Raw genomic sequence first — 107,000 nt, forward strand, 5'->3', positions numbered from 1 at the left:
TAAGTGGGGTGTCCATGGTTCGAACTCCGTCCCCTGCATAAATTATGCATTATCCCTTACCAGGTGAGCTAAGACCATCCACAATGGTACGTGCTTCACCTATGTAGCACCACATTAAATAGACACACTCATTGTGGAGTATAACATATGGGTGCCTGTCAAGGAGGGTGGTTATAGAAGCAACCCCTCTCTCTCTCTTCATTTTTCATTTATTTTTCATGGGTCTCATTTAATAAATCTTAGTAAAATGAATAAATTTTGTTAAAAATATAATGGTATAGAGTTATTGGTCGGGCCTAGTTAATAATAATTGGTGGGGCCTAGTTAATATAACAATTTTTTAACGGCCTTTATTTACTTTTCAACCAAATTTCAGATTACTGTACCTCCTCTCATAAATCCACAAAGTATTTTGAAATCCTAAAAGTCTATCTTATAAATTAAATCCTATGATATCCAGACTTACAAATTCTAGTTGTGGAAACTCTTTTAAAAACAAACTTACAAAGTCTTTTAAATTCTTCTAGATTTTTTTCTATTAAAATAGTCTCTTAAAATCCTATTGCAATACACCTCAAGTATATTCTGTAGAGAGAGAACATATGAAAAAATATATATATATTGTATAATCCACACATCCACACTGACTAGAGACGAGAAAAATACAAATATAACTTGTATTTGCATCAAATTCAATCATTCCAAAATGACCAATACCCTTCCTATCATAATGCTTTTAATTATTTCCAATTTATTGTTCTTCTTCTCTCAATTATCAACCGCAATTGATACAATAACCCAATTCCAATCTCTTGATGATGGTAACACTTTGGTTTCTAATGATGGAACCTTTGAGTTAGGCTTTTTCACACCAGGTAGTTCAACAAATCGCTACGTGGGAATATGGTACAAAAATATCCCAAAAAGAAGAATAGTTTGGGTTGCAAACCGTGATAATCCAATCAAAGACAACACCTCCAACTCAACCATGTTGATCATGAGCAATGATGGAAACCTTGAAATACTTACCAACAACAATCAAACACTTGTTTGGTCAACAAACATCACAACACAATCTTTGTCAACTACAAGTTCTCATGTTGCTCAACTATTAGACAATGGAAACTTTGTAATCAAAGCCAACAACAATACTGATCAACAAAGTAATAATTTCTTATGGCAAGGTTTTGATTTTCCTTGTGATACTTTGTTGCCAGACATGAAGCTTGGATGGGACCTAAAAACCGGTCTTAATCGTCAATTAACTTCATGGAAAAATTGGGATGATCCGTCTTCGGGAGATTTTACTTGGGCTATTGTCCTTCGTAGTAATCCAGAAATTGTATTGAAAAAAGGATCAGTTGAGATTCATAGGAGTGGTCCTTGGAATGGAGTTGGATTTAGTGGAGCACCCGCGGTGACTGTTACTCAAATTGTCGAAACAAAATTTGTGAACAATACAAATGAAGTTTACTACACATATAGTCTTGTAAACAAGAGTAATGTTTCAATAACTTATTTGAACCAAACACTTGAGAAGCGTCAACGCATTACATGGATTCCAGAAGATAATGATTGGAGGGTTTATGAGGAAGTACCAAGAGATGATTGTGATGCCTATAATCCTTGTGGACCTTATGGAAAATGTATTCCTAATGAGTCTCCAATTTGTCAATGTTTAGAAGGGTTTGAACCTAAATCGCCACAAAATTGGGACACATTTAATTGGACACAAGGATGTGTGCGAAAAGGCGAAGAAACATGGAATTGTGGTGTGAATGATGGTTTTGGAACATTTTCTAGTTTGAAATTGCCAGAAACAACACATGCTTGGGTTGATGGTAATATGACACTTGAGAATTGTAAGAACAAATGCTTGGAAAATTGTTCTTGCATGGCTTATTCAAACTTAGATGTTAGGGGAGATGGTAGTGGTTGTTCTATATGGTTTGGTGATCTTATCGGTTTGAAACAAGTTTCATCAGTTCAACAAGATCTTTATGTTCGAATGGATGCTTCCACAGTAGGTAAATGTGTTATGGTTCTTTAATGTTTATTTATTTAGGTTATATTTGTGTCTGTTTTTCCTAATCCCTACATAAATATTTAGGCTGCCAACAAATTTTCATAGAATTAATTCATATGACATCTTTGAAATAATGTTTTTCATCCGAATAAATAATCTAAATTACTTTCATTATTTTGAACATCAAGACTCTTTTATACAATTGACATTTCTTCATTTCTCACCAAACTAGTCAACTCTAAGAATATGTGATTGGGTTTAATATAACCATGTAAAATCGATTTGTAAGATGAGGATTGTGTACGTCCTCATGCTCAACACTATTGAGTTTAATGCGTAGATATAAATGTTAGATGACTTGATAGCAGAAACCTAATAATAAGTGGTCCAACAAATCTTAGAGTAGACTGATCTGATATCATTTTAGAATTTGCAAATTGGTCTAACACAACCCCTAAAAATCGACTAGGAAAGTTAAGATTTGTCATTATAAATATTTGTTCGAATGATCTACGAGACTCATAACATCAGCAAGGTGATTCATGTGTACACACCTAAAAGGTGTCTTCCTCAAACATCCACTTGCAACACTTGATGTTTCCATAACACTAACAATATTTATTAATCAAAACAAGGCACTACTAGAAAGAAGAAAAAATTAGCTGTATGGTTTTTAATTAGAAGGAGAAATGTTAAATTTGTATTTTTTTTTAACCATGTGGTAAACAAATATTAGTAGTAATATTTGCCATTAAAAGAATTAGTTGTTATGTTTAAAAAAATATTTGTTATCTCAATCTATTCAATTTCATAATATTCTACTTCACTATATATATATATATATATATATATATATCATCAAACAAATCCTAATTGGCCATATAAATATATTACCAACGACATTACAAATTTATTTTCTTTTCCCCTAAAAAAAAAATTTTTTCTAAAAATAGCATAGGTATTAGTATGTTATGAAAGATTTACAAGAATTTCAAACCCACACAAAGGGAAACGTGGGGCACTAGTTAACATGACAAATAAAAAAGTCAACCACAATTCATAGAGTATCATATGATTATCACGTGTAAAATGACCCCTCAAATAAAAATAAAAACTATCATGTGTTAAATCTTGGGACAAAGTTTTTTAAGTTCCTCGGTTAATAGAATATTGCATGAATTTTTAACCATCAGATTAAAAGAAAGTTTTTCAAGTCCCATGATTAGTAGACATGAATTTCTAACCACCTTAACAAAAAAATTATTGACTAATATTAAAAAAAGGAAAATTAAAGAAATATAAAAATACTTTATTTGATTAATTATTGATGAGTGGTCCTCACTACTTTCTTTTTCAAGATCCGAATGGAGATGTTTCTGGTGGAAATAAGAACAATCATACTTTGGTAATTGCAATCACTGTTCCGTTGGTCATTGTTTTGTTACTGGTGGTCATAGTCTTCTACGTTTACAAGAGAAAAAGAAAGCAAAGAGGTAAATTTCTTCACCCAAATAAAATCTTTCAATTCAGTGACATAGAGTTCTTGAAATTTATGGGTTTAAACACACTTTTGACCCCTACCTTTACATTAGTTATGATTTTGGTCCCATATTAAAAAACCCACATTCCAATCCCCTAAGTTTCCCATCTTTTGCAACTTTCAATTTTGTTCATTCAAAATCAATCATTCAAGACAGTAAAAGCAAGTGAGGTGTTTTGTTGAGCAAGTTTCAGATTTATAGGGCAAAGAATACGGCTTGAGATTGGTTTCTTGATCTTCTATTCTTGTGAATGGTTGATTTTGATTGATCAAAATTGAAAGTTGCAAAAAGGGGAAACTTGGGGGCTGAAATGTGGTTTTTTTTAATAAGGGTCAAAATCTCTACTAATGCAAAGTTAGAGGACCAAACGTGCGTTTGACTATATATATATATATATATATATATATATTTCTCTTAACCTCCCCTATTTATTCATGATAAATAACACAATGCAGAACATTATGATTATTACTTTTACACAAAATTCTTTGAGACATATGATCTTCTTTACCTTAGTTTGAGACATCATTCTCTCACCCTAAAATTTATGCATAAAAAATATTAGAGTGTTGATTCTTATATATCTATATCAATATGGTCTTAACATCGTTCAGGTGTGGAAGATAAATCAGAGAATATTAATTTACCCGAAAAGAAAGATGAAGACGAACAAGATTTTGAGCTTCCATTCTTCAATCTGTCTACAATAATTGATGCCACCAATGACTTCTCCAATGATAACAAGCTTGGAGAAGGTGGTTTTGGACCGGTATATAAGGTAAACATGCAATAACTTGGTTATAATAGATGAGAAAACCCTTGAGTCTCTTTTTCTAACAATTTTTTCTAACTATAAAATTTAGGGTACACTTGTTCTAGACAGACGAGAGATTGCCGTCAAAAGGCTTTCAGGAAGTTCAAAACAAGGAACAAGAGAATTTAAAAATGAAGTTATTTTATGTTCGAAACTTCAACACCGAAATCTTGTCAAGGTTCTTGGTTGTTGTATTCAAGGAGAAGAGAAAATGCTTATCTATGAATATATGCCGAACAGAAGCTTAGATTCATTTCTTTTTGGTTAGTAACTCTATTAGGTTTGATCATTATTATACAGTTAAATTACAATTTAATATATTTTTTCATTTTGGAAAGAAAAAAAACTCTAATCAATAAAATGAATATTTTTGACAGATCAAGCTCAGAAGAAACTTTTAGATTGGTCCAAGCGCTTTAACATCATATGTGGAATCGCTCGTGGACTTATTTATCTTCATCAAGATTCTAGATTGAGGATCATACATAGAGATCTAAAACCAAGTAACATTTTGCTAGATAATGATATGAACCCGAAAATATCAGATTTTGGCTTGGCAAAAATTTGTGGTGATGATCAAGTTGAGGGGAATACAAACAGAGTAGTTGGGACACAGTAAGTACTTTCATTGATATCTTTAAGTCATTTAGATTTTTTTTTTTAATTCAAATTAACTCATTTGTAATTTTTTTCCAGTGGTTATATGGCTCCCGAGTATGCCATTGATGGGTTATTCTCCATAAAATCCGATGTATTTAGCTTTGGCATATTACTGCTAGAGATTGTAAGTGGAAGGAAAAATAAAGGGCTTTCGTATCCAAGCGACAAACACAATCTTGTTGGGCATGTGAGTAACACAAATAATTTAATTTTATTCATTCGATAAATGTTAGATATATAACAGTTGTTTGTATTTTTGTAGGCTTGGAGGTTGTGGAAAGAAGGAAACTCAAAAGAATTGATTGAGGATTGTTTCGGGGACTCATACATTCTATCTGAAGCTTTACGTTGCATACAAGTTGGTCTTTTATGTCTACAACATCATCCAAATGACAGGCCTAATATGGTTTCAGTGCTTGCGATGTTGACGAATGAAACTGTTTTAGCTCAACCAAAGGAACCTGGTTTCGTAATACAAATGGTCTCTACTGAAAGAGAATCTACAACGGAAAACTTAATTTCTTCGTCCATCAATGAAGTCACTATTTCATTATTGGATGTCAGATGAAAATTTTCTTTATATATTTATGTGTCATATGAACCTGCTTGGTCAGATTATAATCGACACTTAGATATGTCCTTTGCTCATGTAAAACATATAATACTCTAGTATATGATCTAAGACTGAGACTTCAATTATGAATTGAGACATATATGATTATGTGAAGAAGGGTTTGAAGGAAAATGCTGGAACTGTTATTTGATTCCAAGAAATAGTAGCTCTAACTCTTATTTGGTTTCTAATTTGGTTTGTATGATCTAGACTGAGACAAAATTATGGCGAAAAGTATATGCTTAAGGGATGAAGAAAATTATGATATAGCATTAAAATTGTTTTCTTGTGTTGATCAATTTGCGTTACGTATCAAGGAGGACATGATTAATTAGATTAAGTTCTTAATTAGTTGATTCAGATTTAAAGGAATTTAGAGTATTAGTTTTGTAATTCAAACAATAAGTGGTTAGTTAGTTTGTTTCTTAAGCTACAAGTTAGCTAATAAGTTGAGAAAAGTTAGTGATAGATTAACTTGATTACAGGGTTACTTGATAGAAAAGTTAGTTTGATCTTCTCTATTCAATGAGATTCACATAGTTTTTTATATTCTCTTATTCTTCTAAATATTTCATCTCACACTTAAGATTGTCAAAGTGGAAGGAAACAGAAATTTCACGTGAATCTCCCAGTTCGTGAAGGCAAAATCTGTGAACGATGGTTCAGACATATGAATGTGATCTTTGCAGTTCACAATGTGTCTGAACAGATTGAGATCAATAATGGCATGGAACCCCTTCCTGCAGATGCTACAGATGTCAGAGAAATATGTATAACGATGTGAAGAAGAAAGCATATATTGGTAAGAAAGCATAAGTTTGAAAGAAACCATGGTATATAAGAAGAAGAAGAAGAAGAAGAAGAAGAAGAAAAAGGACAAACAATTCTTTCTCAATTCAAGATATGCAAAACAATGTAGATATTGACACGAAAACAATGACAGACAAAAAATTGTTAAAAAAAGAAAACTAAAATAACTTTGCATAGAGTGTTTTTTATTAGGTTGTCGCAAAAGGGTCGTCAAAATATCATTTCTCACTAGTTTAGGGTTGTGTTATTCTATCTAATGATTTAAGCATGCAAATCAAGTTTGCATAAAACATGTAGCGAGAATGAACAAATGTCGAGAAAAATTATCTCATTTGAAAACAATAAGGTATCAAACAATAGTTTTGTGTGCATATCACATTATTTTATCATTAGAAAACTTTTTTTAACGAGTTTTTAGAAAACAATAATATAAATAAATTCTGTAATTTCCAATAAGAACTTTATATTTCGTTATTTTTTATTGACAAATGTTAATAGATTAAAATTTACTTATTTGTTTGGGTTTTAACCCAAGATCTCTAATTTCTTATCTATTAACTCAAACCAATTTAGCTACCAAATCCCCACTTTCTAGTACACTGAGACTTGATATTTCAATTTTGTGATGAGACGAATCATAATCTGTTTCCAATACCCGAGTACTACTAATTATTATGACCATTATATTAATAGAAGAATGAAGTGTTAATCTTGAAGCTCCCACATTGAATAATAAATAAAATAAATGGCCTAACAAATGCTTTTAATTTACATTATGCATGATTTGAATTACATTTCAAGAAAGGACTTGATTTGATGATTTTTGTAGAACAAGTTTTAGTTTTTGCTAGAAGAGGTAAACTTATAGGTTGCATAAGCTCCAAGTGCAACAATTACTAGAATTGCAGCACCCATATTTGCAACTAAAGGCTTTTCTTGTTCATTCAATTTTCCTTCTCCTATTCTCTTGACAACTTGAGAAGCTGAAGTTGCCACTTCTTTGAAGATTCCCTTCTCTTTTGTATACTTTTCATCCTTCTTATACCTCTTTGTTTTCTCAATTGTAGTATCCTTTTCCTTCTTTGCATCTTTTGGAGCAAAATATTCTTCTCCCTTTGATGACTCTTTTCTTGCCTTGATTTCTTTTCCTTCTAAAAACATATTGTGATCAATGTATTGCTGATCAAGCTTGCTTGACTCATAAGTCTTCTTATCTTCTTCAATTTTCTTATTTGCGACACTTTTCTTTTCGTCCTCGTGCAATTGTTTTCTAATTGTTTCTAATATCGACTTTTTCCTATTTTCCTCTTGAATTTTTTCATCATCTATTTGCTTTATAGGATCCATTTTAAATCCAAATCTTGGCTCAATTTCCTCTTGGCTCTTTTGAGCCTTTGCACCTATTGCTTGGGATTTTCCTTTTGGCACATTATTTTCCTCATAAACATTTTGAGGTCTAGATTCTACAAAGGGTTCTAAAGCCTTCAATTTTCCCTTAGGACTTTGACTTGGAAAAGTATCTTGGGTACCTTTTTGTTCCTTCAATTTGTTCAAGTCATTTAACCCTGTCACAATATTACTTGGAGATGAAGGAACCTTCTTGTCTCTAACTATAGGTTCTTCTAGTACTCTAGTTGGAGGCTTTGAAGGAATATTGGTTCCCTTAGGTGTTCTAGGACTTGGCACAATTTTTTCTTTGGTTGTTTCAACTTGTGATTTCAGTGATGGGTACTTTTTTGGCATTGCAACAATGAGAGTTCCATTTTCAAACTTGCCTTGAAGTTTTTCCACCTCACAATTTTCTGGAACAGGATATGATTGGTCAAATAGGCTCCATTTGTTGCTACCAAGTAGTTGCCTTTCTCCAGTAATCCTTAGTGTTCGGGAGAGTCCCACAAATTTGATATTTATCCTCTCCTTTATAAAACCTTGCAGAACATGGGAGAGAAATATATCACTCATTCTTTCAAAAAAATATATATGATTCATCAAATTTTACTCCCTCCGATCTTTTTTATAAGAGAGAAATGGGTCAACCAAAGTTGATATATTTGATTTACATTACGAACTAAATACATAAATTTTAGTTGGCCTATTTATCTCTTACAAAAAAGACCAGAGGGAGTATTAACTTCGTCTTGAAAATAAAGTGAAATCATGTGATGTAAATTGTGTAAATAAAGTGAAAAGCTTTAAACTACGTTTTTTATACTACCTCCGTCCCTAATTATAGGAGCCTTTTGCAAAAATTACGGAGATTAAGAAAGTTGGTTGTAGCATTAAATTTGTATGTAATTACTATTGTTTTTACAATTTTATCCTTAAGAGAGAGAATTAATTTATGTTTTCAACATAATATTTATTGTTGATTGAAGAAAAAGATGCAAAATAAATAAGGGTATCTTGGTAAAGAAATAATTAATGTACTTGGAAATACCAAAAGGGTCTTATAAAAAGAGACAAAAAAATTTCTCAAAAGGGTCTTATAATTAGGGACGGAGATAGTATTTATTTTTTCATTATTACTTCTTAAGACAGAAATTAAAATGATTTTCTCATTATCCTTTTATAATAATTATCAATTTCTTTTATAATTTTAATTCAACAAACTGAAATGCAACAAAAAAAAATTGGGATCCTTTCTTTTTTTTGTTTGTGGTCGGGGTTTGAACCCCAGACCTTGCATATATTATGTATTGTCCCTATCAACTGAGTTAAAAACATTGTCCCTTTCTAATACGGAGGAGTGCATTTCCAAAAGAAGAAGAAAAAAAACACATCATAAAATAAAATAATATTCAATATTATTTTACTTATGAGTCTTTGGACCCCTCCAATATTAGGTAGAATTTAAAGTTTCAACTAAAAAAACAAAAAATACGCACCAGGAAGGTGAATGTGAAGAAAGTATGCTTCTTCATTTTCCTTCAATTCTGACTTGGGTTGGAAAGTTTCATACACAGGATTTGGGGAAGGTTTTGTTCTAGAGGTAGGTGTTCTTGATCTCATAGCCATAGCCCTTATTGCTTCTTGATTTATTCTATAAGTTTTGTGATCACCAATGAACAAATGTTGGATATATGATCCAATATATGTTTTTATTTTTGGTTTTAATGTAAAATTATTTATACATAACCATGCATAGTTTTCTTGTTGAAGGGACTATTCCTTTTTGTGTACATTGGTTTGTTGATGTAATTGGGATGGATTTTTGTATTTCCTATCTTGGTGGGTTGAGGTATAACTTCTTTTGCAAAAATAATAAAGAAAAACAATTGTTCTTTGTTTTTCCATTACACTTGCAAAGCTAGCCTTGTACGTGGGAAAACTAATCATGGGGTTGCTTATTGTTAAAGGCTTTGTTGCTGACCAAATTTGGTAATTAAGTTTGTTGTGGCTTTAGTCAAAAAGAGTCAACTTTGTGGTTTCCGCTAAAAAAAACATTCAAGAACTTACCTAAAAACATATTGATTTAGCAATTTCTAAACATTTAAAGATTAAAGCGACAACACTTCATACATTCAGAAATTAAAATGATTGTTTACTCAATTTTCATTCAACTCTTGTACGATAAATTTTTAGATTCGTCATTGATAAAAAAGATGATATGTTAGGGTTGGTTTGTTTGAAAAGAAAGTCGCACTATTGAAGACATCATTTCTCATTTGTTATTCAGAAAGATGTAATTGTCCTATTGATTGTCCTTTTCAGGATAATGTTTGATGTGACCACTTTTGGTTCACGACACTCTTACGATTGCAGTTGTATAAATATATGTAACCACGTTACACACAATATCTTCCGTTTTTTCCGCGAAAGGCACTACTTAATTGGTAAATATAGTTAAAATATATTTTGTACTCAAATTCAACTTTCTTGGAACATAACTCATGTGTGTTCCAACAAATTTAAGTTTGATATTGTTGATTAATAATGCTAGCAATATACATTTTAACACACAGGTTTTAACACGTACTTTCTTGTTGGATGAAATACACGTGGCTTTCACCGCTTTATGTGGGACTCAGTCCCACAGTGGTGTGGTCCACATGTATGTCACCAATAAAAATAAATAAATATTAGTAAAAATGTGTTAAAATTAGTGGAGAGGATGAATTTTTTCTTTAAAATACCAAGGATAAATTGAGTTTTCTAAAATTTAAGGGATAAGAGTAAAATTTGAGTGTTGAAATTTTTCATTTTCAAGTAATAGCGATGAAAATAGATTGACAATTTATTTTCTACATCTACCTCTACACTGTTAAGATATTGTTAATTGTCTTATCTTGATTGAACGATTAAAAAAACATACTTAATTTTTATTGTTAAATTCCTAAAATACGGAGCTCAAATCAGAACCGTCTAATCGTGATCAAATGGTCATTAATCCGAAAAGTAGAGCCCTAATGTTGGGCCTTAATGGGTTTAGCCAGCCCATGTGATCTCTCTCCTTCTCACAACATAGCCATAGGCCATAGCAGAGTGTGAGAATTAGGAACCAGACATCAATGGCGATAACGAATTTCATTCTGACGGTTGCCGGTGTAAGCGCCGTCGTGCTTCTTCTACGAAGCGATGTGAAGAAATCAGCTTCAATATTCAAACAAAACGTTAAACACATTCGTCACTGGCTTGAAGAAGAAACCGCTACTTCTTCTTCCAAGTGAGTCTATCTATCTTCTTATTCTTTGTAAAGTTTCCATTTTTATTAATGGGTTTTCTTCATTTTTCATTTTTCTTATTGTTTTCACAATTGGGTATATGTTGTTTATTTTTTTTTCTTTTTGTTTGAAATTTGTATACAAGTGGATATTTAGATGAGTACAATTTTAACTCTGTAATTGTATATAAATCATTTGTTGGAACGTGAAGAATTAATCAAATTTTGAGTGACAAAAGTATAGAAGAGGAGGAGTGAAAATTTTCAATTTTGAATTAAGAGAGTTGTTCATTGTGTATGATCATAAGTTATAGTAGTAATTAGGATTTGGTACATTTAGGATCTGTTTGGGAGGGGGGTTTTGGAGGGAAGGGGAGGGGAAGGCTTGTTTTTCTTTTCTAAATGAAGCAAGCTATAAAATGTTTCTGAAAATTAATGAACAGTGATTGAATTGTTATGTGATCATATATAATGGTATTCATTCGATTTTTGTAAAATCTCAAATATATTAAAATGTAGACCTAGCCTCAAAAATCCCCCTTCCAAACAGACCCTTAAAAATTTATGATAGCATATGGAAAACCTAGGTTTGAATTCCGGTTAATGAGGCCCTTAGATTGTAGGCATTAGAAATTTTGTACTGGTAAAAAGGTTTGTCTTTTCACTTCTGCTCTCCCTTTGACTTGAAAGGTTGATGAGAATATGAGGTATTTTTTGTGTGATGAATAATTTAGACTTGTTAACTATGCTGTATGTTTGGTTTCGCTCTTGGAGAAGCTAAAATCCATTGCAAATGTATAAAATTGATTTAAACTTGTTTGGATGTTTTCTAGCAGAATTGATTTTGCCTTCGAAATTGATTCTAACTTGAAGTTATTGTAGCTTTTGCTTTTAGGAAAAAAAATTTGAGTTCTATTTCTCTAGAACAAATCAAGAAAATAACCTCCTTTATTTATTTTCTATTTATTTATTTAGATAGATATACAATAGAATAAAATTCGGATACTGATCGAATCTTTCCAGTTCTTTTTTGTAGTATAGAGTGGATATTTGGCCTTAAATTTATGGTTCTACTCACTTTAACATGAATATATATAAACACAAATCACTTTATATTCAACTTATTTTTAGCGAAAATCAAGTTTATAGAATCAACTCATTCAAAATCAATTTTTGACAACGTAGAAACTAAACACACCTGTGATTGATAGTCTGCTAAAGTTGTTTTGGTTGATATACATAAGTTATGATGTTCAAGTTCATATTTTCCTTTTTCTGGTATGAATTTGACCATTTGGGCCGGATTATGAATTCTTTTGAGTTCTTCACAATCATCAACATAATGTGAAAACTCTTTTGGCTATCACAGTTTTAGTCACAGTTGTTGACGGTTTACTGATTTTTAAATGATATAGATCTACTACCCTCTTGAAGAAGAATTATGTATATCATGTAAACTTCCCTCTTGATTGAAAAGAAATAAAACTACTGTAGTTGGTTGAACTTGGACCCATTTTGTTTCCAACTAAAATGTCCATCCAAAGATTTTGTTACAATTTTCAAATGATGTTTTGGTTCATTTCGTCAACCCTATAAAAAATGTAAGTTATGAATCTTTTCGGATAATGATTTGATGAGTTTCAGTTGGATTTGATTATTCTTTTGTGAGAATATTTATAATGAAATGAATTTATAACCTACCATATATTTAGAGAAGTTCTCAAGCTTTATGATTACTTCTGTTCGATTGTGCCAACTATTTTTAAACGAAAGGTATAATTGTTTTGTTGGGCTTAGGTTGCATTGAGTTTTATGTAGTTTAACGCCTATCTGTTGAAATCATGGTTTATTTCGAGAGTTGGGTTAGTTACTTGAGTGCATTATTTTATTATGATTTTGAATGTCAATTTAGTCTCCAAAATATCAACCTCTCGAATTTAGTCCCTAAATTATATAAAATAATAAGTGGTCCTTAAAGTATATGAAATCTATCATTTTAGTCCCTAAAGTATATGAAAACTTGTCAAGATTTCACGGACTTTAAGACCGCTTATTATTTTTATGTATTTTAGGGACTAAATTAGATACTGATGTTTGAGGTACTAAATTAGTGGTTTATTCATATAGGTAATACTTATTAGATAATAAGATAATTCATAGTTTGTAATATGATATGATTTTTGTCATCTTTCAGGGTTCCAAAAGAACTACAATCAAAGGTTCCTCCTCCAAAAGACATACCTAAGGAGGATAAGCACTAGTGTGTATGCTGGTAATAGGATGTTTAGCATTATAATTTTGTTTTATGAGTTTCTCTTGAACACAAGAGTGTTTTTTTATCTAAAATAAATTTTCCGTCTCTGTATTATGTTCATATAAAGTAGTTTTTCTTTAGGTTTCTCTTGGTTTTCGAAGACCCTTGTATTCGGATTCTTATCTATGAACAAAAACGAAATTATGGTTATTCCACATTCTTAGTTCATAGCTTATTTGCATGATTTGTCTGCTGAGTCAGAAAGCATTGACACGAACACAACACTGACACTAACATGTAGACATTGGTAATAATTTGAGAAAATTGAAGTGATTAAATAAAATCACATGTGTCAATGTCAGACACCGAACACACCTTCAATCTGACCTTCAATCTGAAATGTCGAAGCTAAACACTGTAAAGTATTTTGTTGTTAACGTTCCTAGAATAAAAATGTGGGCTTCAGAGTGCAATATTTGTGTCACTACTGCAAGATGATATACTGATATAGTATTGAATCTGAAAGGCCTAAATCCTTTCATGAATATCTTATTTCTCAGACGCGGCTAAATTTATATTTTACTTGTATTTCACTCTTCTCCTTTTGCTCTGCGGTATGTAGAGTGTCGGTGTGACAAAGATTTAAATGAGGCTCTTTAGTGATTTGGGTCAACCAATGTAAACTTGCTCAAACCTTGTTAGGTTTTGGAAGTTTGTCTGGGTCTGAGATCGTTGGAACCATTGCATTTAGTTGGTTTAGTTATTTTCAATATGGTTTGATGAATTAGTCTTTGTGGTTGCGTGACAAGGATACTCTCGAAAACCAAACAAGAAAAGCTAGATCCTTGTTAGGTAGTAGTTGTAGAGTGGATTGAATCTGGATCATTTCAATGCTGACTGGGTCTGGACTGGAGTCACCACTCTTTACAACAATATGTAGAACTTTGCTGTCCCTGTTTCATTCTTATATTGCTTGTTTATAGCTTCTTTCAGTATGATTGCTGCATTTTCATTCAATAGCTGAAGTTTGGTTATCTTATCCAAGTTCTTGTGATCTTGCACTATTAGATTGCAAAGCTAATACTAAACCTGTTTTTCAAAATTATACAAAATCAGAACTTTTTTGACAAAATCAGTACTAAAATTGGTTGAATAAGTTTTTTGTCCGGTTTTTTATTTCCAAATTATTGGGAGAGAGATTTATTTAGTAGTAGGAATCAAGCTCTAGACCTCACAGAATAATCCTTCAATATTTCAACTCATCATTAGACTACTCTTTCCGGAACTGTCTGACTGGTTGTTGAAACAGTTGTTAACTAAATTTTCGATTGATTACATAAAAGAACATTCCTAAACCACTTCACAGGTTTCTCAAACAAAACAAAAAAACCTTCACAGGTTAATTCAAGTCATTCCGATTGTTAAACATGGCAATTAGTATTAAAAAAAAAAAAATCACAGCCTTCGTTAGGGGGGGCTACCATATTCACTTGTTAGCGAACAAACTTAACCTCAAAGTTGTAAGTTAAACCAACATGTCTAAAATATTAGAAACAAAAACAAGGATTTGCAAGTCGGACTGAAACGTGATATTGTGGAGTCCAATCTGTTGCACCTGACGGACTGCTTCCAACAAGCGAAAAGCCTCTCCTTCGTGAACAAGCATTTCTAGCTGATAACCCAAATATACTGAAACAGGCGCTCCTTGCCCGTCTCTGATATGACATCCGAAGCTATTAATCTCCATTGTGCGATGAAAACTTGCATCGACGTTACATAAATAAGCTCCATGAATTAGAGAACTCTGTTGTTTTTGTTTCCGCTACTACTATCTTTATATCATTGGCCTTGTGAACTTTGCATCACTCCAGTTATCTCACAGCCTCTGAACCGTGGTACAAATCTGGGTTGCACTGGCATTTTTTTGAACTCAAAATCATGTTGTTTCGGTTTTGTCATATTCCGATATCATCATCATTGTTCGACTCACAGTAGCTTCATTTTCCTTTGAACACAAATTGAGTCACGGATTAATAACCTATAGTTGATGGTTTGTGTTTTTCCGATTAAGTCTACCACTTAATAATCACAGAGGACGAAGCTCGATGATCGATCCTTTCTAAATGTTAGAATGTACATAGCTTTAAGGAAAATTAGTTCGATAATCTACTCTAATTTTTGTATTTTGTTTTTTTTTTAAGAAATCAAAATGAAATATAATATAAACGACAGCCAATCTTCACGGCACAAGGTGTACCATTGAAGACCGCCCAAAAGTTACAAACAAGTTCAAACAGAGCAATCAAAAATCAACCAATGCCCGCACAAAGGAACGGGGTCTGACACCAATCATGAAAACAATAAGGAAATACAGTAAATTTAGCCTTAAACCACCAAAAAGAGGAAAGTTTAATAGCCTCCAACATTTGATAATGAGAACGTTCTTGACCACGAAAAATCCTGTCATTCATTTCTTTCCATAACTCCCATACCGTTGCAATTATATTTATTTGAGCTTCTTTTAAGTTCAATTTGACTTGTTTTGCATTGTTTTTTTGGAAGTTGACGTTTTGGTCAATTTGTCTGATACAGTTACGCAAAATGATTTTATTTTTGTCCCTTACACTTCCATTCTAACTATTTATGTTGCCATTTTGACTTCATATACTCACTTCGTCTCAAACAATAAGTCGTTTTAGACATTTCACATAAATTAAGAAATGTAATTAATTTTGTATGGAAAAGAAAAATTGAGTTATTTTACTTAATTGAAAGAAGAGGGTAATAAATAGATAAGGGTATAATAAAAAATAAAATAACATTTAAAGCGCAGGCATAATCTTCATCGGCTTCATCTTCTACTAGAAGCGTGTGATCAAGAATATTTATCAAGAAGCTGCTCGATGTGCACATCACCTAGCAAATATCAGTCAAAATGGCGAGTTTGGTTTGATAGAGTTTCGAACTCCTCATCTTTCTTTAGGTTTGTTGTTGTCTGATGATTATCGAGCGATCTCTATCCCTCGTCTTATTCTTTAGCTTTCGTTTTTTTATTTTTCTTTTTATCAACAAAATAAAAAAATAAAAAAACCTTCATGAAAAATTTGTAAAGGACTAATAGTTTGATAATATCTTAATCTTCAAAGTACAAATGGTTAAAAATAAACGAACTGTGTAAGTAATCAACGACTTGGTTTCAGCTCAATAATATCATCATTGTCCAACTTAAAAACAATTGGTTAGAAATACCAAAGGATAATCAAACCTATTTCAAACGTCAAAATTAGGCTTAGCTATTTCGTCATCCATACTTCGTTGTCCCCAATTTTTAAGAAAACTGTATTGTACCAATACCGAGTTTACGTCTACATTTTGAACTGGGAAGATTCAAGAATTCTACCACTAAAATTGAAGTAATAGCAAGAGTAAACAAACATGAAAACCTGGTTTCATCATTTTACTTGAATACTTGAAATACTCAAATGTCATTCATATCCATCCTTTCAGTCATTCTACACATTAATCCCTACCAAATATGAGTGAAATTTGTGATTGGAATGAAGTAGACTCTTGCTACAAATTTTCATCGACAAATTTCCTGTATTACTCTTTGGTTTTATCTTTTTAGTTTCTTATCAAAAATAAAAAAATGAAGTAAAAAAGAAGAGTTATGTGCTCCATGTCCATGTGATTCAAGTTCTGGCAAGTGCTAACCAGATAAAATGCAAACAAGAGTAGATCGCTGAATTCGACGACATTGGCACACTATCAATATTTAGAGAAAACGTAAAACAGCTAACATAACATGTAAAGAATAATATCCGTACCGATGATTAAATTTAAACTACGGATTCAAGAAACATCAAACTACAATCAACAAAATTTAGAACTCAGTCCTTAAGAATGGCCTGATCCGACTAAATGAGCTCGGGCCTGTTTAGGATCACACCTTCATATTTACCCTGGAACCACTTCATGGCATCATCCTTTGTGACACGATGCTGGATTCCAAGACGTGCCTTGCCACGGGGACGACGTCCCACACGATTACCAGGGCGCTCCAAGACAACAAAGAAATTCATTCCATAAATACCAATAGAAGGATCATATCTGTAGCATAGTTTAAAACATCAATATGGTAAAAAAAATCATCCCTTGAATTCGAACCCATATTGAACAAAGACAACAAAATTATAAGAGAACTACAACAACAACAAAGATACATAGGAAAAGGAATCGATAAACAAAGACAACCATAGATTGAATTCATTTTTTTTTTCAAATTAAAGGTGTAGTAAAAAACCAATCAAACTGAGTTAGAGATGGTTTGCATAAAGTATTTCAAAATAATTATAAAAAAAAAAAAAAAAAAAAAAAAAAAAAAAAGGCTTAAAGAAACTAAACCGCAACAAAAACCTAAACCAATTAGTATTTTTTGTATGACAAACCAATTAGTATCGGTACTTCCGATTGTGGAACAAAACATTGTTCAAATTTCCACATAACACCGTGTGATGTCGCAGAAGCATCTCAGCTGCGGCCGCCACCACAAACTGATATCACCAGATTAGATCATAAACAACCACAATCACATTATTTCACATTGATTAGAGGCAAAAAGAAAGAGTTGTGCAAGTTTTCATCATAATATCAAGAATATACAAACTCCATGTATCAACAAATCAAAGATGTATATCAAATAAGAAGTCTGTTTCAGCATAAGATAGAAGTGTTTTTTCAGCTTACTTGAATCCCAATTCAATATGATCCTGAATACTGAAGCAAAAACAACCGGTATCACTGAAATTTCTGCTCAACAGTTTATATTCCTTGACCTTCAAACTGCTCTCCAAAAGCTGCATTGCCTTGTCGCCTCTAACAGTGACGTAGCAAGAAATCTTTTCATTCCTTCTATTACCAAAGGAACGGACGGTGTGCTTAGCTGTCAATAAGCACCAGCAAGAAAGAACAATCAGAACACAAACCCAAACCCTAATTTTCCAATACACATTTAAACTATGCTATGGACTTGTGACTGTCATAAGCTTACTAGTCCTAAATGATGAAAATTTTGGTCAAAGCCTTGGAAGAAGTATTTTGTGGATCAAACTAGTTACTACATCATGTATCTTGAGGCTAAGGCCCATGTACTCGAGAACCATACGCAGGGTCTGAGAAAGGCTCCCGCCATTTTGGTGTATTGTACGCAGTCTCACCTTATTTCTTACACAAGAAGTTGTTTCCAGGACTTAAACACGTGACCTTTCAGCCACCGGACAACAAATTTAGTGTTGCGCCAAGGCTCCCCCTTTATTATATATCCTCCTTGCACACAACTGTAGAGACTAATTTCTCGAGTCGGGTAAGACCTAAAATTGGTGGTAAAGCTCTCCCTATAGAGCTTTATAGTTAATTCAAAATCTGCTTTCTAACCTAAAAAATAAAACCTATGATAAATTAAGCAACCATTTGAGCAAAATTACCTTTAGAGAGAACAGGGGTTTGACCGCTAAGGTGGTGAAGAACCATGGCGGCTCTGGTGAGACGATGTCTACTTTCACCACCAACGGAGATGTTGAGTACAAGCTTTTGCACTTTGATATCCCTCAATGGATTATTCAACAGTTTCTTCTCGTAAGCCTGTCATTTTCATCTTTGATTATTGAAAGAAATAATACATTTGTACATATGAATGTTTAGATAAAAAAATATATATATAATGATTATGCATCAACCATGAAACACGGACACTCCTCATATTAAGGGTTTCTGGTGTCGGACACTAATACATATAATTACACGAGATTATATGATTTTTCTCAAAATTGAATATTATATATTTAGTCGAATACATAGTCACATAATTTGAAAAAAATGAGAACCTGGTGTGGAGGAGCGATATCAGCTAGAAACTCCATTTCGTTTCGGATAATTCGCAAAATGTTGGATTCAAAGGGTGATTTGGTAACTGATTCAGCAATGTAACTGCTGGTGTTACTAAAACCTAATGTTTGAGAGAGAACATTATGAGCTCTTTGAATTGTTCGAACAAGAACAGACATGTTTCAATTTTTGTTATAACGACGGAGGGAGTTCTAACAATGATGCGCGAGGATCAACTGAGGGTTTGGTAACACGAATGTTTGAGATGGATGGATGAGTTATTAATTTAATACTCCCTCCGATCCTATTTACAATAAACAATTTACTTTTACTTTTTAGATACATTAAATAATTTATGTATTTATTTTAGGTTCTTGACTAGATACATACATTCTTCAATGTATCTAAAAAGTCAATTTTCTCTTGTAAATAGGACCGAAGTGAGTATTATTAATTAGAGAAATGTATTTTTTTTTATAAATTCAATCATATTTAATTTAAGATAGTATTTTTTATTAATAATTTATAAATACATTAACTCCCCGTGCTGAGTAAGGGGGTATCATTTTTGTTGGACATATGCATTCGGATGGAAATTCCTGGATGTACTCGATCAAACTACGTTCTTTTGAAACTATGTTTCATCTTTCTCAATGAAACAAAGAGTTCTCTCCTTCATTTAGTTTGTTTTATTGCTCTTTTACTTGATTGGTTATATGGTAATTAGTAACTATGGATATTCACAATGTGTTTTGATTCACCTGAACTGCAAGATAAAAAAAGACACATTTTGATTTGGTTCGGTTGATTTTTTTTAAAAATTAAATCAAATCAAAGTCACTAACAAGTTACATAAAGATATGACATGATAGATTATGGTGGTGTTTGATCCATGTAGATTATTCCATTTTATTATGATTTTCACTCATTTCAGGTTACAAAAGAACTACAATCAAAGGTTCCTCCAAAAGACATACCTAAGTAGGATAAGCACTAGTGTTTATGCTCCTTTCCTCCCAGAACACATGAAATCCTTTCAGTCATTCGACACATTAATTCATGAATGACATTTGAGATTGGAATAAAGTGGAACATTACCACAATTTTCATCAAAAATTTCAAGGTTTACACGAATTTTTCCATTTTTTTAGTTTCATATAAAAATGAAGTAAAAAAGAGTTGTTATCCTCATAATTCAATTTCTAGCAAGTGATACACAGTCACATGGATAAATGAAAACAAAAATAGATTAGATAGATACTCTGTAACATAAGCTTGCAATCAGTTTTGATGTCAAAATTTGATGATATTGGGAGAAGAAAAAAAATTAAACAAACATCTTACATATCTGGTCAAAAGTAGTATTCATACCAATGCAGAAATTTAAGCTACTGATTCAAGAAACATCAAACTACACTCAACAAAATTCAGAACTCGTACTCAAGAATGTCCTGATCTCACTAAACAATTGCCTGGGACTTGTTTAGGATCACACCTTCATATTTAACTTGGAACCACTTCATGGCATCATCCTTTGTGACACGATGCTGGATTCCAACTCTTGCCTTGCACCTACGACGACGTCCAACACGATAACCAGGGCGCTCCAAGACAACAAAAAAATCCATTCCATAAATACCAGTGGAAGGATCATACCTGAAGCATAATTTTAAACGTCAATATGGTAAAAAACAATCATTTGAAACATAAGAAAACAACAACAAACAAAAAAAAATATACAAAGGAAAAGGAATTGATACACAGACAGCAGATTGAATTCCTAATTTTTTTTTCAAATTAAAAGGTTTCATAAGTTAACCCACAATTTTTCATAAGTTAACCCACAATTGAACTTAGCATAAAAAATCAAAAATTAATCAAAAAAAAAATGAAAGAAATGGCCTTGCAATAATCATGAATATTCTAACAAATAACTTCAGCATAAATAGAACTGTTTTTTCAGCTTACTTGATTCCCAAATCAATATGTTCCTGAATACCGAAGCCAAAACACCCGGTATCACTGAAGTTTCTCCTCAACAGCTCATATTCCTTGACCTTCAAGCCACTCTCCAAAAGCTGCATTGCCTTGTCGCCTCTAACAGTGACGTAGCATGCAATCTTTTCATTCCTTCTAATACCAAAGGAACGGACGGTGTACCTAGCTGTAATAAGCACAAGAGCGAAAGAAGAACCAATCAGGACACAACCACAACGCAAAATATCCAATACACATGTAAACTATGTCATGGACACAACTGACATATTTAAGCTAGTCTGCGAGTCCTAAATAATGAAAATTTAACTCAAAGCCTTGAATTATATATTTCAAAGTGTAACGATGCAGAAGGCAGACCATGGCAGAAGGCCAAAAACTCTATTTCAAGCCTTGAATTTCAAAGTAACGGAATGCAGAAGACGGACCATAGCAGAAGGTCAAAAACTCCATTTCAAGCCAACATGACATTGTCATTCTACACAAATTGGCCATATCCACTATTTGACAACACTGGTATTTTGTCGATCAAAATTGTTACAACACAGTTTATCTTTGACACTAAGTCCTGGTATGAAGTAATTTTTTCTTTATGGGAATTTGTCAATTAAAATAAGGTAATGTTCTTTGCTTACGAAAATATATGTATAAGTTTTCCATTAGAACCTAAAAAACTAACAAATAATAACTTAAGCAAATATTGATACAGAATAATTATGTTTTTTAGACTCCGCAATAAGAATATAAAAAATAATTCTAATAAAAAAAATGTACAGAACATGTCTACTAGGTTTTTCAAATTGATATCAAATTACATGTTAAACAAAATAGGAATATAAAATCAAATAATAGAAAGAAAAAAAAAAACATAAAATAGAGAAGAAATTATAAAAAATACCTTTGGAGAAAACAGGAGTTTGGCCACTTAGCTGTTCAAGAACCTATGAGAAAGAGAAATCATATTAGTAATGAAATTGAAAGGAAGGAATTAAGAGAGTCTGTGTGAAAATGATACTGAGAAAATACCTTTGCAGCTCTGGTGAGACGATCTCCACTTTCACCAACGGAGATGTTGAGGACAAGTTTTTGCACTTTGATTTCCCTCATAGGATTCGACAGTTTCTTCTCTGACAACGCCTGTCATTAGCATTATTTGTCAATTTCATTCTGTCCCAGTAATATTAAACTAAGTAGACATTGGCCGATGCAAATTCGATGGGATTTTCATCGTTAATCATTATATATTATAAACAAACACATTGAATGATATTCTTTTGTTCATTTGAAATGTTATGATAAAAAAAATAATAATAATAAACCATCAATTTAGTCTCTAAACTATAAAAATACAAAACAATCCCCAAACTATATGAAATCCATCGATTTAGTCCCTGGTATTGAGATATTGGTGATTGAATTGACGGATTTCCGTAAACTTTTGGGATTAGATCGATGTAATCATTGTTTTCAAATTGAATATATCAATATAGCCAAATTCATAGACTAAATTGATGAAAGTGATAGTTTAGGTACTGAATTGATGGTTTATTCGATAAAAAAATATGAAGACTAAGCATTGAAATTTGTTTTGCAATCATTGTTTTCAAATTGAATATCATCAATAAAATCAAATTCATAGACTTGCATGTTCAAACATAACAAAATATCTTAAACAAAAAATTTGGTAAATGTTCCATACATGATAAGAGTCTGCTTAGATTGGCTTATTTGAGTTTAACTACTGGCATAAGCACTTACGAAACTGTTCAAGAAAACTAACGAAAAACAGCTTATGGCATGTTTACAAGTTGCTTTCAGCTTACTTCCATAAGCTCTCCAAGATAACTTAAGAAAACAAGTTATAGCTTATATGAAAAACAGTTTGAATTGATTTTATCTTTAGTTATACATAAGCACTTAATTAAACTGCTTATCAAAACATGACCTAGATACCAAACCAGATTATCTAGATCAAAATGTGGAGTACCAAAAATTGATTAACAAATTAAAATTAGCATGTAATAATGAGATCCAAAATCATGTTGCTGCTAATAATAGAACTCAGAATGTAAATCTAGAATAAAATTAGTGTCACATACGAAATGAATCAGAATATAAAAAAAGGTTTGAAACCCTAAAAAATGATGCAATTACATAAATTGGATTAGATTAAATTGAATAGAAATAAAAGTAATCTAGCTATTACTACATAAAATAGAATAGAAAAAGAATAGGAAGAACTGAAAAATGAAGAGAAACGAAAGAGAATTGGTTTTACCATTTGGAATGAATTGGTTGTTCTTTCTGACAGAAACGAAAGAGAACGGCGCGAATGGAGACGGTAACACTCGGGATATGGTGTATACTGCTCACTAACTAGGGTTTCTAGCTTTTAAGAGAACCAAATGACGACTATACCCTTCTTTTTCATTTTATCTTTGAAATTGTACTCCATTTCAAAATATAATAAAATTCATTTTTTAGGTTTATTCATTTAATATGAACCACATACATCATTAAATGAATGAATTTAAAAAGTGAATCTTGCTTATATTTTAAAACGGAGGGAGTATTCTCCTTAAATTTGTGAAAGGAACAAACAAAAATTATGATTTTGAATTATGTTGAGCATTTTTATCTTTTTATTTTATTAATTTATATCTAATTTATTATTGATTAATCCTTAAATTATATTACATATAAAACATTAGTCTCTCCCTTGAAGAAAAAAAAAATTGTAGTTCTTATATATAAGTTCTAAGAAAATCAAGAGTTTTCTTATATCATTTAAAAAAAAGCTCATTTATCAACACATTATTTTGGTTGCAATTTTAACTTCCACCAATGAAAAAGTCTATATAGAGCAATTTAGGCAATTTTAACTTCCCACTCACAGCTGGAAAAGTGGAAAAGTAATTTGTGAATTTTATATACTTGAAAATAAAAACAACGCATTATTTTGGTTGCAATTTTAACTTCCACCAGTGAAAAAGTCGATATAGGGCAATTTGGACAATTTTAACTTCCACTGGTGGAAAAGTAATTTGTGGATTTTATATACTTGAAATTAAAAACAACACATTATTTTGGTTGGAATTTTAACTTCCACCACTGGAAAAAATGGAAAAGTCAATATAGGGGGAAAGTCAATATAGGGCAATTTGGGCAACACATGTCACACTATGTTACTATTTGACTCAAGTATTTTTATAGTCACTTTGAAACAATAAGTGGTTGCAAGACAAGGTACTTGAAAACCCAATATATCAACGGCTAATTTGCTGGCACAGCCTTGGAAAACTCATATAAAGCAAATGATAAACATAAGAATGAGATTTTAGGGGAAATTGAGCCAATTGAGTTGAAGCCAAACTTGACAACAATCTTAATGGGTGGCATTTAGGGTGGGTGAGGGAAAAAGTTTCCCACCATGAGAAAGTTTTTTCTAACCATAAGATTAAATAGGTGCACAGATTTTACCATGACCTGCCCACACCATATATTTTCCCCACATCTTCTTCAACCTCATGCAAATCTGCAAATCAGCCACGAACAGAAGGAATTTTTGAAATTCTAATATACACATCTTACTATTTGACTTTTCAATCAGCTAAATAGTCTCCATTGTATTTGAAATCATTTGTTCAGTTAATAATCGTTCTATTTTCTTAGTGACCGCATGTCAAACCATCCTTTTGGAGTTTTGGAATCAAAGTAAGAATTTGTTGCCGTTATGGTCGACGTCGCCGTCGCACCTCTCGTCGCCGGTGTTTAGATATGCACCTCTCTCCGACGATGTTTAGATCCGCACATTTCCTTTCCTTGGGGTTATCATTTTGTTTCTATTAGATTACACAGTACACACACCATATGCTGCAAACAGAACAACGTTACACACACGAAGTACGAAGTGAAAACAACATGCTTACACGACACACATAAGAAATGAAAATGGCCATGCTTGTTTTTTTTTATTTTATTTTAAGGAATGGTCATGCTTGCTTATGAAATAGAAAAGGAAGTTAAAAGGGTATTGAAAGGGCGATTTTTCGAAATTATTGGTATCTCTAAAATTCATTCAATGTGTTAGACCAAAATCATCTTAACAAAAAAGATTGATTTTAAATGGATATGGGTTGGTGAGTGAATTGCAAATTTGTATTTTCAAGGGTTGAAGATGATGGAGGAAAATATATGGTGTGGAGAGACCATTTTAAAATCTGTGCACCTCTTTAATCTTATGGTAAGAAAAAACTTTCCCATAGTGAGAAACTCTTTCTCTCACCCACCCTAAATGCCACCATCTTAATGACATGTACCGATGAAGAAAACAAAAACAATTCTCAGGACAGTGAAACACCACGTCAGTTCAATTAATATCAAAAAAAACTATATACCTTCATTCTCATTACAACAGCACCCTAAAAGCAAAACCACAATCAAGTCTATTCATCAAGTTCTACTCCCCCTTCAAACAAACAATCAAAACCAAAAATACAACACCATCAAAGCAAACAGAACATCACAACCAAACACAACAACAATAACAATCATTATCTATAAATGATACTAGACAAACAATTACTATTTCAAATGTCATTGTCACACTTAATATGAGATGAGGAACTATTTTTCAAAATTATCCCTTGCTTTGGAGAAGTTGGAATAGTTAGAGGCAAAATGAAATACACCGTAAAATACAAACTGTCAAAGTCACTTCATGCAAATCAATTTAAGCATAATTAAACACAAGTAATTAAGATAGAAAACCACAAAAAATTCATATTTACCTATCAGGCTACCAACCACTTCTTCATCACTTTCAGCAGTAGAAGATGAATTAACACACTAGCATTTTAGAATCTTACATATTGAAGCTTCTTGCTCCTCAAGTTTGATACACAATGAAAAATAAAATAATCTCTAGTGAGTACTGAGAAATACTTCTAGGTCTATTCTTACAAGAAAAATAGCTATAAAAGAAAGCCTCGGCGCTGACTGGACTGGTGTCACCACTCTTACAACTGGGTTAAATTGAACCAGTTTTTTCAAAATTAGGCAAAAGCAGTTCTTAAACTAGAAGAATAACAAGGAGCAGCCGATATATCTAACAGATTGCAAGATCTATCAATCTAGAAGAATAACAAAACAAGATAGGGAACTTCTACGGTACACTCACAAAGTGAGGTGTACCGGTACTCCTGCTTCATAATTTTATAAATTAACGATCATTTTTTATGTAATAAATAGCTATTTGTCAATATTTATATTTTATAAAACATCATTTCATAAGAAAAAACATCATTTCATTGTTTATAAGAATTATAGTAATTTTTTTTACATATTATCATAAAAAATAATGAATGTTCTCGATGATGAGTGATAAAAATTCAAAAAATAATAATTTCATTTTGTTGACATTTTTGAAGAATAAGATTTAGTTATTATAATTATAAATGATAAAAAAAATATTTTTCTTCAAAAAACAACTTATTTAACTATTAATTTAAAGAGTGGGTGTACCGGTACACTCAAATGTATTGAGTGTACCATAGAATTTTCCAACAAGATATTGTTTACAAACATTCTTATATCACCTTTATGAGAAACATAGGCCAATCTTATCCAATTGTCAAAAAAGAAATAGCCAGGAATATCCATAAAATAAAAATCGTTCCTCTGGATAATAGGATCAATACAGACATTACAAAGCATATAAATCAGTCAAGAGTTTGCGTTCCTATTGTCATCTAATCTAAGATGTTAGTAATACACATACATCAAAGGAGCAATGTTTCCAACTAATAAACCTAGTCTACACTCTATACACAAGCAGAAGTTACATCATAGCAGTTCTTTGATGGATCAACTTTGTTCTTTATAAGGTGTCCAAATCAATTTGCTAACATCAACGTCAAGACCCCCTCTGCCAGCCGCTTTAAGATGGCGATCCAAAACTTTTGGATCCGCACAAATGACATGCTGTCCTTTCCTGTATTGAATCAGTTCTAGGCTCTGTAGAGTTGTCAATATATCTTCAGCTTTAATGGCAGTCATATCACTCAGCTCCTGCAAAACAAAACCTTCTTTAATTACCATAGCATTGACAAGTAGAAAGAGCTAATGCCTAATACATAAACTTTCATATTGTAAGCGCTTACTTAAGTTGTTTATCCAAACATCTCATATATCCCAGCAAGTAAAATATTAAAAATAATTAAAATCAAACCTAATCAACATAAACGTAAGTTCAACAGAGACCGAAATCTCAAATGAACTTTACTTGTAAATATATAAACATGAATTTGCCATTGACTTTTGAAGAAGAAAATGGAAGAGGCTTACCTTGATAGAAATGTTTCCCTTATGCTTTTTCAGAATGTCTAAAAGAACCCTGGTCCAATATCCTCTGTAGCTTAGCAGTCCAAGGTCTGAAAGGGGCCTTTCAGGTGTACCAACTTTTCCCTCCTTCTTCGAAAGTTCATATGCTGTCCAATGTTTCACACCATAATGAACTTTACTTAAACGGTTACATATAAAACAAACAAATATGAAGAGGCCTATTATTCAGGAGAACTTACAGAAAGCAATTAGAAATTTTCCATAGCCTTTCCTTTGGTAAGGTGGGAGGGTGAGGATACATGCCAAATTGTAGGATTCCTCGGAATGTTTTTCCTTTACGATAAAAAAGCAATCAATATCAATAAGGTTGTCCATAATGTCAAACAAATAATGAATAAATTCTTACTGTAACCAATAGAATTATGGAAATTGAAGATAAATTATATTCAAATGAAGTTCATTTTTCAAATTACAACCATCATTAATGTCTGTCAAAACAACAACTTTTTTTAGGAAGTCTGTCAAAACAAATTAGCTCCTAAAGTAAAGACACTCCTAAATAAATAAAATTATAGTAATACAGCATGATAACTGGCCCTGCTACTTCAGAGACTGTACACTAGTACAAATAGAACAGTTAAATGGGCTTTTAGGTGTAAAAATAAATAAATAAATTACAAATATCTAACAGCGAACAAAAATAATAAAAATGTTGTATTACCTTCGAAAAATATCCAACCATGTGGCATCCTCTTTCATCACATTCACACAAAACATAGAACAGAAACAGGTCAACATCATAGTAGAGGGTCTTGTGATCAAGAAACAACTTGGCCAAATAACAAAGATTCTGCCCATAAACCTTGTTCTTCTTGCCATCAACCTGATTTCAGACATATAGTAATAAATAATTAAAAACAATAGCAAAATTCAAACTACACACTGACTCTCTTGCACTCAGCAATTTCCTGCCAGACAACCGAGTGTTCTCAAAACTCGGTTATCATTACCTCCCGAAACTCATTTCACTAAAAAAATCTTTCAATACTTCGGATACTAGAAGACTCAACCATTTAAATTTGGCAGACAAGTATCAATTTTCTCAATAAATATTTTAGTAATTTTGAAATCCTATTGCACCTAAAAAACCACATACATCACAGTAGAAAGAATAGCACCTAATAAACCACATACATCCCCCCAGTAGAAAGAATATTTATATGCATGTGTGTGTGGGCACACGCGCGCGCGCGCACACACATGTATATAATATATATTAAATACCAAAGTAAATATGAAGATAGAGACGAAGAGCATTTGGAGAAGGAAAAATGTCTCATATAGTTTACACTTTTACAGATTCATAAATCTCCATTACTTCATCAATAAACAAGATAGCAAGAAAGATAGTTTAATTTACATACACGGGGCATTCATGATACACGATAATTTTTGGAAAAGCCAGACAAGAAATTGACAATTATTTCAATCTCCAAAATTAAACATAATGGAAGACGGTGACATCTGACAACAAAGAACAAGAAAAGAATAAAGCAAGAACTTGTATCAATGAAAAAAGCATTAGAGTTAAAAATGTACCTCAAACATTGACAATGTACCACTTCTGTATATCTCATCACCAGGGGGATGCTTAAGATCACATTTTTTCTGCATGAACAGGAAGGCGCAGAAAATGGTGTATCAGTATTCAGTACATAAAACTAGGACATTTTTCTAAAGATATTTTTTAGTCTTTTGGAGGATGGAACTTGGAAGAAACACCAATAACGTCATTCAATAGGTCATTTCATATGACTCACTAGTCCAGTACCCTTATATTAACTCCAAGTGTTCCAGAAAATAATGAATTTGATTAACCCAAAAAATTCATTTTCAAATAAATAACAGCATTAATAAATTTTAAAGATTAAATTATTAGTCATAAATATAAGTATAGAAAACAGCAGCAGGGAGTTAGCTTATTTGCAATCACATAATGCTACAACAGATAGAACTGCAACAAAATATGAGCATGACAGGAGCATATTATAAGATAAATAATAACTCAATCATATAGGGACCACAAGGAGGATAACTGCAGTAAAATTGATAATGGTAAAACATAAAGAAAAAAACAACTTTTTTCCATATACAAGTTTACTGCCTTAGTGTTTACATAATAATAATACATGAACATTAACCAAGCTTTATCTGACTAGGTCGATTAGCTACATGGATAAAAATATGCTAAAATGTTGTATCATAAAATAATAAGATTAAGAAAAACCCACAATCATTATATGCAATACCAAGGGTTGCTGACAAAATATGTATATGCGTGTAAGTCATTGAAAAAACTAAAGCATGGGCATGTGTTTGGATATCGAATGATGGGCGGAATGGAATGGAACAAAATGAAACTAGATTAACAAAACTACCACTTAGGCTTTGTTTGGGAGTTTGGAGGGGAAGGGAAGGCTTTAGAGGGTTGGAAATATAGTGGAAAATTATAAAATCTTTCACATTTTTTGAAAGAGTAATTTTTTAGAGAATGATAAATTAATGTTCATGGTTAATATATTTTTAATTTTAAGAATATTACAACTACATAGATTAAATTTAAAGAATTCATGTAAACCCTCCAAAACCCTCCTCCAATACAATTTTTGAGTTCCCCAAAATGAGGAGAGTTTTGTATTATGAAGTAAAATGAACCCCCAAAACCTTCCCCTCTCAATGTCATCTATTTCGTCCACTTGCTCATTCCTTTTTTTTCCAAACCCCTCCCCTCCCTTCCCCTACAAACTCGCAAACAAAGCCTTAATGTTTTGGATATTTTAAGATGAAACAAGATCTTTCCCATTTCTTTGAAACAAAATACCAGGTTATGTGGGAGAAATTCAAAAAATTATAATTTATGGCATTCCACTCCATCCTTCGAAGCAAACATAACCTAAAGTAAAATAATAGAACCAACCAATCTAGTTATAAGTAGAAATATAATTATTATAATTAACAGTTATCATATAAACAATTTTCAATTAACAATTATCATAAAACAAAGCACCAATTAGAAAAACTGCAAAATGACTGACGAAAAACAAAAGATATGGGTGTTGCACAGCAGAAAATAGCCACTTTTCAAAATAAAGGGAAGTGAAGGGGGAAAGGGGATTATTTCATGCACCACTCACCATATGCCTCTGAAGCTGCTCTTTGCGCTTCATGAAATTGAGGCAAAACTCACAAAAGAACAGCTTCAAACAGTCATTGTATTCTGATGGAAATGGGGAGAAGTACCATGTCTCGATCTCATATCTTCCAAGTTCAATAGTAGCTATATTTTTCACTTTTGTAAACTCCTCATGTTCTCGTAAACTAGCAGCATCAAGCTCTTCATGGCCCTATAAAAGTAACAGTGAAAATGTAAACTAGAAAATATAAGGAATACAGTACAGTTTGAGAAAGGAATATCAGCCCGTAGAGTACACTGGTTTCACATTCAAGAAAGCATTCACAAGCATCAATCCCCAACTAAATAGTATCACAATTACTTATTTCTTGTGACTTCAATTTCATAATAAAAACTTCAAGTATGAAAACAAGTGTACTGGCAACTGACAAGTTATTCAATTAGAGCACTGTGAACAAATACTTGATTACCAAAAGTTAAAAACATTTATTTATTTTCAAGCAAAACTACAAATTACCTCAGGTTCAAATAGCAACTACACACACTTGAGCACATGTAGAAAACAAGACTTAAAGGTCTGAAATTTAGTATGTTCTATTCTGTGTTTATTTCTGACTACCAGCCTAGGTTCAGTTATAATTGAAAAGTAACCATTCAATACCTCTACATGTGTCTCATCGATCTTCCTCTTTTGGTGACGTGTCATCTTCAAACCTGATGCCCCCTGGAAAATTACAAGTACAGCTTTTTAAATGAGTTTATTCACAAAGAGAATGCATGTTTTGAAATAAGCGGTAAACATAAACGAAAAAGCAAGCACTGCTCGTCGTATTAAAATGAAGAACGGACAGTGCAAGTGACTAATGACTGCACATCAATATTTAATTTTAGCACCATAAAACAAATATTCTGAAACTTAGCAACAGTTTTAATGTCATATGACACACAGAGCTAACATCGTCCAGCAGGAAAAAAAGATTTAATTATCGTGGCTGTACTGCTGTGGAAAAAGAACAAATAATGTCAAGGCAGACAAAGTCTAACAGAGGAAAGCCTAAACCTCTACTTCCCTCTGGTATATCTAAAGTGCACTTTTGGCTGATTTCTTGTTTTAGTTGAAAATGTCACTAGCACAACTCTTCATGACAGCTCCTTCTAGACCTGCTGCTTTTGGAAATGGGAATGCATCAGAGAACAATCCCTTAATTTTAATCCTCGGTTGCACAAACCAATTAACCAAGACACCTACTCTTTTTATGTTTTATGAATATCGTGAATTCATGAGATAATAAAGAGTAACTGGACTAGCCAAAGGGATAAGGTTAAGGTACATCATGTTGATTTCGGCATTCTATTATTCTTTCTCACTAAAGATATACTTACTTAGTGTCATGGAGTGAACAAGGTTTTCTTTCTAAAGAAACATTTATATGCATCTCTCAAATAAAAAAAATAGACAGTCCAAAATAAATGAAAGCAAACAATTTGAAGTATAATCATTACCTTCTCCTCCACTTTCTCATCAACAACTGCCTCCACAGATTCAAGATCAAGCTGGTCAAGTTTCACCCACTCATCAAGCCTCCTATTGACTGCCAAAAACAAAAACAAAAAAATAAAAAAAATGACCATAACAATTAGCATCTTAGCATCCCTGCATACAGCAAATAAACATAGCAAGTAGCCAAATATATTGGAAGGAGTTTGGAATATTCAAAAACAAAAACAAAGTCTCAAACATAACCCATATAATGTTATTGCTATGTTCACAAGTTCTAATAACAGAACCAAATATTATGTTGTATCAGAGTGGAATTGGACTTGGACCCTTTAAGTAGGTCTCTGGTTTGAGCCTTGTGGATGGAAAAAACATGGCTGAGAGGGGAGACCCAACTGAATTTGTTCAATCAGGTTCCCCAAACGATATTAGTCATTGATAAAGTTGATGGATACTTCGCACCAATAGCATGGTTACCACGTAAAAAAAAAAATGTACACAATCCAGCAAATTCTCAAACCCAAAAAACTCAAAACCCTAAAAATTCAAATTCCATTCATTGACATTCAAATAAACACTACAACTAAATTAATAAACAATTCAACAAATTCTCAAACCACAAAACCCAAAATCAAACACGGTTCACAATTGAAAACCCTAAATTTCATTAAATAGAAGTAGAAAAATGAACAAAAAATGAAAATTAGGTTCATACACTCAGTATAATGGACGTAATACTCATAATCATTAGGTCCACAGCCATGGACTCTCCTTCGTTCGATGACTTTGACAGGATGATACTTTCCATCTCTCCAACGGCACATCACGCGCGTCCCAACCTCCAACGGAAGCACAGAAGATCTCCGCCGCTTCACCAATTCGTACTCCGGTACCGAATCTGACGGCGGAGGGCGCATGCCACCATCGGTTAACGGCGATTTGCCGTGACCGGCGGCCGGAGCGGTGCCGTTTTCCGCGCTGATTGGTGCGTCGAGCGAACCCATGAAATGGTTTGCGTTTTTTTTTTGTTATTCGGTTTTTGGGATAAAAAGGAGAATGTAATCGTGTGTGGTTTGAGTCGGTGTGTACTGACTGTGTCCTATAAGTTGGGAGTTTTTTATTCCCATTATAATTTTACTAGCGTCCACGTGCCCGTCTGTCCGTTTTTTCTACTGCGCTAACGTATGCATATACTTAATTATGTTTCTTTGTATAAGTTGGTTTCATTTTTGACGAGTAAATAGTCAATTACCCCCCTGAAATTGTAACTTTCGTCAAAAACCCCCCTGAATTTTGCAAAATGTCAAAAACCCCCCTGAAATTGTCACGCGTCTGTCAATTACCCTCCTCCGTTAATTTCCTCCATCCAACATGCTGATGTGGCCGTTAACTGCCACATGGCACTGACACATGGTCAAAAAAGTCATGCCACGTCATAGGGGGGTAATTGACTATATTTTTTTTTTTTTTGGAAAAAATCTGATTTTTTTTTTTCTTTTCATAATTAACATTTGTGCCACCCACTGTACATGCAAATACCCCCTGAAATTAAACATTTATGTGCAAATACCACCCTCAAATTTAAAATTTATGTAGCAAATATCCCCTCAAATTTATAACTTATATGCAAACATCCTCTTCAAATGTAAAACTTATATGCAAATTACACCTTGAATCATAAAACTTTAATGGTTAAGTAAAACTTATTCTTAATCTATAATTTACTATATCTCTAATAACAATAAAAAAGAAAAAAAAATCACATCTTTAAAATAAAACAAAGGGGGAGAGGTTATTGGTGCATGAATGGATGGTTGTGTGTAGGCTCACGTAGAATTGTTTTTTGGCCAAGAGCTTGGGAATATTTCTAGCTATGCTCCTTCAGGGGTTCCCACGGAACAGACCACTAGTTCTCTATCTGTTAAGGCCTAATGGTGTTGCTCGAAATGATGACAAATTATTGCCATTACACTTTTGTTGTTGGAGAAAATTTAACTTCCCGCTGTAATTACACTTTGCCATAACTACCAAATTTACCTTCATATATTATATATATGTCTTGGTCAAATCCTTGTTAATTTTTTTTTCTGTAGGATCTACAATTATTTGCTCTCAAAACACAACATTTTGATGCATATGCATCTCTGTTTCCATGTTATTTTAAAGATGTGATTTTTTTTTTCTTTTTTATTGTTATTAGAGATATAGTAAATTATAGATTAAGAATAAGTTTTACTTAACCATTAAAGTTTTATGATTCAAGGTGTAATTTGCATATAAGTTTTACATTTGGAAAGGATGTTTGCATATAAGTTATAAATTTGAGGGGATATTTGCTACATAAATTTTAAATTTGAGGGTGGTATTTGCTCATAAATGTTTAATTTCAGGGGGGGTATTTGCATGTTCAGTGGGTGGCACAAATGTTAATTATAAAAAGAAAAAAAAAATCACATTTAAAAAAAAAAAATCAGATTTTTTTCAAAAAAAAATAAATATAGTCAATTACCCCCCTATGACGTGGCATGACTTTTTTGACCATGTGTCAGTGCCACGTGGCAGTTAACGGCCACATTAGCATGTTGGATGGAGGAAATTAACGGAGGGGGGTAATTGACAGACGCTTGACAATTTCAGGGGGGGTTTTGACATTTTGCAAAATTCAGGGGGGTTTTTGACGAAAGTTACAATTTCAAGGGGGTAATTGACTATTTACTCATTTTTGACTTTGAATAGATTACATAATTTATAGGCATAAAAGATTGATAAACCAAAAGAAGTAAAATGTATGTTTGAGTCTCATCCTCAAAACTTTTGAGAAATTGGGAGCCATTAAAAGATAGTTATCGAATAACATCACAACACTTTGTATTCTTAAAATTGGGAGCCATTCAAAAGATAGTTACAGAAAAACATCACAACACTTTGTATTGTCCCTTGTTTCTCCATCACTTCCCTATCGATCGGTCTAAAGATTGAAAAAAATAATACATAAATAAAAATTTTGACAACAAATAACACAATAAATCTCCTAAAAAATAACACAATAAATAAAAGAAAGGAACAATTCAACAATAGTGGTTTAGGAAGTCCTGATCCGCCAGCCCGTTGCGTTTTCAGTTGGTGGTCGAGGATATTTGTTTCCTTTTTCTAATCTATCCCTTAAGTTGTGTTATTCGTCCATGCCTCTCCATGTATTTCCTCTCCCTCTAAGTTTTCTCTCTCACCCACTCATATTCAGGAAGTGGCCTCCAAGACATGCCAACAATTGGCCTTCCACTTATCCTGTGCACAACGCAACACCTACAACATCATAAAAAGAGAATACATCAATGCAAAAACTGTAGAGAAGAAAAAGAATATCTTTTGTCGGTTTTTAATTCCAAAATAGAGGTTTGCTTAAATTATACTATGTTACAATGCTTTAGCTATAGCCACTATTTGACAACTCTTTGTACTAAATAGCATACCACTCTTGCAGTGGATTATTTACCTTCATACAGCTACGACAGAGTGGTCGATATTGAACCACCGTCATGATGTCCCCATCTTTCATTCACAGATTAGCTTCAAAAAATGCCATTTTCATTTCTCCACATTATTTGTGACAGACAATAGAAAATAGAATAGAATATTAAAAAGTAGAAAATAAAATATTACAAACAACCAATCAGAAGAAAATAAATGCAAGCAAACTGAAGTTTTAGTGTCGAAGAAGTAAACTTGGTTCTGGAAGTTCTGAAGTGTTTCCATCAAGAGATCCACAATTTCAATCACCCCATCATGTTCTAATTTTTTTTTTGTTTATTCTGTGCACCCCTACCCATGTAGTAACACTGTTCTTGTCAAAAACAAAAAAAAATGTAGTAACACTGTTGCAATAGATTATCCCGCCAATATTGAATATGCAACTAAAGCATACCTAAGAAGGAAGGTAAAATTTGAAGTCATATGTTAGCAACCATATTTTGTGCGTAGCCTTTTATTCCATTTCAATCGTATGCCACTTTTTGAACTGAGTAATGCGTGATATTATATCATAGACTTAGCACTATTTTTGAAATCAATGACTGAATTGGAATCACTTATACCAACCAAGTATGACACCATATAGATATTAAAAAATCAAGCGTAAACTCAATTGAAGTGCAATGATCAATATTTTTTAGTATACCATGAGGTTTGCTTGTAACACCTGCTCCAAGTCTTTATGATCAACAACACAAACCATGGTTATTTAAATTGGATTCAAAAAAATTGAAAAAGAAATGACATAAATTTAAGGTTATCCCAATACTAAAACGAAATTGAGGGTGGAAATTCCAAATTGAAATTGACATAAATGAATATCCTAGAGGGTGTCCTCCACACTCGTTATTTATAATGAAAGTAGTAATATAAATAGATAGTAAGTAACATAACTTCAACAAATTTTTCGAAAGAAAGAAAAATTAAATACAGATTCTAGTTCGAAAACCAAATACCAAATACTAAAACAAATAAAAAAGGTTAAAACACGTGACTCATATTTATACTCTTCTAAACTAAACCAAAGGTGTTAAAATTGTCGATAAATTTATATATTATTGCATCAATGCAAGGTTAGGTTTAATTATTTGTGATATGAATAAAATAATCTTAAAATTCAAAAGAAAATCTCAAATGACAATGAAGATTCATATCAATTTTGAAATTGTTAATCGTATATAATTGAAGAAAATATAACAGAAAGAGAAAAAAAAACAGATCATTAAACTACAAAAAGATAAATAGAACCACAATAATTTGTGAAAAGAAACTAATTTAGAATGAAAAAATAACCTACAAAATTGGCATAAGAGTGAAGTTTTGAAAGAGGAAAAAAGGAAGAGAAGAGTGTGAAAAAAACGAATAAGAATAAAAGTAAGGAAATAGTTAAAAACCCATACTCACGTTAATGCCTTCACTCTTTATTAAGATAGTTGGAAGTTATATGGAGTTAGTTAAGGTAGTTGGACTTGAGTTAGTAATCAACTATAGTTAGTTGATAAGTAAACTAGGGTTAGAAGTTAGTTAGAGTTAGTTACTCAAACTAATCTCTATATATAGGAACACTATTGTACTCATTCATCATCTTTTATCAATCTATTCATTTCTACAATGAGTTACTTTGAGTATCTCCCTCATGAGTACTCTTATGCTTGCTATCTTGCTTACATCTATGACTTTTCTCCCTATGATTCCATGATTCTTAACACTCTTCACGATTTAATGGACGGTTTCTTTTCGCCTATGGTTAAAGGTGAAAGGTCGACGTTTCAAAGACAACTGCTGTGCGGATTCTGCAGCAACGGAGATGGTTGTACATTTCCTGTTAATTCCTGTTTTTGCCCTCGTGAATCCATGCTACCTATGGAACCCATCTCTCTCTAGTGTGAATGTTTCTTTTTTAATATCAAAAGAGAAATTCATGTGAAAGTTAGTTTGAGTCATCCTTGCAATCTTCTCATAAAATCAGTTCATTTGGTTGTAGTCCCTGCATCCAATCAATGACAACCAAATAGTTATAAAGAAAGAAACATTTATATTAAAAAAATAGAATACTTCGAACAGAAAAAATTAGAGAAAATGATGGCAAATGAAGAGGTTCTAGAGGTGGGATATGATTGGTATGCAACGCTTTTGTTTTATAGAAACCATGTTATGAAGTGAAGTGTGTTTGAGGGGGTTATCGGTGGTTATACTATGCAGTTTAGATTTTATATTAATTTCAATTTGTTAACTGCAATTAAAGGGTAGTTTTGAATAAAACAAAAACTATCAAGGGTATTATTGGGAAGTAAATTAGGCTACACCAAAAAACAATATTCCCTTTATGTATAGGTATAGATTCTGATTTTCAAAAACTCGTCACGGTTATAGTAGAGACTTCAAGATCCGTTTATAGAAGTACCAATGCATTGTCCGCTACGATAATTTTATCTTGATTTATAAAACTCGTCATAGTTATGGTAGATCTCAAGATCCGTTTATAGAAGCATCGATGCATCTCCCGTTAAAGAGTTTTTTTTTTTTTTTCTTTCGATTTTACTAGGTTTAGGATTGATTTTAGGTTTTGTTAGAAGCATTGAAGCACTTATCTTGATAAATGTTTATGCATGAGCATATATAAGTTATTTTTATGAAAAAAGATAAAATATAATTTAAATTGCTTTTGTATATGTTATAATAAGTTATATTGAAGAACTTATGAAAATAAGGTGAAAAAAAAAACTTAAAAAAGATTGTCATTAGACTTATGTTAGTAGATTGGATTAAATAAGTCAATTCACACATGCCTTAGATGAATTAACAAGATATTATTGTATGGCTTTACAAAATATTTATAATACATGAAAAAACTGTTTAAAAATGAATATATATACTTAAATGTGGTGCTGGCAAAATATCGAACATGTGGTTATTGAGATGTTTTAAGAAGTCATATAACAAAATGGTTCCATGACAAGATCTTATTAGATTGTAAAATAGTTATTAAAGTTTACCATTTGCAGTTAATTTTTGTTTTCAAATTATTACAATAAGATATTAAGAATAGTTTATGGATTTCAATGATATATATTTTGAGTGAAATCCAATGAAAATTCATTATTTTGTCATATCACCTTTTTTTATGGTTAATTCGAAATTGATTGCATGACATAGAAAAATGATGGTCTCTCATTAGATGTGTATAAAACTATTTTACATTAATAAGGTATCTTTCTTACTAAAGCTTGTTTGGTCAAGCAATTGTTCACTCTAATTTTAATCTAATATTTTCCCTCCATCCCCCAAGCATTTAATTTTCATTAGTGTTTTTCCTACTCAACAAGCTGAGTTCAATTTTTAAATTTCCCTTCCAAGCATACATCGGCATGTGCTTCTATGTACCAATTTTGAATTTGAATCTCAACCATTGCATTTACTTCATGGCTCCACTAATAACATTACTGAGCACAAGGCAGTTCAGTAGCCCCACCCAATTCACATTTGTTCATTTTCAAGGTTAAGAAGTAACTTACTCACTTTCCCACAAATCTTTTCAATTTTGCACGAAAAAAATCAACTGATGCTGATGTCTTATCTTCCATCTTCTCTAAATACTCAATTCTAATATCTGGGTAACATCCCTTTCAATGAACTCATGCATTCTTCTTCTTCTTCTTTGAAAGAATCTTCTTATGCTCCATTTCTTTATCTCTCTCATGCCCTTTATTTTGAGAAGATTTTCAAGTTTTCTCTGTTGCACTGTAATGGAGTTTTCCAATTTGGTGTTTCCTCTTTTTTGCAGAGACCATCTTCAATATTCAATCCTCTCAAATTTTTCTTTAAATTCGATCTCAAATTGTTCTTGAGAAGGAAACAAAATACATCTGCAACTGAAATCGTTTATGCATAACGCACCACGGACAATTGCTTCTGCCATTCCCTTTTATGAATCTCTTATGTTCTCTCTTAATTTTCTTTTCTACGACTTCTTTTTGAGACATATTTTTGTTACAAACACAACCTTGAATCAATTCATTAAAAAAAATGGATTGTTCTTTATGATTTTAGCCATATTTGTTTATGATTTGAATTTTTATTGTTATCGTCTTCAACACTATATTTAGTGATAATAATAGCCACTAGATTAGATTGACTCGGTGCTAATTTGGTTTTGTGTCCATATTACCAACTAATGATTTGAAGGAAAGTTGGTATCCACTATCCAACAATGATTTGAAACAGCTATCCTTTTGTTTTATTTATTTTAAGTGACTTTTAGAACCTATATCTAATTAGTTATGTGCTCTCCATACTGCTATCATGTGGTTATCGATTATTGTCTTATGCATGCATGTATCTTTTTTAAGAGATCATTTAAGTTTAAAGGTTGAAGTGAAAATATTTGATTTAGAAACTACAGTCGTATAACTTGGGGATTGCAATTTGTTTATGTCTGTGTAATTTGTGAGTTGGATTGCTAACCATAATTTTATTCATCTTAGTTTGTAGTTAGTAGCAACAGTACATTTGCAAACTATATAGTTTTGTTTTTTGATGGATACGTGAAGTTCCTTATCTTGGAATAAAGATATGATGCTCCTCAAGTCTCACGATACTTCCTTCTTTTTTATTGGCACATGGAGAGATGTGTTCAATGGAATTAATTTTATTAAGTGACTTTGATTTTTTGTTTTTCTATAAAGTTCGGTTTTTAACTTTAATGTCTATAGTTTTGTTTCATGAAACCATTGAAATTTAGTTACTCTACGAGATTTTAGCCCTATCTCATTGGAATGAAACTTAGTTATTCTATTCATTTTCTATTTCTATTCATTTCTCTAAATTCAACTTAAAAATTTGATTGTTTTCATGAGAGGGAATAAATCAATAAATATGGGAAGGGTATTAAATTGTGTATATTAAAGTATGATAATGATTTAAGGCTAAATTTGTATGTGGCATATTAGTGATTTACTAAGTTTGTATGCTTTCACCTCATAGTTTAGATCTCTTAATGAAAGCAAATGCATATGTAATTTATTGTTGTATGATTCAAATTTGAAGATATTACATAATAGAAACACATGTCTTATCTTATGATGATTCAAATTTCTTGGTTCCTTTGTTTTAAGTTTAAAATATAGTTATATATCTTTCTACGTAATTTTATTATTACCAAATGCATGTGTGCTTATGTGTACGATCTCTATAGCTGAATCACTTATTAAACAATTGCCTTCGAACGAAGCAAAGTTTGGTAAGTTCCAACAATGTATACTTGATTGGAAGGCATAATGTGCTATATAAAATATAACGTTGCCAAGGCAAAAATAAATACAATTGTCTTAAGCAGATTATAGGGTACTCCAGTATAAGTACACAATTTATGTATAAAAGGAATGCTACTCAACTACTTATATGCATCCACTTTCATCCGTTATTATATAAAAAAGTTGGAGGAAAGTAAAAATATATTTGAGGTATGATACTTCATATTAAACTTATTCAGTGAAATCTGGTTTACATGGATTACACCGTCTAAGATAAAAACATTAATTGATATATGTTGATTTATAGATAATAATTTAATTGAATAATAAATATTACATCAGACCCGTACATCACACATGTTAAAGGTTACTTATTGGTTTCTATTAGAGTCGCTCGAAAGTCTAGTACCCATTAATGCAGTATGATCCTCAAACAAATTTCAAATTGAAAGCTACATTTGTAACTTTTATAAAATCATAGTAAAACTTACTTACATTGAGACATGGTTTGGATTGTGCAAAAGCTTAACCAAACATATGCTTAATGAAACTGTCTAAAATAACATCTGTAACGCCCACTTTCGTTTAATCGTTATTTAATTGAGTTTAGGCAATTATATTATAATTATATAGTATATGCATGATTTTGTTATGTTTTGGTGATTCACGATGAATTTAGTGATTTGATTGATGACGTGATAAGTTATGAGTTTTGGAGGATTTGATTATGATATGAGATTTATTTTATTGTTAAATAGAATAAAGATTTGAAAATAATATAAAATATTTAGTTGAGGGCTGTTTTGATATTTTAGATAGTTTTGGGGGAGAAAGTGAGATAAGATAAGTTATTAGAAAGAGGTATAAATAGGAGAAGACCTAATATTTTAGAAACTCATTGTACGTGAAAACTTTTGAAAAAGGGAGAAAAGCTTAGAAGGGAGAAGAGCATAGAGAGGGCTGCGATTTCTTCATAACCAGGTAAGGGTGAGACTAATAACTCAGTATTGTTAATTGAATGTGATTCTGATGATTAGTTAACAAGAATTAGGAGTGAATTGGAGAAAACGAAAACTAGGTCAAAACCTTAGAATTGATGATCAAACGGTGAGAATTGGTTTAATTGATGTAGAAAGTGTCCCTAGACCTTAGATAATGTTTAGGACGAACTTTGGAATCAAAAACAAGCTTAGAACCATGTGAAACGTCGAGTTTTTGTGAATTTAGGAAGTCTGGCCGTAGCGACATTCATCGCTCGCCACGGCGAGCTATGAATCTCGCCTCACGAGTGATGAACATTCATCGCTCGCCTCGCGAACCCTGTTTCCTCGCCTCGCGAGTTGTGCAATGCAGCTCGCCATAGCGAGCGACCTTACTCGCCATAGCGAGATAAGGCAGAGTGCATGTTAGATTTTGTGTTTCGACCTTTTTAGTTGGACCTTGAATGCCTTAGTGTGCCTGAACATACCTAGTAATGATTAGGAATGAATGTAGGGCAAGATTAGACCCAGAACAACTTTAGTTTGGGAATTGTTTAGTACTCGCCATGGCGAGCAAGAACCCTCGCCTCGCGAGCACCTCCAGCCTTGAGTGTTGTGAGTGTTTGTGCGATTTGTGTCGCACGTTTTGATCAAGAGCGAACCCCCTTATGATAATAAGACCTAATGATGACGTTAAATGCAGTCTGTAAGCTGTTTAAGATATGTTGATATTGATTGAGTATGATTAAGGTATTGTATATTTATGTAAGATATGGAAGTTTAATTATGAAATAATTGATGTGCTATTGATATAATGATATCATCCTGTTATGTGACTTGATTATGCTGCTGCTGTTATTTAACTAAGTGCATTGTATGTATTTATATATGATGAAATGATGACGTTTAGCTCCAAATTGTTGGATGCATGTTGATATGTTGATTACGATGTTTTGTTCATAAGAGTCCATGCATAGCATCTCATTGAGCTTAGTCCTCACCACGTTTATTAGGAGCTTTGTCCTCCGCACGATTATTAGGAGCTTTGTCCTCCGCACGATTAAAGTATATTAATACTTATGATGACGATTGGTACCACATGCATATAAGGAGTTTAAGAGCATTGTCACATTGTCATGTCCATAATGCTATGTTGTTGATGACGGTTGAATAAGTGAATACGTGATATTGTTGAATATATGAATACGTGATACTTGTTATTTGAATATGCAAAGTTATCCAAGAATGATTATGATGTTAATGTTAATTATGATTCGAATTACTTTGATTAGCATTATTTTGTTATGAAATCTCACCCCTTCTGCTTGAAAATGTTGCCCTTCATATGGGTAACTTGCAGGTGATCGTGCTTAGTGTGCAGTTGCTTCTGTGAGTGGCCTTGCCTCACTGTGTCGTCTAGGTCGCTCTGATACGTAACGGGATGGGGTTTATGTTTATGCATGCTTCATTCTCTTACGTGACTAATATGTTATTTTTATAATGTTATGGATTCTGATTATGAAGTTTTGATGGGGCCTGCGTGCCAAAACGTTTTATGAATTATGATTATGATTTTCCGCTGCAATGTTTAAGATATTGGTTAAATTATTATTTAACTGTTTTGGATTATGTTTTATGTGATATCCCGTTGTTTATGATGCTTACTCTGATAAATGTTTTTAAGAATTTTTATGTTGGGAAAACGAGGTGTTACAACATCTCCATAAATATTTGATTAAATTAGTTACTTAACCACACCACTGTCGTCTTTCTTCATTTGAAACATATGTACTAAAACATATTATAGCTCATAATTTGAGATTTATGGCTTTGTGTTGAATCACATTGAGCTGCTGCTAACAAAGAAAATCATTGACGATAGAGATGTTTGATCTGTGAGGAGGGCCGTTGGAATTTGCAAGAAGATGTTGGTGAATCATCATCAAGATTTACATTTGCATTCAACGAGGATTAACAAGAGCCTAATGCAAATGAAGAAGTTATTGAACAAGAGCAAAAGGGATAAACTTACCAAATTTGAAAATAATTACAAGATTTTTTTTTTGAAATTCATAGCTTTTAGATGTCATTTGAAATTCTCTAAATTTAACTTCGACAAATACTTCATAAATATCTATCATTTTGAAAATTCTTCAAATTAATCATCCAAATAGTGGATTTTACTTGGAAGGATTTGAATTTTCTCAAAAAATTACATTAGCTCAAAATATTCCCTCATTCAAACACATTTAAGTATGCGTGTGTCAAAAAAAAAGTGTGTGTGTTTGTATGTGTGTTTTTTTATCCTTTGATCAAGTTCCAACATGTATCAATCTTTGGTGGAGGTATGAAATTGTAGGGGTGTTCGTAGTGCAATTTAGTTCGATTTTGAGGCAAAAACTTATCTAATCCAAAAATAAAATTACATGAGGTTCAGATCAGTTTTGGATGACTCGTTTAAAAAATCTGGACCGATCCAATTTAATGTGGTTTATAAAGACATGATATCATAATAGGTTTGATGCAAAATAGAACATATAATATGTTAAAAATTAATATTACGGGATGAAAAACGTCGTCTTTATTTTCGATGAATCAAAATATAGGACCAATATCAGGGAGACACAGAAATCCCGACTAGGTTGACACCTCGGAGAAACACCCAACCTATGTTGCCTAACTCATAAAATGTATATTATTTAAAAAAAGGAAACAAGATATACAAGAGGGAGGACAAACCAAAACCCTCAAAAGACAAAAAGAATAAAGGTCTAAAGAGCGAAAAGAAGGCAAAGCAAAAAGGTTCCTAAAAAACCTCTCCAACAAAAGTAGGCAAATTCGTCTACCAGATAGAGCCTTAAATAGCTTAACCAAGATCGGTGAGCTTGTCTGCATAGTTGTTGCCTTCGTGTGGGAGGATCTAGAGCCATGGCTGAAGACAACTATGACACTGGTTTCGAAGAAGAATAGGAACAAGATCCTAGGCTGAACAACAACAAAAATTCATAAGTGCAAATCTAGTATCAAAGTTGCTAATACCTCGAATATTCCAATAAAAAACTATGCTATGTGTTGAGGCAACCAAGGTAAGAGGGGGTGGCCACGACTCTTGTTATTTCAAAAAGAGTGTTTTCTCGACAATATTCTTATGGCAACCAATGAGTACGTTTAATCCAAATTTAAGCATGTGTCTATTTATGACTATAATATTGAAAACCTTCGTCCACTAAGCAGGGCCGTTTCTGTCAAACTGGAGGCCTGACTCTCTTATTAAAACGAGGCCCATAAAAAAATAATTTTTTTTAAAAGAGTGAAAAAAAACTATAATATTTTATTTTATATTTTTAGAGAATAGAGAATATTGAAGACCTCAAATCAATTAAAACTAGGCCAAAAAAGACCCTATCATATTGAAAAAAATACAATTAAAAAAATATATAAAGATTTGACCTCTCTAGGAGTTGAACCATAGATCCAAAGCACAATACTACCATACTTAACCATTAGGCCACACCTTCCAAACCGTTAATGTTACAATGTTATGTGTATATATCAATATTTTCAATACATCATATTATAAAAAAAAAATTGAAGCCCATCCTTGGGGGAGGCCCAGCTCGTTTGAGCTGTTCGCACCCCCTCAGGGCCAGCCCTGCCACTAAAAAAGATGAAGGACCCCTGACTTGAGATTGGCAGTGCCTGCTGTCCATACCATGCACAAATCTTCATATGTTATAAACTGAAAGTCATAGAAGCCTCTGCTAAGTGACACCAACTCCCATTTACTAGTTGTTTTGCAAATCTTACCGAGTCTTAGAGTCAAATCCCTCGCAGTCATAAAAAAAATGGGATTAAAAAATAATATTAAATAGTTTTTTTAGGGGATACTAATAAATAGTATTTGTCAAAAAAAAAATAGTATTAAAAAAATTATAAATCAACTAATAATAGATCGATGTAATGTACCATACTAATAAATAATAATAAATTGGAGTGGTTTTTTCACAAATTTTTCTATAAAAATATTATATTGTTGGTGTTATTCAAAAAGATAAAAATTAATATCATATTTGTTTATATTCTTGATGTCATTAAAAAAGATAATTATAGTTTGTCACAATATCAAAGTGCAAAATATCTATACTTATAATTTTAATCAAAATCAAAATAATGTTAATCAAAATTTCATAAAAACTATTGTTCGTGATTTATACGCATTAACACAAAAAAAAAAGTGAATAGACAGACATTCAACCATGCTCGCCTGAACTCTAGTTTTTTTTTTTTTTTTTTGTGGTGTCCAGGGTTCGAACCCTAGACCTTGCATATATTATGCATTGTCCTTACCAACTGAGCTAAGCTCACGAGGACAGATCTATAACAAGATATATAAAGGGATATAATATTTGAGCTGAACATTTCATTATTCTAACTATTGCGCTAACTTTTGAAAATTATGAACGGTATTTTTTATGAAATATTAATTTTGATTAAAAGTAAAAATATAAATGTTTTTTTTTTTCCTTTCAAAGTATAACAAATCAAACTAACCATGATTATCTATTTTAATGAAACCAACAATATAACAAAAAAATATAATCTAAATTCTTTTTTTTAAGAGACCAACAACAATCTTTATTATATAAAAAGTTGTTGTTCAAGGGTATAATTGGGATAATAAAAAAGTAAGTATAAATACACTCATCTAGTTTGTTACACTTTTTTAATGATAAAGAAAAAAAGTGACATTTGTGTTTGTTACAATTTTATTTTAATGTTTAAATTTATTCTTATCTATTTATTACATGTGTTATTTTTATTGAAAATGAAGAACATTTTTTAAAAGAGAAAAAGTCAGCCCAAAAAACTGAAAGGGGTTGTTTTTTTGTTTTTGTTTTTTTATATACAATATAGATTATACTTTTAAACAAATTTGCCTGTAACAATGTTATAATGTTGGTGTTATTGAAAAAAATAAGAATTTAAATTTATTTTTTTAGACAAATTCACATTATATTTGTCATATTATTATTAAAAGATAAACATAGTTTGTTATATCAAAATCACATTATATTTGTGATATTGTTACTAAAAGATAAACAATAGTTTATTACATCAAAATCCAGTAGAAATACATATATCAAAGCAGTAAAAAACTTGTGAAGGTGGTCATTAGTTGAATTCGAAGATGTTTTGTTAGGAGTATTTAACGATTTTTTTTTTCTTTTATGGTTTTTTTACGAAAATATTTGTCACCCTACTTAATTCAAAATATAATATATTTTTTAAGCAACAAAAAAAGAAAAAAGATCTAGTATTTTTCCGAAGAAAAATGAAAATTTTATCTTCCAAAGAAACCCATTCATATCGGTTCACATGGTAACTAATTGAACTATGAGTTTGTTACATAATGCATGTATATATATTGCCTTCTTTTCATTCGATTACTCAAAATCCTTAAAACTTCTATTTTTTTAATCTTCAACTATCTCAAATTTTTCACTTTTACAGGATAGTTGAACTTTACATCCAAGATGGTGTCTAATTGCAAGCATGATGAACCGAAATTGATACAATTGAAGGATTTGATTCCACTACGTCCATGGATGTCACCACCCCTAAAGTTTAGTGAACTTAGAGGAGTGCAATACATGAAGCTCAAAAAACCGATTATCAAAGATGGAGTCAAAGTTTATTGGCAACCAAAAATCTTAGCAAATGAAGATGAAGTCCAAGAAGATGTAATTCCACATCAAGGAGTTTTTGAATTTATTGATACACATGTGGTAAATGTTCTAAAAAGGTGGATTGACAAGTCTCTTGGTCAAACTTTTAATTTCAAATTAAACTATCGATGATGAATGAATCAATGGTAATTACTTTATGATTTTGTGGGAGTTTTTGTTTTTCAATCGATGAAAAATATGTCTATTTTTTGAGTTATTAAGATACAATCAAGCCATGATAAATATATTGAAGATTAGTAAATACTTTAGATTTAAATCTACATAGTGTCCATGAATCATTCCGATGTAGGCAAACTAGCTGCGTGTATTGAAGATGAAGTGGCGCGCAAGAAAGATTCGATGGGAATAGTGCAGATTTGACATCCGATATCCGATTGATTCGAATGATACCTTTTCGGAAAGGGAATTTGCTCACGAGTATAACCAGATTTAGCCATTCGAAGTCATCTCAAGGCCCAAAACCAGTTTTTTTTTTGACAAAAGATTTTTATTATTTTAGCACAACTTTATTATTTTATTTTTTTGTTTTCAGTTTGTTATTTTCGGCTCATTAGGGTTTGTTATTTCCCTGGTATTTAAGCTAAACATTCGTAGCCTAAGAAACAGTTTTTCATTCAATAAAAATTATAGAGACTTTTCTCAATTCTGGTGGATTCCGAAAACCCTTTTGATAGGTTTGTTGCTTGCAAACTTGTCTGTTTATCTTTTATAGGTTTAGTGCTTGCTAGTCCTTACTTCTGTTCTGCGTCACGTTCACTTGGGAGCTAGTTCATCCCAGGTAAAAAAATAATATTAAAATAAGACGTTTTGTTGCTTACTCGCGGATTAGTGTAATAGCTTACCCAAAGGACCTCAGTTGTAGAAAACCTCTAGGCATCTAATGGATGTCAAAGATTCTAACAAAATTCCTCCAAAAAAATTATTGGAAGAATTTATTTTAAATGGAAGTCTTCATATGTATTTCATTTATAATGTTAGAGCATTCACAATGGTAGTTCCTTAATAGAGACTCCTTAAATGAACCCCACGTTACACATCACTTATTTATAATATTTTAATAAAAGTACTTATTAAGGACTCAATAACTCCAATAGAAGTACACTAATAAGGACTCCAATAAAAAGTACTTAAATAGGCCCCACTAACTTTACATCATTAAACAAAAATAATTTATTTATTAAATTATAAATTACCACATAATATTTAATTATAATCCTTATAAAAAATTAAATTATAAAATATTTATTTATTCATATGAACTTAAATTTCTGCCACATTTGCTAATAATTTGAAAATGAAAAAATTAACATTACAAATTTTACATTCTTTCGTTAAAAAAATAATAATAATAATTTGCATTAATTACATTTTATTTAAAATGATGACAAATAGATAAAATAAAATTTAAAACAACTATTAATTTATTTTTTTGAAATTAAAACAACTATTAATTATTAAAATTTTACTTCTTTAGTACATATTTTATTACTTCTTTTAAACGCGGGATCCCTTAGTTGCCTAGGAGAGAGAGGGTACTTATATAATTACTCGTTTCTTAATGAGGACTCATTTTTTCTTCCTCCAATGGAGGGTCCTTAACGGGGAATGATCCTTATTAAGTAAGGACTTCTCATTGGAGACGCTCTTAAAAGGCAGAGTTTTACTTAACTACCACGTAAACGCAGTTTAATTAGTAACAACGTCTTATTGGAATCTTTCAAACTAATGGATTTAAGTCGTAGTAATAACGTTCATACATTTGCCTAGTCATTAGACAATTTTCTACTATATACATACATACACCTATAACTTTCATAACACTTTCAATAGTTAAAGATGAATTAATAACACACTAGCATTTTAAAACCCTAGCTATTGATGAAGCTTAGAACTCCTAAAATTTTGATAGTAAAAAAATCTCTATACCGAGCACTATAGAGCAAGTAACAACGCCAAAATTTCTTCAAGAGTACACACATTCACCTGAATCCTACATGCTTTCTTCACACAAAAAACACTCTTTCAAGCTAGCGAAATTACGAATTACTTCTTTGTAATCTGTAGCATTGCATCACCAAATATTTTGAGTCAAAAGGTGGAACATTAAGAAGAAACTTATGTTCTAACATTAATGCAATATTTAATCAAACATGTTGGTGATTGCAATCAGAAATATGGTTCAACAAATGGAACTGCTGAGGAGTGAAGACTAAGGTGGCGTGCTTGTCAATGGTTAATTGTTCATTAGCCATTCTGAATTTCAAATGGTAGATCAAACACATTACATAAATGATTAATAAAGGAAATTTTGATTTTTGTTTTGTTGTTTCGTGATTAACGTTAATAAATTGGGAAGTTTAAGGTTCGAACCACAACGGCACAACCCATACATACTACTATCTCTACAAAATGAGTTATAATTACCGAGACTACATATATTTTAAATTGTTTTCGATATTCTTTGTGTCTATCTCTAAATAGAGCTCAACATTTATCCATGCTACTAGTAACCGTTGTTCTCTCTGAGTTCAGACACGGACAAGCTAGCTTTGCTTGCTTTGAAGAAAAAACTTACAAATGGCGTGCCTGATTCTCTGCCGTCATGGAATGAGTCTCTACATTTTTGTAAATGGCAAGGGGTTAAATGTGGTCAGTGCTCACATGAGAGTCTCTATCTTGCATTTGGAGAATCAAACCTGGGGTGGTACTCTTGAACGAGCCTTGGGAAATCTAACATTTCTAACAATACTCAAGCTTTCAAATATCGGCTTGCATGGTGAAATTCCAAAACAAGCTGGTTGTTTGAAGCGGTTGAAGGATTCTATGTCGAAGATAACCTATTAACTGGAATCTTTCCGTTTTCAATTTCCAACCTAACTGAATTGCAAGTGTCTGATTCATATTAGCGCTAATAATTTTGGGAGTGATGATTTGGACTTTCTTTCCTCGTTAACCAACTGTAGTCAATTGTCAGCACTCATTTTTAGTAAAAATGGATTTGGTGGTAAGTTGCCGAATGTTATAGGAAATTTTTCTTTCCATCTCAATTGGCTTAATATGAAGGCTAATCAAATATATGGAGTGATACCAGAAAGAATTGGACAACTAATCGGTGTAACTTACTTAAATATATTGGAAATAATTTCCTCGAGGGAACGATTCCAAATTCAATCGGAAACTTCAGAATCTAGTACGATTGTTCTTGCAGTCAAACAAATTATATGGTTTCATTCCTAATAGTATTGGAAATCAAACAAATCTTGGAAGAATCCCGACTTGTTGCTCAAGTATTGATTGCAAAGGTGAAGATTTCAAGGCTATTGTTTTTGAGTTCATGCCTAACGGGAGTCTAGAAAAGATGTTGCATGATATTGAAGGGTCTGAAAATCACAATCTCAAGCTCACAAAAAGGGTAGATTTTGCTCTTGATATAGCTCATGCACTTGATTTTCTTCACAATGATACAAAGCAAGTTACAGTTCACTGTGATATTAAGCCAAGCAATGTTCTTCTTGATGATGACAATGTAGCCCACTTGGGAGACATATACAATTAAAGGAACAATAGGATATATTCCTCCTGGTAAAGTTCTTAAATCCATTAATAGTTACTATCTTTCAGAAATTTGGCATTGCTAATTTATTATTATTTAAATTAGTTATGACCATCAATGTGATATATATACATATACACACAATATACTCCTTCATTATTCCTCCCCTAAATAGTTGTAGTTTTTGTCTGAAAAAGAGTACGGAACAGGTGTTCCAGTATCACCACAGGGAGATATCTACAGCTTTGGGATTCTTCTGTTAGAGATGCTCACCGGAAAGAGACCAACCAATAGTATATTTTGTGAGAATTTAAGCCTATACGAGTTTTGTAAAATGAAAATTTCTGAAGGAATCCTTGAGATAGTCGACCAACGTTTGCTTATGCCGTTTGTCGAAGATCAGACAGAAATTGTGGAAAACAAGATTAAAAAGTGTTTGGTGATGTTTGCTAGAATTGGAGTTGCATGTACTGAAGAGTTTCCTGCTCATCGAATGTTGATAAAACATGTTATTGTTAAGTTGAATGAAATCAAATCAAAGATTCCATGCTAGGAACCATTGCTATTGTGATAAGAAAAGATGTTTAGTAAGTACTATCAATCTTCATGCCATCATGATCCTTTCGAAGCTTCTGTCCAAGAGCAGTTGGATAGTGGACAGAATTGCTTTTGTCCATTCCAAATCTCTCCAATACTTCCATCACATATCTTTTTTGACTAATGAAAAATGCCATCAGTCTTTTGAATTACTTCCAACGCCAAGAAAGTACCTAATCTTTCCCAAATCAGTCATATCAAACTCAACCATCAAGCATTTTTTGAATTCAGCAAACATTGACTCATCATTGCCAGTAAATATCAAATCATCAACATACAAACTTACAATTAGAATCTTACCTCCAGCACCTGTCATGAGAAACAAAGTGTGTTCACGCGAGCATGTTTCAAAGCCTTCTTTCAGAAAATACGATTCTATACGAATGTACCATGCTCGTGGAGCTTGTTTCAGTCCATGAAGTGTATTCTTCAACTTATACACCTTATGCCCATTGCCGTTAATTTCATATCCGCAAGGCTGTTCCACAAACACTTATTCATTGAGTAGACCATGCAAAAATGCTGAATTTACATCCAATTGATAGATTTACATCCCCTTTGAGTAGTAACTGCAAGCATTAGTCGAGTTGTATCTAATCTTGCTGCCGGTGTGAAGACTTCATAGTAATCGAAACCATGTTGTTGAGCATATCTTTTTTCCACAAGTCTTGCTTTGTATTTATCTATTTCTCCATTCTCATTGAGCTTTGTTTTGAATATCCATTTCACTCTAATCTTCTTTCCGTCAGCCGGTAAATCTGTCAACTTCCAAGAGTCATTATTCTCAATTGATTCTATTTCCAAGTTCATTGCATTTCTCCGTTTTTCACTCTTCACAGCTTCCTCAAATGAGATTGGGTCAGCAGATGCAAACATGGTCATGTTAGTCATGCATCCTTCTTCTTCTTCTGAAAGACATTCTCCACTTTCATAGTCCCTCATGCAAACAGGTTGATTCTGTTTGGATCTATTTACTGCTAATCTTCTGCACAATTTGTGCTTAAGAATAAACTATATACCAATGAATTTTGCACCTTAACAAAGTCAAAATTTATGTATGCTGCAAATACCGAGAAAATACAGATAATGTGGAGAGGAAAGAAATGTAACTGATTTTACATATATGTGTTTCTAAACTCAAAATTAAGATCTTAAAACGGTAGTGCCAAAAATGATATAACAATAACAAAATAGTAATCTAGAAATGTTTTTCATTACAAGCTTCCTCTAAGGCTCTAACATATCTTATACAAACAACATAAAGTTAATGGTTCCCATTCCTCATGCTTAATTACTTAGGTTAGCAAGTGACGGAGACCATTCGTTAGAGCAGATGTTGAGCTTAAAGCTGCCTTCAATATGCTGTAACTCTGCACAAACATAACAGTGTGAAATCAGCAACTGATGCATAATCAGTCTAGTGTGAAAACTTTAAACAGTACATAGGTAAAACAGTGAAGGTGATAAATCTATATAGTTTTAACTCTCTTATATTTACCTCTTCGGTGCCAATAGTGACAACTTTTTCCTCCAAATCATCAAGAGGAGTTTTGAAACGGTTATGCAAATATAAAGATGAAATTGGAGACAACCAAGGTTCTATGACCAGATCATCCGTAACCAAATACATTTGTGATCTTTTGACATAATCTTCATCTGTAACTAGTTCCATTTTTGAAAAAGTTACCCCACCACTCCAATCTTCATCACTTTTGTAAAGTTGAACATGAATAATTCTGTCATCAGAAGGATCACACTGATGATGACAATAATATTGCAAAAGACGTAGTTCAAGAAGCCTGTTCTTTGCTTCTTTGGAAGTAAAATACTTGTCTTCATTTAAAGTAGTTAAGCTCTTGTGCAATCCATTAATACTACCTAAAGAATTATTCCCTTGTAACCTACCTAAAACTCCACCAAGTGGAAAGGTTAGAAAATTTATAATTAAGTTTGCAAAATCATTCCCCCCTAGGGCATACAATATATTGTCATCCGATTTTCTTACGACCAACTTGATGGTGATTTGAACATCACTACAAAATATGTTTTCAACATCACAAGAGGAAATTATTGATTGCATCATTAATCGCTCAATAGATGGTTTCTTTCCCAAAAACAAATCGGTTAGAGGTGTCTTGGAAAGCAAGGAACACTTAAGCAGATCCAATACCTGTACATAATTAGTACAAATCAATCAAAGACAGTAGTGAATTGAAAAATTAAAGTTAAAAAGTGGCGAATAAGAGCAAGTACTAAGAAACTAAGAACAATGATTTAGGAAACAAAAATGAATTGCAAATATAAAACCTTTTCCTTAGTGACATTGACAGTCATTTCTTTTACTGAACTTGTGTTTTTCATTCCCAAATTCTTGATCAGATCCAATAACGTGTGATTGATGGAGTGTGGCGAGACAAATAGATCATCAGTAATGACAAAAGTCGTAGCACCTTTAACAAATCCATTGCACAGCTGTGCTAGGGAAACTGAACGGTTCAAGCGATTACCACACCTACCATAAATATATTTTGTACCTATGCTCAAATAAGGGCAATGATGACCATGATCTTTCGAACACCTGAAGTAAATTGTAGGGACAGTATCATCAATATTAATTTTGAGAGTGCTGCAATAATCTTCGGATGAGTTATTAATCGGCAACAATCCAATATTTTCGACACTTTGATAGAGAGAGTTGAGACAACCAATTGTAACCGGTCCCATATTTGAATCTTTCTGAACAAGTCTTGCAATGGTACCTAATGGTAAGGTTAAGAAGCTACATAGAATGTCCACAAAATCTTTGCCGGCTTCAGCAAATAAAACTTTGTTGGTTTCTGTGTTTACCAGAAGTTTCAAAGACACTTGCTCTTCAATTTGAAAAACAGCCATGGTAGCAGCTATCAAACGAGAAACAAAAGAAAGAACCATAATGTTATTACAAATTCAGATACTTCAGATGAAATTTAGTATACTGTTTTCAGCATTCATATATAGTAGGTGCAAAATGTTTTTTTTTTTTTTTGAGTAAAATACTCCAATTTATTAGCTATTGAATGTGTCTTTTGAAATGACTAGTACTAGTGTATAATTGAATTCTTGGAAAAAGGGATTGGCATTACATAATGCATGCATTGGTTGTGTAAATTAGCCCTTTGCATTTTCAAAGTAACGTTTATGTGACCGATTACAATACAAACCACCTGCCACTCGACATAATAACTTCTTACCTTTTACAGTTAATTTTTTTATTTTTTTGGCAAAAAGTACAAGAAATATGGGAGACTAGTCCACAATATCATGATAAAATAGGCATTACGAAAAAATTAAATTGAGAAGACCCTATTGTGAAAAAAATGATGCATAGTATTGTTACTACTAATTGATATTAGTGATATATAGTTTTTCTGGTGTAGTCCATTTTCAATGTATCTAAATTTAACCAAACATACCCTTAATCTTTTTTTTTTTTTTTTATGGTGAGTACATACCCTTAATTTTTTTTTAGTATAAATCCACCCATAAATAAACCACCTAAAATAACATGCCCATTAAATATCAAATTAAAATACTATTTAATCAACCACACCTCAGTTGTCCTTTTTTTTTTTGTCAAACATGTTATGCCTGCGCCCTGCTGTAATAAATTATTGTGCTTGCGACAAAGTAACTACATTCTTGCATAGATGTCTACCATGAAGTGCAACAAAAGGAGAGAAAATAGAGATATCACTATATATTTGAATAAAACATAGATCCCCTCATAAAGCATTACAAAAAAATAACATTCAATCTGGTTCAGCTATAGATTATATATCAGGTAGCATAAGCTTATGAAGGAGCTCAACAAAATATAATGCTGAAGTAGCAAAGACCATTTATCTGATACTACTTTCTTTTCAAAAAAACTAACTTAGTAGATACTAGCATCGACTGAAATATTAAAAACAAAATTGGAAAAGGATAAATAAAATAAAATCAGGTGAAGTGAATGCCAGATTTGTTAAATAGAGAAAGCAGGTATATGAACTCCAGCAAGGTGAGTTTGGAAGATCTCTTCTCTTCATAATCTCCTTCTTTCAGAACACCTAAAACCTTGTCTTTGAATTCAGATGGCCCCCCATCTTCAACATCCATTTCATCCTCATCATTGTCATCTACTCCATCATCATCCATCTCCATCCCTTGATCGTCAACAAAATCAGCAAAATTAGAGAAGTCAACTTTAGTGTCTGCTTCCTTCAACAAACCTTCTTGCGAGAGTTTTAGTGCCTGCACAGTCTTGTAATTCTTTTCAAGCATAGATATCACATTCTTTTGCCTGAATATTGCACCAAGTGTTTTGTTCTTTCTGTTAAAACAAATCCTTAAAAATCCATCCCACTCCTTTTGATTAACTTCATGACGGGGCTTTTTAGGCTCAATCCGTACCACGGAAGAATCAACCTTTGGTGGAGGCCTGAAATTGTTTCTTCCAACTTTAAGAAGGTGAGAGATTCGCGCATGGAGTTGAGTGTTTACCGTAAGACGACAATAGAGTTTGTCACCTGGCTGAGCAACTAATCTCATGGCAAATTCTCTCTGGAACATTATGATTGCACACCTAAATGCAGGTTGGTGCTTGAGTAGCTTGAATGTGAGAGGAGAAGATATTTGATACGGAATATTCGCCACACATATGTCAAAATATGGAAGTTCAGTCTTCAGCACATCACCTTGGATAACCTGCAATAATCACAAAAAAATTAAAGATAAATTAACTTAAGATGGTGAGCTAAGGAATATCGAAGAAGTTTTAAGAAAGAGGTCTAAGATTCAAACCCTGAAAACTAACATAACCACTAACTACTTATCATTTGCCTAAAATAAAAACTTAAAATGCTAAGTTTAAACAACCAAGGAAAGGTATCTTTAGTTTTGGGGATGTTGGGATACTTGGAGAGGCAGTAAGACACGTGCAGTAGAATACAAACTATCAAAACCACAATACAAGACATTTGCATCTCATCACACCTAATTTTATACAAGACAATAGCAAAATGTCAATTCTTTCCAAGTGACATTGAAAAGAAACAAGAATTTCAGGTTAATGCTTTCATTTCTAGCCAGGTAAAAGCAGAAAATGCATTGAAAGAGTATCATAATAAATTTCAAACATTTACCCAGACTAGCTATAACCAGCTTTGACTATAGGTCAATAACTTCAACAACATTTTCAGCAGTGAAAGATAAAGTAACAAACATTTTAAAATCAGGCGCCTATTAGTAAAGCATTAGAAGCAAATTACTGTCATACTGAAGCCTACATATATTTTTTCAAAATAAAAAAAAAAAGAAAAAAAAAAAGCCTTGTATTAATCTAAGCATTAAAGCAGACCACTACATCAAAGAAATCTGAACTATGTACTTTTGGCTAAAGAGACAAGTAACAACCATGCATTTTTTTTCAAAAGTACTCATTAACAATCCTGAACCCATCACAAAGCTCTCATTCCAGTCAAATAAAACAGCCAACTAGAATTAATCACAGACAACTAATTATTTCAATTTTTTATATCGAGAGCTTCAGGTCAGTTGATTAAACGTCAGGAAAAAATCACAGAAGCATATGCCGTCAATTGTAGAAAATCTCAAAGAACAACACTCGTTATTCTCACGAACCACACTACTCCTTCAGATCTGGCATTATTTTGGTTTCCACAAGCAGGAAATGGCAGACTTTGTAGATCTCCCATTTCTAAACCACAATTTTATTCGCTTGGACCGGATCTTTCATTATCAATTATATTAGCTTGGACCGGTTCTTTCATCATCAATGCTCACTCAGTAAAATTCTTTCTTTCTTTTTCCCCCGACCATTCTTTAGTTATGAATAACATAACTAAGGAATGACTGTAAAAGAGAAATAAAGAAACAAACTGAGGGAGCAAAGAAAGAAGGACAGGTACAACTAAATCTGCCATTTTCAGCTTGAATAAAACAAAAGTAAATGACAGATCTACGGGAGGAGTGTGGACTGTGGTGTGTGAGAAGAACTAGTGTTTTTTTGGAGATTTTCTGGAATGGACAGTGGTGTTATTTCTCCTTCACCAAACTCTCTGCCAAATGGAGAAAGGAAAAAAACTCTTGCTATCGGGAAGTTCGGATAGTTAGAGAAAAAAATCACAGAAAAGTGCAGTAGGATACAAACTGTGAAAGCCACACTTCATGCGAATCAACATAGTATACTTATAACAAATACGGGATAATTACCTGACATCATACATACTTAATTTTATGCATACATGTAAACATTACCAAAATGCCAATTCAAACAAAAGAAACGTGAACTCAAGGTTAATGCTTTCTTCACTAGGCTCATTGTGTAGTCCTATCCGGTCTATGCAATTGCGTGCAGACTATAAATAAATCAACACATAAGATGGGCACTCAGAATAACTTTTTTATATTACTTGCAAGTGGAAATAAGGCCATAACCAAAACAAAGAGACAGAATGAAATTACATAGAAGTGAACAGCCCAAGTAGGGCAAAGATAATAGAGACCCATAAAATGTCAATAATTCCAAACCAAGAGACAATAAATGATACTCTCTATAATATCAACCCCTTCATATGTGTTCCTAAATCATTACAACTCACTAAGCTCCCAATACTGGTACTCAGAAAAAGCTTAACATCATCACACACTCTCCCGTGTGCACACTTATACAAATAACCATCAAATGTCATCCTTAGCACATGCTCATCACCACAAAGCTCCCAACCCAAAGCTTCCCTAGGCGTGTTACTAGGATAAAAAAAACCTCTGCAACAAATCCAAGAACATAAAGTAGAAAATGCATTGAAACCCTTTGCAACAAATCCAAAAACCTAAAAGTAGAAAATGCACTGAGATGGAGAACTAAATCATACAAAAAATTCAAACATTTACCTAGTCTAGCTATGACCATATTCAACTGCATACATCAATAACTTCCACAGCACACTACCATTTTAAAATCCTAAATATTGAAGCTTCTACCTCCTAAATTTTGCTACACAAATAATCTCTATATTGGGTACTACTTCTAGTTCTAGTACTAAAAGCAAATCACTGCATCAAAGAAACCCAAATCTGTCCTTTCGGCTAAAGAGACAAGTAACAACCCCAAAAGTTCTTCAAAAATACCCATTCATCTGAATACAGTAAGCTTTCTTCATGCAAAAAAATACTTTTTTTTTTCAAGTGACTCAACTTGTAAGGAGCACAAGCCAAAAGAAAAAAAAATCAACCCAAAAGACTAGTATATTAGATATAAGTCCTAACCAACTTATGCAGCATGTATACTTTAGAATAATAGCATGTCTTGTGTCCTGGATACGGCATACGCATGTTCGGATTGGCAAAATCATAGTGGCACGGTGCACCGTGATTTGTGAAACTACAAAGCGTAGCGTTTGACAAAATCGCAATGGCTCACTGTGACTCTGTAAATCTCACCGCCAATCCAAACATGCCCGTAGTTACATTAAACCACCTCTATTTTCTTAAATGTATTATCTAACATGTGCATTTGGACATGATATTGACACTCGTAGTTACATTTTCAGAATTTATTATTAAACACATGCTCGTGGACGCCAATAAAACGCTAACAAATTACACACCAATACAACACTAACAAATGTAGTTCCATTCAAACACGTCTATTTTCTTAAACTATAAACTAGTATTAGTGGTGTCTTTCTTTTTAACAGCCAAAATTGTATTCAAGGCACACCAAATCCACTCAAAATCCACTCAAGGCGAGGCGAGACAGACAGGCTACTAAAAATACAAAGAAAAACTGCAGCACAAAAAAACGTAACAGAAGCCCCAATACACATACCCCCACTAAGCAACACACAAACACAACCCAATATATGTGTCAGTGTCGTGTCGGTATCAGTGCTCCATAGGAGCTAACACAACTCGATATATCTTATAAATGTGTCAAATTTTTAACATTCAACAAAAACCAAACAACATACCCAACAAAAAAAAAAAAACAAATTTTCATTAAAAAACGAAAAAACAAAACCATACCGTGAGGCGGCTAGAGGGTGTTCCTTGAAACCGTTTATTGAGCTCAAGAACCATACGAGGATCAATTTCAACAGCAATAACCTTCTTACCAGCTTCCAAAAGCTTCTTAGTCAAATTCCCAGTACCAGGACCAATTTCAAGAACAACATCAGTAGTTTTAATACCAGATTTCTGCACAATAGTATCAACAAGTAATGGATTTTTGAGAATATGTTGACCTTTTGATTTGTGAAAGGAAATTCCACCTTGATATGGTGTGTGTTGTGAAGAAGGTTTTCCCTTTTCCTTCCTTATCTTCCCTCCTGCCATTGTTGCTACGATCTATCTAACGAATCCGTTGAGAATTCGTAGCAAAATTGTGGCGCCGCAGGACAGTGAAGAGGGTAGCTCAAAAACCTAGAATTAATTTGATTTAACTATATATATAGAATGGGCTGTTATTGATTGGGTTTTGTAAGGGCATAATAGTCAAACAAAACTTGTTATTATCATACCCCCTATAATTTGTATTGCATACCTAGATTTACATGAAAAGTTATAAAAGAAAACAGTGATAACCGATAAGTTAGCTAAATCCGTAAAGTAGTTTATTACTGATAATGGATAAGGTAGGTGATTGAAGTTGAGTAAACCGTCAATTTGGTCATTGTCTTTGTAAATGATTCTCTGATTCTCAAATTGTCTATGTCTCTATTAATATTTTAAAATAGTTTATGTGTTTGTCAAAAGTTTCTCAATTAAGTCTCTCGTCATGTGAAAAAAATATAGAAACATAGGTCTAATTGAAAAACTTTTGACAGTATTTCAAAGTAGTCTATGTCTTTGTCAAAAAAAATTCAATTAAACTCATGTTTCTATGTTTTTTCACATGACGAGAGACTTGATTGAGAAACTTTTGACAAAGACAGAGACCAATTTGATGGTTTACTCGATTGAAGTTGTAGTGTTATATAAAATTAATGGATTTTTTAACTAACTTATAAATATGTTAAGACATAAAATTGATATATTTGTTTTTCTTCAAGTAAGATTACAAGAGAAAATTAAGAAATGATTATAAGTTATAAGATTCAAATTGTAAGCTATTTGGATTAGCTTATAGGAAAACACGATAAACTCTTAAAAATAAGTTATAAACTCGTGATAATGTGCCAGTTGTTGAACATGTCTTTTTAGTCAAATGAGGTTATAAGACATAACCTATAAAATCAAAATTATGTCTTACCAAACAGACAATTAGCAGACAGACGAAATTACTACATGTAAATGAGAACTTGTATACATAAGTGAGTTAGGGTTCTTGGTTACAACATTTGATCTACCAATTTGGACATTTTTGTTAGTTTAGCTATGTGGGAGTTTAAAGTTGTATTGTAAATAGTTAAAAAATGATATTTTTACTTTGATGTAAATTAAAATTTATGGTATACAAAAATATGGGTAAATTGTCCCCCAACAACTAACTCAGTTGTTAATGAAATTATGTAATATATATAGAGATCGAGATTCGAACACGAGACGCCTCATTCATTCATTCATCTTAAGAAGTCAACTTCTTAAAAATGTGATTTAGTACTCAATTACTTTAGTCACTGGAGCTATAAACATCAAATACAAGTAAAATTATCAAATTGTCATGTTCTACTAAAATTTGAGGAATTCGAACATCAACAACCGTTCCTTTGAAAGAAAAAAAAAAAACATCAAAAAACTTGAAAAAGATTTAATTAACTCACATTCAATTGTATTTGCATTTGTCTAATTTTCAATTGGGAACAAGAGACTTCTTTAACACTAAATATCTCGGTTTGTCAATTTTGTCTGATTTAGTTTTAGTGTAAACATCTCCTATGTACTTCATCAAATTTGCACAAAATCTTGGTAAAAAAATAATTGCACAAATCTTTATGGCATATACAAAAAAAGAGATATAATTAAAATTGGCAACTGTAAAATGATGGCTGTACTAGTTAGCAACTTAGCGGTGACGGTGTAATGGAAATGAAATGACCAGGAACAATTGATCTGAATAAGAAATAAAAAAAAAATATTCACGCCAACAAAGCATTTGATAAATAAACAAGAAAAAATCAGTCCATATTATAAAATTCTACAACTAGAGTATAAACTCAGTCCATATTTGACGAAATTGTCTCCAACCTTTTTTTTTAAGGAAAAATTGTCTCCAACAGAGTTAGAGTATAAACTCTGTATGATTTATGTGAGTATGGACATAAATAGAGATGATTTTAACCCGTGAATATGGGTATTAGAGCATCAACTTTTTTTTATTGGTAGTGTATTAGGGATCAATTTTTTTATTTTTTTTTTGACAAAATAAAATATATTCATTCATTCAAATTGATAGAGTACATCGATATAATGCAAATTCGCTAAAAACAAAAAGGATGAATATGTGAACAGACTCACATCATCCATGTTAATAGCATAAAACGGCAAAGTACAATTGTCTACACATATGACTATATTTAAATCTCCAGAATAACCATGTATCCGGATCTGCAACGTGGATGACGCCAAAGTCATTGATTGGATCTGCACTGGATCGAAGCTGATCTAACAATCTGAACTGATCAAATACCTGAGAGAAACAAGAAAAACAAACAACGTTGCACAAAGACGACGAACAAACCAACGTCGCACGAAGACGACGAAATCACAAAATAAAAAACAAAATAGATGTGAAAATCACTTATTTCAATAAAAGGGAAAAAGAAAAACAAGTTAGAGGGGTGATTTTGGGTCAAAAATTGACCCTAAATCACCCCTCTTTGATGGATGAAGGAGAAGAAACTAGGGTTTTGGTGACGGCTCACTAGAGAGAAGAGAGAAGGGGAAGAGAGTATTAGGGATCAATTTAATTGCAATCTTTAGGTCTGTGAATATTTTTTCTATACGAATACATATTTTTACACTCTCTTGATTTTGTCATAAATTATAAGTTATTAATTAAAAAGTTTTGCTAATAAGTGCCTTTAGGGTAAGGACGCTTGTTAAGGAAACTAAAATTAATAGTTTTGTATTGAAAATTATAACTTTTAGAAAGTTGAATTCAACATTTTTCATCACTTTTCAACAAATTATTTCTATTTATGTTCTCATAACCAATGTCCCAATGAGGACACTCATTAGCATTTTTCAAATTAAAAATATCCACAAAGTGGATTCTCCCACATCCAATCAGATATTTTCTATATGCAAAGGTCAATAATCAACATTGAACCTTTTGTTTAACGAGTTCAAATCTCTTATAACTTGGATAAACCATTGTCGGTAAATAATAAATAACTTTACAATATCTATGAAACATTAATATTATTAAGTTTGAAATCTTCGTTCAAGTTTAAATTAGGCATCTCATAATTATGTGTAACTTATCACTTTATCTATTAAAAAAAAATGTAATGCACCTCAAAATAACAAACAAAAATGTAATGCATGAATTATACTTAAATTTAACCTATGAGATTTTAACACAAACTTTTATTTTTTTTCCCAAGAAACTCATACTTTTAATTGGTAGAAAATAATGTTTCTTCTTACAACAATAATTAGTTGAACCTACACTATTGTGCAGAGTGAACTTGTTAAGAAGCGAATCTTGATTACTTTTTGTATAAAGTATTGTATTTATTTAGTATTTTGTTGGTTGTAGAAAGTAATTAACATAACATAAATAATTAACATAACATAAATTAAATTCCCGCAAAATTATTGACCCAGAAATAAATAGTCTTTCTTTTTTCTCTGCCTAAACTCTCTCTCTCTCTCTCTCTCTCTCTCTCTCTCTCTCTGTTGATTCTGAATTCTGAATTGCGAATGATATAACTGCAGAAACCCCCAATCCTCCTTTTACCTCACCCTCCTTCTAGATCGACTCAGGTTCCATTCAATTCCTTTTTTAATTTCTCTCAATTTTTTTGTTTTTTCATTTATTCATTTCCAAAAAACGATTTTTATTTGTTCCTCGATTACCCTTTGAATTTTATGATTCATTTTCGTTGTTGGGTTTTTCTCGTTTTGTTGCAAATTTCCAATCCTCTTTGGGTTATGATTTTAGGGTTCTTATTGATTTGGAACTTGGTTAATCCAAATCTCATTGATCGGTAGGTAGGTGGATTTTGTGTTGGAAATGGAAATTGAATTGTATCAATTTCGTTTTCTCTGTTTGTATTCAATTTGAAATGGAAATTAAGTCAATTGTATTAGATTAATTAGTGCTTAATCAATTACTAATTAATCTAACTGTTTTTGTTCTTTCAAAATTGGATGTTGGAAAATTCATTCATATTCACATGTGCTAACTCTGATTGCTATTTGCTGCATTTGATTTAGTGCATATGTTTTGATTGGTGGTGACTTCGGTAGAGTTTTGATTGGTTGTGAGCCAATGTGATTTTTGCTACTGTGATTTCGTCAAACTCTCACCTGCAGTCCAAACATGTGTAATTAGTGGTTTCAATTTTAACAATTACATTATAATTTTAGTAGTTGAAAGGAGTGAGGTATGCGATGACCTTCTCTGGGCTCAAAGTTTACACTGACGTGCACGGTCAGTGTAAACTAGTCAAACTAGTTTTACACTGACATACAATAAGAATGGAGCATTTGATAGTTATTTTCAAAAAGCGGTTATAAAATAGACATACATGACAAGGTGTCAACATGGTGATGGTTCTTATTGGAGGATAGTGTAAAACTAGTGTACACCATCAATGCACATCCATTAAACTCTTTTTCTATTTGGATTTTTTTGGTAGCATTTTAGTATGTTTTTAACTGATCACTTGTTCATTCCTTCTCTGTTAGGGTATCTTATATCTTTTGGAGACCTGAGATGGTAGCCGAGTGATGGTGGCATTTTAAGCTGATTTCATAAATTTTGCCCTCTGGTTCCATTGGATGTTGAACCATATTAATGATGGACAAAGGGCGGCAATGATTGAAGTCAGATGATAATCCAGGAGACTGGTGTTAGTACTAGAGAGGCTGAAGTTATTATTTGGAATGGCTCTGAAGTTTATAGCAATTTCGGCGGTTTCTACGGTGTTAAGTTTTGTAGGTCTTCAGTTTTGCACAGATTTGTCATTAGAGAAACTTAAATCAGATGGACTAATTGGCTGGAATTCAATTCACTTGGACAATGTCGACCATGACATTGAGTTACCTTTGGGTTTGTATACCACCATAGTGTTACTGACGAATTGTATGATCAATGTATTTGTCCTTCTTAATCTTTGTCTCAAGGTGAGTGTAATGGAATAGTTGTTTGTTACCCGATAATATTAAGTATTTGGTGATTATGCCCAATGTGACATGTTGATCTGTGGTGCTTTATATGTTCAGTACTTCCGGTAGACTATGTTATTTTAATACTATTCTCAAAGTTTCTCGTGCTTCATTTTAATTAAACTAAGGTAGAGGGTGAAACAAGTAGTGTTGAAGTAGAATGGCTAGGTGCTTGAGTGGGATTTTCATTCTTTTAAGGGGGCGTTGTGACATATATTCAGATCAACTGAGATATCTATATATAGTATTCCTTTACTTTTGAATGATCCGAACATAGATTATGGATGAGTTAACTATAATTTAAAGAGGCGATTCTCTTTGTTTCTTCAACCCTACTGGTTTGTCCATGACACACAATTCCAACTTATCAACCAAAGCGCCCATAGGCAGTTCTGGTGTCTTCACTTCAAAAATTTATAGTTCATCGTAGGAGATGAGTGGCACCCTTATTCCTCATCATGTTGCTGGTGGATTGATAGAAGAATAAGTTCACAAAAGTTGTTACGGTCAATTGTTTCACACGCTTTTACTTCCTGCAAGCATGTATTTTTATCAGAAAAGGGTTACCATAATGCTTTACACCCCTCTCTTTCTTTACTTTCGAAGTAATTTAGTAGGCTACAAGGGTGTCCATGATTTTTTTCCATGGTATATCGTTTTTCCCTTTATCAACATTGTTCATTCTGTTCATGGTCCTTCTTATCACATGCAGGCTATGTTTTTCTCAGAGTTGTACCCTTCTGAAACTCGTAAACTGATTGAACGTCTCGTTAATTATGTCATTTACAAGGTTAGTTCTTTTCTTTTTCTGTGGTTTATGAAATGTGTTGCCCTGCAAACTGATTCAGACTATTTATTGAAAGTGAAACTTAGCAAAGTAATTGTTTCTTCAAAATAATATTGAGTCTAATTTGTAATGCTTTTGATTGCAAGACACTCCATTGGTTTGGCATCCCTTTTTTCATCACATTCCTTATTTTCCTTTTTTTGAAAATTGAATATTTTTGTTCATATGTTGGCTTAGTGTTTGGAACAATTTATGAGCTAGTTGTCATGGTCGCAGGAATACTAATGATTTTTTTTTTTTGTGCTTCAAATTTCTACTTTTCATCATTCGATAATGTGCAAGTTTGTTGACTTAGAGATATGGAAAACATTTGTGAGCACCTAGTAAATATATATTGTATCAATTTTGAAAAGTTTAAATGTAATGGGAACAGTTTGATGTTGATAAATCACATTTATGCTACTTAATTGTTATTTATCATGTCATGGTGGATGGACAGGGAACATTTCTTCCACTGGTTGTGCTACCAACACTTTATCAAGCCGGTCTTTGGTCAACTTGGTTGGCCGTACTTTGTTCTTTAAAGGTATAAATTATACTAGAAGATAACAGAGTGAAGTAATTCTTTTGAGGTTTGTTATGTTCAACATGTTCATTAACACGTTCTTGAACATGATTTACGTATTTTGCATAGATGTTTCAAGCTTTGGCTAGAGATCGATTGGAGCGGCTGAATGCATCTCCATCTGCCACACCCTGGACATATCTTCGTGTATATTCAGCATTGTTATTCATTTTCTTGGTTGATGTTCTCTGGTACTGCTTACTCTTTTCACTCCTATTTTTCAATACAATGTTTGTTTAACATAAATGACAGCCAAGGCTCTGGAAATCATGCTTCGATTTAATTTTTGTAAAGGCTTGAAACAATCGATATCATTATTGTAATATTGTAATTTTATAGCTTGGAATATTTCTGACACTTTTCTTTTTATTCTTCTAGGATTAGGCTTTGTCTTGAAATATATAGCACTCATGGGTCCTCTATGTTCCTGCTACTTTTCTTTGAGCCTTTGAGTATTGCTTTCGAGACACTGCAGGTATTTAAAATGCAGATTTGCAGATTTGAGATCTACTCATATCATCATGCTGGATTTAATTAGATTGTTTATGGTGTGATATGAATTGTAGGCCATTTTGGTGCATGGATTTCAGTTACTTGACATATGGATTCATCATTCGGCTTGCAGCGGCAGTGATTTCCGAACACATAAACTGCTTGATGCATTAACCGCAGGTAGTTTGGATAAAAGTCTGATCCTGGAACTTATAATAACCAATCAACTCTATTGGGGGTATTAAGATATGTGCATTCCTGTTTTATATATGATTCTTTTTGCATTACCTAGGCAGAGCATGTGTTGTATCACCATTTTTTCATTCAACTTATTCAGAATATCTGTAATCTTTCAATTTTTATTGTTGCTGCAGACAACATATTTGGTTAACATTGCCGAAATAATCTGATCACTGTGAACTTTTTTTGATCTTTTTCCTCGATAAGTGATAGCATGTCATTTGAGTTTCCTAATTATGTGGTATAACTGTAGGTTCTTTATTGGAATGGAAGGGAATACTTATCCGGAACTTGGGATTTTTCCTAGATATGGCCACATTTTTTATGGCACTTGGTCATTACTTGTATATATGGCGGCTTCATGGCATGGCTTTCCATCTTGTAGATGCAGTGCTATTTCTAAATATACGTGTAAATATTTTTGTATATCTCTTCTTAATTTGCATAAATTTGGAATATTTCCGATGATTGCATATTCTGCTACCTGTATTTATTGATTTTCTTTTGAGCAGGCGTTACTTAGTGCAATGATAAACCGCATAAAAGGCTTTATTAGACTAAGGATAGCTCTAGGAGCACTTCATGCAGCTCTTCCCGATGCAACCACTGAAGAGCTAAGAGGATATGAAGATGAATGCGCTATTTGTAGAGTATGCTAGTTTGCCAAACCTGTCTTTCTGGTCGACCTTGGTGTCAGTTGGATATACTTTTCAATAATATTTTTAATTTGCTCATGACAGGAACCCATGGCTAAGGCTAAAAAGCTAAACTGCAATCACCTCTTCCATCTTGCGTGTTTGAGATCTTGGTATGGTTTGATTTTATGAACTTTTATCTGTTTCTATTTGCGTTCATTTTAGTGAGACGATGCTATATGTTTCTGAACTGATTTTAGGTTGGATCAAGGCCTGACTGAGATGTATACTTGTCCAACATGCCGAAAGCCACTTTTTGCAGGCCGGCCTGAAAATGAAACAAACTCTAGTACAGGGGTAATATCTAGTGATGAGCAACTTGCACGGCAAATGAGTGCCGGATTCGATCGTCAAAACTCGGCTAGACATAACATGCCTGCAGGATTGTTTCCAAATCCGACACTCAACAATGCCGAAGGTGTTCCTTGGAGGTAAAATCTTCACACTCCATGCTACATGTCCTTCTGTCTCTCTTTTTTTTTTGGAGTTGTCGTTTTGAACAGTTGTTGTGCAATATGTACAAGAGGATACAAAATCCTCCTAGCTCAGCAATCAATCAATGGAAACAAACACTATAGTAGTAAAAAGGATCAGACACGTGTCACGGATATCAGGGGATATAACCCAACTTTTTATGCCCACAAGTCTTCATTTATTTATCTGGCCTCTTATTTGATTTATTGCAAGATCAGAATGGTTGATTACTCCATTTTATCTTTTTGTATGTAAATATATTATCTTTTATGTATTGAAGCATTATTTTTTGTCGATTTGGCCTTTTCTTATCTAGGAGCGCAGGACTGGACTCAGGTTGGTTGCATTCTTGGCCAAATCAGGGTGTTGATGGAGCTGGTCCATCTACTGCTATCAGAACAGTAGGTCTCGGAAGAGTTCAAATGATGATGAGACATCTTGCATCTGTCGGAGAAACCTATGCTCAGACAACCTTTGATGATGCTTCTTGGAACCTTTGGCCTATTAATCCTTCTCAGACTTCCGCGAGTGGTCCAAGTCAGCCGACCGCTCCTTCCCCTGGTGTAAGACTGCCAGGAGGAAATGGTGGTTTACATATAAGGACCGCTTCACGGTCTGCAAATGATAATTTAGCAAATGTGCTTGCTATGGCTGAGACTGTTCGGGAGGTTCTACCTCATATTCCGGACGACATAATATTCCAGGTATGTTTTAGATTTTTTGCATTATATAATGCATACTTCAGTGCAAAACATTTTTTGAAGTAATTTTTTCTGAACTTTGGATATGTATAAATGGTATGATAACTGATGGGTGATAAATGCAGTTTATGAAGTAAATTTGTACTTTAAGAATGCAAACCTAGTGTTGCAAACATGAGAACATTGCGATGGATGAACGGCTACACAAGAAATGACTAGAAATTCAACCATTAGAGAAAATTGGGGTAGTCCCATAGTAGGAAAGATGGTATAATCTCGTTTGAGGAACGAAAATTTGTATAGAAGTACTTTGAAAAGAGCAGATCAGATAGATGATAGTCCAATTGTTGGAGGTAGATGGAGACATGTGAAAAGAGTAGATCAGATTGATGATATTCGAATTCTTGAGGGTTAAATATGTTACCTTTAAACAAAATAATAAAAATATAATGCTTAAAATTGTAATCAACTGAGTTTTCCATCATTTCTAGCTGTTCAGCATGCTATAACTTGTACAAGTTGACACTTAGGCAAAGATTCCAAGATCCAAAATGTTTAAGGGTAGTGTTGTCAATTGGGATTGTGGAAAATAGCGTGTAGTTCAAATTTCAAAGAGCTACAGTGCTATAGCACCTCAATAGTCACTATTTGACAACACTGTATAAGGGTTTAATTATTAAATATTATATTTGATGGAGTGTATTTGCAATCATCCTATAGTTGAAGCCATGAAGGAGTTCACTTATTTTTTTGGTCCTTAATTTTATTATGCAGAAAAGTGAATGCTTGATATATATATATATATATATATATTGAATCTAAAGCTTTTGATACTGTACAGGACTTGCAGCGGACAAATTCTGTTACAGTTACTGTGAATAATCTTCTCCAAATGTGATTTTATTAAGGTTTTATTTGGATGATAAATTCATTGAAGAATCAAGGACTTAGAGCTACAATTGTCCTTGGAGAGGCATAGGCATCATTTTCATGTATATAGGAGTCAGCACATAAAATATTTGTACCCAAGAAAGATAGCAGAAAATATATATAGGTTTTTTCCTTTTCTTTGTTCACCCTGAGTCCTGAATGTAGTAAAATAAATGTGGTGTTATTCTCCAAGTTGGGCACGTTCCTTTCTGTCATTGTTTGTCTTTTTTAATTAATTTGTAATTGTAATTTGTAATAGTAATTGTTTGAATCTTCTGCTACCTCAAAATATGTTGCAATTTTCTCTTCCTTTGCCTCACTTGGTGTGAGGGGTGGGAAAGAGAGTGAGGTATCACAAATTATTCAATTCAATTTGATCCATGTCATTATCTAACTTGAATGCCCTAAACTATATACACAACTATAAGAAAGTTCTTTATCTGGTAACATTATGAAGAAATTATGCGCATTTGTATTCTTACATTTGATCTAAATTTTAACATTTTTCATTAGTTCTTAAGTTTACAAAACAATCACAATTATGAATACCATAATTAAGTATGCATCTAAAGAACAAAAGAAAATGCATTCAAGTGCAAGTCGTTCTGAAGGTTAAAATAAAAAATTGTACTCCCAAGAATCAAGTAATTCAATCATTACAAACAAGTTAAACAATCTTCCCTACAACCCATATAACCAATAATATCTAGTTTTCCTCTAATAACACTACTATATCAATATCACAACCAAATTTTGTAGCTAATTACAATCCAATCCACATTCTTCTAAAATTGGACCAGTTGACTTGGGTAAAAATGGATCAATTTTTACCCACAAGACAGAGAAGAAAGATGCAAGTAAGATTGACCAAACAAGAACAATGGTAGGAGTTCTATTATTCCTTCCAGTCATACCTTTAAGGAATGGAAACAAGTGAACAATCACCCAAAAGGAAAACATTAGTTTCCCAAATAATGGTCCCCATGATTCAAAACCATTGTTAATTGCATGTGATAATCCAGCAACCATAGCAATTATGTTTAATATAAGCAATGTTGTTGGTATGATTAATAATGTTGTCCACTTCAAACCAAACATTATCTCATTGTGTTCTTTGTCTTCATCATCTCTTGTTGATTTTGATGTTACAATGAAGTTGCTATTTACACCTGTTAGGACTTTGAATAGACCTACAAATACAGCATATAAATTTGCTGAAACACCTCCAATTACCCAAAATTGCTCATTTCTCCACCATTCATCAATTGTAACTCCACTCCACCTCATCTCTAGCATACTTGTTGTGAAAATGCAAATGAAAAGAGAAATAAACCACATTCCAGCTGTATTACTAAGCTGCAATGACAACAAGAATAATATTAATAAGCAGAGATAATTTTTGCCAAACTCTATGATAACAAAAGTTGTTTTGCTTGCACTACAAGAAAATCGCAGATACGGCCAAAAACACTCGAAAAGGCTTCATACCTCAGGAATGATAAATTTTCCAGTAAGCAAGCAAACAGCAGGAAGAGTACAATATGCAACCAAAGGTATTGATGTCCATGGATATACAATAGCATTTATGTAAGAAATTCTTTCTAACCACTTTAATCCTCCTTTATATCCATACCAAATAGGACAATGTTTACTCATGAATATGTCAATGGATCCAAGGGCCCATTGAAAGACTTGTTGTAGACCATTAGAAAGGTTATTTGATGAAGATACTTTAAATGCAGTTCTTTCAGGAATGCAATATATAGATCTCCATCCATGACAATGCATTTTGAAACCTGTTAATATATCTTCTGTAACTGAACCATAGATCCATCCAACCTGAACGACGAAAAAGAATTTTATATAGTCGAAAAAGTGTTTTAAGATCTTACGAAAACAACATATGATGTGTCTATAACTTGTTTTTATTATAGAAATAACTTATACCTAAACGCTTATATGATAAGTGCGTAGAAATTAAGCTGTTTATCAAACAAGACTTAGAATAGAAAAGTAATGGAAACAAATTATTTACCTCTTTTCCCCATTCTGTTTTCTCTTCATAGCCACAACTAATGACATGTATTGCTTCTGTAAGTTGAGAAGCAATCCCACCATGCTTTAGTGTCTCACCATCAACCAATTGAGTAGATGCAATGAAAATTGGAGATTCTCCAAATTTCTTGACTAACTTTTGACTTGAGATTATAGACAAGCCATCTTCATTTTCATTTCCTACATTTGAGATTTTATAAGTTTAGATTAAATGAGTGATGTATTTATAATATCATACATGTTCTTGTTGAATAAGATTAGTATTACATACATATTTACTTGGATTTGACAAAAGTCACAGAACCTAACATTTTCCTATAATGAAACTAGGTATTCTTACAAAAGCCTTTTTCTTTTGAGTAATATTTAAAACAATAGACCAAAGATAGTACCGGTGAAACCCGTAAGTTAGGTTTAATTGATTCAATCGGTTCAACTACGACTAAATCAGATGATAAATAAACAACAATTGAAAAATGAAAACCATTTGAACCAACTATAGTTCAACTTCAGCTCAACTAAATTGCAATATAACCGACATCAAACCAATCAACTAACTTACTGATTTAATCGGGTGAACTTTTCGGTCTGATTTTTAAGACATTACTTTTGGATATAATCTTAGAATAGTCATTATGTTTAAGTCTTATTTTTTTAGGGTTGAATGTAACATGTACGAAAACTAGAGAATTTACCTTTAGTACTCCCAGCAACAGATGATTCAGAATGTACTTTTCTATGAGTACTATCCATTAACTCAAACTTAGACTTCTTCATCTTTTTCTTCTTCCTCTTTCCCATACAACACAATCCACAACAACAACACTTTAGCCAACAATTACATGTCTTGTTTTGTGCCTTCTTTTTCCTAGGAGCATCAAAACCATAAAGTGCTTGTCTTCTAAATACACATCCTGTTCCAACATATGTAGGTCCTTGAATACCATCCAAACCTTTCATGTTTATCTATAAGAAAAGAGAGTTAGATTACTATAATTTCCATTCAAAATTAAAAATACAAAAAAATGAATCAAGTTTTTTACATACATCAACAAATGTATTTGTTTGATTGGCATATTGGTCATTACTGTCAATCCCATCAAATCTTTGGGAGAATTGAACATAGCAAATCCTTTTTCCTACTAATGGATCCATCATGAAACACATTGCTTCTCTAATAGCCTTGCTATTGTTGATGTAATGATTATAGTCGAAGTTCAACACAAAAGGTGCATTGGAAAGCACAGAAGACACTCTAACCTGTTTCATAGAATTACCAACAGTTAAACAAAAAGGGATTCAGATTCCATACAGTAAGGAAATTTTGTAATCAATGCATCAGAGGCGGTTTAATTGAAGTCGGACGGTCCAAATTTAAACCTCGACAAATAATTTAAAAACAATGTAAATCGCCGATCAAAATCGCATACTCATTCATAGGTATTGCTTACCAGTGCATTTAGAGCTCCTGCTTTTTTTTGGTGATTGAAGTTAGGCCTCTTTTCTCTAGAAACATACACCAAACGTGGCAATTCATTTCCATCCATGTCACATCCCCCATTTTCACCTAAAAAAACCTGATAAAAGTATTTTCAATCAAATTTTGGAGTAAAAATTACCACATGTATTTTAGACCATAGATGGTAGTGCAGTAGAATTTTATACACTAGAGCCACATAATATTTTAACTTATCACATTATCAAAATTCAACCCTAAGCGCATGAATGAGAAAAAGTGATATATAAATAAAGCAAAATAGAGAGACTAAAAATGTATTTAAATCTGCTCTATCACTAACCTGTATCATTCCTGGATGATCACGAATATTATTTCCAGGCCATAACATTCCATCTTGCATTGTCCACCCTTCTTCTGGAACCTTCTTAGCCTTTGCAACTAGAGAATTTATTCTAACTTTAAATTCTTCATATTCTCTCTGCAATATGATCAATAAAATAAAATTTTACCATATAATATCAAGATTGAGAAATTACATTTTCACACATAAAGTTGATATCAAATTTTAATATTATCAAGTTCGATGGATGATTAATAAATATAACAAAGTGATGCAATAACCATCGACTCAACACATTTAACCACATATGTGAACAGTGGTTAACTATAATTTTCAGATGTTCAAATATAAGTATATTCATTAAATTATCCAAATTGGGTCAATACTATACATGATTTTCAGATGTTCAAATATGCATGATACTCTTTATTTTAAAATGAATGTTGTTTAAGGTTTCCGTAAGTGGACGGTAGGATTGAACTAAGAGATTACCTTCATTGCTCTTCTCTCTTTGACAAATGATGAATGCACCTTATCTTTTAAATAATTTATTTTCTCATGAAAATACCATTCTGGAGCTCTAGGTTCAATGTTGAACTTCTTACAAAAAGGAACCCATTTCCTTGCAAATTCAGAAGTTTCAGATAATGCCTCAAATGTTAACATTGCTGCTCCATCATCAGAAACATAACATGACACCTTTTCAGCAGGGTAATCTATTGCTAGAATTGATAGAACTGTGTTTGCTGTCACTAGAGGAGATTCTTTTAATGGATCATTTGTAGTCACAAATATATCAATTGGTGAAAGTTGTGATGGTTGACCTTCCTTTTCATACCTATGTGAATAAGAAAAAGTTGTTTATAAACAAAAACATGAAAAGAAAGTACTGATTTTTACAGGATATGGACCCTAATATTTCAGTATCCAATCCCGATCGGAAGTAAGTAAAGTCCGGTAAAAAATTATACCAACTTGGATTTAAATTAGTACTATTAAAAAAAGTTGATTACTTGCCTTAAGGAAAGTCTGTCAAGATAGGTTTCCCTCATGACAGGAAACCACTTTGAGAACTGATCAAGAATCCATGAAAGAGTGAACCAAATCTCACATATTACTGACACAAGCCACAAAGCATAAGCATTGTCTACTGGATGCATAATTCTATATTGGAAGAAGAATCCAAGAACAATCAGTCTTATTATTATGATCATACGGTAAGGATTGATTTGACTTGATGGAATTGGCAACTTCCTTGACAATGGTTGCCTTGATTCATCCATTCTGATCATTTTCACAAGAAAATGCAAAATCTCATTAGAAAACCAATTGTGTTTATGCATCCATGTATAATCTTCATTTTAATGCTAGTTTTCTTTTAGAAAGTGATCAGGTTCGATTCTCCCTGGTGCCAATTTCGGTGGGCAAGTCCATACAGAACTTTGCTCTGGCTTTAAATGGGGCCCCACACGTGGGCGGTGGGATTGGTCCCTCGGATTAGTCGAATCTTGGATCGGATACCGAGTTTTCAAAAAAACAAAGAAAGTGATACTTACAAAGGAAATTCATTGTCATCATCCACACTCTTATCCAAGTCTTCATTATCATCTTTTCTCATATTACCAAGTTGGTTCTGTCTTTGCTTCCATAGCTCCATCCTATCCTTCCAAGCAACACTTCCATAGCCATAAGCAGCTAGGTCCTTGGAAGGATCCATTGGTCTTGCTTGCAATAAAGTTATCTCTTTTCTCATAATTGTTGAATTTATTAAAGGAACTATAGCATGATGCTCTTCAGACGACAGTTCCTCACCCTGTTCCAATGAGTGCATGCATGCAAAATAGAAAGTATATAAGCAATAATTTTTTCTCTCCTTCTTTTGACACGACAAAACTGTTTTATTTTGTTATAATTGTGATATAGAAATTTAAACCTCTGAATGTGAAGGTGACAAACACAATTTAAATTCTACACACACAACTGCTAGCTAGGTTCCAAGTTAAAACCCGATAAAGGTGTTCGGTCTAATAATATCGACATTGCCATTTAAACTAAGCTATACTGACTTATTGATTCATCGAATGTTAGAACATAAACGACAGCAAACTAATAAATTTTGAAGCATTACCTCAGGAGACATGGGGATTTGCATATCTTGTTCATTTCGCCCTTCATCGAATTCATTCTCTAAATCATCAATGTCATCTTCCTCTTCATCTCCTTCAACTCTAGCACACCCTTCAAAACTCATACCACACCCGGTCAATTGAAAAACAAAAGGAGTACCTCCATTTCATATATTTTTTTGGTTGTTTTATCATTTTGTTTTTGTTCCAAATTAATGAGTGTTTTAAAATCCAAACATATTTAATTGTCTTTCAATTGTCCTTAGATATATATAATGAAGATGGTTTGATTTTACAAGACTTTATAATGAAGTATTTATACTCACTCTTGAAAGTGCTAACAACAATAATCATTCTAACACTTTTAGTCTCTTACTCTTTGTACATATGGAGTCCACTACTTTATGTGGTGCATACTTGCAAAATTGTGGAAGTCACATTATTTCATCCCATAAAAAGTGAATATTAGAAAGAAAAAATAGAGTGGATGATGTCAATACTTCTCTTATATTCTTTACAAGAGATTCAAAGTTGAACCGGCCTATCATAAAAAATACAATATTAAAAATAGAGGCAGATAAAAAAAATCTCTTGGTTCCCTTTTACTTGTATCTTTTGTAGAAAAAGTGGTGTTCTTATTTACTTGTCATTTTTAAAGTTTAATCCAACATTTTGATTGTTATTCTATCATTAATACATTTAAGTATTTAAAAAAAAAGTATTTATTACAAAGAGCAAAATAGGTAGAATGAGATTTTGTCAAAAGAAAAAGTAGAATGAGATAATAAATTATTAAGAGTTTATAGAAAAAAGATAAATAGTTTGACCAAAAAGAAAATAAAAAAAATAATTTTATCAAAGTAACAAAATTTATTAATTTTTTATATGTAAATAATCTTGAAGCAAAAAGTAAAAAGAAAAGTATAGAGTAACAAGTAATCACTTGACCAAAAAAAACAAGTAATCAATTTCAAAACTATCACTTGATTAAATATACTTAATATGTCATATATATGCATACCCTTAAGACGCTTAAATTTGGTTTTGCATTGAGGACAAACTTGGTTTCCCTCCCTTCTTTCATATTCATAACAATTTCTACAAACAGGAAATGCACATTCATTGCAAGCCACAAAGGGGTCACCATCTGCATTAACCCCTATGTCTTCTCCACATAGTTGACATGTATCACCATCTAACTCTTGCAAATCTGTTCTCTGTATAAATAAACCACATCAGTATAAGTATACATCCTTTGGTTGTTTACATGTTTTTCTATATGAGTTATATGTGCATGCATATATTAAACTTAAGGTTTAAATACATTTTTGGTGTTCCCTTTATTTCTCAATTTTACGATTTTGGTTCGATTATTCTACTTTTTACTAATTTGGTCTCTAAACATATACCTTTTCATTGTTTTAGTCCTTGCATTTTTAATTACACTTTTATAGTTTCTCGATTTGTTACACTTTTGGTCCCTTTTCAGTCAAAAAAACCTCCGAAATTAATGGTTCAAAAGTGTGATTAAAAAACTATGACGACAAAAATCACATAAAAAATATGTATGGAGACCAAATTCGTGAAAAGTAACATAGGAGAATTGAAATTGTGAATTTGAAAAATAAGAGACTAAAACTGTATATAAGCATTTAGTTAAATAACAATGTATTTCACTGTAATATTAGAAGAAAAAAATGAATTAATGAAGAAAATTTACATAAAAATTGTCTATAATTTTGTCATTCAAAGTTAGATCGATGCCAACATTGAATATATATATATTTTTACATCAAAAATATTTTTGCCAAAATTGAAAGTTAAATTCATTTGTGTATTTGATGTACTAGTCTATGTATATATGCAAGAGATGATATATATAAACTTGGTATTACTTACAGCATAGTCACCATCTTGACGTATGATAATGAATTCATTCTTGTTGTGAGAGCCTGCAACTAACCCAAAATTGGTTTCCATTATTTAGTGCTAGCTATGCACCACTACCTTAGTACCATTAATATTTCTAATCACACTATATAATAGTGTTTCATTTCATGTTCACTACATTTATACAAATTCTTTGCCTTTAAACTTAAGGAAGATACATAAATGTACTTTACTTGAGCTAGAGAAAAGCACCATTATTCCTTTTTCTTATCCAATAAAAACAAACAAAAATGTTGCAACTAATTATTATTCCAATCAATCATATTCTTTTCTTCTCTATTATATTACTTATCCATTTATTTCTCCGCCCTTTTTTTGTTGCATTTGTGACACATTTGCTTCTTAAACTTTTTTTAATCATTTGTAACTCCGCCAACAAAGCTTATGCGTCATCATATCCAATCTAAAAAGGAAAAAGTAAAAGGGAAAAGGAAAAATTAACTTTCCACATGTCTTGTATCTGTGTCATTTTGTGCCTATGATGTTAATTTATTACCTCTAATCCATAGAGAAAAATAGCATTAACGACATTATTGTAAGTCCACTGCGTTCGTTTGAAGAAATATTCATTACCACTAAGCCATGATTGTGATGCTAAAATAGAATGAATTATTTTGTTAGTTTATTTTTGGTTAATCTATACCTACTATAGGATTTTAAATTTAGCAGTAATCTTCTTTTCTTTCAATTTAATTCTTCATTTAGATTATTTTATTTACAAATTTATATTTTTTTCCTCAATTCAACACCTATTTTCTCAAACATATATAGGGGATACATGTTGTAGTGTAGTCATTTCTTCTTCTAATTTTATCTTCTTTTTTTTTTTTTTTTTAACTAGCGGACAAGTTTGTTCTGATGTGTTGGTTACATCAAGGAGACTCTATATTTGATAGGTGTTGGCTTCATTGTGGGTACTTTTGATTTTAGGGTTTCACATTTACAGTTTCTTGATGATACATTGATTACGAGGGAAAAGATTTGGTTCAACATTAGAGCGATAAAGATCAATCTTTTTTTGACTCAAATGAATTTTCATAAGAGTCTTTTTGTTGTCGTAAATGTGCAAGTTTCTTGGTTATAAGAAGTTGTAAATATGTGGAGGTGGAGATAATCCTGCTACTTAGTATATGACTTTCATGACAACATGCTAGTATTTATGGAATTGGTGAAACAAATCTATTTTGAAATATGATTTCAAAGACCAAGCAATCCAACACTGGTAATTCAAAAGTTTACTAGATACATAGAAGTCCTCATCAAAAGGAAACTATATACATCGGTTGAATGCGACCTCTGATTGGTTGTGTTAAGCTTAATTGTGATTGTGCTTGGAAGAGATCTGATACTCTTGGAGGGTGTGGATGGCTTCTTCGGGACTCTGATGGCAGATGAATCAAAGGCTACTTCATAAAGATTAGAATGTGTGATGTTTTTCATGCTGAAATGTGGGGCATGTACCTAGGTTTGGACATGTCGTGGAGGTAGAACACCACTCATCTTACAGTGGAGAGTGACTAAAAGATATTGGGCGACATGATTACTGAAAATCACAATTTTAGTGGAACGACTCCTACTTTTGTCAAGCGTATCCGAAATCTTTTGAGTTTGAGTTGGACTATCAAAATTACCAATACTTGGCGTGAAGGCAACATAAGTGCATATTGACTTGCTAATTTCAGCATTTCGGAGTCTTTTGTTTGAGTTGGATTTTATAGATATTCATATTTTGGAGACTCCCTCTAGTGAGCTTCTGAGTATTTTGTTTGATGATATTTTTGGGGCTTGCATGCCTAAGAACGTCCATTTAATTTCTTACTTTTTTTTTTTTTCTCTTTGGGCTTTGCCCTCTTTTGTACCAATAAAAAGAAGAAGTTGTAAATATGTTGAATTCGAAGTTGAGTATTGTGCCTTTTAGTCTTAGATATTGAGGCTTAGCAATTGGTGATAGTACATGGAAACTACATTTTCAGAATCCCGCGGTTGAGAGGATTTGAAGTAGACTCTATGTGTGAAAGTCTTGCAATAGGGATAATAGTCACTTTAGTCCCTGGATGTGTAATGAGTAGTCATTATAATAGTATTTCAATGTATAAAAGTTTTAAAGTAGTCCTTGATTGTGCACTTTGTTAGTCAAAATAGTCTCTGATGCTAAAATACTATCTCAACACTCACAATAACATTTTTCATATAGGGCTTAAATGACAATAAGTAAGTACTTATAAGGACTGATATGACAATAAGTACATATATTGAATGACTGATATGACAATATTAGTGAAATATTTTAATATCAAAGACTATTTTGACTGTCGAAGTGCACAATCATAGATTATTTTGAAATTTCGGTACATTGAATGACTATTGTAGCTGTTCGTTACACCTTCAGAGCCAAAATGACTATTAAGTATTAACTGTCTTTGGATGACCATATTAAGATTAAACAATAAAGTTTAATGAAAAATGTATGTTAAAATAAAAGGATAAATTAAAATATGGTTAAATATAATGAAAATATATGCGTATTTTGTTAAGATGTTTATGCTATTTTTTTTAATGATGTTTATGCTACTTAAAACATCAAATTAAATATTTAACAGATGATATCGAATTAATATATGTATGTAAATAAAAATTAATATATGTATTTTGATGAGATATTTATATTAAATAGAAAATATATTCTGACAGAAAGAATAAAATTAAATAAAATTTAGATGGAGTGACACATATACATAAAAACAACAAAATAAATATATAATATTATTCACATTTGAATTATGATTAAATATATAATATAAAGGAGGTTGATCAGATATAACAATGCTTTTAAAGTTCCATAGTAAGAAAATTATCCTAGAGGGAGAATAGTTTTTTTTATTTATTTTTTTTTATTTTTTTTATTTTTTACAATTAAAGTAATATTTTTATCTTTTGAGGGAATTAAAGTAATAATTGTTGATTGTTGTGAAAAGTTGTGACGACTATTCTGAATATCATGACTATATGAATACACCGGTCAATATAGTTAACATGACTATATGAATACACCGGTCGATATAGTTAATCTTCCAAATTAAATAACAAGTTTGAAAGTTGGGCCATCTTTGAAATTTAGACCATGCTCATAAGTCTTGGTGTATTACTCCTAGCCAAGCATTCTCATTACAAATAGAACTCCTAGCCAAGCATTTTCATTAAAAGGAAGAGTTAGAGTTTTCAGCTCTATTACTATTTTCTGTCCTAATTTGTGCAAATTTAAATGGAAAATTTACTCAGGTATGTTGCAGTACTTGTTGCGATAATTTTATTATTGATAGGAACATCTGAATGCCAAAACATAAAAGAAAATGAATTAGTTGGGGGGGTTGCTGGAGGAGGTTTTGGTGGCGGCAGTGATGTCAAAAGAAAACTTCTTTATAGTGGTAATTGTGGAGGAGTTGTTGGTGACTATGGTGGTTGTTCCGATCTAAAATCAGAGGGTGACTCGAAAAGAATGGAATCACAACCATAAATTATTCAAGGGTTATACTAACAAGTACCCTGGTTTCCATTATTTAAATAGGATTAATGTTGTAAAAGCTTTCAAAGTAAATAAATTGGCTTTGAAATTATACTTTGGGCTTAGGAATCAATTATACATAGGGCAATTACACTTGTCTATCCTGTTGTATTCTTACATAATATATGTATTTTTTTTGGGTACAATCTTACATAATATTTTTAAGTAAATATTTGCAGCTTAAAATATGCATTTCCTAAAAGGTTAGGTTTCTGTCCATTGATTCTACTTCTAGTGTGATTTTTTTTAATCATGTGTTGTTGTGTGCCACCACAAGAGATGGTGTATTTGCAGCTTTAAAAATACATCGTCATAAGGGTATAATTTTTTTTAGGCATTGGCTCATTAATTTTCTGGACATTTGGCTCACTATGATAGCGGTGGAGCTTGAAAGAGGGACCAGTTTGGTTCATCTTGTTGTGTCGTTGGAAGAATATGAAGAAGAAAAGTAGGAATTGTGTTTTTTAATATTAAAAATCTAAATAAATTTTGTGACACCCGTTTAAAGAAATGTCACTGTATTGGATCAAATGATAATTTTCCATGCATTTATCACTAAAAGTAATATTTATTGTTTTTTTTTGTTTGACGGAAAAAGTAATATTTATTGTTGTAGTATGAAGTTATGAAAATAAAATAAAATGATTAATAGGATAGAGAAAATAAAATCAGTTTCAAATAAAAATGATTGTTTCTTTTAAATATATTTATTTATTTAATAATTTCTTTTGAAATATGAACTTTCTTAAAAATAAATCATTTAAATAAAAATATTATCAAACACTTGAACATAAAATATATTTTGAAATAAAAAGTAGCATTTACCAAACAACTTTAACTTCATTTCTAAAGCTCATATTTTTAACTTTAAGTTTAAAGTAGCTTCTATGCCTCAAAAAAGTTGGGCCAAACACACCCTTAAAATGTAAAATATAATTATGCTACGTACCAACTTCTTACGCACAGACACACATATATATGAGTTAGGATCTAGGTGCCAACGAATTTGTTGACACTAAATCAGTGGCGGAGCCAGAAAATTTATGAAGTCCGGGCAAAAAATTTATCGTAAATTTCACATGTGACATAATATATAAACAGTCATAAATCAAAATAAAAGAGGTTCCTTATTTTGTCAACAAAAGTGAAATTTAAAATAGGGTTATTAATTGAAATTGACCATGTAATATACGTGAAGTCTGAAAAATTGACCCTGTAAAAAAGGATCTATAAAGTTTCAGAGCATTTCGAAGTCGTTTAAATTTATTTTGATTTTTCAACAAAAACGTGCAAAATTAAAATTTTGTTCCGCGTAGGTTTATACTCACACTTAATTGATATGATGTGTATTTGAACAATTGAAAATCATGTACATTTGAACCCTAAAAATCAATCAAAATGCAATTGCGCAAACACATACATTGTCTATCCTCCCTTCCTACCTCAGGCGGCGGCCGCGAATTTCTTTCCCAGAAGTCAATCGAGACGGAAACCGCCACTCGCTAGGGCAAGGTATCCATCCATCCATCATCTTCTTTCTTTCTTTCTTTCTATATAGTTTTTTTAATTAGGTTAGGATAACTATTAATTCGTTTCTAATCAATGAATTTCATTTCATTTCAATTTTCTTTTCTTGTCAGACAACAATGGTGGAGACACAGACACGAAGGCAAAGTAAGAGGCAGCAGCAGCGTAGGGAAGACATTGAAATTGAAGAAGACAGGATGAGTGAATTGAGCGACAATCTTCTCCATCACATACTCTCCTTTTTGAATGCCAAAGAGGCAGTTCAAACTTGCATTTTATCGAAAAGATGGATCAATCTCTGGAAGACTCTTTCCACTCTTACATTAAGTGTTGATCATTTTAGTACGGAAGAAAGTTTTGAACAGTTCATATCTATGTTGTTGTCTCTTCGTGATCACTCAACTGATATCCATTCTCTCGTTTTCCACTTCCAATGGACTCATGTGCTCAGTCGTGACCTATACCTAAAGACTATAGAATACGCCTTTTCGCACAACGTTCAACACTTTCAAATCCTTTACACCGCTGTTAAACACCTTCCCTCCTGTTTCTTTTCATCTCACACTTTAACGTCTCTTAATCTTACTGGTAAAGATTTAATGGTTCCCTCTGGTTATTATCAAATATTCCCATCTTCTCACTCTTTCAATCTCCCAGCATTAACCACTCTCTATCTAAAGCACCTTTCCTTTTCTTGTAACGATGATGATGATGGTTCTGTCGTCGACCCCTTTTCCACATTTAACATGTTGAATACTTTGATCATTGACCGCTGTGTACTTAGGGGTAATGCACAAAACCTTCGCATTTCATGTACCAAGCTTCTCAATTTAACTATACGTATGTATGGTTGCTATTCTACCATCACCAAACCGGATTTCAAAATCTTTTTCGGACTAGAGTTATATGCTCCAACACTTCATTCCTTTGTTTTCAATGGTGCTGATTATATTCCAAAATTTGTTGGGAGCAAGACCAAGACCAAGACCGTTCTCTCTTCTATCAAACATCTAACTATTCATTTAAAATATTGCTCGTGTTTCGAGGAGAACCCAGTAAATCTATTCAACTTGCTGGTTGAGCTTGCTAATATCGCATTTCATGTACCAAGCTTCTCAATTTAACTCTACATATGTATTGTTGTTTCTATGGTTTGTTTCCAACCACCACAACCAAAGCCAATTTCAAAATCGATTTCGGAATCCACTTGTGTGCTCCAACAATTCATTCCTTTGTTTTTTCTAGTGCTAATTATATTCCAAAACTCTTTGGGAGCAACACCACTTTCTCTACTATCAAACATCTACATATTCTTTTACACTATTACATGTCTTTGGAGACGACCCAAGCATTTAATCTATTCAAATTGCTTGCCAAATTAAACTTGCTAATATCGAATCATTGACCGTCACTTGTTATGTTCTCAAGGTAGCAACATCAATGCTGCATTTTATATTGTAATTTTAAATTTTATCAAGGATATGACTTGTAACTGATCCTAATACTTCCTCATTTCTTAGGTTCTATCCCGCATTCATCCTTTATTTAAGGCTGATGAGCTCCCTTCCTTCTGTAACTTGAAGTCGTTGAATATAGAAGCCCCCCGACCTTCATCGGTACCTACCAATATGGTGGACTTTTTGCTTCAAAACTCACCCTCGGCAAAGGTTCACATCATCGAGAATGAAACTTTTTAAAGGTAGATTGTCGCATAATTTCATTTTTGTATCCCTTCTCTGTTTTCCATGAATATGTGTGTGTTTCTTTACATGCATGCAACTTGTATCACATGATAGAGTAGCTTAGTCCTCGTAGGTGCTCCTAACTTGTGTGTGTGTGTGTCTTGAATCACAAAACAAAAGACATGTGCACAATTAAATCATATGTACTTAAATTTTCCCAATATGTAATAGTAATACAATCTATGCCTTTTAATAAATAATTGCTCTCATGAATTTGTTTGATTCATTTTGACTTGTGTTGGAATGTCTCTTGGGACGGTAAAATGATGACTTAAGATCTTCAATGACTTTTTGTTTTACACTTTGCGCCTCTTGTCTGTCTGACCTGCAAAGGAGCCAAAATCTACCTGATTATTTGTTTCTGTTTGGTGTGTGAGATCTAGACCTTATATTATTGGAGATGTTGTCTGAAGGATTAACTTTTTTTTCTTCTTATTGATGTTCATGCAAAGCTCATAATCTGAATTTGTTGGAAAGTTAATACAAGTTCCTGAACTTAACTTAACTGTGTGTTTTTTCTCTTTGAAGACCTACTGCATTGGTGATTACAGGATGTTGGGTTGCAGACTATTGGAATCTCAAAGTATTGCAGACTATTATAACTAACAAGGACACGCTATTGCTTATTTCTACTTGTTAGACTTATTTATGGTGTCATAGATCCATGTAACAGGCCCCCACTTAGAGGGATATGGTTTTGTTGTTGTTTTTTTGTACTTGCTAAACTTATTTATTTTCTTGCATTTTACTATATTATTGTTCCTATTTTATTTCATGTTCCCCTTACTGTTTCAATAGATAGAATTCTAATCTCGTGTCTAATTCCTTTGCATTTTTTCCTCGTCCCTGTCTGTGTGTTTGACAGAATGATAGGTTGATTAGTTCTAGAAGTGAATTTATTGCTTCTTATTTCCTTTTTAGTGGCATTTGTCCTTAAACTTTTGAAGAAATTGTCTGAACGATTAACTTTCTTTTTTCTTGATGATTTATTTGTCTGGTAAACTAAAAATGAACAGCTCGTTTGAGTTCATGCAAGGCCAATAATGTGAATGTGTTGGAAAGGTTAATACAAGTTCCTGGAATTAACTTAACAGTGTGTGTTTTCAATTGAAACTAGTTCTATTCAAAGACCTATTGCATAGGTGAACACAGGATGTTCAGTTGCAGAAAAAAACATGGTGAAGGATACAAAAGTTTTTCAAAGATTATTGGAATCAAGAGAGTCCTCATAGTTTCGATGCGTCATAACAAGAATACCTTTTCTTATTTCTACTTGCTAGATTGCCCTTTCGCGGACATCCGATAAATTTGGAACGTTGTTACTTGCTAGGTTGTTGTAGTTTGTTGTACTTGCTAGACATATTTATTTTCTTGAATTTTACTATATTCTTTTATCCTATTTTATTTCATGTATTTTAATTTCAGGGGATTTATATATCAGAATATTTACGAACGGTTCATGTGTTTGATCCTTAGCACAAATGTGACGTTTAATGGTTTAATCCAGAAATGTATGTCATACCTCATCTTTGATCATTTCATGAATTGTGTGTTACTCATATTGTTATGGGAATACTTGATATTTTTGTCAACAAATTACTTGTATTTCTAACAATGAAGCATTGTTCGATCTACCATTTCACACGTAATAGAATGAGCTAATGGCAGAAAGCACACATTATATTATTGAAAGGAATACCAACAACCACAGCGGCAACGAAAATGGAAAAAATGGGATGACACACCAGCTAGAAAAATGGGGCGAGATTTGTGCAATGCATATCGGGCTGCAGGACAACAAAGGGCAAAATGGGTGGGGTGTTGCAACGGCACAACAGTGGTGGGACGACCTTGGTTACAAGAACAAGGAAGAAGGGTTGAACACACAAACATTCCTTGTTCTTTACTTTCTAAATTGATTTAGAAAACTTTAGATTTGAACGCTAAATTGATTTGTGTGTCAAGTATTGATTATATATGCAATAAAATGGAGATATATTTCCTCTTCAAATGGACAGGCCCCAAATATGGTGTTTGTTTAATAGAGCAGAAGCATTTAAAAAAAAAAGTGACAGAAATTTTATTAACCGCAACCTAAGCACAAGACATGCTAATATCAGAGCACCACAATCAATTAGACGTTAACTTGAAACTTCAATTGACCAGGACCCCTATAAATATGAGGTATGTTATTTTAACATCAAAATACATGCAATGTATGTGTTTATCTATATATATCTTACTTTTTATTTTCTAAAACTTGCTCACATTTTAAAATTACACACGAAAATCATACAACACTATGCGACATCAGTCAACATTTTGATCTCAAAAATCATTTCTCCTATAAACATAAATAATCAGTACCTCTAAATGTAATGTTAACCGAACATATTGCAGCAATTTAGTTCCTATGCTTAAAAAAAAAAAACCTAGACCATTTTGTTTTCCACTTCAGGAAAGGTCACCACCTCATTTACACGTCCATTGGTATAGACTACATTAATACCTCTGCACAATTTTGATACAACAAATGGTCCACTGCACTGATTTTTGTATCACTGTTCCACTTTTTAGCACCACCTGTCACAGCTTCTATTGCCATTGCTTCTTACCTTTATCATTTTCAACTTGCTACCTGTTCCGCTCCAGCAGTTGATGTTCCTTCCTTCGTGCTTTGTATCCTTTGTCATCTCGCGAGAGCACGTACTACTTCACACCCATTCCTCATATTACAATAACAACCACATCGCACCCAAAAATCCCACTTATAGCATTATCTCTTCCCCATATTTTGATCAAAGGAATTACTAGCTCCCACCTAATACATCTGCAAATTGTTCAAAGTGCTTCTGAGCCTCATTGCTCATTGCTGTCCTGACACCAAAGCCGCAAATAAATCCTCCACCAAACTGTAGAAAAGACAGGGCATTCAAATAATAAGTGGTTACATTTTCACATTCCTCGCACCCACTTACACATAACCCGCTAAAAGTTCCTCTCTTTAACAGATAATCCTTCGATGTGATTTTATTTTGAAACAATTGACAACTAAACACTAAGACTTGTGCCAAAAGTATGGATTTTATTCAAACTGCTGTTGCATCCATTCAACTAAGTAATTAAAACTTAAAATCTATGAATTCATTTTCATGGCGTAGCATTCTTAAGCAGAGTTAGAGTGAATGCATGAATAGTAGAAGACATAAAAGTTGGTTGCGACCCATGCCGAAGTAAGACATCAGTTACCAATAGAACTTAGAGGAAGGAAGCTCCTCACCGGTTGAAAACTCTCAGGCTCTTGGCATCACCCATTTCTGCAGGATGGTAGTTGTTCTTCGGTGAAAATGAAGTTCAAGAAAGAATCCTGAGTCAAAAAAATCAGTCAATCAATTTTTCAAATATGTACTTATTATTGGCTTCACTAAAAATACACAAATTTCAATTCTAATAAGTTCCAACATAGCCAAATGATATCAAAATGTCGATCCTTCATAATTTTAATAAAATTCTTATTCTGAAGACACAATGGATTGAAGCTGAAAAATTTATAATCTAGATTTTGATCACGTTCAATTTATTTTAGGAAATACTCGAAATGAGAAAACAGAGATATACGGATAGTCAGAAATCTTTTTTTCCCCGCATCTTTTCAAGTTATCGTGAACATACATGTCTTGAATGAAACGCCATGGAGATTTCATACAACTCTGAATCAAATAATATAGTTAGATAAAAGAAAAAACAATAGTACTATTTTCCAAAATAAGGATTCCAATTCCACAAAAATGTATTTTGTATAAATAACAATATTTCAAAAACTGTAGTTGGAACCTGAATAATTACAAGACCAACTATGTCAGTTGAAACCTTCAAACCACACTGTTGACAGTTGTTTAAGTATAAAGGAAAATTTCTGGGCAACGTTACAACAACCTTTCAACAGTCTCTTTCTCAAACCTCGTTCCAGCATTGCCAATAAAGCTATTACCAGGCTCTGGTTTTCGAACTCTCCTTTCTTGCATTGATCCTCTCTTGCTTGCATACATATTCCAATTCCAATAGATGTTTTCTTACCTTCTCACCAAGTTCAACATTTCCATAATTTCGACATGCAGCTAACAATGTCCTCCATATAATAACATTGCATTCTACTGGCATGCTCTTTATCAATGTGTACGCTTCCACAACTAAACCAGCACGACCCAAAAGATCCACCATGCAACCATAACGTTTTATTGTAGGTTTGATGTTATAATATCTATTCATAATATCAAAATATCGTCTTCCATCATCAACCAACCCTCCATGACTACAAGCACACAATACACCCAAGAAGTAATTTCGTCTAGCCTCTCAACATTCTCGCGTCCTCGTGAAGAGGGCTAAAGCCTCTTCTCCACTACCATGGGAAGCAAGGCCAAGAATCATGACACTCCACGAAACCACGTTCTTCCTTTTCATGTTACTAAATGTCTCATAAGCTTCTTCCACCGCACCACACTTTGCATACATTTCAACAAGGGCATTAAAAACCGATATACTTTCACCAAAACTATTAACACCATCTCGTACAAACGAATGAACCTTCCTCCCAAACTCAAGCGCTCCTATTGCACCACACGCCAAGAGCGTCACCGCCAAAGTAGCATCATCCGGTTGCAATTCAACATTCTTTCACGTAAGCAATCTCTTCATTCTTTCAAATAAAAGAAATCTATATCACTTGATGCAGTTTACAAAAAATAGGTACTAAGATGTAAAGATGTTATGTGATCTACATCATTCGACAATCTGTACAAATAAATTTTACGAGTACATGAAATTGTCATGATGCCAAGGGTATAATATTGGTTCAAATTAGATTAAAAATATAGTCGTTCATGGTATTGTAATTTTTCATTAGACCCTGGGGATTAAACAATAAAATGAAGAAACCATTCAAATACAAACATTTATTGATTTAAGATCAATAACATTAGAAGCACTATGCGATGAATTAAAACCATTTATACCAAAAAAAAAACTATATTTTGTTTATACCTTCTAGCATTTATGCAGAGAAATTTGTGAGTGAGATCCAATGAATAAATACAGATCTGAACCTTTAGACACAACCATGGGTGAAGCATCAACACAAAATTCCATGTAAACTTTCCAAAAGCTCTTCATGTGACCTCTGCTTCCTCTTGGAATATTGGCTGACCAAGTTGTTTGGTGTGTATCCATTACCAAAGTTTTCCCTTTATACAGCACCTTGTTGCAGCGGCTAAATGAAGATGATGGGAATATTGGAAGGGAAACACTTCATCTCCCTCTGATGTAACATCTGTAAAACCCCTTTTTAAGTGCTTAGAAGGGAACAAAACATCAATTTTATCTTTGGGAATCATCCTTGACTCAAGAGGAAATGAACTTTCAGTATGATTGGAAGAGAATTTGTTATTTTGTATGTCCGTGTCTAATTGAAAACAATTATCCAACCTACTATGCAAAGAGCACGGTCCTCTTTTATGGAGAAGAGCCATACAAAGCTTAAAACGAGTTGGATAGTAGTAAAGAAATCTCGAGTCAATCCCCAAATTGTGAGCAACATGTGCATCAGAAAGAGAGTTGCCACCCAAAATAAAGAAATCATCGTCATTGCAAAACTTTTCAACCAGCAAGGCATCGTGAAATATCTGTTAAAGCCATCACCAGATGATAGACACAATTTTTTTTACATAAATAGTATAGGAGCCAGCAAGTTACATTTACACGCATAGACATGTACAAACGGAATATATAAAGTAACATGTCTCATTATATTACAGATTTCATAGGTTCATTCATTATTTGTAATGCATCATAGATCATCAAAGGAAAGACTTAATCAGAGAGCAGACAACAATTGTTTTATGAAAAAAGAATTTTATTAGAAAGAAAAGGGGTAAACAAAATGAGAAGGCCCAAAAGGAAAACAAGCAGTTAGTTACAGATGTGTAAACAAAACGAAGCATGCTTGAAAAGATCTGAACAAGCTGAGTTATAAATTATTGCTTCTGAAATGGAGAAAAAGAGGAGAACAGGGGATCCTCTAAAATGAGAGTGCAAGAGTGCAATTTATCCCATCAAGTTGAGAAGATATCATTAGGAACAAAAAAAAAAAAAACAAGAAAATATATTAGGAAGATATCAGGTTGGAAATTTAATTTATGCTACAGGGAATGAAAAAAAAAATATAACAAGAAACAATTTTCTCCTTGGAAGATAGGGAAGAAAATTGAAAAAACTAAATTAAAAAAAAAAAAAAAAAAAACAGTGGGTGTCGAAGGTCTTGTTGGAAATAGAAAATACAATATGAGTTGAATATTGCTTTTTAGGCCCCCTCAATATCTCTTTAGGCCCCCCAAAAATACAAAAATAACCTTTATAATACACCCGGTAGTTACATACCGGTAGTGCATTTTAAATTTTCATATTTTAAACCTTCGGTATGTACATACCGGAGGCACATTTACAAATTTCCACGTTTTTCGCATTCGGCAGTTATGTTCTGGACGAACATTTTGCGATTTCTTAATTACACCTCCGGTATATATATACCGTACTCCACCCATGTTGTTATTTGTATAAAATGGTGCAGTTTTTTAACAGTTATTTTCTAAGCTTCAATATTGTTCTATACCTTGCGTTTTTTGGCCAATTTTTGTGTGTTTTCATCACAATTAATAGAACAAATAGCGTTAATCTTCACTCAATTGCAATCATTTAGAAGGTAAACCTTGCTTCTTCCTCTCTCGTATTGTTTCTGCATAATTTTTTTAGAGTTCTGTCATATTCAATGAAAAGTTTGATCCTTTTATTAGACATAAGTAACAGTATGAACAAGGTGGAGAAAAGTAACAGTCACATGAACAAGGTTGCTATATATATACTAACTTTTGGAACAAAGTTGTCTGGTGTTGTGCGGCGCGAGCTGTTTGGCTGCGGTTTTGAAGTCTGTAGTGGGATGGGCTGACAGTATTGGTGTTTTCTTTCTTTAGTTTTGCTGTTAGTCTTTTGTGCCATATTAGTAGGAGTTTTTTTGCATCTCAGGTGGTGTTTTGTTAGTCACTTGCACCTGCTAGGTGTTTTTTCTTCTATTGCCAGTTTTGGCCTCTCTGTAATATTGGCCTTATGCACTTCTTGTGCAAGGCATTTAATCAAATATGCTGTTTCAAAAAAAAAAAAACATAATAGGGATAAATGGATTAACTTGTCTTATTTACAATTAATCAAGTGGAAATAATTTTCCATAAAACTGTCACTTGAACTAAAGTTGCTAGAATTTTGACCTTGAAATTGTCATGAACCATATTTTACAAGGATAGCCTCATAGGATATTAAAACACTAAGAATATGTTTGGTTGAGCCGTTGGTTTCCACGTTTATAATTGTTGAGGTTAGAAACACCGAACTAAACACAAGCTAAATTAGTAAATCACATTATTATATGAAAGACTTTAATATTGTGTCTCAAATCAATCAGTCTAAATGTTTGAACTGTTGAAAGGGAATGTGTTGAAGCTATTATTTTCCAAGGCTTTAGATGAAACAATAAGGTAAGTATGAGTAATTTGGACCTCCACACTCTCCTGCACATGTGATTGGACTTTCAAAAAATTCTCTACTATGTACAATATCCATTTATTATATAATACTTTTGTTTACTTTTTAATCATTTTATTGTTTTAATGCATTTGTTTACACCATATAATGAGTTTTTTTAAACACAATTTATTATTTTAATGCATTGGTTTATACATTTGCTTGGTCTTTAAATGTATTTGTTTACACTATAATGATTTTTTTGTTTACCATTTTTTTCTTGTTATGTATAGATAGATATGGATGACCTTGTTGAGCCGGATCCAGAGGTCTATTTCGTTGATGTTGCGGAATTTTTTGTTACGAAAGAGAAAAAGAAGTATGAAGATAGAGAGGAGATGATTAACTGGGCTCGTTGTCAAGCAATAGAGGCGGGATTTACGCTTATAATAGATAAATCCTATAGTGGTTTGGGACGTAGAAAACCGAAGCTTGTTTTAGCTTGTGAAAGAAGTGGAGAGTATAAAGGAACAAAGAAGTCTAAACGAGAAGGAACAGGTTCAAGGAAATGTGGGTGTCCCTTTAGGTTGCGCGGTTATTTTAGTGCAACAAAACTTTGGAGTCTAAATATTGTTTCAGGACTACATAATCATAAGATGGAGCCAAAGTTAGAAGGTCATATGTTGGCTGGTCGTTTAACTACAAAAGAGTCAAAGATTGTTGGTGACATGACAAGAAATTTGATAAAACCGAAAAATATCCTGCTGGATTTGAAAGGTAGACGGAAAGACAATAGGACAGTTGCCAAACAAATTTACAATGCACGTCACAAATACAAACTGAGTATCAGAGGTTCGAGAACAGAGATGCAGGAGTTGTTCCAAAAATTTGAAGAAAACAACTATGTTTTCAATTACCGAACAGTTAGTGGGTCAAGAACTGTACAAGATCTATTTTTTGCACATCCTGAATCTGTGAAATTGTTTAACACATTTCCTACTGTATTGGTGATGGATTCGACTTATAAAACCAATCAATACAAAATGCCGTTGCTTGAGATTGTTGGTTTGACCTCAACTGAGATGACATATAATGTCGGGTTTGCTTTTTTAACTATGGAGAAAGAGGATAATTTCACTTGGGCTCTACAAGAGTGTGCTAATCTGTTGAAGTGTAAAAAACAAATGCCGAAGGTAATTGTTATTGACAGGGATACCGGGCTGATGAATGTTGTTGCCAACATTTTTCCAAAATCTACGGCTTTAGTGTGTGAATTCCATATTTTAAAGAATGTGAGAGCTAGATGCATTTTGGATTGCAAAGTCAAAGATTCCAAAGGGAAACATGTGAAGTCCTCGGATTTGGTTAACACCATCATGAATGCTTGGGAAGTTATAATCAGTTCTCCATCTGAGGAGCTATATGCAGATGCAGTGCTACAATTCAGAAAGGTTTGTGAACAATTTCCAAAATTTCTGAAGTATGTTGAAAGTACAATATTGGAACCTTTGAAGAAAAAAATAGTTAAAGCGTGGACCAACCGTGTTATGCATTTTGGTTGCACAACAACTAACAGGGTTGAATCCGCTCATGGTACATTGAAAGGATATTTGGAGGATAGTAAGGGTGATTTGGCAAAAGGATGGAAAGCAATAAATGCCATGTTAACAGTACAGTTCATTGAAATACAAGCCACTTTTGGAAGAAATTCTACTGTTCTGGAACATAAATTTAAAGGCAATAAAATGTACAAGAGTTTGGAGTATAATGTTTCTAGAACTGCAATGAACTACATTTATAAACAAGCATCTCGGGTAAAAGATTGTGGTTCAGATAGTAAAAAGTGTGGTTGTGTGATACGATGGACGCATGGGTTACCTTGTACTTGTCTAATTTCTAAGAAATTGAATTTAGGGAGTTGTATTCGACTTGATGAAATCAACATTCACTGGAAGAAGTTATGTTTTGAAGTTGATGATGATGTAGAAGAAAGTAATAGACATGTTTCTATTCAAAATGAGTTGAATGCAATTCAGGTATGTTATAAATTTATAAGAAATTGTTCATTTGAGTTTATAACATACATGTATTATTTTAAATTATTAAGTCTTAGTAATTATTTATTTTTGTGTGTTTGTAGGAAAGATTCAATAAAGCTGATTACAATATGAAGTTGATTATCAAGGAGCAAATGTGTGAAATGGCATTCCCTGACATGACATCGTTGACTCCTCCAATTCAAAAGCTTAAGACAAAAGGTGCGCAAAAAGGTGCACAAAAGAGGAAGAGATCTACTTTGGATGATAGTTCTACTACTCGGGAACCATCCTTTTGGGAGCATGTTGACGCACAGTTTCCAGATAGCCAAGCTTCACAGACAAAACCATCATTGCAGAAAAAGAAAAGCGTGTGTGTAGTTAATCCCTCTTCAACCCCGACACCAACACAATATATTCCTTGTATTGATCAGATGCCTAATGTTATGAAACCTTATATTGAAAAGATTGTGAATGTGGATGGTGATGGTTATTGTGGTTATCGAGTTGTAGCTGAAAATCTTGGTCTTGGTTCTGACAGTTACGGGCTAGTTCGTCTTGCTCTCATTAAGGAATTAACAGGGAAGAAGAATGATTATTTGGGAATATTTGGTGGTGAAGATCGACTATAATTTCTGATTGACTCACTGTACCCTCCAAAGGAAAAGACCTCAATTGCGCCGGAAGAAAAATGGTTGACGGTACCAGATATGGGACACGTCATTGCATCATTATATAATAAGGTTGTCGTTGTGCTGAAATATGGAAATAACTTTTCTGAAACATGTTTTCCTCTCCGTGGTCGCCCTCCAACAAATCCATCCGCACGGATTATGTGTCTAGGATTGATTCCTAACCACTTTGTGCACGTGTTTTTGAGACCCGGATGCCCAATACCTCCAACAACACCGCAATGGAAAAAATACAAAAAGCCAGAGTCTCAAGCTTGGGAGGATCACTTTGTTGCGAGGCAGTGTTTGTTTAATGAATTAATGGATATTGAAAAAGGCGACCAACCACCCAAAGAAACAAATAAAAATGATCCAATTTTGTGTGATGATGACGAGGAAGATGTGCTCAAGACTACTTGACTTTTATTGTATTACGTTGATTATTTGTTTGAATTTTGGTTATTTGAATTAATGGTTTGTACTCTTGATGCACAAGCCTATTTGACTTTTATTGCATTACTTTGATTATTTGTTTGGATTTTGGTTATTTGTTTTAATAGTTTGTACTCTTGATGCTCAAGACTGTCTAATTTTTATTGTATCACTTTGATTATTTGTTTGGATTTTGGTTATTTGTTTTAGCAATTTGTACTCTTGATGATGCTCAAGACTATATGAGCAATAATTCTGAACTTGATCAAACCAGACAGGTAGAGTATATGCTATAGGAACTTGGGAAACAAATGTTCGATTTATAGGAAATAGTTTGAATCTGCACGAGCTAGGGATGTAATGTACTGTTGTGATTAGAGAATGCGTTATTAGACAATTCTGAATTTATCAGACCAGACAGATAGAATATATGCACTGCTCTATATAATTTCCAAATGAAAAAGAACATGTGAATTTGTTATCTTAACTAAACTACTGTCAGTGGTGCCAATTCTTTACATTCTTCAAATTCATTTGATTTTGAAGAAATTAATTATGCTGAACTCAGATTCTGTGAACGTACTTTGAAATATTTGCACGTATGTATCAATTCAGTAGCTTGGGAAAGCTGCAAAATTGTTAAACCATTTGATGTTAGTCTTAGTGGAAATTGAAATTTTAATCTCTCTCTGAGTTGAGATGCCTATAGCTGAAATTTCAATTTCTCTTGGTAGTGAATCATGAATTCATGATTGTTACTAGATCTTATATGATGATCAGGATTGAAAATTAGATAAAGAAGTGCATGACAAATCAATGCATGTGTACTCTGAACCAAATAATAACAATTTAATTCCCAACTACATAGGTTCATAAATTGATTCAATTACCAAGTAGGTTCATAACAAAGTACAATGCCCGACAACATAGGTTCATATCCAAAGTCTAAATTTCTAAAACTAAAAACAAAATACAGACATCACTAGGTGCCTTGTTAACTATATTGCCTGACATTTCTCCGCTTACGCCTCAACGACTGGTACTGAGTGGCAGGCGTGGCATGAGCTATAATCTGCTCCATAACAATGTATAAAGGAGTACCTGCAAGCTTCGAATTCTGTTCAATGGAAGCAATTGCCAGATCTTTGATTCTGCACATGGCAGTCAATGGATCAACACCATGTTCCTCATGTAATAGAACCTCAATATTAGCAGGCCTCGGCGGATTATTAGGAACATCAGGTATCAATTTAGGGTGAGAGACCTTATAGAACCACACCAAGTATCCATCCTTTGACTGCCAATCAGTTTCCACTAGTTGCCCACGATCTTCTTCAGATATCAGATGCGTATTATAATCCCGAAAAGCCTGTTCCATCTGATATATACTCAATGTGCATGGTGCGCCAATAGCAGGATGTCTAGGAACGTTCTGAACAAAACCAAATTGCCTCAACACGCGCTCTGGCAAGTGTGGACGATAACATGACACACCACACATTATCCACCCTGAAAACCAAATGATGTCCTCCGGCGGATGACTCTCTCAATGACTATCATATGTATAGAAATTGATGTCATCAACCTCAAGACGATCCAACGCCTTCCTATAACATTGTTGTATAGCATGACCCTGTCTTAACATGTACCGAGTGGCACGTGGGTGGTCCTCTGTATAACTGATATCAAGATCCCTCGGACAAATGTCTGGAAAGTGTTCATATATCCATGCCTAAAAAAATCAAAATTATATAGTTAAACATAATGTGTAAAAATCCACCAAATTTAACATAACAATTTAACTTATAAAATTTTACCTGCATCAAACAAGTGTAGCCAGACAAGGATGTACAACTGGGTTTAGTAAAGTCACCTAAATAATTGTAGAGGAAAGCAAGAGCAGCGGCACCCCATGACCATTGATTAACCGTAGTCAGGTCGTCAAAGTATTTCAAATAGACAACACAACAGCTACTGCCGGCCTTATCACTGAAAAATGTGCAACCAACTAGATAGAGCAGGAAAGCTCTGATGCACCAAGTCCGGTACCATTCCATTGAATCTTCCTCCTCAGGCTGATTCACATACGATTTCGCTTCGGTCAGATAGCTCGTGTAAATACTCAGAAGCGTATCATAAGTGATATGTGCCGATCTCAAACGTTTGGTCTCTGCGGCACTTTCCTCAAATTCCAATCCTAAGTAGTTAACCAAATACTCTGTCCCTTGATGAATAGACAAGCTCTCATGAAACAACAGATTACCTCCAACAGGTATATGCAGCAAGCACGAAACGTCATCCAAGGTGATTGTCATTTCACCTACAGGAAGATGAAAACTACTTGTCTCTGAGTGCCACCTCTCTGAGAAAGCAATCAAGAGATCGTGGTCCACTTGACCATAATTTGTCTCCAAGAGCGGGTAAAGACCAGATGCCTTTATGACATTCCAGAACCACCCCATAGAAGCAACATCTGGAGGTAATGCTGATTTCAAGTCTATTATTCGCTTGGCATTGTTAAGCACCCGAGGTGTGTTTTCACGGCCCTTGAGAAAAAAAAAACCAAATATAAATTGTTAAAACTATTACTCCCTCCGTTCCTTTTTAATTGTCACATTTGCATAATTTTTTTGTTTCTAATTAACTGTCACTTTCAAAGTTCAATACAACATTAAATGAACAAATATGAACAAATTAAGGCATATTTAATTTAGTAATATATTCTGCTTCATTATCAAGTATGAACAAATTAGTGTTCTTTCAAGTTTTAATATTTAATTTAGTAATCTATTCAAAAATATAGAAATAGAGCTCCCTTTCCTGTTCATATACTTTCTCTTCTTTAATGTTTCCCAAAACTTGCTCTAAGTAATTATCTAATTGTCACTATGTTTTGTTCATTATTTGTGCATTTTCTCCATCCATTTCTGTTTTGCATAACTAGTCTAGCATGATGGTGAGCCAAAATATTCACAAATTTTCTTAAAATAGCAATATTATTATATATAAAGCTTTTGCTAGTGAGTTCAATTGGTTACATCTAACAAGCCCAACTGCCAAAACCCCGCCGTTTACCTCGTTAGACACTCCCGCGGACACCACCTCCACTCATAAAACAAATATGATGGAGTTTTAAATCTACTAAGCAACCACCTCCACGACAAAACCTTAACCTCCTCCACTAACTCATCCCAAATGTGCACCTATTCAAATATGGTCCCCTTATTCCAACTGCTACACTAGACTGACATAATTGGCTAACATAAACAAGACCCTGGTCCTTAAAAGCAGTGCATGCATCTGGTTTGGTCCCAAAAAAAATTTATTCTAATTTAAGTGTGGAATAATTCTTAACTGCATAACCGTTTGTTCCTTTATATCTCCTCATTCAAGCAATCCTTTGTTTGTCTGAATAAAGGACCCTAACACTGCATTCTAAGCGTCACCTCCATATACTTTACCCACCAACGATTGTTAATACCTTATATCATATTTTTTTCAAAAAAAAATAAGAGCGGTTTATTTAAATAATAAACTTTTATCTTGTAAATATAGTTCATATAGTAATTGTATTTTTAGTTCTAGCTCCTATGTATTGACAAAATTCACTAAACTTATGGGAAAAATTCTACTACTAAACTACCACATTCGAAAGCGAATAAAATAAATAAAAGAAATTCTTACCCCTCCATTCCAAATCTTTGCTGCAATATGTTGGCCAAAACTCGGCAACAAAGACGTGTTCGAAGGTCCTCCATCGTATCCCTCCTGAACAACTCCCACGGAAGGAGGTTGTGAACCAGAGGCTGACTGTGATGATGGCATCTCGATATCAATCTGAGACTGGGAACTAGAGCCATCTGGTTCCTCTCTCTGATCACGCCCACGACCACGTCTCCTTGGCGGAGCGTTTAGAACTCGCTCTTTGCGAACAGGAGCATGCAATGCCTCCTTACCACATCGTGTCCTACCAACATCTTCATTATCCATATCTACAACAACGAAAAAACAAATTTTAATCCTTCAAACATTTTGTACTTAAATATGGTTCCAAAGTTCAATGCATTAACTTTCACAATGTTCTTAACATGTAAGTGTACCTTTTGTCTAATGTTATAGAAAAATAGTTCAATTCCAAAATCCAATATGAATCAGAGTCTTTGTCATATTAGAGAAAACCACTCTTAATTGGTGAATGTTACAAGCTATCAGCAATGTAATTTTAAGCAACACACCACTCTTAAAATCAAAGACTAAGATAATTGTGTTCTCTTAAGCAAATTGAATATCTGGATCACACAACACACTGATCAACTACCACCAAAGAATCCCTCATATAACCAAAAACTCATTCACTTGTTAGAAACCCAATTCCAAACAAAAACTAAACAATTACTTAATCTATACCCACCATTTTATTTTATTTTAGTTATGCAGCTGTCTAGTTCAGATTTTTTTTTCAAAGCAGGCCTAAGTATAATCCAAAATTCAAACCACATCATATCTCTAAACCAATTTAAATATCTTAGCCAGATTCACATTAAACTAGCATTCACATGTCCAAAAAAATAAAAAAAAAATTATATAAAGGACAATGTGCAATCACAAAAGGGATAGACAAATGTATCAAACAAACATAAATAGGACTTTATATCTTAATATAAAGCAGTCCACACTTCAAAACTATTCACACCACAATGCAAGATACCACAAATTTAATTTCAGTAATGGTTCCTACCTCTACAATTTCATGTATAAAAATTAGTCAAATAGATCCTAAACATAACTAAATATTTATGTACAGTTGACTTCTAATACTCATATATCAATGACACCAAAAGAGAATGCTTTTATTTTTCTTAACCAATAAAGAAAACAAATATCCCATCATCCATTCAAATAACCAATAATCCAAGATTGCAATTCATTAAACTATATATTAGCAACCTATATATCCACACCATGAGAGAATTAAAGAGACTATATGACACCAAACTATTCAATTGCTGCAGATTCACGCTTAACATCTTCAAGAAGTCATATATACAAGTAAATTTAGATCATCAATTTAATAACAGAAAAATGTCAAGACAAAGAAAATAACATTGGAGGAGGTCCAAACTCTTTGAATGCCTTGTATACTAAAACAATTCTCAATCCCCAATTCTAAAACCCTAAAACAATCAATTAGAGGAGGTCCAAACTCTTTGAAACCCTGAAACAATTCCCAATTCCCAATTCTGAAACCCTAAAACAACCAATTGGAGAAGGAAGGAAAAATTGGAGGATACATTGGCTTACCTTACCTTATTTGATAACAAGAAGCGAGAGGAAGAGTGAGCTGGTGGAGGAAGTGATTCCAACGAGCTGGTGCGTGGTGGAGGAAGTGAGCGTGAGTGAGTATCCAGCGATTCTCGGCCTGGAGGAAATAAGAGAAAGAAGAACGTGAGTGAGTTTGTTGTGAGAAGTGTGAGTGATGCTGACTTACCTTAAAATGAAAGAAGTGTTTGGTTTGTAAATGGGAAATATGTTCCTCCGGTATGTACCTACCGGACTGTTTGGTATTTATATACCGCATCCTTAAAAAAGGTTAATATCGTAATTTTGGGGGGCCTGTAGAGATATAGGGGGGGGGGGGGGCTAAAAAGTAACCACATATGAGTTTGATAGTTGAACAAGGCCCAAGCCCACTAAAAGTTGTATAGTTACAAAACCCTAAAAATCAATCAAAATGCAATTGTCTATCCTCCCTTAGCTTCCTCCCTCAGGCAGCAATGGAGGAGACACAAAGGCAAATTGAAGAAGACAGGATGAGTGAATTGAGCGACAATCTTCTCCATCACATACTCTCCTTTTTGAATGCCAAAGAGGCAGTTCAAACTTGCATTTTATCGAAAAGATGGATCAATCTCTGGAAGACTCTTTCCACTCTTACATTAAGTGTTGATCATTTTAGTACGGAAGAAAGTTTTGAACAGTTCATATCTATGTTGTTGTCTCTTCGTGATCACTCAACTGATATCCATTCTCTCGTTTTCCACTTCCAATGGACTCATGTGCTCAGTCGTGACCTATACCTAAAGACTATAGAATACGCCTTTTCGCACAACGTTCAACACTTTCAAATCCTTTACACCGCTGTTAAACACCTTCCCTCCTGTTTCTTTTCATCTCACACTTTAACGTCTCTTAATCTTACTGGTAAAGATTTAATGGTTCCCTCTGGTTGGTATCAAATATTCCCATCTTCTCACTCTTTCAATCTCCCAGCATTAACCACTCTCTATCTAAAGCACCTTTCCTTTTCTTGTAACGATGATGATGATGGTTCTGTCGTCGACCCCTTTTCCACATTTAACATGTTGAATACTTTGATCATTGACCGCTGTGTACTTAGGGGTAATGCACAAAACCTTCGCATTTCATGTACCAAGCTTCTCAATTTAACTATACGTATGTATGGTTGCTATTCTACCATCACCAAACCGGATTTCAAAATCTTTTTCGGACTAGAGTTATATGCTCCAACACTTCATTCCTTTGTTTTCAATGGTGCTGATTATATTCCAAAATTTGTTGGGAGCAAGACCAAGACCAAGACCGTTCTCTCTTCTATCAAACATCTAACTATTCATTTAAAATATTGCTCGTGTTTCGAGGAGAACCCAGTAAATCTATTCAACTTGCTGGTTGAGCTTGCTAATATCGAATCATTGACCATCACTCATTGCGTTCTTAAGGTACTTTATACTCAAAGCTGCTTTTTTGATTGTAATTTTAAATTTTATCATTGACTTGTTGCAACTCTGATCTTAATACTTCCTGATTGCTTAGGTTCTTTCCCGCTTTCATAGTTTATTTGAGGTTGAGTTCCCTTCCTTGTGTTACTTGAAGTCGTTGAATGTACGAGCGTTCCGATCTTCATGGATAATTGCTGAAATGGTGGACTTTTTGCTTCAAAACTCACCCTCAGCAAAGTTTCGCTTCATCGAGAGGTGAAACTTTTTAAAGATACATTGTCTTGGTTTCATAGTGTGTGTGTGTGTGTGTGTGTCTTGAATCGCAAATCGCAAAACAAAAGACATGTGCACAATTAAATCATATGTCCTTAAATTTTCCCATTATGTAATAGTAATACAATTGATGCCTTTTAATAAACAGTTGCTCTCATGAATTTGTTTGATTCGTGTTGGAATGTCTCTTGGGCCGTTAAAATGATGACTTAAGATCTTCAATGATTATTTTTTTTATAGTTTATTATTTTAGCAGCTTGGTTTAATTTCTGTTTGGTATGTGAGATATAGACCTTAAATTATTGGAGATATTGTCTGAAGGATTAAATTTCTTATTTATTGATGATTTATTTGTCTGGTTAAATAAAAATCAACAGCTTGTTTGTGTTCATGCAAAGCTCTCCTGAACTTAACATAACTGTGTGTGTTTTCAATTGAAATCAGCTCTTCTCTTTGAAGACCTACTGCATAGATGATTACAGGATGTTGGGTTGCAGACTATTGGAATCAAGAGAGTCCTCAATGTATTGCAGACTATTATAACAACGACACGCTATTGCTTATCTCTACTTGTTAGACTTATTTATGGTGTCATAGATCCATGTAACAGGCCCCCACTTAGAGGGATATGGTTTTGTTGTTGTTTTTTGTACTTGCTAAACTTATTTATTTTCTTGCATTTTACTATATTATTGTTCCTATTTTATTTCTGTTCCCCTTACTGTTTCGATAGATAGAATTCTAATCTCGTGTCTAATTCCTTTGCATTTTTTCCTCGTCCCTGTCTGTGTGTTTGACTGAATGATAGGTTGATTAGTTCTAGAAGTGAATTTATTGCTTCTTATTGAACGATTAACTTTCTTTTTTCTTGATGATTTATTTGTCTGGTAAACTAAAAATGAACAACTTGTTTGAGTTCATGCAAGGCCAATAATGTGAATGTGTTGGAAAAGTTCCTTGAATTAACTTAACAGTGTGTGTTTTCAATTGAAACTAGTTCTATTCAAAGACTTACTGCATAGGTGAACACATGATGTTCGGTTGCAGAAAAAACATGGTGAAGGATACAAAAGTTTTTCCAAGATTATTGGAATCAAGAGAGTCCTCAAAGTTTCAATGCGTCATAACAAGAATACCTTTTCTTATTTCTACTTGCTAGAATGCCCCTTCACGGACATCCGATAAATTTGGAACGTTGTTACTTGTTAGGTTGTTGTAGTTTGCTGTACTTGCTAGACATATTTATTTTCTTGAATTTTACTAAAAAAAATTTCCTATTTTATTTCATGCATTTTAATTTCAGGGGATTTATATATCAGAATATTTACGAACGGTGTATGTGTTTGATCCACTTTTTTCTTTCTTTAATTTGGAGAGTATGGTGTCGTGTGGATTAGAAGGTCTCATACAGCTTAATGTCAAAATATCATGAAGTTCATTTCAGAATCTAGTAACAAACAATATGGTAAAAGAACATCAGTATGGCAGAGATCTGTATGTTACAACTAGGGGTAGGAATCCACTCTATCTATTAGCGGACTACCATGTAGGCATATGCATGTGCAGATATCTTTTACAAAGAACTTGTTGACCCATTGGATTTCATCAGCACTTATGATACACATGGTGATAGCATGGGATGTTTAGTTGTCAGCTTAGGCATCTCTTTGTTGAGCTTATAGGAGTAATCTAAGTTGTAGAAAATGCATATGACAGAACAACAATGCTGCTGCTATTTCAAGGGAAAAACTTATAGCGAGTAATTCACGAAGTTGTTGCACGCTTAGATTTAGATTTCCTTTGGCAGACAACATGGACTGTTGGATAAAAATAAGGAGGGTCCACTAAAGATGCAATTACACATGATAGAAACTAACATCACTTTGTGATTGAAACTGACTCTAAGTAGCATCACTTTGTTATTGACACTACCGTCTATTTCATTTAATCAAATGGCTCATATTTAATTCACTTGATGAGTATCCTTTGTCTCAATCATATACTATTATATTTTTCCAATTATTGATAACAAAATCCGTGATACTCCTCTCCTTGTTTTACCATACACCTTCTTGGTTCATTACTCATACAGGGACAATTAAATATGATCATCCATTTAAGATTTCAAGTAAATAAATATGCGTCTTGATTTGGTTCGTTGACACCAATCTGATGTTAACGGATTCTAACTCTCTATATATATATATGGAAAGGGGTTATAAGAAGGGAGTACCTGATAGCCATACAAGCAGAAGATAAGGGGAAGGATCAACATCATCTCGTGGAGGAAACTGCAAAAAAATAAATAAAAAAATAAGGTTCTCATGGAGGAAACTGCCAAAAAAACATTATATATACAAAAAAAAAATTTCACCAAATCTCAACCATTATAATTAATTGATATAATAATATGCCAATAATAAATGGAAAGAAATCGAATCATTATGAAAAAAGGAAATATCTCTATTTAGATATGAGAAATGATATTTGTACAACTATTATGTGACAACTGTTGAACAATTTTATCTCTCATACTCACATGAAATTCTTATTCTCTCTTTTCCTTTTTCTCCTCCATTGTTTTTTATTAATAAGAAGAGAGAAAATCAAAGTTGTCACCAAAGTTGACATCAATTGGATGTACAAATATCACTACTCATATTCAAAACCCCTTAGTACCAAGATTTCATGCGTACAGATTCATAAAACAAACCTCACATAGCCTTTTAAATATAAATATCCTTCTCATCATCACCTTGCTCATCAAAATTATAAATCCCCATCCACTCTACTCTTTAGAAGGTCCTAAAGAGCCTCAATGACTTGTTCGTGCATTTGGTTCAAAATCAATCTTAGGGACGTCTTGCGTCGAAGGAAAAGCATCTAATTCCAAAGGTAAGGGCGGTATTCCGTACAATTATATATTCATAATCTCATAAGCTAATTTAAACGTAGAGCCCTTATCCTAATAAGATGAGAAGACTTGAATATAAATAAAAGAATGGAATAGATAATTTTTATTGCATTTCATGTTTGATGAAAAGGTCTCATCTTTTGTGGCATAGCATGGCATTATGATTTGACTCTCTTGTGCTTTAGAGAAAATGCTTTGATGAATGTGATGAACATTTTGAAAGAAAGTTTGAATATTTTAGTTGATGTTGTGAAAATGGTGATGATTTCAAAGAGTTTGCATCATGCATGGCATGACATGTAGTTGTGTCAAAGGTTGCCAATGAGGGCAATTTACTCTGGTGCCGTAAATTATTATATGAATGTATATGTTGATGAATATGATGTTACATGATGTTGTTCATAATTGATGAATTATGATATTATGATGTGAAGTCGTTGTTGTTTCTGTTGCCGTTGTTGTCGTTAAAGTTGTAAGTTGGTGTCAATGTCGTTAAAGTTGTAAGTTGTTGTCGATGTCGTTGAAGTTGTTGGTTGTTGTTGCATCTGTTGCTGAGTCCATGCATAATCATTAAAGCTGGGGGCTTGATGCCCTGTTGAATGTATAAACATTCATATAAAGTTGGGGGCTTGATGCCCTGTTGAATGCTTGATCATTCATACCACGTTGAGAGCCTATGCTCTATAAGTTGAGAGCCTATGCTCTATAAGTTGGGGGCTTGATGCCTTGATTGGTACCACATGCATAGTGCATTGTCAAGTTGATGTTGTTGTCATATTGTCGTTGATGTCGAGTTGTCGGTGTTGACGTCGTGTTGTCAAGTTGTTGAAATAATTAATGAGTTCTTATTGAGAAATTATGTGAAGCATTAACATTGTTTAATTGTTGTTGTTTATGTTGTTAAATTTTGTTGATGAATTATATGCTTATTATTATTGAATGTGAATTTCACCCCTTCTGTTTGAATGTTGCCTCTATGTGGGTAACATGCAGATAACCAGGATTAGCTGCTGATGTGAGTTGACTCTCTCATGCGTCGTCTTCGGGTCGCTCTAATACGTAACGGGTTGAGGATATTTGCATTGTTTTCCATTTGTTACGTATTACTATGAATTATGTTGATGAACCATTTGAAATAGAATTTTTAAGAAGTTGTTTATGTTGAGGCCGTAGTGTCATTTTGTTGAATAATGAAATGTTTTTCCGTTGCGATGTAATTTGAATTATTGATAAAAGATGTTTAAATAAATAGTAATTTTACTCTATTTATCTTTTAAAGAAGTGTGACATTCTGTTTAAGTTGAATACTTTGATTTTTATGTATTATTTTACATGTT

At 32.9% G+C, this 107,000-nt stretch overlaps 13 protein-coding genes across 16 annotated transcripts; 5 read left to right on the plus strand and 8 right to left on the minus strand.

Annotated features, from left to right (window-relative positions):
- The first annotated feature begins 611 nt into the window (after nt 1–611).
- On the plus strand, nt 612–5,949 carry LOC11411770 (G-type lectin S-receptor-like serine/threonine-protein kinase At4g27290). Its single transcript, XM_003598086.4, has 7 exons — nt 612–2,027; nt 3,385–3,519; nt 4,182–4,345; nt 4,431–4,644; nt 4,759–4,996; nt 5,078–5,228; nt 5,304–5,949. The coding sequence occupies exons 1-7, from the start codon at nt 707–709 to the stop codon at nt 5,607–5,609; spliced, it is 2,529 nt and encodes an 842-aa protein (XP_003598134.2). The 5' UTR covers nt 612–706; the 3' UTR covers nt 5,610–5,949.
- A 1,218-nt stretch (nt 5,950–7,167) lies between these two features.
- Nucleotides 7,168–9,572, minus strand: LOC11420295 (protein RESTRICTED TEV MOVEMENT 2). Its single transcript, XM_003598087.4, has 2 exons — nt 9,350–9,572; nt 7,168–8,392 (listed from the first exon to the last, which is right to left on the minus strand). The coding sequence occupies exons 1-2, from the start codon at nt 9,477–9,479 to the stop codon at nt 7,302–7,304; spliced, it is 1,221 nt and encodes a 406-aa protein (XP_003598135.1). The 5' UTR covers nt 9,480–9,572; the 3' UTR covers nt 7,168–7,301.
- Nucleotides 9,573–10,887: 1,315 nt separating this feature from the next.
- Nucleotides 10,888–20,261, plus strand: LOC11420296 (uncharacterized). The gene is made up of 2 exons (XM_024779957.2): nt 10,888–11,126; nt 20,194–20,261. The coding sequence occupies exons 1-2, from the start codon at nt 10,973–10,975 to the stop codon at nt 20,244–20,246; spliced, it is 207 nt and encodes a 68-aa protein (XP_024635725.1). The 5' UTR covers nt 10,888–10,972; the 3' UTR covers nt 20,247–20,261.
- LOC11416282 (60S ribosomal protein L11) lies at nt 17,122–19,525 on the minus strand. Its single transcript, XM_003598090.3, has 4 exons — nt 19,261–19,525; nt 18,862–19,018; nt 18,125–18,320; nt 17,122–17,488 (listed from the first exon to the last, which is right to left on the minus strand). Exons 1-4 carry the CDS (start codon nt 19,438–19,440, stop codon nt 17,296–17,298), a joined length of 726 nt encoding a protein of 241 aa, XP_003598138.1. The 5' UTR covers nt 19,441–19,525; the 3' UTR covers nt 17,122–17,295.
- A 229-nt stretch (nt 20,262–20,490) lies between the features above and the next one.
- Nucleotides 20,491–23,680, minus strand: LOC11422951 (60S ribosomal protein L11). Its single transcript, XM_003598091.4, has 5 exons — nt 23,535–23,680; nt 22,283–22,393; nt 22,155–22,197; nt 21,230–21,425; nt 20,491–20,917 (listed from the first exon to the last, which is right to left on the minus strand). The coding sequence occupies exons 1-5, from the start codon at nt 23,535–23,537 to the stop codon at nt 20,722–20,724; spliced, it is 549 nt and encodes a 182-aa protein (XP_003598139.1). The 5' UTR covers nt 23,538–23,680; the 3' UTR covers nt 20,491–20,721.
- A 3,174-nt stretch (nt 23,681–26,854) lies between these two features.
- On the minus strand, nt 26,855–33,362 carry LOC11415198 (histone acetyltransferase of the MYST family 2). The gene is made up of 9 exons (XM_003598092.4): nt 33,005–33,362; nt 32,295–32,383; nt 31,453–31,515; nt 30,793–31,002; nt 29,198–29,266; nt 28,320–28,481; nt 27,838–27,931; nt 27,602–27,744; nt 26,855–27,325 (listed from the first exon to the last, which is right to left on the minus strand). Exons 1-9 carry the CDS (start codon nt 33,291–33,293, stop codon nt 27,122–27,124), a joined length of 1,323 nt encoding a protein of 440 aa, XP_003598140.2. The 5' UTR covers nt 33,294–33,362; the 3' UTR covers nt 26,855–27,121.
- Nucleotides 33,363–53,241: 19,879 nt separating this feature from the next.
- LOC25488490 (uncharacterized) lies at nt 53,242–54,877 on the minus strand. The gene is made up of 3 exons (XM_013603350.2): nt 54,254–54,877; nt 53,445–54,116; nt 53,242–53,316 (listed from the first exon to the last, which is right to left on the minus strand). The coding sequence occupies exons 1-3, from the start codon at nt 54,875–54,877 to the stop codon at nt 53,242–53,244; spliced, it is 1,371 nt and encodes a 456-aa protein (XP_013458804.2).
- Nucleotides 54,878–55,661: 784 nt separating this feature from the next.
- Nucleotides 55,662–60,422, minus strand: LOC11410499 (ribosomal RNA small subunit methyltransferase). Its single transcript, XM_003598095.4, has 2 exons — nt 60,014–60,422; nt 55,662–56,671 (listed from the first exon to the last, which is right to left on the minus strand). Exons 1-2 carry the CDS (start codon nt 60,320–60,322, stop codon nt 55,925–55,927), a joined length of 1,056 nt encoding a protein of 351 aa, XP_003598143.1. The 5' UTR covers nt 60,323–60,422; the 3' UTR covers nt 55,662–55,924.
- Nucleotides 60,423–63,762: 3,340 nt separating this feature from the next.
- On the plus strand, nt 63,763–70,706 carry LOC11410500 (E3 ubiquitin protein ligase RIN2). The gene is made up of 13 exons (XM_003598096.4): nt 63,763–63,916; nt 64,844–65,281; nt 66,036–66,113; nt 66,610–66,696; nt 66,805–66,926; nt 67,114–67,210; nt 67,302–67,407; nt 67,721–67,878; nt 67,980–68,117; nt 68,208–68,275; nt 68,363–68,593; nt 68,953–69,340; nt 70,179–70,706. The coding sequence occupies exons 2-13, from the start codon at nt 65,042–65,044 to the stop codon at nt 70,233–70,235; spliced, it is 1,770 nt and encodes a 589-aa protein (XP_003598144.1). The 5' UTR covers nt 63,763–63,916; nt 64,844–65,041; the 3' UTR covers nt 70,236–70,706.
- A 149-nt stretch (nt 70,707–70,855) lies between these two features.
- On the minus strand, nt 70,856–78,286 carry LOC11416283 (probable cellulose synthase A catalytic subunit 3 [UDP-forming]). Its single transcript, XM_003598097.4, has 13 exons — nt 78,147–78,286; nt 77,269–77,464; nt 76,250–76,359; nt 75,678–75,934; nt 75,139–75,405; nt 74,614–74,959; nt 74,122–74,259; nt 73,774–73,899; nt 73,370–73,582; nt 73,018–73,288; nt 72,303–72,502; nt 71,756–72,106; nt 70,856–71,623 (listed from the first exon to the last, which is right to left on the minus strand). The coding sequence occupies exons 1-13, from the start codon at nt 78,225–78,227 to the stop codon at nt 71,027–71,029; spliced, it is 3,153 nt and encodes a 1,050-aa protein (XP_003598145.1). The 5' UTR covers nt 78,228–78,286; the 3' UTR covers nt 70,856–71,026.
- A 5,119-nt stretch (nt 78,287–83,405) lies between these two features.
- On the plus strand, nt 83,406–84,458 carry LOC11416284 (F-box/LRR-repeat protein At3g26922). Its single transcript, XM_024780228.2, has one exon. The coding sequence runs from the start codon at nt 83,406–83,408 to the stop codon at nt 84,408–84,410; it is 1,005 nt and encodes a 334-aa protein (XP_024635996.2). The 3' UTR covers nt 84,411–84,458.
- A 12,131-nt stretch (nt 84,459–96,589) lies between these two features.
- On the minus strand, nt 96,590–101,360 carry LOC112419846 (protein MAIN-LIKE 2). Of its 4 annotated transcripts, none has more exons than XM_024777857.2 (4): nt 101,043–101,360; nt 99,421–99,728; nt 97,554–98,282; nt 96,590–97,468 (listed from the first exon to the last, which is right to left on the minus strand). In XM_024777857.2, the coding sequence occupies exons 2-4, from the start codon at nt 99,724–99,726 to the stop codon at nt 97,283–97,285; spliced, it is 1,221 nt and encodes a 406-aa protein (XP_024633625.1). In that variant the 5' UTR covers nt 99,727–99,728; nt 101,043–101,360; the 3' UTR covers nt 96,590–97,282. The 4 variants fall into 4 exon arrangements, with proteins under 4 accessions (XP_024633625.1, XP_024633624.1, XP_039688248.1 ...); XM_024777856.2 differs by having other exon boundaries at nt 101,038–101,360; XM_039832314.1 differs by lacking the exon at nt 101,043–101,360 and adding an exon at nt 100,841–101,016.
- A 150-nt stretch (nt 101,361–101,510) lies between these two features.
- On the plus strand, nt 101,511–102,530 carry LOC11416285 (F-box/LRR-repeat protein At3g26922). The gene has a single exon (XM_003598101.2). The coding sequence runs from the start codon at nt 101,511–101,513 to the stop codon at nt 102,528–102,530; it is 1,020 nt and encodes a 339-aa protein (XP_003598149.2).
- The last annotated feature ends 4,470 nt before the right edge of the window (nt 102,531–107,000 follow it).

Source organism: Medicago truncatula, chromosome 3 (genome assembly GCF_003473485.1).
Source record: "Medicago truncatula cultivar Jemalong A17 chromosome 3, MtrunA17r5.0-ANR, whole genome shotgun sequence".
Taxonomy (NCBI): Eukaryota; Viridiplantae; Streptophyta; class Magnoliopsida; order Fabales; family Fabaceae; genus Medicago; species Medicago truncatula.

Coding starts and splice junctions, on each gene's coding strand:
- LOC11411770 (XM_003598086.4), top strand. CDS start 707: ATGACCAATACCCTTCCTATCATAATGCTTTTAATTATTTCCAATTTA. Junction 2,028..3,384: donor AATGGATGCTTCCACAGTAG/GTAAATGTGTTA, acceptor TTCTTTTTCAAG/ATCCGAATGGAGATGTTTCT. Junction 4,645..4,758: donor CTTAGATTCATTTCTTTTTG/GTTAGTAACTCT, acceptor TATTTTTGACAG/ATCAAGCTCAGAAGAAACTT.
- LOC11420295 (XM_003598087.4), bottom strand. CDS start 9,479: ATGGCTATGAGATCAAGAACACCTACCTCTAGAACAAAACCTTCCCCA. Junction 8,393..9,349: donor TCTTCACATTCACCTTCCTG/GTGCGTATTTTT, acceptor ATGTTCTGCAAG/GTTTTATAAAGGAGAGGATA.
- LOC11420296 (XM_024779957.2), top strand. CDS start 10,973: ATGGCGATAACGAATTTCATTCTGACGGTTGCCGGTGTAAGCGCCGTC. Junction 11,127..20,193: donor AACCGCTACTTCTTCTTCCA/AGTGAGTCTATC, acceptor TTCACTCATTTC/AGGTTACAAAAGAACTACAA.
- LOC11416282 (XM_003598090.3), bottom strand. CDS start 19,440: ATGTCTGTTCTTGTTCGAACAATTCAAAGAGCTCATAATGTTCTCTCT. Junction 18,321..18,861: donor AACCCCTGTTCTCTCTAAAG/GTAATTTTGCTC, acceptor GCTTATTGACAG/CTAAGCACACCGTCCGTTCC. Junction 17,489..18,124: donor CATATTGAATTGGGATTCAA/GTAAGCTGAAAA, acceptor ACTATGCTACAG/ATATGATCCTTCTATTGGTA.
- LOC11422951 (XM_003598091.4), bottom strand. Junction 21,426..22,154: donor AACTCCTGTTTTCTCCAAAG/GTATTTTTTATA, acceptor TGCTTATTACAG/CTAGGTACACCGTCCGTTCC. Junction 20,918..21,229: donor CATATTGATTTGGGAATCAA/GTAAGCTGAAAA, acceptor ATTATGCTTCAG/GTATGATCCTTCCACTGGTA.
- LOC11415198 (XM_003598092.4), bottom strand. CDS start 33,293: ATGGGTTCGCTCGACGCACCAATCAGCGCGGAAAACGGCACCGCTCCG. Junction 31,003..31,452: donor TCGATGAGACACATGTAGAG/GTATTGAATGGT, acceptor TTACTTTTATAG/GGCCATGAAGAGCTTGATGC. Junction 29,267..30,792: donor AGCAGCTTCAGAGGCATATG/GTGAGTGGTGCA, acceptor CTGTTCATGCAG/AAAAAATGTGATCTTAAGCA.
- LOC25488490 (XM_013603350.2), bottom strand. CDS start 54,877: ATGGTTCTTTCTTTTGTTTCTCGTTTGATAGCTGCTACCATGGCTGTT. Junction 54,117..54,253: donor TCAATGTCACTAAGGAAAAG/GTTTTATATTTG, acceptor AATTATGTACAG/GTATTGGATCTGCTTAAGTG. Junction 53,317..53,444: donor TCACTATTGGCACCGAAGAG/GTAAATATAAGA, acceptor ATGTTTGTGCAG/AGTTACAGCATATTGAAGGC.
- LOC11410499 (XM_003598095.4), bottom strand. CDS start 60,322: ATGGCAGGAGGGAAGATAAGGAAGGAAAAGGGAAAACCTTCTTCACAA. Junction 56,672..60,013: donor CACCCTCTAGCCGCCTCACG/GTATGGTTTTGT, acceptor TGATTATTGCAG/GTTATCCAAGGTGATGTGCT.
- LOC11410500 (XM_003598096.4), top strand. CDS start 65,042: ATGGCTCTGAAGTTTATAGCAATTTCGGCGGTTTCTACGGTGTTAAGT. Junction 68,276..68,362: donor CTTGCGTGTTTGAGATCTTG/GTATGGTTTGAT, acceptor AACTGATTTTAG/GTTGGATCAAGGCCTGACTG. Junction 68,594..68,952: donor GCCGAAGGTGTTCCTTGGAG/GTAAAATCTTCA, acceptor TTTCTTATCTAG/GAGCGCAGGACTGGACTCAG.
- LOC11416283 (XM_003598097.4), bottom strand. CDS start 78,227: ATGGAAACCAATTTTGGGTTAGTTGCAGGCTCTCACAACAAGAATGAA. Junction 75,935..76,249: donor AAATCCCCATGTCTCCTGAG/GTAATGCTTCAA, acceptor TCATTGGAACAG/GGTGAGGAACTGTCGTCTGA. Junction 74,960..75,138: donor CTTGACAGACTTTCCTTAAG/GCAAGTAATCAA, acceptor TTATTCACATAG/GTATGAAAAGGAAGGTCAAC.
- LOC11416284 (XM_024780228.2), top strand. CDS start 83,406: ATGGTGGAGACACAGACACGAAGGCAAAGTAAGAGGCAGCAGCAGCGT.
- LOC112419846 (XM_024777857.2), bottom strand. CDS start 99,726: ATGGATAATGAAGATGTTGGTAGGACACGATGTGGTAAGGAGGCATTG. Junction 98,283..99,420: donor CAAAGATTTGGAATGGAGGG/GTAAGAATTTCT, acceptor TTTTTTCTCAAG/GGCCGTGAAAACACACCTCG. Junction 97,469..97,553: donor GCTACACTTGTTTGATGCAG/GTAAAATTTTAT, acceptor TGATTTTTTTAG/GCATGGATATATGAACACTT.
- LOC11416285 (XM_003598101.2), top strand. CDS start 101,511: ATGGAGGAGACACAAAGGCAAATTGAAGAAGACAGGATGAGTGAATTG.